At 40.2% G+C, this 135698-nt stretch overlaps 2 protein-coding genes across 2 annotated transcripts in view; both read right to left on the minus strand.

Annotated features, from left to right (window-relative positions):
* Nucleotides 1–14940: 14940 nt before the first annotated feature.
* On the minus strand, nt 14941–72583 carry ANXA3 (annexin A3; the record flags this gene model as incomplete). The annotated part of the gene is made up of 12 exons (XM_084233286.1): nt 14941–15000; nt 22626–22748; nt 25090–25148; nt 30009–30104; nt 31441–31534; nt 31863–31919; nt 34717–34796; nt 45752–45842; nt 48456–48569; nt 51406–51500; nt 56147–56234; nt 72569–72583. The coding sequence occupies 12 exons, from the start codon at nt 72581–72583 to the stop codon at nt 14941–14943; spliced, it is 972 nt and encodes a 323-aa protein (XP_084089412.1).
* A 16452-nt stretch (nt 72584–89035) lies between these two features.
* Nucleotides 89036–135698, minus strand: part of FRAS1 (Fraser extracellular matrix complex subunit 1) — a gene marked incomplete at its 3' end in the record, with an annotated part of 442801 nt that continues 396138 nt past the window's right edge. Inside the window, exons 53-74 of the mRNA XM_084232972.1 lie at nt 135422–135443; nt 133594–133762; nt 131366–131612; nt 129672–130016; nt 128022–128182; nt 127390–127537; nt 124902–125107; nt 120866–121022; nt 118487–118687; nt 116204–116391; nt 114928–115203; nt 112495–112727; nt 109883–110043; nt 107818–108032; nt 103949–104099; nt 102255–102362; nt 100836–100995; nt 97361–97477; nt 94455–94621; nt 92266–92471; nt 90708–90854; nt 89036–89629 (exon numbers count right to left, since the gene is read on the minus strand). Coding sequence (XP_084089098.1) covers nt 89036–89629; nt 90708–90854; nt 92266–92471; nt 94455–94621; nt 97361–97477; nt 100836–100995; nt 102255–102362; nt 103949–104099; nt 107818–108032; nt 109883–110043; nt 112495–112727; nt 114928–115203; nt 116204–116391; nt 118487–118687; nt 120866–121022; nt 124902–125107; nt 127390–127537; nt 128022–128182; nt 129672–130016; nt 131366–131612; nt 133594–133762; nt 135422–135443 — 4379 coding nt within the window. The remainder of the gene's footprint in view (nt 89630–90707; nt 90855–92265; nt 92472–94454; nt 94622–97360; nt 97478–100835; nt 100996–102254; nt 102363–103948; nt 104100–107817; nt 108033–109882; nt 110044–112494; nt 112728–114927; nt 115204–116203; nt 116392–118486; nt 118688–120865; nt 121023–124901; nt 125108–127389; nt 127538–128021; nt 128183–129671; nt 130017–131365; nt 131613–133593; nt 133763–135421; nt 135444–135698) is intronic.

Genomic DNA, 135698 nt, shown 5'->3' on the forward strand with positions numbered 1-135698 from the left:
GGCTTTTCTGCCCTTCCGCCATCAGGATAGATGATGGATCCTTGTCCTGAATGCATGCCTGATGGCGGGCACCTGGAATAGGGTGTGGGCATAGGTAGATGGGATTCAGCTGAGCTGAGACTGTGCTTTTTTAAGGGCGGCGTCACGGGGGGGACGCCAGCAGAAGCAGCAATAGCAGCAGCAGCAGAACCTGAAGGAGAAGCCGAAGCAGAAGCAGAGAACGCCAGAGAGCCCAGATAGAGTGAAGACTTGCTGGGGGCTGGGAGGTCTGCCAGCCTCCCAGCCCCCCAGCCAGCACCCCTGCCTGCCATATGCCTGGTGAACCCCAAATAAAAAACCTGCAAAACTACTGAGGACTCTGACTCCTCCTTTACCCGGTCTGCATGGGATCAGAAAACCTGCACCTGTGCCAAGTCCTGCCCTTACACACCATCAGGCATATGCACCCCGAAACCACGTGCCTCCCAAGTGCCTCCAGTATTCAAGGCCACAGATGATAGCTACAGAGGCCAAAGGCGCAAAAGCCTGAGCAATCTTCATTTACCCTACACATGACTTCCCCCAGAAACAGAGCCTGAAATAAGAATCCATGTATTCCAGTAGGTACTGGATGGAGCGCGCTGACATGAAACAGTAAAAGGAAAGAAGCCAATATTGGGAGCACTGTGAGCGAGTTACCAGCGTGGGGTCTCCAGAAGGCAATAGAGGTATCACCTGAGAGCGGAGCGGGCTCAGGTATTTAGCCACTGCCTCCAGCTGTAACTAATTGAAGGCTCAGGGGCATTAACCTCTTGGTGCTTCTGTTCAGCCCTAGACAGGGCCAAGGTCACTGAGGGCAGAGATGCACAGGCCCTGACAGTGAGTGGGGTCAGCATGTATGGAACACTGTGTATCAAGGAACATGGGTGGGTCACCAATAACACCCACATTTCCTACCTAACTCGCTCTAACATGTTTCCTATCCCTGTTTCTGGTCTCAATCTATACATTCAGTGTGAATGCCACGTACATCACTCATTTAATTCTTTTGACCAGGGCAGTAGGCATTGTCTGTATTTTACATTAAGAAGAAACTGAGAGGTAAGGATTAGGAAACTTCACGAAAATCACACAGCTAGTTAAGTTTTGCAACTATGATTTAAAGACTAAAATTTACATGTTTTCTGGCACAGCAGAAATCCAAGCTCTGTGAAAATACACTTTTTAGAAATATTTTTCCAGCTTTATTGAGATATAATTAGCATATTGTCCCTTTTTTGTTTTTTTAAAGATTAATTAATTTATTTATGCATACAAGAGCTGGGGTACAGATCAGAGATTGTGGGGGGGGGGTGAGAGGATTCACCAGAGACAGAGTGGGGAACAGAATGGGCAGACTGACTGAAATACACTGCTGAGGGGAGCTGCGGGTGAGTCAGAAGAGGTCTGCTTTACCATATGGGTTTCTCCCCAGCCGGCCAGGGATTGAATTCGTGCTGCAGAGGCTGTGGATTGCTTCATAGTGTGGTGCTTAACCCCTTGCGCCACCAGGGAGGCCCCCAATTTTTTAAAGCTAGTTGCTAGAAAGTTGGGATAAATGAGATCTTTCTAGCTTCATTGTGCCCGAGAGGCTCTATAATGTAGGTGGAAAAATGCTGAGCACACAGTAGGCTGTCAATGTGTGTTACTCGGTACCCACTGCCTTATTAAAGATGTTTCAGCATTTGGCTTTCAGGTTAGAAAGGGCTATGCACTGCTTCTTCTCCACAGCACTGTGACTTATTGTCCTTCTTTCTGTGTCCTCTCTGGGCACCTATTCTGCTTCCGGACCTTGGGTTCCCCCAGGCTCAGGCCAGCCCTGCTGCCCCTTGGGATGTTGCCTGCAAGGCTGCGATCACTTTAGTTCAAACTTTACCCTCTAGCAACTTGACCTTTAGGAGCTGCCAAGTCCTTATTGTTGATGGTTCAGCACTGCTGTCTGTGCAGCCCGGGGAAGTGAAGAATAAAATGTAGTTTACTTCTCTCTCGAAAAGTATGGAAAGCACAAAATCGGGGAAGTTATGTAAGTAATGGTAAGAAAAATTATTCAGTGTTCCAACTCTGCTCTTTCACCTGTGCCCTGTGTTGGCACATTCTCAACTTTGGTTCCCAGCTATTGATAGCACAGCACTCAACAAGTGGAAGAAGTGCAGTCAACCATTAACTTGTGGTCTGAATGCCTCTTCACTAATGTCATCCGATTTAATGCCATCATCACTGCTTTCTTTTTCAAGGTGACTTCTGTTTTACTTGAGATGACTTTTCATTATTGATCTGAAAATTTTCAAGGACTTATTTTGACATCCGTCTTTATGACTGTTTGATGCCAGAGATGCATATTCAAATTGTTCAGGGCCTGAAGCCAGAGGGTTCAGTCAAGTGTCTACACTCATCTTGGAAAACAGGTCTCTTAAGTGAAGAGCTTTGCAATGTTGTTACTGTTGCATCAGGTATCAAAGTGACAGAGTCAAGTGTGTGAATTTTGGAGCTTTGTCTTTGTGACTCCAGAAAGATCTAGTTGTGTGATCAATGGTGGCACATAATCTTTCTAAGACTCAGTTTCCTAACTAGAAAAAGGGGGTAATGTTATACTTGCTTCTTGGAGTTGTTGTAAGATAAATAGCTCACAGTGAGTGTTAAGAAAAGGTGCCTATTATTATTGAAAAAGAGGATACCTGAATAGACCTGTTCAAATCAACACCTGCGAGGTCTTCAGGTCTATTTGCCAGAGAACAAGGTAAGGTCTTAAAGCCAAAGTTCAAAGGAAACTGAATTGTCCCTCTTTGTAAGTGAGTTAACAATGTGGTGTTGATTGTAAAGATGTGAAACTTTCCCATGATTTTTACATAGAATATGCAATTCTTTGTTTCAATATAATTTTTAACTATAAAATCATTAAAAAGAAAGGATCTTTGCATGTATTTGGTTTAGCAAAGAGACAGGATTTGGGGAAAGGTATAAAATAACATCTAATTATTACTACATTTCAAATGTTGTATAGTTGCTTTTGTTTGGTAATTTTTGTGTACTTCATTTAATTCTTCATGTCTTCTACAATAAATCTGTTAGCACACAACCAAGTTGTATCCAGAGACTCCAAACTGTTATGTAAGCTCTAAAAGGGATTCAGTGATCTGTGCACACCAAAGGCAAAGAAAGCATACCCTTACTGTGAAAAATTTTTAATAGAATTTATGCACTTGAGAGTGAGGGAAAACAAGGTTTTCAAATAATAATTTCCTAATAAAACTTCCAAAATTTCTCAACCCCTCCTGGGCAAATGCCCAAACAGACTTACCCAGAGCAGGACCACTGAGGCCCCAAATCATGCCACAAGTGTAAGGTAACTTCTAGCAAGAAAGGGGTGAGGCAAGTGTCAGAAAGCAGGAACAAAAGGAAAGACTCAAAACATACCGCATCAAGTATGTGGCCAATGTCTCTGTGAAGGACCAGGAGCGTCCCCATGTGTCTCACTCATTTGTCTCTTCCAAGCATCTCCTCCAAGTGTTTTTACATGTCTACCTCCATGTGTGTCCTCCAAGTTCCTCTTAACATTTGTCCCCTCTCTCTATATATATCCAGTTTGCTCCTTTCCTGCTGCCCCCCATTTAGGAAGTCTGGTTCATGGCATACTGGGACTTGTAATCCAAGGAGGCGGCATGTAAGTTGGGGGTAGGAGAAATAGGAATTGTTCTATCTCCTCCTATTTCATGGAGATGTATCTGTAACAGATCTAATGATTCCCTCCTCAGGGACTTCCTAGTGCTATAAGTTAAATAAATTGTTGTGATATAGGGCCTCCCTGGTGCTGCAAGGGGTTAAGACACAGCCTATGTAGCTACCCTCAGCCACTGTAGCACAAGTTCCATCCCTGGGCAGGGAGCTACCCACATGGCACAGTAGACCTCTCCTATCTTGCCCGCTGCTCCCCTCAGTAGTGTATTTCAGTTAGTCTGCCTGTTCTGTTCCCCACTCTGTCTCTGGTGAATGCTCTCACCCCCCATCTCTGAGCTGTACCCCAGTTCTTGTATGCATAAATAAATCTTAAAAAAATAAAATACAACTGAGATATAATTCACATAATATATTACTTTAAAAAATCTCTTTCTTTTCAATTGTGTTACCTTTCATTGAGGTAATAGGGGTTTACGGCACTGTATATGACTCATTTGTATATTTCCATCCATGCTCACTCCCAAAGCGCCCATAATTCTCCACCATGGTTCACTGGCCTCCCCTCCCTCTTTTTTCCATACTCCCTATCCTCCTCTGCAGCCTAAATTCTGCATTTAGGTTTCTAGGGTTTTCTTTGGTTTAGTTTTGCTTGTTCCTTCACATTGCACATGTGAGTGAAATCATTTGGTAATTGTCTTCCTCCTTCTGCCTTATTTCACTGAACACAATCCCCTCCAGTTTGATCCAAAATCTGGGAAACATCAAGATTACCTTTTCCTCCTCTCTCCCCCATAATTGAGTAGTATTCCACTGTGTACAGCTATGCTACATTTTCTTATCCACTCATCTGTCATTGAGCACATAGGTTGTTTGTGCTGCAATTAATGTGAGAGTGCAATGATTTCTTTGAAATCATGTTTTCATATTCTTCAGATAGATACCTAGGAGTAAAATTGCTGGATCCTATGGCAGATTTATCTTTAATACTTTGGGAAACCTGCAAAATGCTTTCTAGAGGGACTGGGCCAGTCTACTTTTCCACCAACAGTGTATGAGGGCTCTTTTTTCTCCAGGTCCTCCCAACACTTATGGTTTCTGGTCTTTCTTGGAATGGACCATTTTCACAGGTGTGAAATAGCATCTCATTGTGGTTTTGGTTTGCATTTCCTTGATGATAGGTGATGGTGAACATTTTTTCAAGTGCCCATTGGCAACCTGTATACCTTCTTTAGAGAAGGGTCTATTTAGATCTATTCATATTTTATTAGGTTATTTGTTTTCTATTTGTTAAATTGAATAAGTTCTTTGTAGATCTTGGATAATCATCCCTTGTCAGATGTGTGATGTGCAAATATTTTCTCCCATTCAGTAGAATATATTTTCATGTTAATGGTAGTTTCTTTCACTGTGCAGAACATTTTTAGTTTGATGCATTCACATTTGTTTACTTTGTTTTTTGTTTCCCCTTTTTGTTGGAGTTGAGATCACAAATATATCACTGAAGTCAACATTTTGTTACTTTTAGGTGTACAACATAATGATTTAATATGTGTTTATTGCAAAATGACTACCACAGTAAGTTTAGTTAAAATCCATCATCAACAGTTACATATTTTTATTTCATGATGAAACTTCTAAGATATATTCTCTTAGCAATTTTCAAGAATACTATATGATATTTTTAACTGTAGCTACCATGTTGTACATTACATGCCCAGGAATTATTTTTCTTCAAAATGTAGTTTTATACCTTTTGAGCATCTTTACCCATTTTACTCAATAGCCAAATCCCACCTCTGGCAACAATTAATCTGTTCTCTGTATATGAGTTGGGTGGTTTTTTTTTTTTTTTAGATCTTACATACAAATGAGATCATACGGTATTTAGCTTTTTCTGTCAAATTTATTTCATCATTCCCATCTCATGAAAAGAAGAAAGTGGTGGATTAGGATTGTGATGTAATACCAGCAAATAGGAGATATTTGAACTCAGAGTATGGTTCCAGAGCTTACAGTTTTTCCTTTTTTACTAGGAAGGGGCTGATCATGGAGACTGTTTTCCTAAGGGGAAAAAAAGGACCTTACACTGAGGAAGTCAATAATAGCCTAGGAGAAGCAGACTCATGACACTGTCCTGTGAGCCATAACCAGGGAAAGATCTGTAGAGATTCCCCACAGACTTTCTGTGGGTGGATTATAAATTCTGTAAAAGCTTGGGCCTCCCAAGAAGCTTCTACCTGTATCTGACTCAGCCAAACATATACACCATCTCCAGAAGGAGTGAGGAGAAAAATCAAGAATGGACAGTTTGTTGTCTGGTGGTCTTATTAATTGAATGCCTAATAATCAGCAGTTTCTTCAGATATTTTATTCTTTAACTCTGCAAGTTAGGAATAGCAGTGTGAGAATCTTGTTTGTAATCAGATGGTTATGAAGTGGAGCATTCAGTTCTGCCTGATTCCTAAACTCATCCACCACCACCATCACTATCACTACCATCAATACCTTCATTAACATCACCAGCAATAACACTATTAACAGCCACCCCCCCACCACCCATTACCACCCTACCATCATCACTGCTGCATCACCAACACCATCATCAGTATCACTATCGCTACTATTATCACCATGATGTTTCTGCTAATTAGCCTAGTGTCTAACTTTATTTCCCTTTTCCATTCCTCAGATTGTCAACTCCTTGCAGTCAGGAAGTGTACGGCTATATTCATCTTTATAACCCAGCACCTAATACAGTTCCTGGATCATGGTTATCATGCAACAATTGCTTAAGGGGATAAAGGACAGAAGGAGTTGGTTTGACCAGTAGCAACCAAGGAAGATGTTTGGCATGAGAAGATAAGGTAATATCTCTTTAAATAGAATTTACAGTGTCTGTTCTAGATTCCTTCCCTTTCCTTCCTTCCTTCCTTCCTTCCTTCCTTCCTTCCTTCCTTCCTTCCTTCCTTCCTTCCTTCCTTCCTTCCTTCCTTCCTCCCTCCCTCCCTTCCTTCCTTCCTTCCTTCCTTCCTTCCTTCCTTCCTTCCTTCCTTCCTTCCTTCCTTCCTTCCTTCCTTCCTTCCTTCCTTCCTTCCTTCCTTCCTTCCTTCCTTCCTTCCTTCCTTCCTTCCCTCCCTCCTCTTGGCTTTGGGCACCTTTTCGTTCTCTTTCTTTCTTTCTCTTGGCTTTGGGCACCTTTTCGTTCTTAAATGGCAGGTGTGACTTAGACTCACTCTCACCCACTTCCCATCTGGGTCTTGGTTTTCTCCCAGCTCTTACCCCTTTTCGGCATGCTCAGTGTATAGCTCTGATTTGGTCTCAATGTCTTTTTTCAAAGTTCTCCTTTACCTTGCAGTTGATATTATATCAATTGTTCCTTCCGGACAAACTTAGAGCTCTACAAGTCACCATAGGTCATTATTTATTGCCACATCCAGTTCCAAAAAGCTTGTACCAAAAAGGTTGTATGTAGGTTTTGATGACCCAATTTCTCTAATGTATGGGTGTGTTTTAAAACACATATAGCTGAATAGGCTGTTTTTGGTGTCTTGGGTTTGGGAATTTGGGATTTCATTTTACAGTTTACTGCCCCAGCCACTGAAAGTTACTCCTACTCAGTAACTCTTCTGTCTTGAAATTCTCCTCCCTTAAAACTTTTGATTGTAAAATCCACAAAACAGGCTAACTCTGGTCTCAGAGCACTGCTGAAGTTCTGGTAAATAAAACTGGCAGAAATCTGAGTTCGTTGAAACTGGAAGAAATATAACACTAGTAAAATGACTGAAGCACACAGCAACTAATACTTGCTTCACTCTCAAAGTCCCAAGGAAGACATATAGAGAGTGGGTGGGAAAGATCTGAGTTTGTCAGTTTCCTGGGGTGGAGTTGAAAAGAAATTTGGGGTACTTTCCATGGTTCATAAAACACAAGCTTCATAGGCAGGAAATTGCTAAGAGGTTTGCTTTATCTTCTTTCCTAATTACAAACTAGAAGAGTAAGCTTTAAAACATCCCCAAATCCCCCAATAGAGTCAAGTATAAGCAGCTTTAGGTCTTCCAAACTGAGCAAGAGAATCATAGCTAACATTTATAGAGCGTGTAAGACATGGCAGGTCCTGTGCTCAGCACTTCACCTAAACTGACTTATTGAAACCTCACAGTTACCTGAATATGAATGGTAAATGCCATTGCCATCTTGGCTTTACAAATAAGCAGATCAAGACACAGGAAAGTTAAGTTGCTCATTCACATGTCAAGTATTATCAACAGGTGGTAAGAAACCAGTGTATGGAACCTGTCTGCAGAATCTGCACACCTCTCCATGGAGGGGTATGCAGTGACCCCCATCTGTGAGAAGATATTTGGGATGAAAATACTGACTCCAGTGATCATTTTCATTGAAGATGTCCAACGCCAATCTTAGAAGAACTATCATCATGAAGTACTAAACCAAATGCTTATGAATACCAACTATTTGCCATTTGCTGGCTAAGGTTATGCCAGTGCAATTTCTAGTAACTATTATTAATTGAGTTAAACTCTTCACATACCTTATTCATTTAATCCTCACAACTTCTTTAAAGTGGGTGCTATTGTTACTAGGTGAAGAATTAAAGTGTAAAGATGAATATTTATCAAATACATAGCATAATAAATACTGTTATTAGAGGTAGAGAGCCAGGATTGGACCTAGTTTAATCTGACCCCAGTACTTAAATAAATAATTTAAGTATTTAAGACTGTATAAATTGGAGGTCATCAGTTGGGGAAATGGAAAAAAGGAGACAATATACAAAAAAGTCTGAATTACACTGTTTAAAAATTTCCTTCAATGCACCCTTACAAAGAGGTCAGAAAATCCCCTATCAGCCTCCATGTGTCAGTTTTTCAGATGATAATGAATAGATCAAACATCTTATTATTCTAGAATGAAGTGTGTCAATCTCCTGCCTTTTACCAATCAGAGTCCAGGATTCTTCCCAGTTTGTTAATTTTCTTCACCTTCAGTTTTTAGGGACCAAACTTAGTGCTTAACAAGATGATTTGAATGTACTCACTTAAGCAGGTGATTCAAGGAAAAGTTAACATACATTTTATATAAATGCAAATGGTCTTGGGAATCATGAGAAGCAGGAGGATTAGATAAATTATCTGCATGTCCCATGAAGGATTTTGCTGCAGCAATAAGATGCCCACTCATAATATTCTATAGACAATGTAATAAAGATGTTTCCCAATAGTTCATATTTGGCCTCATTATTCAGAAGCAATTAAAATAGGTTATTCTGGAGCAATTAAAGTAGATTTTGCCCTCAGGATCTTAAAGCCATGGTGTGCACTTTGAACTGAACCTGCCACCTGGTGGAAATTGGAGGCAATTAAAATATGGCCTTTGAATAATACACTAATAAAAATATGATATAGGCTAACATTTATTGAGAGTTTGCCATATGCTCTGTGCTGTGCTGAATACCTTTGAAACATTTTTCCATTTAATTATCAAAATAATTTTAACATGTATGAGTCACTATTGTTCCCTTTTTAAAGGTAAGGAACATGTGACTTGTAAGGTAAAGTAACTTGCTTAAAAACACAAACCCTCAGGCCCATGCACTCAACCATGACACCGCCCTGTGCATATTCTGCCCCTCTTAGACTGTATAGTATTAAATAAACAAATATTCCTTTCTTTGAAAGGATACTAGCGATAACCCTCCATTTTTAGATGCCATGATTCCATCAGAATCATCAAAATATACTTTTAGCAGCTACTAGTAGGTCGAGTGCATGCAAGGCAAGAGGGTAAGAGTACAGCCTCCCCAGTGGTGCAGCGGATTGAGCACAGCACTGTGAAGCTGTCTGCAGCCTCTGCAAAGCGGGTTAGATTCCTGGCCAACCAGGAAGATTCCTACATGGCGGGGCAGACCTCTCCTGTTGCGCCTGCTGCTCCCCTCAGCAGTGCTTTCGGTCAGTCTACCTGTTCTGCTCACCACTCTGTTTCTGGTGAATCCTCTCACCCTCCCGTGCCTCTGGCCTTTACCCCAGCTATTGTATAAATAAAAAATAAATCTTTAAAAAAAAGGGAGATAAGAGTAGAAAGACGGGAAGAGGAAAACTTTCCTTGGAGTCTTCCTTATCTCAATATTCCTTTTTCCAGAGTTTTCCAAAGTGAACCCCACTTTCTTTAATTTCTTACCTTCCTCATATGCAGATAACAATTGGCCTGGATCATAAAACTTGGCTTCCCTGCTGTGTAACCTTAGGCTAGTAATTTAACATTTCTGAATCTCTTTTTTCCTTATTTGTAAAATGGAGATAGATATTGACACATATGCTTTGTTCCACAAAGTCTGTAAGAGATATGAATAGTAGAGCAACTCTGAGAATAAAGGAAATCTAAATTATCTAGCATAGGTCCTCCCCTGGTCGCGTAGGTGGTTGAGTGCTGCACTGTGGAGCTGTCCGCAGTCTTTGCAGTGCCGGTTCAATCCCGGCCGGCCAGCGAGGGTCCCACATGGCACAGCAGACCTCTCCTGTTGCACCCGCTGCTCCCCTTGGCAGTGCATTTTGTCAGTCTGCCTGTTCTGTTCCCCACTCTGTCTCTGGTGAGTCCCCTCACCCTCCCGCGCATCTGGCCTGTACCCTGGTTCTTGTATAAATAAATAAATAAATAAATAAATAAATAAATAAATAAATCTTAAAAAAAAAATAAATTATCTAGCATAGAACTGGCACATAGTAAGTGCTGGATTCACAGATATGAAGGATAGACCTTCCCAAGCTGTTCAGAATGGAATTCTCTGGTATGCTCAGGATGGGTCTTCCCAAGTCATGTCACTTTGGCATGTAGATTACTGTAAGCTATGGTTTAACCAAGGCCCTGCATTATCAAGAGAAACTTTTATTTTTTTTAAGATTTATTTTTTTTTATTTATGCATACAAGAACTGGGGTGTAGGCCAGAGGTGTGGGGGATGAGAGGATTCACCAGAGACAGAGTGGGGAGCACAACAGGTGGATCTACTCAAATACACTGGTTAAGGGAGCAGTGGGAGAGACAGGAGAGGTGTGGTTTAGCTCCCTGACTGGGGATTAAACTTGCTAGCTTGATAGCCCTGAGACTTCAACCCTGTGCCACCAGGGAGGCCCCTCAAGAGAAACTTTTAAACTACTCCCTTAACTACTTAGAAGAATGAAAATGGGGCATATTAACCAAATTTAGAGTTATTTCCAGAAGTAACTTTCTATCTTAGAAACTTTCTATCTATGTAGCAGGGAAAACATGAAACAGAGCATTTAGTGTGGTCCTTCAGGACCCAGGTTCCTATCCTATTCTTTAGCTTAGGATATATCCCTTCATTTTGCTCCCATTTATTTTACAATTTACATTCAAGTAAATTCTCCATATGTGTGTAATTAAATTTATTCTTTTTTCCTACTAATCTCTCTGAAGTTAATTTGATTGCTTGACTAGTCCAAGAAGAACCCTGAGGGGTAAGGGGAAACTTCTTCTCTTCCCTTACACATATAAAAAAATAGATTATTCTAATATCAATTTGATACACATGACATTTGAATTACATTCAATACTTTTCCAAAATAACTCCAATTATTACTTCCTGAGTTCCTAGTAACAACCTGGTAAAACTGTCAGGAAAGGTCTACCAAACTAGGGTACAAATCGTTGTCATTAAAATTTATTGTGTAGCTATGAATCAGGAGCTGAGCTAGGAATTAGGAGATATATAGCGATACCTGGGCATTTACAATGCTGTAATGACTTTTTTGTTTCTATGCTATAACAAGAGAAAACAGCTAATCTCTGGGAAAGCAAGAGAAAGACCCATTTTCCCATACTTTAGTGTTTTTTGCCATTACAATCTGCTCCTCAGTGATTGGAGAGAAAGGTTATTTCTGTGCATAAGGGTATCATATCAAAGAAACACAGTGGGTAGGAAGTCAGATAAAACTTTTCCTCTCTCAGGACAATTTTGGAACTTACTATAAATTATATTCATGATTTACACAATAGAATATGTATAGCAGTCAGAATAAATAAAATGAATGGCATGCAATGACATGGTATCGGTTAACAAAATAACATTAAATGAGGGCGGCCTCCTTGGTGATGAAGGCTTTAAGTCTCAGTGCTATCAAGCTAAGTTATCACCAGTCACTGAAACACGAGTTCGATCCCCGGACAGGGAGCTAACCCCATTGCACAGCATATCTCTCCTGTCAGGCTGGCTGCTCCCCTCAGCAGTGTATTTCAGTGAATCCACCTGTTCTGTTCCCCACTCTGTCTGCATTGTTCATATTGGAGGGTGGTTTCAAAAGTGCTTGTTATGTTATAGAAATCAATATATAGAAGAATGAATGGAAGAGGCAAAATGGAAGGAAGGAATGAAAGAAAAAATATGTATGTGGAAAAAAGTCTAGTGGAGCAAATTATTTTTCTAAGGGAAAAAGAAGTTATCAAAATCCACTGGGGGTAGAGAGTCCTTCTCCATGACTTTGGAGAATATGGCCAAAATTAAATCTTGTAGTGCTACTTCAGGAGGTTGGCTTGATGTTAAATAAAGGAGAACCTGTAAGTATATGAACTTGATGCTTCTTCAGAAGTCCAAAATCCTGGTCAGCTTTTCTCCATGGTGATATGCATCTTGAAGAAAATACTATGTATTTGAGTAAAAATTCTGAAATTTTCTTCAAGACTGTCAATAGTGCAATGATATTACTTTCTTTTTCTAAGTATGGAAAGGTTTCTTCTTCCATATAGTCTTAATCAAAATAAAATGCTTTATCAAAAATTTGACTAGATCATTTCCCTGATTGAAATATTCCTGGATTTCTCCCTCCATGACTCTTCCTTGCTTATAAACTTTTTAGCATAGTGTTCTATTGTGATTAATAATAATAATCATAATAAAACATATAATAATGTATATATGTAACATATATAATAGTCATACACACACATACATTTGGTTTTTATCCATTTTTTTTAAAGATTTATTTATTTTTATACAAGAACTGGGGTACAGGCCAGAGATGTGGATGGTGAGAGGATTCACCAGAGACAGAGCGGGGAGCAGAACAGGCAGATTGACCGAAATACACTGCTGAGGGGAGCAGCAGGTGAGACAGGAAAGGTCTGCTGCACCATGTGGGTTACTGTCTGGCCAGTGAGGGGATCGAACTCGTGCTGCAGATGCTGCGGGCAGCTTCATAGTGCAGTGCTTTACCCCTTGCACCACCAGGGAGGCCCAGAGGGGGTAAATGTTAAAATACCATCTCACTTTCGAAACAGATTGAGAACCTCTGATCTATTAGTTTGTTAGTGACAATCTGGACCTGTCATTGGCATCTGAATTGGAGGAGCAGTCTGTGGAACTGAGCCCTTAGCCTGTGATCTGATGCTGTCTACAGGTAGTGTCAGAATTGAGTAGAACTGTAGGATACCCTGCTGGTATTCAATTGCTTAATGGTGGGGGAGGGAAGGAAAGGCCACGTTTTATTTGGTGATGAAATCACATATGGCATATGTGACCTTCATAATCTGTTCCCTGTTCTGTCGCCAATTCCCACCCTAGTGTCCCCTTCTACTCTAAATCTCTACCACACTAAACTTTGGGTACAGCTGTGTTCACACTGTATTGGTTCATAATTCTGTGACTTCACACTGCTCTTACCTGACTGAAGAGCCTCTCTTTTTTCTTACTGGTGGAGTCTGTTACCTTCAACAGGCTAAATTTCTGATCCCACCTCTGTACCCTTTTTCTCTCATTCAAAGATATTTTCCTGATCCTGGTAGCTACTATGTAATGTATATCTGCTGTTTGTCTCTTTCCAAACTTGGTTCATATCTTACATTTGTTAGCAAAAGGAAATGAGTCTTCGTCTCCTTGTTATATTAAATACTAACTAGCCACAGGACTTGCATGTGGTAAATGAACAGAAGTCTGTTGAAGAATGGCTGCAATGCTGATCATTTTGATGTTGCTTGATAATAACAAAGATACATTGAACACTTGCTATGTGCAGCCACAGGGCTAAGTGATTCACAAGTAAAATAAGAAAAGAAAAAAAATTACTTTTTTCTCTAAAATATCCTATAAGAAAGGTAGGTACTATAATTATCACTATTTTACAAATGAGAAAACTTTGTTTTAGCAGGACTTAGTAGTTGTCAGGGTCACAGAACTAGTAAATGGCAGGGCAAGAATCAAAACCAGCTGTGTGAGACTCTACATTTCTGTACTTGATCTCCATGTGTATTTTGGAAATCCCAAAACAAGAAAATAACTTCTCTTTCTGAAAGTTCTAAAAAACGTTCACCAGTGGAATGTATTGATTAAAAGCCAAACTCACACATCACTGTTACAGTATGATCATTTCTACTTTAGTCTAGACTACTAACTTCAACTGGAATTTTTTTTACCTCATGTACATAATATTTGTCAAGATATTGCATGTAAAGTCCCTTTAAAAGACAGCACAAGGGATATTTTTAATGTGTAGTTTTGAAAACTTATCTTAGAGGAAAAGGAAACTTTAGAGACTTGATTCTAAATACCCATTCTGGGAAAATAAAATTTAGCATGAAACAACCACAATTCAGGCTTGCCATTCAGACAGGAAGTGGCTAGATTAATTGTTCAGCAGAGGCAGATGTTTTTTGAAGGCTAAAATAACTTATCAGGCATTGTCACTGCTATAGTTTGATCACAACTAGAAAGGGCAGGACAGGATTACAAAATACCACTTCATTTTTATTCCTTTTAAAAGAGGAATGCAATAGAGAAACTGAAACAGCAACAGCTTTTATAAGAAAAATGTGTTTTAAAATATCATTAGTTGTTGGCACCAGGTATCAAGTAATGCTGGTAGATGCTAAAAAACAGACACATTACCTTGAACAAGGGCAATGACTTTTATTATCTGCTTTTGCACTTAGTATTTCACAACTATGCAAGATTCTCACTTTTGAAACAGAAATATAATTTGGATAGTATTAGTAGATTCTTGATACCATTTTAAAATTTCATCTATAAACTACTATATTATTATGAGATGCTTCCAAATGATCACTTTTTATTACTTTGTTATGGAACAATGAACATTTCTATTAGGAAAACAGGTTACTGCTTACACTTGCTTGTACTCTCCAATACTGTGAGATTGAAGTAAGGAGAGTTGATGGAGAAGCCCATCACGGGAGTAAGAACCTTGGTGATTATGTTTGTGACTCAGTCATCTCCTCCACAGATCTTTAAGAGTGTGACTTCATAGTCTCCAGAAGTATCCGACTGCAAAGACAGATGGGAAATGGACAGATACAGCATGAATAATGAGGGGGCCAAAAATGAATCAAATTCTACAGCACAAGGGAGTCACTGGGGCGTGAAACTCATGACTTGCACCATTTAGTAAAATGCACCTGTAATGTCATCATTTGTTCATATCTGAATATAATGATGTCCTAGCCTAACTTCTTTAAAATATATGTTTAGGGCCTCCCCGGTTGAGCGCTGCGTTGCGAGGCTGCCCGCAGCCTCTGCAGCACCGGTTCAATCCCTGGCTGCCGGGTGAGGGTCCCACATGGTGTGCAGACCTCTCCTGCTGCCCGCTGCTCCCCTCAGCAGTGCATTTCGTCACTCTGCCTGTTCTGTTCCTCCCCTCTGGCTCTGGTGAATTCTCTCACCTCCTGCGCTTCTGGCTGTACCCAGTGCTTGTATAAATAAATAAATCTTTTAAAAAATTAATAAATAAAATATATGTTTAAATTCTTTCTGATATATTGTAATTTGTTTCAATTTAAGTGTGCATCAATTACATAATACTACATAATATTTATTTTAACAGTGTTAAAAATTATATGCCAAAACAAGCTCAAGAACTTTCTCCCACAACCTCCCAAAAGAAAAACAAAAACCTGACCCTCTTACTGCAAAGGCATCACTTTTTGTTTCCCAAGATAGAAACAAAAAGTCCTTGTTACATACTCTTCCTTGCTCCTAACACCAAGCTGAAGTTTTTACGTTTTTTTTTAAAGATTTATTTATTTATGCATACAAGAGCTGGGGTATAGGCCAGAGATGTGGGGGGTGAGAGGATTCACCAGAGACAGAGTGGGGAAAAGAACAGGAAGACTGACTGAAATACACTGCTGAGGGGAGCAGTGGGCGCAACAGGAGAGGTCTGCCTTGCCATGTGGGCTGCTCCCTGGCGGGCCAGGGAACGAACTTGTGCTGCAGAAGCTGCGGACTGTTTCATAGTGCAGTGCTTAACTTAACCTCTTGCACTACCAGGGAGGCCCTAAGTTTTTAAGTTTTAATTCATAAGTAGCTTTTGAATCTTTACTCTTTCTTCTCTCTGATTATAGTCATAGTGTTACAGGGCAGCCCCGATATAAAATGGGTTGTCTGACTGTGGGTCCTCACCCGTGCACTTGAAAGGGACTTAATACTCCACTGCAGGTACACAGGAAAGGTTAATAAAAGGTTTATTCACAAAGGAAGGGGAAATGAGGAAATGTACAGCTCAGGGAGAAAAGCGGGAGATAAAATCCTAAATGCGTTCTACCTGTTCTGCCGATCTGGAATCCCAAATGGCACTCTGAGAGCTGGCAGTGAGCCAAGAGCCATGAAGCCAAGAAGAGAGCCAGACCCCAAGGTCCACGTGTCTGTTTTTTATGCCAAACCTGGCCGCTTAATTCCTCCCTGGGGTCCCTGCAACTTTCCCTTTGGTGGTGACAGGATTTGTCTTTCCCAATGTCTTGATGGCTTTGGCCTGGGGTGGGGGTGGAGTCCACAAAGCCTGCATGGAATTAGCTCAGGACATCCTTTTCCCCTAACAATAGCTACTCTAATATGACTATTATAATAACCTATCACCCCATGTTTCTTTATCTCTGATCCAATTTGTTCCTCCCAGCCACAGTGATCTTTTCAAAATATACTTCTAAGCATGATACTATGTGCTTGAAACTCTTTAATAGTTTCCCATTATCTTAAAGCTAAAGACAACATTTTAAAAACTTTGCCAAAAAGATCTTGTGTGATGTGGTCACTTCAGTCTCATTTTTCATTATAATGTTTCTTCAATCACAAGGTTTTTCCATTCATAATTCCTTTTGTTAAAATGCTCTACTGTCTCCCAATCCCTACAAATTTTGCCTTGTTAATGTCAATTCATTTTCAGATCTGAATCACAACTTCCTCCGGGAAACATGTCCTATAGGGGAAAGCCCTCTATTATATAGGATCTTATAGTACAATATCTCTTTCTTTTATACTTAATATAGTTGGAATTTATACATTTATTTGTAATTCCATGAGGACAAGAAGCATGTTTCTGTTTTGCTTGTATTGTAACTCTGAGGCTGTCATATTGAGTCATTGGGCAAGCGGACAGCTTCAAGGGTCAGATTAGAACAGGAAAAAGCCTCAAGGAACAGTGAAGTCTTCCAGAGATAAGGGCAGCAAATTACAAAGGGGATTAATCAACCTCCTTCACCTCCACACCCCCCATTACAGGCAGTAGGACATTACCCTGACAAGGACGACAAAGAAAACGGAATCTAAGATAAGGCTGGGATGCAAGATGTAATTCTGGGCACAGAGACATTAAGACAGGAGTGAGTGAGACCACCTAGAACTAATCAATCACAAAGAGACTGATGGGACTTTAGAATCCTTAGGAATATATTCCTCCAGGCATGACTCCACTTTGGCTTCCTTTCCCCTCCCTGGCCTGGGGGTCCTACTTTGTTTCTGTTCTTTTCCTCCTTAATAAGCTTTTCCTTATGTCTATCTCTAAACAAATTTGCCTTTTTTCCCTTGCCAGCCTGAGAGTCAGCGAAGTTCCTGCTGCAGCCTCACGAGACACCATGGTCAACTAGTGTCTGGGACTCAGTGTTGCCCCTGAAGCCTGCAATCAATTCCCGGCTGGGGAACTGACCTGAAAACCTGAAATTCGGGTAACAATAACATGCATTCAAACAATATTTTCAAGTGAATGCATGAGGCTTAAACTCCTTGATGTGAAAAAGCTCTCCTTCAACTGAATTCACCTTACCATTTGGATTTTACTTCTTAATATTCCCCAAGGTACACTAGCCAATCAAGTAAATGCCTTTATTCCTTCTTTCCCTCCTGTTCCTCCCCTTACATATACTTCTAGAGCACACACCTTTGAGATCCTCTAACCAGCATAACACTTAACTCAGGAGGTTCTCAACACTTCCTGATTAACCTAAAGGACAGGTTTGAGACCCATTTCCCTCAGAGATACTCTAATATAATCCCAAATGTCTTTCATTCTCAATTCCTTTATTACTATCCTCCATACTCTACAATCTACTTTTTAATTGTATGTTGTTTCATATTATCTTCTGATTATTTTATTTTTGTCCACCTCAACTCTAAATATAGATTGTAAGTTAACTGAGAACAGCTACTACTATGTTTTCCCCTAAAGGGTCTACAATTGTGCTATTTATTAAAAAGTTACTTTTAAAATAAAAAACCCAATGAGTTAATTTGAAAGATTAAGTTGGCTTTATTAAACAATTCATGAACTGGGAAGAATCCCATGAGCAAGCAGAAAGGCACTGCCAAGAACCTGTACAAAATGGAAGCTTTTATAGTCAGAAAGAGGATGGGACAAAGTTATTAGCAAAAGAAAAGAAGGATTATTTCAGGCAAAGCCAAGTTCTATTAAGGAAGCAGGGGAGTTGTCTAATGCAGAAAACCTCATTAGTGTGACCAGGAAACTCCAGATGAGCTAATTTAAATTTCTACTTTTTGGGAGAGGGCTGAAACTGCAATTAGGTTAAGTATTAAGTTTTGATGAGGATTGGCATAAACCAATTTTGGGCCTGTTGTCCCCTGCACCCCACCTCACCCCCTTTTTTTAACAGTACTATTGACGAAAAAAATCCACCAAAATGAACTTTCATCCAAATTTTCTACTAATATTTTATTATTAAGTAATAAGAGATGCATATTTCCCCCTACTGTTAGGGAGAAATGATGTCCTGAGCTAATCCCATACAGGCTTTGAGGACTCCACCCCCACTCCAGACTAAAGCCATCAGGACATTGGGAAAGACAAATCCCATCACCACCAAAGGGAAGGAGGCTGGGACCTGAGGGTGGAGTTAAGCAGCCAGGTTGGGTATAAAAACCAAACACATGGGCCTTGGGGGGCTCGCTATCGCTCGCCTCCTGGCTTCAAGGCTCCTGGCTGGCGGCCAGCTCTCAGAGCGCCATTTTGGGATTCCTGATCGTTGGATCGGGTAGGACTCACTTAAAACTTTATCTCCCACTTTTCTCCCTGAGCTGTACATTTCCTCATTTCCCCTTCCCTTGTAAATAAACCTTTTATGAACCTTTCGCGTGTGCCTGCAGTAGAGCATTGATAAGTCCTTTTAAGCGCGCCGGTGAGGACCCACAGTCAGGCACCCCGTTTTGTATCGGGGTTGCTCTACAACACTACCTACTATTTCCCTTTCTCCTCGCCACCAATCATCACCTGAGAAAGGTGTTATGAGCAGAAAAATGTCTAAACAATAAGCAGAGGAGGAAAACAGAATCAAGCTGAGATGATCTATCCGAACTCTAGAACCTGAATTACAAAAGTTTAACTGTATGAAAGATCCCATTCATCAGCAGTGAAAACATAATGAGATTACTCAATGTGCGTTGGGTGGTAGAAATGAAGAAACCTTATCTAATTTTAAACTGTAACAGGGTGGTCCCCAGGAAATGGGAGGTTCCAGGTTCCCTGCCCCACCCAAATGGAGGGTGGAGCTGAGCAGGGAGAGGAGAAGCTGAAGAGGAGACTGAGGAAGGAAGAAATCAGGATGGAGAGCAAGAAGGAGACCTAAAGGAGGTGCATGGAGCCTAGAGACAAATAAAGAAACTACGCTTGCCTTTTGGTTGTGGACTGGGTGACACAGATGTGGGTGAGACCTGTGGGGAGGTGACAATGGCAGCTTATATATTGATTTTGATTTTGCTCTTTTCCTTCCGGGCTTGTCTGGTTGTTTCTAACCCTTTTCCGTGGGTCCCCACTGGAAGATGCTTTAGACTTGTGGCAGGCTTTGGGGCCCTGCTCTAGGCCAATCCCATTTGGATGGAGTTTTACCCACGAGGAGATGGGTAACTTTGGGTGCTTGATTTAGATCCTAGATTCTTTGCCTTTCCTGTATTGTTTCCTAGTTGTATTAAAGTTCCTTCCCATTAAATTCTCATGTTTTGTGTTGATGCGGCGGATGGCAGAACCCATTTAGAATAGGCAGGTTTGCGGGGTTTGGGCTGCCCCTCTCCCTGCCCTGTAACAAAACTACAAACTGAACTCTACAGCAATGGGTATTTCTTTCTGTAAAGATACACATAAGTTTAAATATTTCCTAATACAATAAGCCTCAATTACCCAGAGCATTGTGGGAGGGAGAGTTACTGGGTAATTTAATTTTCTGGTTTGCTGAGGGTGAACCAAAACCCCTCTTTGTGTTTCAACCTTGTTACTGGCAATCTTTATAATGTATGAGTCTACTTTCTGCCTTAGTAAGTACAATGTGGTTAAGTTTATTGAATCTTCCTCTGCTGATTGAAACTATTGTAATGTGTCAAGATCGATTCAAATTGAATTGAGTGCAAACAATTGATGAAATCTCTGAGCCCCAGGCACAGCCTGAGAGTCTAAGTTCCTGATTTCAACTTTTGCATATATCTCTTTCGGCAAAGATTTAGTGCAAAAACAAAAGATCTGGTTAAAAAAAGATTTTGGTGATGTGATCTAGTTGATTGATGTTCATTCATTCAAAAGCCATTTGTGGAGACTGAGAGAGAATATGCAGGCCAACATGCATCAAGGGTGGCTGTCATAGATTAATTAAAGGGTTAAGGGAAGGCTGGACCAAGGACTCTGGCTGTTCAAGGGGAAACAGGAACTTGATCTAAGCTGTGGCATCCCCAGTGGACATAGCTCGTGTCACCTCCCACACAGCAAGGTCGTGTAGGGACTTGACAAAGCTCACTCTCCAGGATTGGGATTCACATGATATACACATGACCTTGAAGCTGGGGGCCAGGGTATTACGCAGCTCAAACTCCATGCTGGATTTTGGACCTGCCATGTTCAGTGCAAACTTGTTTCTGTCCCAGCTAAGCTTGTCTTCCAGCTGGAGCCTCAGCAGTTCTAATTTAGATTTGCTTATCTCGGCCTCTGCCTCTAATGTTCTCCAACACTAATTTGCTTGAGATATTTCACGAGGTGGATAGAGTGACTAAGGCATAGAAAGAATTACAATTTTGCCTGTGGGATGTCTGCAGTCAGCAGGGCTCATCTTTTCACCTAGTCAGCTGCCCAGTGGCTGGGATGAGTTGATCTCACCTTCAATAACCTTGGCTCTCATAGTGTTTCAGGGAACCAGCTTGGTCTAACATTGTCATTTATTTATTGGAGACATTTTTACCCACTCTGGCAGATGTGTAGAAAACAGTCTTCAAAAGGAGACTGTCTGGCAGGTGTGGGGGCTAGCCCCTTAATTCATCTTGTACCAGTTACCATATTCTTTTTTTTTAAAGATTTATTTTTATTTATTTATGCATGCAAGAACTGGGGTGTAAGCCAGAGTGTGGAGGTGGGAGGACTCACCAGAGACAGAGCAGGGAAAGGCAGATCTACTGAAATACACTGCTGAGGGTTGCAGCGGGTGAGTCAGGAGAGGTCTGCTTCACTATGTGGGTTAGCTCTCTGGCTGGGGATCAAACTCATACTGCAGTGGTTAATGATAGCTTCATAGTGCTGAGACTTAACACCTTGTGCCACCAGAGAGGCCCCAGTTGTCATATTCTTACTTGGACTATAACATTTGAGCTTAATATGGGGAAGCCCTTTGCACAATTTTTGCCTGCCTTACTTCCTTATGAATTTGAATAATTTGTCATTTATTTAGGGTTTCTATGTATATAATCATATCAACTGAGGTTTGAGAACAACAAAAATTGATTTCATTCTTTAAAACAGGAAGGAAAGAATATAACTTTATAGGAAGATACTCATCCAAATTGATAGAATATAAAGAATTTATCTTTTATCTTTAATCAAGAAGCTATTAAAGACTGATAATATTAATTTGATACAAAATTGAAAAATACCACCAGCCATGCCAAAGGACAAATAATAAACTGGAAAAATGATTCATAGACAAAATGTATATCTCCCTGACATGAGAGAGATATTTGAAATTAATCCAAAAAAAATAAGAACCCTATTCTAATATACTAAAGAGCAAAGAACATAAAAAGACACAGTACAGGAAAAAGTACAAATGGCACCTAAAACATGAAAATATGTTCAGCCTCATTCAGACAAATGTATTTATATCTGACTCAGCAATCCAACTACCTCTTGAGAATTTATTCCATAGGTACCCTTCTACCTTATGAAACTAAATATGCATATTACATACAGTACAGCACTGTTTGTAATAGCAAGAAATTAATTATACTTGTTGACGTGGTGTATACAAATATGGCAGATGTTAAAAAGAATGAAAAATCTTCCTATAGACTTGTGTAAAACACAGAAACTTAAAGTATGTACTTTCCTTCATTGTTATAAAGAAACTGAAATAAATAAAAATATTACAATGTTAAAAATAGGTAAACAATTTGCATTTGCAATTTATAAAAGAAAAAATGTTGACGACTATTATGTACTTGAGATGTTTCTAGAGCTTAAAAGTAGACACTACCTTTAAAGGATATTTTGCTATTACTATTTAAACTCAGAAAATACATTTCATGCTGACAAGGGCAAAAACTTAAGTTACATACCTACACATTTTAAAGATTATAAGGGAAAGAGAATGGGTAGAGAAAGGTAAAATGTGTTTTATTACTTTTGTAAGGAGACTCACTTTAATTGCTGAGTAAAGAGAATAGCCATAATGCTTCTTAAATTCAGCTCGAATGTCCAAAAGGTCAATTTCTGATCTGGAAACCATTATTCTGTTCAGAGTAAACTCATCAGTTCCAGCACCCTGTTAAAAATTGAAGATTTCCACAATATAAGTCTCATTGGTAACAAAACAATGCATATAGGTCTATATTTACAAGAAATAGATAATGGTGCACGAAATATCCTAGCACAGCGACTTTTTCATTTACCATCAACCTTATTATGCATTTATTCAAGAAAATATTTACTGAGCATTTAGTAAATTTAGTAAATATTTACTGGGCCAATACCATGCTAACTACTGAAAACAGAGATGAGATGCATTAGCTTTCAGTTTTATAAGGGACACAGGCAAGAAAACAGGTGATTACAATATTTTCTGATATATGTGACACACTGGGTATATGGATATATGTGAAACACTGACTGGGTATATGGTGGTGGGAGGGGGGCGCTAAAACAGATAAAGTACTGGGAAAGGTCTATCTGAGAAAGTGATATTAAACTGAGGTCTAAAAAATCAACCAGAGGCAAAAAGGGTAGGATTGTCTAGAAAGAAGGGGAAGTTCTAATAGAGGAAACAATGTGTGAAGGTGCAGGGCAGGAAAGAATGACACACTGAAAAATACATCATAAGGAAGGATACAAGTCATGTGTCTGGAAAAATGGGACCTTATAAACTAGGAAATGAAATTCTGATTTTCTTTCAAGTGTGGAGAACTGTCACTTTTAAACACAATAGTATTGAGATGAGATCAGATTTGTGATTTCAGAAGATTCCTCTGCTTAGCAATATGATTGCAGGGCAGGAGTTGGATGAAGATAATAGAATAAGACTAGCAACTTTGGGGTCCATGCAGAGATGACTACAGTGCCAAAAAGAGATGATAATGATGGCCTGAGCTGGAATCTTGGCAGTGGAGATGGAGGAAATAGGTAGATGTAAGAGACAGTTATAAAGGCAGACTGACAGAGCTGAAGAATGCATCATATGAGGAGAATAAAGGGAGGGAGAAGCATGAAATTCCTGTGTGATGAATTAGGTGAAAAGCAACACTATTCAGTTATTTATTCATTCAACAAATGTTTATTTAGCATCAACTATATGCCAGATATTGTTCTATGCACAGTACATGTTTTAGTGAACAACATAGATTATCTCTGTCCTCATGGAGTTTGTTTCAGTGGATGAGCCAGACAGTAAAGAAAATGAATGAGTTTTTAATGGTAAGAACTCTGAAAAAAATACAAAGCAGGGAAATGGAATGGAATGTGACTAGCAAGAGTCTACTTAGCTGTGTAGTGAGGGAGGACCTCTCTCTCTTTTTTTAAAGATTTATTTATTTATACAAGAACTAGGGTACAGGTCAGAAGCACGGGAGGGTGAGAGAATTCACCAGAGACAGAGCGGGGAACAGAACAGGCAGATGGACTGAAAACTGCTGAGGGGAGCAGCGGGAGAGACAGGAGAGGTCTGCTGCACCATTTGGGTATCTCCCTGGTCGGCTGGGAATTGAACCCACGCTGCAGAGGCTGTGGACAGCTTCACAGCACTGCACTCAACCCACTGCACCACTGGGGAGGCCAGGGAGGACCTCTCTGAGGAGATGAGATTTTCCCAGAAGTGAGCAATAAGAAGTCAGTCAGAGGTAGATTGTAGGAGGCACATTCCAATTAGAGAGGGCAACAAATGGAGAGACAGACATGGGGAGAGACTTAGAATAACCAAGAAACAGAAAGAAGGCAGAGGAAGTTAAAGCATAGAGAATAAGGATGGGGGGATGTTCAAAGAGTTAGGCAAGGCCAGGTCTTCTTGGAGCTTATCCACTGAGATGGCTGCCCACAGGATGGGGAGCAGACTTTTGGTAGAGGTCATATGAGGTAAACGATGTGTTTACTTTGGACAGAACTTTGACGGGCTTCCATCTGAAATATCCAGTAAATAAACTGAGGTAGGCATCTTATGTGTGCCAGGCTCTGTGTGAGAGGCTGAAAATATAAAAGATCAGGAAAATTCTTGTATTCACGGAAGTGACCAACTGTGGCAACAGACTTGAACATACAGGATTTCATAATCATGAAAGGTTGCTGACTCATCTTGGTTTATTTTAAGTAAGGTAGCTTGAGAGGTCATTGGGCCTAATGGTCAAGGTTGAAGTTTGATATTTTAAAATAAGTTCTGCTACTTATATTTCCTGTGACGTGGAAGAAATAATTTAGTCAACACCTCACTATAGCTAGCTTTCTAATGACTACTATTAGATTACTTCTTACCACCCTATAAGCAAATTAGTAGACAAATTGCCTGCAAAAGAGAATCCATCAAAGTGGAAAAGAAATATGAAATTTCATCAATATTAAGCAATATTTTTACATTCTCCTTGAGGGAAACTAAGAAATGCACATAAAGTTTCCAGACCAACCTTCAGAGCTTGATGTAGTCTGTCAGCTAAAAAGGCAGGCGTGTTCCTTGCACAGTGAACTGTTATAAAGAACAAAATAATATTCATTTTCATTTACTAGAAACTAAGTTAATCTATAGTAATATGTTTTAAGAAAAGATTCTTTGGGTAACCATACACGCTACCCCATCTTCACTACTGGCTTTTATTTAAAATGAAAGGAATGAATAATTAGCCTGAATTTCAAAGACTTCTACCCTCCTATTTGCACAGAACTTTAGCATAGTAATTATCTTTAGCCATGGGGAAAATAAAATTACCTGCCAAAGAAACTCCCACGGCAGCTGACTCATTCCAGATCCCAGACACACCAACACCTACGCTTGCATTGATAACTCCCTAGGGTATGCCATTGGTCCCTTTCTAACATCTTTCACTATTGATGAATAACTTGGTCCCAAGACTGCAGAGGTGTTGCTCCAAATAACTCATTAGGTAAGAAGAGACACTGCAGTTCAAGCTAAAGCCAATTTTTCCATTGGAAATTCTTCCTCTTAAATGACTGGATTAGACTATATATAGGCTGCTTAATTACATTGGAACTAAATTTAGCAGGAAAAAAAAAAGCTACCCTCTTGTAGTTCTTTATTTTGAAATAACAAGTAAGGCAGGAAAAAAACCCAAGAAAACAGAAATTGGCAAAATCTAAGTAAATCAATTATCTTTTAAATGAAATGAAAATAGAAAATGAAACAGAAAAGCCTATAGAGAATAAACCTATTGATTGCAATATAATTACTTTTATAATCTTAAATCTGATCTGCAGCTAGGTATCTGACAAAAAAGAATACATTTTATAATGAAAAAGACCAACACAAGAATAACTGGTTTTCTCATAGTAGATTATAGTTTCTCCAAAGATAAGCTATAAGGCTTTTGATTTGTGTAAGTGATTTAAGGGAAAGAGTAAAAAAATGTATTTGAAACTTGAACATGGCATCTGGTATAAACATGAAGACAGTTTTAACTGTGAGGCTGTCTGAGAAGAAACTGACTATTCAAATTGGTAATACCTATTTTTTTTCCTAACCTATATCAAGCAAACCTTAATGATTTGATCAAAAGTTATTATGCCCTTTTATCCTATTAAGCTTTTTAATTATCTCCCTCTCCCCTAGATTAAATCCTTATAGAATCCTTTCTTTTCATAATCCTTTAGAGTATCCTCTGCTTTAGGCTCTTAATCACCAGGTTTGTGTGAAAAATTTGAGTGGCGGTGGTATGTTTTAGTGCTAAGGAAGCTTTCTTCAACACACAGCACCCTAAGTACAGAAACTCAAGGCCTCTTGAGTCCATGAAAGGCCATTACGAAGATCAGGGTTCACAAATGCCCCTTTCTTGCCCTGTATGCTGTCCTGTCAAATTTTCATCAGGCCTTTCTAGTCCCTCAGGTCCTTGGCTTGTTCCCCAGGCTGAGCAAGCACAAAAATGCAGAACATGCCCCCACTATCAGATCAACTTATACAGAGAATCAGTTGACACAACGGGACACATTTCCTGTGAAACTCCATGATCATCCTCTCCTCTCTACCCCCTCCCCTGTTTGCCCAACTTCCTTAAAAATTTCTTAAAAGGTCTGCTCAACAGTAAAAGAAAAAGCCTTTTCTGTTTGAGACTTTTGCACATTTCTGAGATCAAAGTGTTCTCCCTATTATATGATCAAAAGTTATTATGCCCTTTTTTATCCTATTAAGCTTTTTGAATAAAGCCTCTCTTGAGTCCACACGTGTTTTTATTGACAAGGAGTCGTGTTCCCATCATGCATTTCTAAGATGATTGAGCTAAGATTTTTTTTTTATGTAAAAAACAACATGTTGACAAACTGTATTAGATTTTGCTCTATCACATATCCAGACTGGGTATATCAACAGACACATAAAGTAGACTGGTGGTTACCAGGGGCTGGAGGCTAATGCTCAATGTGCACAGGGTCACTCTGGGGCTGATATCATGAAGTTAGATTGTGGTGAAGGCTGCATGCCTCTGGGACTACACTAAAAAGCAATGAATTGCAAATATCTGGTGAGTTTTATGGTATGTGCGTTATGTCTCAATAAAGATTCTTTAAAAAATACTTTTGAAATTCAACAGCAAGAAAAATAGAAAATGAAAGAAAAACATAAAATAGAAATAGAAAATAGGCCATGAAATACAAAGTAAATGTGATGTATCTTGACTTTCAGTTAGTTGAATTATAAGGTATTTCTTTTACTTGATAAAATAATGTACATCATAGTCCAAATTGAGTGAGAATTTATACATTTCAATAAAGTTTTCCCAAGATTATAGCAGGCAAAGGAAAATGCAGCAAAATTGATGTGAAGATGAACAATATGAAAAATGGAGTACTGAAAAAATTTACAGGCTGTATCATCACCACTGGAACATTCTCAGAACTAATTATGAAGATTGACTCTATTCCATTTCTTTTTTATTAAAAAAGAAGCTTTTCCTCTCGGTATATTATTTAGCAATCCAGTCAAAGTCAACAGTGTTTTTGAACAGCATCTGGATTAAAAGCTCTATTCTTGGCACTGAAGAGAGGATCAGAAGTTAAGTGAAATAAAACACCTGGAGGAAGCCAAAGCACAGGGCCTAGGTAGTGAGTGCTCGTGGCTTCCTGGTATATTTTCTGTAATTTACTTAAAAAAGCTTCACCAGCCACCGGAGGAGGGTCCCGCATGGTGCGCAGACCTCTCCTGCCGCCCGCTGCTCCCCTCAGCAGTGTCCTTCTGCCTGCTCTGCTCCCCGCTCTGGCTCTGGTGAATTCTCTCACCCTCCCGCGCTTCTGACTGTACCCAGTGCATGTATAAACAAAACAAACAAATAAAGAAAGAAAGCATGCCTCTATAAAAAAAAAAAAAAAAAAAAGCTTCAGCACTGACTGTGTGATATATGGGTACTTCAGTCTATGTCTACAATGCAGCGCACCAGAGGGCTTGGCTAACACCACAGAGTGACAGCCTGACTGCGTAGGTTAGAAGCCCACCTCTACACGTACTTTCTGGGTAACCTGCAGAAGGAGTTTACTGTTCTTATTTTTTTTAAAAAAAGATTTATTTTTAGGGCCTCCCCGGTGGCGCAGTGGTTGAGCGCTGGGTTGCGAAGCTGCCTGCAGCCTTTGCAGCGCCGGTTCGATCCCTGGTTGCTTCCGGGCCACCGGAGGAGGGTCCCGCATGGCGCGCAGACCTCTCCTGTCGCCCTCTGCTCCCCTCAGCAGTGTACTTCGGTCCTTCTACCTGCTCTGCTCCACGCTCTGGCTCTGGTGAATTCTCTCACCCTCCCGCGCTTCTGACTGTACCCAGTGCTTGTATAAATAAATAAATAAATCTTTAATTAAAAAAAAAAAAAACTTAAAAAAAAAAGATTTATTTTTATTTATGCATATAAGAATGGGGATGCGGGGATGAGAGGATTCACCAGAGACAAAGTTGGGAGCATAACAGGTGGATCTACTAAAATACGCTGCTAAGGGGAGCAGCGGGCGAGTCAGGAGAGGTCTGCTGCGCCACAAGCTAGCTCCCTGGCCAGTGATCGAACTCTTGCTGCAATGCTTGATCGTGCTAATACTTAACCCCTTGCGCCATCAGGGAGGCCCCTGGTTGCTATTTTAAAAGAGTTTATAGCATAGTGAAAAGCACATTTAAATGTCAGATAAGTATGTATTTAAAAATACAGTTGGAGGTATCCTAATTGGGAGATCACCCTCCAGAGGTGGTAATTAACATTTGTAAGATGAATCAGAGATCCACTCCAGAGGAGGTTAACCTCGGATATTGCTATTAATTATCATAATGTGTGTTAGATATGATTCTTCTTTGGTGAAATGACAAGCTGTGTGGAGTGCAAGTATTCCTACCTTGGCATTCATGGTGAAAAAGCCTTGCCCCAAGCCCGATCACCATTCTGACTTGGAGTAGTTTAGGACTTTGAATAATCCTGTGTGTGTACAAGTACCTCACAGATTTTGTTGCCTGCTTCTGACTAGAAAGGTTACTGAACGCTGTCTTTGAATTGCATCTCACAGCTATGAATGCAGCTTTTTTGAAAGCATTCTCTAGGTGCCTGAAAGGACAGTGTCAAAATGTCACTGAAAAGTCTTACATAGTGGGACCTCCCCTGATGGCACAGGTGGTTGAGCGCAGCACTGTGAAGCTGTCCACAGCCTCTGCAGCGCTGGTTTGATCCCAGCTGGCCGGCAAGGGTCCCACATGGTGTAGCAGACCTCTCCTGTCTTGCCCGCTGCTCCCCTCAGCAGTGTATTTTGTCAGTCTGCCTGCTCTGTTCCCCACTCTGTCTCTGGTGAATCCTCTCACCCTCCCGCCCATTTGGCCTGTACCCCGATTCTTGTATAACTAAATCTTAAAAAAAAAAAAAAGAGGTCTTACATAGCAGTTGTTTTTGCCCATTTGTTAACTCACCTGCCTCCCTAGTAACGGGCTCATTCTGTGACTTTCTTTCCTTTTGATTTACTTGCTAGTATGGCTAAATGTGAGGAAACTTAGAGTCCAAATTGGCCACAACTTTGTGAGGCCGCTGTGATCTTCTAATTGGTGAATTACCAAATTGGCTTAGGTCTCAGTGTTCAATAAGACTCAATAAAAATGCCAGTAGAAATGGTTTCATTTGTCAAAGACTTTACAAGCCCAACACAGTGATAAGCCAAATACAAAATAATAGCAAAGTAAGAACTTAAAAGACAACTTCCTCATGCATTCATTAACATTGGTTAAATATATTGTATGTACCATGGACTGTGCTGGGAACTGTGGGGAGCATAGAGATGGATCAGTTAGGATTCTTAAATGAAAGGATCTAACCTTGACCTTGACTTAGACTAACTACAAAGGAACCCAGTTTATAAGTGCTCAAAGGCTTACCTATGGCCAGCAGTAAGTCTTCAAAGTGCCCAGATAATTCTCCTTTTATGCTGTCCTCAATGTCCTTCTGGCTAATATTTTTGTATTCATCAAATGCTAAAAAGGAACACCACGAAAACATTTAAAGCATCCCAGATAGCCATATGAATATATTCCAGCTTTTTTTCTCGACATGTAGCAAACCAAGCTCTTAAAAAGAAAATTCAAAAACACTTTTAAACCATAGAAATTTGAGTATGGACGTTGTTTTTCTTTTTGCTTCTTTTGAAGAAAATAATCTACAATAAAACTTGACCGTCATAGGCTATTTTCATCAATGATGTCTCCTTTTCTCTACCCCTCCCCCCAACTTATGCCAGGTTGTCAGCATTTAAAATAAGCTAAAAGGCTAAATGATAAACAATTTATCTAGTAAGGTGGAGGACCATCTTACAGTTACTTGTGAAATATGTTTTGTCTAGTCTTAATTATAACGATTTTTTTTTTGTGCTGAGTACATCATTCTCTAAGGCAGCATGGTCTACTTCTCACTCACCAGAAGGCATTTGAATTTCATGATCAGTATTTTTCCCAAAGCAAAGCCTGTACATATGTCACCAATTATGTAGGCATATTTTGTAAGCCAAGTAAATTTTTAAAAAAAGATTATTATGGAGAGAGATGTAGGATTGTTTGGGTCTTATTTTTCAAGTAAATATATAAATAAAGCAACCACAATTAACATTACTACATTTTTTATAAAAAGTAAAATAGTAATGTTAATAGTAAGGAAGAGTAATAATTAAAAGCCACATTAAAATCTTTATGTTTCCTCATTTTGCCATGAACTCAGAATAAGCTCAGTTATACAATTGTCTTCTCTAGACCAGCACCTGGAAGCCACAGTCCTACATTCACAGTAAGTAGAATGCCAAGTTCCTGGATATTGTTGCTTCTACAATAGATCTACAATAGGGAGGTGCATAAAAAAGAGGGTATGTGCTTACCAGTTCCAGCTTGGTCTGACAAAAAGAATTGCACCTTCACCCCACCCCCATTTACCTTCATATCAGAAAGAGTTTCATGCTAATCTGTATTACTGCAATAACAGACTCCCCGAAATGCTCGATTTTTCTGGAAAGTGGGTAACTAGGGAAGGGATGTGGTGGAAACTCTGCCATCAGGCTCCTCTATCTCATGGAAACACTAGAAGGCTACTCCTTTCTCTCTCCCTACCAAGTCCCTCTCTTGGTGATCTACTGGGCTTTAGAGGAAAACCAGAGTGTGTCAATCCTGCCTTGAGTTGGAACACAGCTTTCCATATTGTTTCTTGACATGTTAATACATAAAAAAAGCCTTCAAATTTTAAATTCCATTTTCCAGAATGTTATATTAAACCCCTAAACAGTTGCAAACATAATGATGAGAAAAGGATTGCAAAGTGAGTTCATACTTAATTTCAGTTGAGGAAAGCTCCTTAAACACAGAATCTCAGTGAATTTATCTTCATCTGTGCCCCACTTGTTCTCACCAGCATTATACAGAATCTATTGGAAAAGGGAGAAAGACGTAAATGTTATTATAGACACAATTCTCTTTTGTAATAAGAAGACTGAGGGGTTTATTTTAGAGATTAGTGAGATTTGCTGATTATCCATGTCTCTCACTTTTGGCATACTAGAAATCTGAGATTTGGGGTGGCAGGATCTAGGGAATAATAACCACAGCTGCGAAAAGCAAAAAAACTGGAGTAGAATGGTGCCCAGCCTTTAACATCTCCATCAGACAGGAGAGGACAGCCCCTGTGGGGCCACAGAAATCAAAAGACAACCACAGATATTTTTGAAAAGAGGTTTTTTCCTTGCTGTTACTGACCTGGGCATCCTTTTTGGCCAGATGCTCATCCACTTTCAGACTTTCATCTCTCCGGCCCTAAACAGGGAAGATGAAAACAAGAGCAATCCTTTTAACGAGAAAAGAGACTAACACTCCAAAGGCAGGGCATCTTAAGAGGTTTTTCTCCAGTGGTGGGCATTTAGTACAGGGCAATCAGGCACTGGGGCTCTTGTTCTGGCCTTGCCACTGACAGGACACAGAATCATGAACAAATCACCTAACTTTCTGAGCCTCAGTTTACTCCCTTGAAAACACAAAGTGAATGAAAAGAAAAAAACACACACTCAGAGAAGATATTTGCAAACATATATCTGATACAGGGCTTGTACCCAAAAATACATAAAAATTGTTAAAACTCAACAATAACATCCCAAATAAAAATGGGCAAAAGATCTGAGTAGACAGCAGATGTATAGATTGGAAGAAAGCAAATGAAGAGATCTCAAATCGTATGTCATTAGGGAATTAAAAATTTAAAATAATAATAAGATACTACTACACGCTTATTAGAATGGGCAAAATCCAAAACACTGACAATGCCAAATGCCAGCAAGGATATGGAGCAATCGGACTATTCCTTGCATTCCTTGCAAAATAGTACAATCATTTTTGGAAGATAGCTGGGCAGTCTTTATAAAACTGAACAGACTTTTTTCAGATAATCCAGTAATTGAGTTCCTTGACACTTACCCAAATGAGTTAAAAACTTAGGTGGACTAAAAACTCTCACATGAATGTTTACAGAATTTTTCATTCATTATTGCCAAAACTTGCAATAGGTGAAACAAACTATAGTATACTCATAAAATGGAACAGGACGCAGTAATAAGAAAGACATGAGCTATCAAGTCAGGAAAAAACATTTTGCCTATTATTAAGGGTAAGAAGCCAGTCTGACAAAGCTATATACTATATGAATCCAACTCTATCCAGTCTAGAAATGGCAAAATTATAGAGACAGTGAAAAGATCAGTGGTTGCCAGGGGTCCAGAGGGAGGAAGAGAGTGACAAATAGTTGGATCTGGAGGATTTTTAGGGCAGTAAAACTTTTTTGGATGATACTATAGTTGTAGATACATGACATATATCTTTCAAAATCCATAAACGTGCAATGCAAAAAATGAACTAGAATGTGCACTAGGGACTTTAGCTAATAATAATGCATCAGTACTCATTTATCATCTGTTACAAACATACCACACTAATGCAAGATGCTAATAATAGGGGACATTGTGGGGGTGGGAGGAGGGGCATATGGAAAAGCTGTACTTTCGGCTCAATTTTTCTGGAAATCTAAAACTGCTCTAAAAATAAAACCTGTTTAAAAAATAAAGTCTATTAAAAAGATTACCACAAACTCTATTGTCGAAGATTGTGGTTTAGTGTCCATGTGTGCTTGTGAGCACAGCAATATTATAAAAAGGAGATAGAAAAGGAAAAGAGGATTGCTTGAATTATTCTGAAAATTATAGGTGAATGAATCATTTGGCAATAAAATTTAAAAAACAATTTGCTCCTATCTTCAAACATTAGCTCCTTGAATGCCTGTGTGATGACTGTGTGAATTGTTTTCCTTGTTTCTGTCCAGCTGCTGCCATCCTGCTTCTGCCAGTTTGTCTTCTCATTCTATTTCATTCCACCCTCTGCTGCAATAATAAAAATGCTATCTTTGGAATTAGTAATAACAAGTCACTACTAGCATGTATTGATCACTTTCTATAGCTCAGTGACTTTCTTTCATTCTCCTAATCTTTACAACACCTTATGAGGTTGGTACTGTCATTATTTTAATTTTACAGATGTAAAAGTGAAGGTCTTAAGGCTTAAAGTAACAGGCCTAAATTCATAAATCTCACAGGCAGCAGAGGAAGGTGAGATGCCAGGTCTGTTCGATTCTAAGATTCTGTCCTGTAGTTTCACTCTCCGCTGTGTCCTGTGGCAACCGAGTGTGTACTTCGGAATATATATCTCTGGAAGAATATGTATGCAACAGTGCCTCAGAAATTTGGGTTGTAGTTTCAACTTCATAAGGTGTTCATTATTTAAAACCACTGAAGTCATAATTGGGATCAATTTCCTCATAATGAAATAATGTCTCACTTTGACAATTGCTGTTTCAACCTTCAGGCTGAGACCATTGTTGGAATTTTCTCATATATTAAGAGTTGTGTAAATCAGTGAAAAAGGCCAGTGATCTATGGCTAAATCATCTCCTCTCTTAAATGCAATTGTGATTATTTCTCATCCTTGACCTCACCACCTTTATTATAAAGCAATGAGCCTACTAAAAAGAGACAGCATGGGATGGCTGTATTTGGTTACATGGTGATGAGTGATTTAGGGACTTTTCCAAAGGTGGCAAGAAGGAAGCTGCAGCAAATTTTTTTTTTAAATCCTGAGACTGATACGCCTATCTCTGAAGATAATTCTTCTGTATAATGCTTCCTATATAATTGAAATGCTAACAGAAGAAATATCTATTCTTTGGGATTAAGAAGAAAAACAAATGTGTTCTTAAAAATGGAGACATTTATTATGCACAACCATTTTATGTCAGAAGAATTATAACATTTTCTAACGTATTGTGAAACTTGATCACTATTAATCCATATATTGCCAAAACAATTTTTTTGTTATATCATTATGTTATGCTTTTGTGATCATGGTTAGACATTACACTGCATATTAAATAATGCAAATATAAATGAACAGATCTTTTCGTAAGTAAAATTACAATCTCAGTTTGATAATTTTTAAACTCCTTAAAAATTACTATTGAGCATACAGCTTATTGGGGAGTTGAAAAATAAAAAAATAAATAAATAAACCTTACATCTGCCAAAGTTAACAGTGCTTTCCTGAAGTCACCAGATGTTTCAGAACTAATTTCATCTCCAAGACTCTTCTTATATACTGAAATCAGATAATAAAATCAAGCCTTTAAAAAAAGTGAATTCAATGCAGTTGACATAAAATTCATGCATTCTGAGACACAATAAAATATAGAAAAACATACAGGATGTTTTATTAATATAGAAGCCTGAACCAGAATTCTTTTTTCTTTTTTTAAGATTTATTTATTTATGCATACAAGAACTGGGGTACAGGCCAGAGTGTGGGGGGTGAGATTCACCAAAGACATAGTGGGCAACAGAACAGGCAGATTGACTGAAATACGCGGCTGAAGGGAGCAGTGGGCAAGTCAAGAGAGGTCTGCTGCACCATGTGGGTTGCTCCCTGGCTGGCCGGAAATCGAACTTGTACCGCAGAGGCTGCAGATAGCTTCATAGGTTGCGTCTTAACCCCTTGCGCTACCAGGGAGGCTCCTGAACCGCAATTCTTTTTTTTTTTAAGATTTGTTTTCATTTATGCATATAAGAACTGGGGTGTAGGCCAGAGGTGCAGAGGGTGAAAGGATTTGCCAGAGACAGAGTGGGGAGCAGAATAGGCACATCTACTGAAATACACTGCTGAGGGGAGCAGCGGGCAAGACAGGAGAGGTCTGCTGTGCCATATGTGGGTTAGCTCCATGGCCGGATATCTGTTGCCGATAGCTTGATAGCGCTGAGACTTTAACCTGCGCCACCAGGAAGGCCCTGAACCAGAATTCTTACTCCCTGATTCACTGCTTTCTCACATACTATTCTCTTCAGAATACTGAAAGACATTCAGAATTTAGCTACTGTACTGAATCAACCACACAAAGCAACTGGTCTCTTTATCAGGGTCAATTCGATAGCTTTCTTCAATGAATTTCTTGCTCATGATTTATTATTTCACCATCACTTTTGCAACAGCTAACTACAACAGGGTTGGCATCTGACTGTAGGTGGCTAGCACCCTAAGAGGAGGCACTAGTGGGAGAACTTGGCTCCTCACTAGACATGTTACAGAGGCATCATCATAAAAGAGGGTGATACCATGTTCCCCGCCCCCATTTACATGCAGCTACCATGGACTAGCTACTGGGAGCCGGGGTAGAATTGAATGGCCAGGTAAAGCTCTATGACAGGAGAGGCTAGTAGGCTCCGAGGAAGAAGAAAAAAGATCGCTTACTTTTGTGACCTTACTTGCACCTTGGTATCACTGGGAAGGAGGTGTGTGGATGAGAGACATGCAGAAACACTTGGAGGAGACACGGGATGAGAGGCAGGTGGGGAGGCTGACAATGGCAGCCACTTTCTTGATGTGGTGTCTCCTCTTGCTCCTACTTTCTGGAACCTACTTCAGAATCTGTTTCCTATGGTTCCTCACCAGAAGGTGCCTTAGATTTTGGGCCTCAGTGGCCCCTCTTCAGGCCAACTCTGTTTGGGCGAGTATTGGCCCATGAGGGTAGGCAATTTTGGGTGTTTTATTACATCATTATCATTTCTTCTCTTTCCATGTTTACTAATTCTATTAAAGTTCAACTAAGGGTGGGTTTTGTGCCCATGGACAGCTGGACCCCGCAAGAGCATGCTAGATTGGGAACCCCAGGGTACTCCTGGTTACATGCTAACAGATAGTGACTTCCCGAGTCCATTGAATCTTCTGTTAGGGAATACAAAAAGACACAAAGACAACGGAGGACAAAAGATTAGAAAGACCTCCAGAAATAAGGGTGAAACCAAGAAGAACCAGAAACCAGGGCCAAATTATAAGCCTAGTGAAGACAAACACCATGTGGTTAAAGTAGAGAAGTTACTCGGTAATGCTAAGAACAGAAGAAGCAGAGAAGGAAGCAATAATAGTAACAGAAATAGCCCATAGACTAGAGGATACCTGACACCGAGGGAGTGACAAGATAGCTGGGTCCCTAGAGCACAGCTTTGTCCTGAGTCTCTGTAAAGCTTCGCTCTACATGGTTGAGAGTGTCCTTCTTTCACCTCTTGTATATGATTAACCATATTAACCAAGGTAACCTAGATGCAGCTCCAGTCCTCATAGCCTTAGAGAGATTAATCCACACAGAAATGAGGACATCTCTTAATTTGAACTGTTACCACTTGTCATCTTTGTAAAACAACAGTCCTAAATGTTAGAATTTTCACTTGCCCATAAGGATATTCATTGAATAAATATTTGAATTTATTTCTCCACTGTTCTTGGTAGTTGAAGTACAATAGTGCAAAAACCAACAAATCCCCCCTTCGTAGAACCTGCATCTAGTGTTGTTTGTAAATAAATGTTGGGCTCCAGGAAGCCATCATGGAGCAGGTAATGCATAGAGTGCTAACTCTTCTAAGAAACACTGGGAATTAATACATTCCTTGGGATAGAACCTCTGGATCTGATGATTTTTGATAAGTACATCTTGTTGAATTGAGAGAACCAAATATTTTAAATACCTACAGTGCACCCATCTGAGCCTATTATTTAAGCAATTATTTCACCTACTCCAAATACACCCTCCTGTACCTTGCTTTGTGGGGTTGGGATTGGAAAGCTATAAATTGCATTTTCCTTTTGCCTCTACCCCCTTGACTTGGGCTCCACCCCCATTCTTATTAAGTTCTACCAATGGGTGGATTGAGGGAGGCTGGGAGACAGGAGGAGGAAAGACCTTGCTATTTGTGTGCTATTCATGTTGGTGTCACCCAATGAAGGGTTTTCACCCAGACAGCAGCTGGCTCCAGGCTCCTAGAACAGTCATGCTGTTCCCCTCTGACGGTACCTGCTCCAACCAGATGGAGTCCTCTTGAAAGAGATTTGAATTCCAGGTCCCTAAGTTTTTCCTCTGTACCACTGAGGTATTTTCAACACTGCTGGTATTTTCTAAGTTTCTAGTTTGTGAAGTCCCCAACATCTTTCCTTTGTTGTCCTAGCCCTGGCAGTTATACCTGTGTTACCCCGTGTTCATTTTTGTTTTTTCAGTCCTCCAAAAGGTTTGTAAGAAATTCTCTATATTCAATTCTATTTTTTTCTTTTTGACCAGAGCCTGATTAGCCTATCAACAATAAAATAATCTCTTACCTATCATTGAAATATTTACCTTTTAGTAAGAATTTCCCACAGGAACCTCTTTAACACCCATCTGAGGCCAGTACATCTCTTCTTTGACATCTCCCACTGCAGAAGCTCCCTGATACACAACTGATCTCACTGCCACACAACACAGAATCCATGGCTTCTTAAGGTACTTGGAGAGGGTTTCAGGGGCCTATTGTATAATAAAGAATTGGGCTGGTGTTTGCCCCTACCTCTAAACTTTTGGGATCTGCCAAGTAGAAGCGTCTTTGTTATTCATGGAAGGTTCCATGAACCACACCTGGGTTTATGTTAATAAAATGATGTAGGATGTGGGAAGGGGCGGAGCAACATGGCGGCGAGGAGACGCTGCGAGTAAGATCTCCCATTAAAAAAAGTTAATAGGGAGGAAAAGCGGCAGGTCCCAGTGAGAACTGGGACACGGAAGATAAACGGGTGACTCCAGCAAACTGCCCGAAGAAGAAAGTGGCCATAAAAGAGGACTAGAAGGGAGGGAAGCGCAGAACCCTGCTCCCCTCCCCCGCCCACAGAGGCGGCACTCTCCGACCGGCAGAGAGGAGGAAAACAACAAACCAAAACGGCCACCAAGAACAAACGACGCAGCAAGCGGGACTGTGAGTGGAAAGGAACTATTGCAGCCACCACACCCCTTGAACGGGAGCTGAGGCGAACCCTGCAGGATTCGCCACGGCGGTGAGCGAACGGCTCCGGGCGCCATTAGAGAAGAACAAAGACCCCGGGAGACGCGCACACAGCCCGGGCTGCCGGTAAGCTTGCGCGGATAGCGGCGCGCTCAGCGCGCTTGAAAAGCAAGTGCAGACCAGGATCTCAGCTGCCCAGGTCCCCGCGCCTGCGACCTAGGCTTGGGAGACGACCTAGGCTTGCGGGGAGACGCGCGGAGGTCCTCACTGAGGTGAAGGTCCCTCCCTGAGTGAGCAGGAACCAGGCGCCCAGGCACGGGAGCGGTGCAAAAGGCGCCATTCCCGCGCCACTGAACTGGGCTACAGCCCGCGTCCTGGAACTGAGGGCTTTGGAACTGAGACCCGGGGCACGAAATTAGGGGCGTGGGTTCCCCACGACGGTGGGGCACAAAGCAGACACAGCACCCCAAAGCCGTTGAGGTGTACCCTACCATCCCCGCTTTGCTCCCTGTCCCACGGGGTGGAAAATCAGCTCCCCAAGGGCTCTAGGAGAGATCTTTGGCGCCACCTAGCGACTTGTAGCCAGCACAGGCTCCTGAAGGAGCTAGTGGCCAACTGGGGAGTTAGCCCACACCCGGCCCCTTCCGAACAAGTAGTCTGAGCCCACAGGGAGAGCGAGCACCCACAGCCAGGGCAGACCAGGCACGCAGAAGAGTGTGCCTGACACCGGACGCGCAGGGAGTGTGCCCCACATCACCATTTTAGAACAGGGACATTTCTTCAGTAAAGACTACCTGCAGAAGGCTTCCTCAGGAGCCAGAGGTGAGCGGGGGAAGTTCGCCCACGCCAGACCCCCTCTGGCCTGCAGTCCAAGCCCAGAGGGGGAGCAGGAACCCACCGCCGGGGCAGACCAGGCGCACAGGGGAGTGTGTCCCCACATCGACATTTTAGGACAGGGACCTTTCTCCAATAAAGACTGCTTGAAACTGACAGATGACTCCTGGAGGAACCAGAGGGGAGAAGAGAAGCCCACCCAAGATGCCGGCCATTCCCAACAACACAGTGTCCCAATGCATACGGCAAATTAGAAAACAGACAGTAGGGAGGAGAAGAACCACACGCAACCTAGCAACTCTCCCGAGAAAAAGCACACCACAAAAAGAAAACCAGCCCCCAGATTGCAACGACAGTAACTTGGAAGAACTTCTGAGCCTTCCAGAAAGAGAATTTAAAATTGCCGTGATTAAAAAACTGACAGAAGTCATAAGGGAAAACAATGATAAGGGAAAAATAATCAATGATCAGAAGAATGAAATTGAGTCCCTAAAGAGGGAAGTAAAAGAAATGCAGGAGATCAAAGAATTAGTGGAAGAACTAAAGAATTCTGGGAAAAGCAATGAAAGCAGAATTGATGAAATGGAAGAACGAATAAGTGCTCTTGAAGACACAGAAATAAAAAGAACCAAAACAGAAAAGGAAAGAGAAGTACGAAGGAAAAAGAATGAAGAAAGACTTCGGGAACTATCTGACTCCATGAGGAAAGGAAATATAAGAGTTATAGGAATACCAGAAGGAGAGGAGAGAGAAGTAGGAACAGAGAAAATATTCAAAGAGATAATTGAAGAGAACTTCCCAAATGTGAAGAAGGAGCTGAAAATTGATATACAAGAAGCAAGAAGAACACCAAACTTCCACGACGAAAGAAAAAATACAGCAAGACACATAATAGTAAAGCTCCCAAGAATCCAGGACAAGGAAAAAATAATGAAGCTGGCAAGAGGGAAGAAACAGATAACATTCAAAGGAAAGCCAATCAGGCTGACATCAGACTTCTCCGAAGAAACACTACGGGCAAGGAGAGAGTGGAGGGACATAGTCAACAGACTCCAAGAAAACAGATGCCAACCAAGAATACTCTATCCCGCAAAGCTCTCCTTCCTCTTTGAAGAAAGAATATGGACCTTCCCAGACAAACAGAAACTCCGGAATTTCATTGCAACTAAACCCCCACTCCAAAAAATACTACAAGGAGTCCTAAAGCCAGAACCTCAGAGGGACGAATAACAATGAAAGAAGGCCAAAAAAAAAAAAAAGTTATTAAAAGAATAAATAAATAAAATCAAAGGCAAGACAAACACAATGGCAAATACAGATGTTAACATATCAATATTAACTCTAAATGTAAATGGACTAAACTCTTCAATAAAAAGACACAGAGTTGCAGCCTGGATTAAGAAACAAAACCCAACCTTTTGCTGTCTCCAGGAAACACATTTAGCTACAAAAGATAAAAATAGGCTCAAAGTTAAAGGATGGAAAACAATCCTACAAGCAAATGGACCAAAAAAGAAAGCAGGAACAGCTATACTTATATCAGATAAAACAGATTTCAAACTCAAAAAGATAAAAAGAGACCCCAATGGTCACTACATTATGATCAAGGGGATAATACTTCAAGAAGAAATAACACTCATTAACATATACTCACCAAACGAAGGAGCACCAAAATATATCAGACAACTGTTGTCCTCTCTGAAAACAGACATCAGAGAAAACACATACGTAGTGGGAGACTTCAACACACCACTATCAACAATGGATAGATCAACAAGACAAAAAATAAGTAAAGAAACCAAAGCTCTAAATCAGGACCTAGAGCAATTGGGCTTAACAGACATCTATAGAACACTAAACCCCCAAAAAACGGAGTACACATTTTTCTCAAGCGCACACGGATCATTCTCCAGGATCGATCACATACTGGGGCACAAGACAAACATCAACAGATACACCAAGATTGAAATCATATCAACCATCTTTTCTGACCATGAAGGCATCAAACTAGAAATAAACCATAAAAAGAAGGCAAGGAACTTTCCTACCTCATGGAGATTAAAAACCACACTACTGGAAGACCACTGGACTAATGAGGAGATCAAAGAAGAAATTAAAAAAATTTTTGAATTGAACGACAAGGAGGACACCAATATCCTAAATGTATGGGATGCAGCAAAAGCAGTAATAAGAGGAAAATATATAGCAATAGAAGCTCACATCAAGAAACAAGAAAGAACGCAAAGAAACAACCTAATCTCGAAGCTCAAAGATCTAGAAAAAGAACAACAAAAAAACCCCAAAACCAGTAGAAGAAAAGAAATAATAAAAACCAAAGCAGAAATAAATGAAATTGAAACTAAAAAAACAATCCAAAAGATCAATGAAACCAAGAGCTGGTTCTTTGAAAAAATCAATAAAATAGACAAACCCCTAGCCAGGCTCACAAAGGAAAAAAGGGAGAAAGCACAAATAAACAGGATCATCAATGAAAAGGGAGAAAGCACAAATAAACAGGATCATCAATGAAACAGGATCATCAATGAAAGAGGAGATCATCACAACGGACACAGCAGAAATCAAAAGAATAATCAGTAACTACTATGAACAGTTATATGGAAACAAGTTTAATAATCTAGAGGAGATGGACAAATTTCTACAACTCTACAATCACCCAAAGCTAGATAAAGAAGAAATAGAACACCTAAACAGACCAATTACAATTAGCGAAATTGAAATGGTAATCAAAAACCTCCCCAAAAACAAAAGCCCAGGACCTGATGGATTTACAAATGAATTCTACCAAACATTCAGAGACGAATTAGTGTATATCCTTCACAAACTCTTCCAAAAAATTGAGAAGGAAGGGACAATACCAAACACGTTCTATGAAGCCAACATTACACTAATACCAAAACCGAACAAGGACAACACAAAAAAGGAAAACTACAGGCCAATCTCCCTAATGAACACTGATGCAAAAATCCTCAATAAAATTTTAGCCATCAGAATCCAACAATGTATCCATAAGATAATTCACCACGACCAAGTAGGATTCATTCCAGGGGCACAAGGATGGTTTAACATCCGAAAATCAACCAACGTTATCCAACACATCAACAAAAAGAAATATAAAAACCATATGATAATATCAATAGATGCTGAGAAAGCTTTCGACAAAGTGCAACACCCATTCATGATAAAAGCCCTTGAAATTCTTTGGATACAAGGAACATACCTCAACATCATAAAGGCCATCTATGACAAGCCAACAGCCAGTATCATTCTCAATGGTGAAAAGCTGAAAGCAATTCCATTAAGATCTGGAACAAGACAAGGATGTCCACTCTCACCACTGCTTTTCAATATAATACTGGAAGTCCTAGCCAGGGCAATAAGACAAGAGAAAGACATCCAAGGAATCCAAATAGGAAAAGAAGAAGTCAAACTATCACTATTTGCAGACGATATGATATTATACATAGAGAACCCCAAAAACTCCACAGAAAAGCTAATTCAACTCATCAATCAGTTCAGTAAAGTGGCAGGATACAAAATCAACATGCAAAAGTCAGTAGCCTTCCTATATACAAACAATAAATCTGAAGAAGAAGAAATCAAAAAAACCATCCCTTTTGTTATTGAAACAAAAAAAATCAAATATTTGGGAATAAATCTAACAAAAGAGGTAAAGGACCTATACAAAGAAAACTATAAAACACTGTTAAAAGAAATAGAAGAAGACACAAAGAAATGGAGACATCCCCTGCTCGTGGATTGGAAGAATAAACATTATTAAAATGGCCATCCTTCCAAAAGCAATATACAGATTCAATGCTATTCCAATCAAAATCTCAATGTCATTCTTCAAAGAAATAGAACAATTATTGATGAAATTCATATGGAATCACAAAAAACCCCAAATAGCCAAAGCTCTCCTGAAAAAAAAAAGAAGGGAATGGAGGCATTACACTCCCAGACTTCAAACTCTACTACAAAGCCATAATCATCAAAACTGCATGGTATTGGAACAAGAACAGACATACAGACTAATGGAATCGAATAGAAAATCCAGAAATAAACCCACAGATTTATGGTCAACTAATCTTTGACAAAGGAGCAAAGAATATGCATTGGAGCAAAGAAAGTTTGTTCAATAAATGGTGCTGGGAAAACTGGGTCGCTACATGCAAAAGAATGAAGCTTGACCACTACCTCACACCATACACAAAAATCAACTCAAAATGGATTAAAGAACTAGACATAAGACCTGAAACCATAAAATATATAGAAGGAAATATAGGCGAAACACTACGTGATCTGCACATCAAAGACATCTTTACAGACACATCACCCAAAGCAGTGATAGTGAAGGCAAAGATAAACAGCTGGGACTACATCAAATTAAAGAGCTTCTGCACAGCAAAAGAGACAATAACAAAAACAAAGAGAAACCCCACCAACTGGGAGAACATTTTTGCACCCAACACTAATGATAAAGGACTGATCACAAAAATCTGCAAAGAGCTGATGAGACTCAACAACAACAAAGAAAATAATCCAGTCAAAAAATGGGCAGAAGAGCTAAAAAGAAACTTCTCTGAAGAGGAAATGCAAATGGCCAACAGGCATATGAAAAAATGTTCAACATCACTTGCCATCAGGGAAATGCAAATCAAAACTACCATGAGATACCATCTTACACCAGTGAGAATGGCACATATTAAAAAAACTAGCAACAACAAATGCTGGCGAGGGTGTGGAGAAAAAGGAACTCTTCTGCACTGTTGGTGGGAGTGCAAACTGGTCCAACCACTGTGGAGAGCTGTGTGGAGATTTCTGGACCTACTAAACATAGAGCTTCCATATGATCCAGCAATTCCACTCCTAGGTATTTACCCAAAGGACACAGAAACATCAATTCCAAAGAGCACCTGCACCCCTATGTTTATAGCAGCACTGTTTACAATAGCTAAGCTTTGGAAACAACCCAAATGCCCAAAAATAGATGACTGGATCAAGAAGATGTGGTACATATATACCATGGAATATTACTCAGCATTCAAAAATGATAAACACATGCAATTTGCAGCAACATGGATGGCGCTGGAAGGGATCATGCTCAGCGAAATAAGCCAAAAAGAAAAAGAAAAATACCGGATGGTCTCACTCATAGCAGGAATCTAGAAAACTTAAATAAGGGACCAGGCAAATGAATAACTATAAGAAAGTGAAAATCAAAATCAACAAAAAACTATGAACCAGAGACACTTTTAGGGGGGCGGGGGCGGGAGGGGAGGGATTGGGGTCAGAATGGGGGGGCTGCAATTGTATGGGGAATATAACAATAAAATTTATAAAAAAAAAAATAAAAAAAAAAATAAAAAAAAATAAAAATAGGGAAAAAAAAATAAAATGATGTAGGATGTGGGCTGAGTCCAAGGTTTGAGACATTGGGCCATATGATATCAGCTTTAACACCAATGAGAGAAGGGGGGATACAGATAGTGTTCACTTGTCAGTGATTCAATCAACTTTGCTTATGTAATAAAGGCTCACTACAACTCTGGATACCAAAGATTATCTGGATTTCCTAGGTTGACAATTATACATGGATGTGCTGGGAGTGTATTGTACCCTGACAACATGGAAGTTTTGCATTTGGGATTCTCCCAGACTTTTCCTTAAGCATTTATTCACTCAACCAATCCTGATTTACATTCTTTATAGTAAAACTATAATTGTAAGTATTGTGCTTTCTTGAGTTCTGTGTTGTTCTAGTTTACTATTGAACCTGAAAGCGTAGTGAGCACCCCCTGAATTTTAGCCATTTGGTTAGCAGTACATGTGACCTGGGAGCAGCCAAGCTTTTGGCTGGTGTCAGAAGTAGCCTCCGAAGTTATGCCTACCCTAGGTAGTTAGTGTTAGTGGTTAGTTCAGAATTGCATTTCAGTGGCTTTCTAATTTTCACACAGCTAACAGACTATCAGGACATAAGCTAGTTATACTGAATCCACATGCTCAATGCATTCTCTAAATGGTTCATCTCATTTCCCATACCAAAAATCATGAGGCTAATCTAAGTGGTTTATAACATATAATATTAATATACAGAGATTTGATCATCTTACACTGATGAAAATTGTTGATTCAATTAAACAGTGATAGCCAGGAGCAAATCCACTATAGCTGTAATGTTCTAAAGGCAACCCATTAGTGCCATTGTTACATAGCAATTTCCAGCTCAGATCATATACAAACTTTCTCTAAAATCCACAGTTCTTAACTCATTTTAGACTGTAATCTCCTTTTCGTAGTCTAGCTCTCTCAAAGAACCTGGTGAAAGAGATTGTGGGTTTCTAGGAAAAGCGACATTCCCTCTTCTCTACATGAACAATGGGAAAGGGAAGCAGAGAATAAGATGACCTGTGTAGTAGGCTTGACCGATCTCTTTGATCTGCTGGCTTGTCCTGGTGGTTAAGATTTCAATTAATGCATCTTCATTTGTTCCAGTGCCCTGCAAGAAAACGGAAAACCTATTTTTAAAACACTTAAAAAATCAATTTCATGCATTTCAGTCTTAATAGCATGTTTTAACAGATGAAAAGAATAGTTTTAAGTAAATGGACATAAGCTTATCTGTTACTCAAAGATTTTCTAATTTTCAGTGTATTTTAGTATTACAATAACAAGAGTCATCTGGAATTAGTTGACATCAAAGCTTTCAAGGAAATGTCCTACTTTAGTTTATAAAGCTGCTGAAATATTCTAGGAAGAAATAGTATAACTACTACAAAAAGAAATAGCATGTCATTCAAGATCAGAAGTGAACAAAACATCATTACATTTAGAATGGGCTCTACAATTCTTGTGGATGAGTTCATCCTCGCACCAGTGTGCTGGAATTAAGTTAGCATGTTCCATCCTCTTTACACAGGGAGATTTTTAAAACCTCAATAATGTGTCTCATGGGCCCAGCTGAATTGGGGACTAGTTAGCCTGAACTTTGGTTCATATTGAGGTCACAGAATCACACTGTGATTCCAAGAAAGTTAATTACAGTACGTCTAGATCAAATAAGGTCAAGACTGAATATGCAGAGAAGCTGAGTTCTGTCCCTCCTGAGAGATTCCTAGTTGCTCCTCCCCCATCTCTTCTCAAAAATGTATTTATTTTATTTATTTATTATTATTTTTAAAGATTTATTTATTTATGCATACAAGAGCTGGGGTACAAGCCAGAGTGTAATGGCAGGAATGGGCACAGTGCAGGTTCTCTATGATCCGAGCAGATGGGGTAAAGGAGGAGAGCGTCCTAGAGAGTCCCTCGGTGGCTTTTGCAGGCTTTTATTGAGATTTTACTGGGTATGCAGCAGGCAGAGGTACTGGAGGCCCGAGAGGCTGGCAGGCCTCCCAGCCCCCAGCAAGTCTTCACTCCCTCTGGGCTCTCTGGCGTTCTCTCGCCTTCTCTCTGATTCTCTTGTGGTTCTGCACGCTGCTCTGTTTCTCCTGGTGTCCCCGTGACACTGCCCTTATAAGCCCAGTCTTAGCCCAGGTGAATCCCATCTACATATGCCACACCCTATTCCAGGTGCCCGCCATCAGGCACCCACTCAGGACCGCAGAGATCCATCATCAATCTTCATGGCGGGAGGGCGGAAAAGCCTGATACTTTACTTACTCTACAATCCACCCCCTCAGGGTTTTCTGCCATACAGTCTATAGCAGTCTATGTACAACTCATATACGTTTCTCTTGGCAATATGAACACTGCAGCCATGGCCCACAAAAGCAAATGAAATACATCACAACATAACAAAATACAACAGAACATAAATAAGTCCAGGCAGGGCACCAACTTAGCGGCAAAAGACAAGATTATTGGCACCAGCAGATGAGCCACCACTTCTGCTGCCAAAAGCATTGCTCATATGAGGGAGGGGAACCACTCAGGCACCTGCTGTCACACGCCAGGAGCCATCAGGCTTCCTGGCCTTCTCTGGCTGTAGTCTCAGCCACAAGCCACACCGCATCCACCCCCAGGATGTGCTCACTCTTGGATTGGTGATTTTATACTATTGGGGGCAATCGCCCAATCCTCAGGGTTTCTGTCTGCGGTTGTTCCAACACTGCCTTTGTTGACAACCTACTGCACAGATTTTGAGTTTGCCTAGCCAGATCCACAAATGTGTAACCAATTCCTTACATAAATCTCTTAATACATATCTGCTGCCTACTGATTTGGCTTCTCTGGAGCACCTTGATTAACACAGAATTTTAAAAGTCACAGAGATAGACAGGCACTAAACTGTGTTGGGTGACAAAAATGGTTAGGAGTTGGGATTTTAAGTATCCAGTTATTGGAGATTTATGCAGATGAATAGTATAACTTGATTCTAAAATAACATAATAAAAATAATTTTAACTATTCTGTGATGTGGGCAGAAATAGAGGCAAAGGAACCACTTAGGTGGATATCGAGATGGTCCCATCAAGAGACAATGTTTTCCCAGGTGATATATCCAGGAGTGACTCCAGAATGGCTTTATGTTGGCAATGTTGTTGGGAGGGCAGGCACAGGACTTGTCTTTGTTGGACTTGTTTTTAGAGCCAATCATCCTTTTGGCTTGATTGAATTTTAAAATCAGTATAACTAGCCATAGTTCCTTAGAAAGAGAGGGGATGATGATGGTTCAACTAGAATGGTAGCAATGGATTTTGAGACACACATTTTTGATAGATTTTGGAGAAGAGTTAACATACGTGCTGATAGATATGACAGCTTCGAAGAGTGAGGGAAAGAAAGGGATATGGAGCGTGCCAGGCTTTTGGATAGCCAGTGGGGTTGATGATGATGCCATTTGTTCTTAATGACAACAAAACAGAGAATCTGACTCCTCAGGTCAACATAGAGATAATATCGTCCCAACCCCCAAACATGTGAGCTCAAGGTTCCATATCTGCTCCCCATCTTAGGATAGTTTTTCCAAGTGGAGAGCACAGAATCAAAATTACATTCAAGTCTATCTATCCTATTTACATCAATATCTTAAGTGTGAAAGGAAAGAAAGTCATTGTCTTCAATGACATCATCAAATACTGGGCAGAAACAACTGGCGTAGGACTCATACCTTCATGGATTTCTTCAGCTGCTTTGCATCAAACACTGCTGGTGGGATCACGAGGGCCACCATGAGATGCTCAAAGTGGCCAGAGAGATCCCCTTTCAAATCATCTTTCAGTTCCTAAAAAAGCCCCAAAGGGGAAAGCATGAAATACTTTTCCTTTCTCTTTCTTTAAACTCACATAGTGAAAGATAAATATTTGCACTACATTCAGACAAAAACACATCCGTACAGAAAGAATAAAATGGTGAAAACATTTCTATGGTTATGAATCTGCATTTTAAGACCATTACCCAGAGGTTCTCTTTTATAGGAGGTTTTCTGAACCAAAGCCAGCAGAAGGGGTTACATGAGTGTTACAGAGGGGAACTGTGTAGCGAAATGAACTTTGTAGGTCTTTGATGCTCTCAATGCTAAGGTTGGGGTGAGGGAAAAGTAGAAAACCAGGAGCCCTATAGTCATACACAGTTTTGTTGGTCAGTGTTGTATTCACCTTACTTCTTGGTGATGGCCACAGAGCTCCAGAGAGAAATGGGAAGGGAAGATAGTGTGGATTATTTGCCTCTTAAGAGAGTATGGAGCTAGGTTTTCCGGCAACAACAGCATAGAAAACCCTACATGTGGCAATGTGGCAGACATTACTTACTCAAAGTGCCTTTGGCACTGTTTTCAGACATTGTATATATCCGATCCATGTCCCTTGCTGAACGGTAGATAACATGGTTCCTATATTCAATATTCAACAGGTTGTTATCGAATGTTCGTTTTCTTTGCTCTCAATTATTTTCAGCTCTGAAACAGAGGCTGGCAGCCTTCCAGACTGTTAAGACAATGTGGGTACAGACCAACATCTACCAAGCCACTGGGGGGCACAGCAGAGTCACACTCCTGTCATAACAAAGAGGATGGAGCCAATATTGCTAACTCTACCTTAATCACTACCAGTTTCTGCTCTAAATGCTAAATTCCACTTACCATCTGTCTTTAACCCAAGACGTTCTAGCTGAATCTAATTTCACATACTCTCATTCTATTCCACTGTTAGAGAAGGTTTTTATCCTTCTCCCCCATCCTTCTTTTATATTTTGGAAATTCTGAAAGGTCAATAGATTATTCACATACTCTATATGTGAATGTGCTGTCTTGTCCAAAAGCTTCATTTAACTTGATAAGTGTTTACTGGGCACCTGCTCTGTGCTAGGTAATTAAAGGTTGAGTTAGACATCACCCTAGGATATTATGACCTAGCGGGAAAAATGGAAATTTTCAAAGATAAAATTTCATATAATTTATTGACTATCTGATACAAGGTGAAGGTCAACTATCTGAAAAGGGTATCTAAAAGAGTTTGGGAGTTTGGAGAATACTTTCAGGGGGTTATGACTGAACTCCCTTTGGATGGTCACTAGACATACAACTCTTACTTGGACCCAAAACCTGACTGGTATCTGTTTCCACTTTTTTGCCTCCATAGTTCATTAACCACAACAACTAAAATATTCTTTTAAAACTATAAAATACCTTATTTTATTCCCCAGTTTATAAACCTCTAATGCTTTCCTATTGTCCTTACAATAAAACTTAAACTCTGTGCCAGGACTGCAAGGCCAAGCATGTTCTAAATTTCCCTCCACCCACACCTCTTTCTTTGCCTCCTTCACTCACTACTCCTCCTGCCATATTGCAATTCTCTCTGTTCCTTAAATATTCCCAGCTTGTTTCTACCCCAGGGCTTCTGCATTTGCTATACCTTCTGTCTGAAATGCTCTTCCCCAGCTCAAGTAGATTAGACTCCTCAGTACTGTTTAGTCTTATTTGACTGGAGGAAACAACTCCTAACTGACATTAATTCACCACCTGATCCAAAGGAGCCATTTATTAGTCATGCTTTACCACATCATACCCTTCACATTTTTTTCATAGCACTTACCAATAGCTGAATTTATTTTATTTACTAATTTATTAGTTTTTACTAGAATGTTAGCTCGAGGAAAGAAGAGAGATCTGCTTTTTTTTTTTTTTAATTTTGAGAAGGATTGTTAACTTTTCTTTTTTAAGATTTATTTATTTATGCATATAAGAACTGGGGTACAGGCCAGAGGTGCAGGGGTGGGGTGAGAGGATTCACCAGAGACAGAGTGGGGAGCAGAACAGGCAGACTGAAATACACTGCTGTGGAGAGCAGCGGGCAAGTCAGGAGAGTTTCTGCTGTGCCATGTGGGTCACCTCCCTGGCCGGGGATTAAACTCATGCTGCAGTGGCTGTGGGTAGCTTCATAGTGCTGCATCTTAACCCCTTGCACCACCAGGGAAGCTCGAGAGATCTGCTTTTTATAGCAGTGTATCTCAAATGTCTAGGACATCCTTGACACAGAGAAGGACCCAACAAAAGTATTGAATAAAAACTGTCCAGTTTGTTCTTGAATAGTTTTTGATTCTTAATAAATTTTCATTTGCCACATGAATTTAACCTACAATTAAAAAATATTTTAAACTTGGATAAGAAATTAAAGATCATATCAAAGGTTTATCAAATAATTGGTCAGCTAACTCTGTTGCATGGACCTGTCTTCCTCATTGTAGGATGTTTAGCAGCTTCCCTGACCTTTACCTGCCAGTTGCCAGAAATACCTTCTCTCCCATCAGTTATGAAAAATCAAAATGTCCCCAGGGGAACAATGTCAGTCCTGGTTTAGAACCATTCACCTAAGCAACCCTCCTTATTCAACAGAGAAACTCAATTCAACTCAAATTTAGGCCCAGAAAGATTAAAGGACATTCAGCCTGGACAGGTTAAGGGTAAAATCAAAACTCCCATTTCAGGTTGCTGACTGGACCCACATGACACTTTGTGCTACATTCAACTGGAATCAAAAAATCTGTGGGCATAACATCTGGATCAGGGATGCTCCGCTTGTGATTAGCTCTTTACTCCTGTTATGTTAATCAAATCATACCTTTTCATATGCTGCTTCGTATTCCTTAACAATCAGCTGCCTTTGTGCACTCGACCTCTCAGTCAGAATTTGGATGAGAGTTTTCTCATCAGTTCCTAAATGAAGCAAAAATAATTTTACCCGAGATGCTTAATATCTGCCCTGAATAAATGTAAAATGATTAATGGTCTGAAATAAATGCAAAGAGAAAGATATTTTAATTTCTAATTTTCAGGTTCTTATCAGGTTGGAATCACCATTTCTTTGCCTGGCTTTTGGAAAAGAACATTAACTTTATTTGCAGCAAAAATAATAGAACACTGCTTAGTAGTTGTGTCTGTTGCTCAGAAAGGGGAGTAGAACAGGAAACATGCTGATTTGATCTGTTTCTTCAATCTTACTAGGTTTACTACTATCACTAACTTTTAATAAATTAATTTAAAAAATTAATTCCTTACATCTTTGTTAATTTTTGTACAGAACTTGATTTCTCCACTCAGGTGTCATCCCCGTCATCCTTGCCCACCACCACATCACCCTTGATCCATCCCACAGTCCCTGTGCTCTTCCCACCCCTGTTTTGACCCTTCTTCCTCCTACTCCCCTGCTGTTTGCCTCAGATCTATGGTCAGCTTGCGAGCTGTTTCCCCTCACATACCCGATCCTTTGTTTGGTATCTCTATATACCACATATAAGTGACATCATATGGTATTTATCTTTCTTCTTCTGACTTATTTCGCTTAGCATAATGCCTTCCAGCTCCATCCATGTTGCCGCAAATGGCATAAGTTTACCTTTTTTGATCACTGAGTAGTATTCCATTGTGAATATACACCACATCTTCTTGAGCCATTCATCTGTTTTGGTATCATCATCTTTTATCTTTCCCTTACCTCCAGACTTGATATCAAAATCTTTTTTCCTTTCAACATTTATTGAGAACCAACCACGTGCTTGGCACATTATATTCACTGTTAATATTCCCAGGGGTCCTGGGCAGTGGGTATGATTAAACTGTCCTAAAGATGAAGACACTAATATTTAACAAAAGTATCTCATTTGTCAAAATCACACTGCCTTTTTTTTAATATCCGAAAGGTCAGGTTTACTACAAAAAGGGAGCGAAGAATAAAGGACTCTTGCACAGACACAAGCAGGCAGAAAAAGCTGCCCTGAAAGGGACAGGTTTGCAAAGAGAAACACCTGCGTAGTCATAGGCAAGGAGAAGGGCTGCGCAAAGTCACATAGCTTTTATTTTATTTATAATCTTTTTAAAGATTTATCTATTCATGCATATAAGAACTGGGGTGTAGGCCAGAGGTGCAGAGGGGTGAGAGGATTCACCAGAGACAGAGTGGGGAAAAGAACAGGCAGACTGACTGAAATATACTCTTGAGGGAAGCAGCAGGAGAGACAGGAGAGGTCTGCTGTGCCATGTGGGTCACCTCCCTGGCCTGCTCCCTGGCAGGAGATCAAACTCAGTGGTTGTGGATAGCTTCACAGTGCTGAGACTTAACTCCTTGTACCACCAGGAAGGCCCAGTCACATAGCTTTTAAGTGGTGCAGCAAACATTTGAATGCACATTTCTGACTACAAAACTTATTACTTTTCTCTCTGGTCCCAAAACCACATAGTCAACTACCTGTTGTAAATAAAGAGTATCATCAGGCCAGGCTGATGTTGGATTGCCTGAGAATGACCTAAAATACCACTATTTAGTAATTTATAGTATAAAATAGCACGGGAAGTCTTCTATATAGTTAAGTAGCCACAGAATTAGATTAAAGCCTGCTGTGCCCTTTTGAGTCTGCTTAGCAACTTGGACCTGTAATGGTACCCGTGTTGGCGCATAACTAAACACCAACTGCATAGCCATATCATACTGAGCTAACTCCAAATTGAATTCATTCTCCATCTTCTTTAAGTTGTCTCTCATTCTGTTTCCTCATTAATGATATCACTATGGATATAGACATCCAACCAAAATCCCAACAGATGTCCTATAACCCCTTCTTTACTTTATTCTGTACATTGCAGCAATCATTTGTATTTCTTGAATTTATCCTCTCTTCTGCACACCCTTTCCATTGTGCCTACATCATATTTTATGCAAACATTAATAGCTTCCTAACTTGAATCCTTTATCACACATACCATATATTACTGCTTAAGTAAAATTTTAAAAAGATGCATCTAGGGCCTCCTTGATAGTGCAGGGGTTAAAGACAGCACTATCAGGCTCTCGCTAGTCACTGCTGCACGAGTTCGATCTCCCGCTAGGAGATAACCAAATGGCACAGCAGACCTCTCCTGTCTTGCCCGCTGCTCCCCTCAGCAGTGTATTTCAGTAGATCTGCCCATTCTGCTCTCCATTCTCTCTGGTGAATCCTCTCACCCTCAGTACCTCTGGTCTATACCCCAGTTCTTGTATACATAAATAAATAAATCTTAAAAAAAAATAAAATAAATAAAAAGATGCATCTAGTAAAGTCAGTCCCTTGATTGAAATCCTATGGCTTTTTGTAAATCTCAGGGTGAAGTTTCAGTCCCCTAGCTTGTATACCAGCTAATCAGATTCTGCTCTTGCCTCATGTCTCCATTCTAGGGTTCTACCCCGTCATTCTGTCTCTGTATTCTATGCCCCTAGACTCCAGGCATAACTAACTATCCACAGTTACATGGAGTTTATATCACTGACAGATTCTCATTTCCTATTTTTGCAAATGCTCAAGACCAGGAACTAAACCAAGTAAATGGTCTCTTGTTTCAGAGGCTGGATCTGACATAGTCCTCAAGCAAATGCTATTATGAAATTTGGTCCAGAACTGAGAATATGCTGGCAGTGGTACTCACAAACAAAAGTCTTCTTCTTGATATGGGCTTGCAGACCAAAATGCAAATACTCATGAAAAAACATAATGTTAAGAAAGCAATAGAATGTAAAAACCATTAATGTTTTCAATTTGACATTAGCCTCATGGAAATGACTGCCCAACACTAAGCATAAATAGAGAAATGAAAGGTATGAAACACATTTCATTTTAAAGTGGGAAAAAATATAAACTACAAACAGGCAAAAATAATATAATATAATAAATATAATATAATATAATAGTATAGTATAGTATAGTATAGTATAGTATAGTATAGTATAGTATAGTATAGTATATCAGGGAACCAGACAAGCCGAGCCTAAAATTCATAGAGGAGGCAGTAAGCCAAGAAAGAAGAGCTCATGCCCTACTCGGCATTACGTGTCATTGTAAAATTATTATTGCAACTAGGACAATGTGGTATAAAGATGGAGTGGAAACCAGATCAGTGGAACATAACAGAAAGCAGAAAAATAGGGGCACATGAGACAGAGGAGGAAAGGATGAACTCTAATAAATTGGGATGAGACAATTAATGTGCCACATGAGATAAAATAAAATTAGATATCTTTAAATACCATACATAAACATTAATTCCAGGTAGATTAAAGATCACAATATAAGTTTGTAGAACTTTGTAGAGAAAATGTAGGGGAGTATTATTTTAAGTTAGTCACAAAAGAGATGCAGTAAGTATAAACCATAAAGACAAACACTGGTAAATGTGACTTCACTAAAATTTTAAACTTCTCTGAAATAAAAATTTCTATTACCAAGGTTAAAACAAAACCACAGTCTGGAAGAAGATATTTTCATGGTTTGCTGGACAAAGTTTTATGCCCAGAATTTATTTAAAAATTCTTGTCAATCATGAAGAAGAACCCAACTGAAAAATGGGTAAAAATATATGAGAAGGAAGCAAATAAGATGCTTACGCATATCAGTCAAGGAGGATGAAGAAGGGGAAACAAACTCACAAGCAGAAAGAGATGATTTTAGACTCACTCATGTGAAAACTGAAGAGTAGAACCTTAGCAAGTGCTGATGAGATATGGAGCAGGAAGAAGTTTTATGTATCGTTGGTAGGATGCTAACTTGCATTTTCATTGTGGAGAGCAGTGTGGTAAAATTTTTAGTGAATTTGAAAATAAACATCCCCTTCAACTTAGAAATCCCAATTGTTCTGTTTTAGAGAAATACTAGCAATTGTGGAAAATGAAACATAAGCAGGACTATTCAATGCAGCATATTTATATTGTAATAGAAAAGAATTATAGACAACTTAAAGATTCCATCAATATTCTCATCTTATAATATAGTGATGCAGACTACTGTGCAGTTAAAGTTAATGAACTAGAGCTAAACCTATCAACATAGGTAAATCTCAAAGATGTTAAAAAATAAAGGCTAGTTACAGAATAATGTAAATAGTATGAATTCATTTCACACTGTTTGAGATCATGCAGAACAATACACATATATGCTACAGAATTAAAATGTATGTTACAGAATTAAAGGTTTCATGAGAATGAATTCTCATTTAGGATGGTGTTTATTTCCATGGAATGGGGTTGGGACAAAATCCAAGAGTAAACAGGGACTGTAGTTGCAATGATTATTATGGTTATTGGCAGTAGTGATAGTGATTGTAATGTTTGATATTAAATAAATAGGACAGATATTAAGATTTAATAAGTGGTTTTCTATACTTTTCCTCTTATCAACTGTTTTATATCACAAATTTTAAGTTCCTTATAATTTCTCTAATTGAGTAACCAAGTCCTTTATAATTTCTCGGAGTAAGCAAACTTGAACCTATGCCCTTTCAGATCATAACTTACCTGATCTGCTTCAACATTAAGAAAGGGATTATAAAGCATTACTCACCAATTCCTTTGATTGCCTTACGAATTGCTTCAGCGTCCACCGATGGACTAAAGTCTGGATAATCTCTCATTGTTCCCCGATTTCCAACCTAAAAGGAAATATTGAAAGTTCAAATGTGAAAATTGGATAGTAGAACTAGTTCAAAATGAAATTTTTGTTCATATTACAGTGCATATTCCCATATGCATACTGGAACACATAACCAACCCACAATCTGCATACTAGCCTATCACTTTAGGAGTGTGTAAGAGAGCACCTCGCTCCCTAGACAAGCAGGTTACATGGCACCTACCATACACATAGCAGACTCTTTTTTTTCCTCATGTGTAACAAATTAGAAATATATCAATAAAATATTTATTCCCTAGAGCAATGAACTGTGTTAATCCTGGTGATATGAAGAAATATCTGCTTTAAAGTGGCCTCTGCATGAAAGCAAAACAAAAATTAAAAAAAAAAAGATGGAAGTTTTCTATATCCTCCTTGTTTTCAAGTGATAATTCAAAGCCCTTCACCACATCTCACAAGAAGTAATTGTGGTTAACAGACTTCAAGATGTTTTAATTAACAGTGACTGTTGTCCTCAGGGAACGCTACACTAAATGATACATACATGAAAACCCCATTAGGACAGTCTGTTCTTAAGCTTTGTTTAATGGATGTGATAAATTCCCTTTTGAAAACTCCACTGACATAGATTGTTAGGAATAGCATGGAAATAAAAAATGAATGACAAGATACTAATTTTAAGCATACATTAGAAATATGTTAGCTTGAAAAGAACATCCTACAGAAAGAATAAGATCTTAGAACTGTTTAAGGATTATATTGTCATTAAGACAATGAGAAAAATCCAAGTTAACCTCTACTTATATGTTCTCTCTTAAATCATTGAATAAAAACCTGTCTTTACAGTAATAATGCTTTCTTTCTAAACTGATTTTCCTATCCTGTTACTAAATAAAATTGACTCTGCTGTCTTGTGTTAATATGGCTTCATTTAGGCTCTTGTGAAGTGTTTAATAATTATTTTCGTGAAAGGACATTATCTTGTCACTTTATAGTGGGTGGAAATTTAATGTTCTGGCATGGTAAAAAAAAAAATAGTCTTCAATTCAATAGATTAAATTTATTTCAATATAATCAAACACGTTAAAACATCCAAAACAAAGTTTTCATTCTACACAGATAATTATGAGTTAGAAACTAATTATGGATGTGCCTGATAGAAGAGCACCAGTAAGAAATCAGTCACTTCATCATGATCTTCATTTTTTTTTAATTTTATTTATTTTTGTATAGAAGAACTGGGGTGTAGGCCAGAGGGGTATGTGTGTGTGTGTGTGTGGGGGGAGTGAGAGAGAGAGAGTGAGCGAGAGAGAGAGTGTGAGAGAGAGAGAGAGAGAGAAAGAGAATTCACCAGAGACAAAGTGGGGAGCAGAACAGGCAGATTTGCTGAAATGCACTGCTAAGGGGAGCAGCAGGGAAACAGGAGAGGTCTGGTGCACCAAGAGGTTAGCTCCCTGGCTGGGATTGAACTCAGGTCTTAGTGGTAATGGGGCCACCAAGGAGGTCCTCAACATGATCTTTGGAGAATTTTTCCTCCTAGTCTTTTTTTTTTAAGGTTTATTTTATTTATGCATACAAGAGCTGGGGTGTAGGTCAGAGTTGTAGCGGGGGTGAGAGGATTCACCAGAGACAGAGTGGTGAGCAGTACAGGCAGATCTACTGACATACAATGCTGAGGAGAGCAGCGGGCAAGATAGGAGAGGTCTGCTGCGCCATGTGGGTCAGCTCCCTGGTGGGGGATCAAACTCATGCTGCAGTGGCTACTGATACCTTCATAGTGCTGAGACGTATTCCCTAGCGCCACAAGGGAGGCCCCTCTTTCTCCAAGTCTTTTTTTTTTTTAAAGATTTATTTATTTATGCATGCAAGAGCTGGGGTACAGGTCAGAGATGTGGGGTGGAGGTGAGAGGATTCACCAGAGACAGAGTGGGGAACAGACAGGCAGATTGGCCAAAGCACACTGCTGAGCGGAGCAGCAGGCGAGTCAGGAGAGGTCTGCTGCACCATGTCTGCTGGCTGGCCGGGGATCAAACTCGTGCTGTAGAGGCTGCAGATTGCTTCATAGAGCGGTGCTTAACCCCTAGTGCCATCAAGGAGGCCCCTCTCCAACTCTTAATAAATATTTTATAGATTCACAGAGCCCGGTGGCTTCATTTCAGTTTTATTCATCTATGAACATTGTGTTTTCTTATCTGTCCAGCTTCCATGTCTGGCATTTTAAAGAAACCCTTCAAAATATTAGACCATTCAGTGCCCCATACCTGGCACTATGTGAAGCACTTCAATATATTAAAAATAATTGCATAACTTCCCCGATGAATAAGAGTCACTCATTTCACATATGAGACACCAAGATTTAAGAAGATGAAAGAATTTATTCAAGTCTACGTAGCTAGTTATGCAGTAGAATCTGACTTTGAACAGTTGTGACCATTCCAGCTCTTTCCTGGTTTTTCTTGAGATGTATCTTCTGCACCACTTGGGGTGATTCTTTAAAATTCATTTGGACTTCTATCCTACACATATTGAATCATACTGTTTAGAAATGAGGGTTTGACTTCATGTGTTTACAAGCTCTTGAGTCCTGCAAGATGAAGGCAGAGTGAAAACATAGGCTTGCTTCTTCCACATAGCCACATCCAAGTTATGACAGTGCAAATGAGAAAACTTCTGTAAGAGAAACTGATGACCATGACATACATCAGGAACAGTGCCAGGTTGGAAAGCAGCAGGAAAAAAACTTAACTGAACTGTGTGAGAGCTATACCGGGAGCAGGGGGTGGAGGGGTGAGGATTGTGGGGCACAAGCCACCAGAGGGAAAAGCAGCAGCTGTATAGTGTCTCTCTGCAGTTGACTCGGGGACACCCAGACACACTGAGGACTTCAGAGACCTGTAATGCTGCAGAGTAATGATTACTGCCTTGAGCTTGAGCTTCTAAGCTAGAATAATTAAAAGCCTTAACCAGCAGGGGAGAAACAGATGGAATCACCTGTGTCTCCTCATGGACAAGGCTATTATTTGCAGCCTGCAGCTGTGGTATGCTAAACACCTGCCTTACCCCCACCCAGGGTCAAAACTGAGACAATAACTGAATGCTCTGGAATCAGAGCTTATCACCCAGAACACAGTAGCAGGAGAAAGAATGACAGAGTTATGCTCCCTGCTCAAAAGACGGGGACCCAACATGTGGTCCAGTCTCAACTATTGTTCTCTCCCAGTGCTACCACTATGGCTCAAAAACAGTCTAGAGGGCCTCCCCGGTGGCGCAGCGGTTGAGCGCTGGGTTGCGAAGCTGCCCGCAGCCTCTGCGGCGCCGGTTCGATCCCCGGCTGCTCCCCGGCCACCGGAGGAGGGTCCCACATGGCGTGCAGACCTCTCTGCTGCCCGCTGCTCCCCTCAGCAGTGTACTTCGGTCCTTCTGCCTGCTCTGCTCCCCACTCTGGCTCTGGTGAATTCTCTCACCCTCCCGTGCTTCTGACTGTACCCAGTGCATGTATAAACAAAAACAAACAAACAAACAAATAAATAAATAAAAGCATGCCTCTATAAAAAAACAAAAAACAAAAAAACAAAAAACAAAAAAAAACAACAAAAACAAAAACAGTCTAGAGGGGCCTCCCTTGGTGGCGCCTCCCTTAGGGAGGGGTCTCCCTAAGACACAACCAATGAAGCTATCAGCAGCCACTGCAGCATGGGTTCGATCCCCGGCCAGGGAGCTGCCCACATAGAACAGCAGACCTCTCCTGGCTCGCCCGGTGTTCCCCGCAGCAGTGTATTTCAGTAGATCTGTCTGTTCCGCTCCCCACTCTGTCTCTGGTGAATCCTCTGAACCTCTGGCCTGTACCCCAATTCTTGTATGCATAAAAAAATCTTTAAAAAAAAACAGCCCAGAGGATGAGGATGTATGATATTTTTGGCTGAGAAGGCCTAAGGGAGGGGAGTTATTATGGATCCCCAATACAAAATTTGGGTACGCACAGCTTTGTAGGAAGCCATATCCCTTGATACTGACTGAGGCAAATTTTCTGTGCCCCAGTTGCCTGATTCCTTCTTACATATTATGCTATACCCGTTCAGTGCCCCAACATCTAAACAGGTGCAGAAGCAGTCTGAAGAACTGCAAAGACAAAGCCTACGTTAAAAAGCAAGAAAAAAAAAACCAAATAAACAAATCAATATTACATTTAAAGTAACCTGAAAAAGAGGAATCAACAAGACCGAAAGTTAGTAGAAGGATAAAATAAAGAATGGAAGCAAATGAAATTGGGATTAAAGAAGACCACACAAAAGATCACGGAAACTAAGAGCTGGCATTTCAAGAAGATAAAATGAATACAGCTCTAGTAAAGCTAACAAAGAGAGAAAACATTAACAAAATGAATTAGAAATGAAAGGCACAATCACCACATATGGTGTAGAAATACAAAAAAATCACAAGAGATTAATATATGCCACTAAATTTTATAACTCTGAAGAAATAGGGACATCTCTAGAACAATATAATTTACCAAGACTAAACCAGGAAGAAAAGTTGAATAAATTGATCAAAATCATACAAATGGAAGTAGTAGTCAAAAATCTTTCCAGCAATGAAAGCTCAGGACTAGATGGCATTACAAGCAAATTCCATCAGACTTTTATTTTTTATTTATTTATTTTTTAAAATTTATTTATTTATGCACACAAGAGCTGGGGTACAGGCCAGAGGTGTGGACGGGGGGGGGGGGGGTGAGAGGATTCACCAGAGACAGAGTGGGGAACAGAGCAGGCAGATTAACTGAAATACACTGCTGAGGGGAGCAGTGGCCGAGTCAGGCGAGGTCTGCTGCGCCATGTGGGTTGCTCCCTGGCAGGGGATGGAACTCGTGCTGCAGCAGCTGTGGAGAGCTTCATAGGTTGCATCTTAACCCCTTGCTCCACCAGGGAGGCCCCCATCAAACTTTTAAATATGAATTTATGCCCATCTTTTTCAGATTATTTCTAAAAATCCCAAAAGAGGGAATGCTCCTTAATATATTTTATGTTTCCAACATTACCATAATACTGGATCCAGAAAAAGGTAACACAAGAAAAATAAACTACAGACCAAAATCCCTATGAATTTTGATGCAAAAATCTTCAATAAAATACTAACAATTCAAAGTCAACAATACATTACAAGGATTACATATCACAATCAAGTAGAATTTATCCCAGGGATGAAAAAATGGTTTTAAATATGTAAATAAATCAATATAATACATTATATATCAACAATTCCACATGCACAAAAGAAGCTCCCCAAATGATTCTGAGCCATTCGGGTATTTACCTGTTTCTTTCTAAACACAAAGGACATAATTGTAGTCAGATTCTAATTGTTCATGAATTATGAAAATTCAGGTTTCCATTCTAGCTGTGGCCTTTCCACTGCCCTCTTCTACCCACTCATCAAAATAAGCTGAATCCACAATAGAGAAGGATGAAATTCCTAGAACATTATGCAACTTGCTACCTAGTAAGAATTAAATGGGGGAGGAACCATTCATTTAATTAAAATGAAGAAACTACCCATGCACACAAATACCTGCTCAAAATATGGCACAGGAATTCTAAAGTGGAATCTCGTTGAAATTTTTCCAACTGCTTCAGTTATTTAAATAAGCAGTTTTATCCATTTGATAAACTTGGTTGCCCAAAACATTGAGAAATGTTTACATCTCTTATGAAAAAACCACGAAAAAACTAATAGTAAAACAAACTAACAGTATCTTTTAAACTAATCCATGCCAGACAGTGAGCAAAGTGCTTTTCAGACCCCTCACTTAACTCTTCCAATGGCCTTAAAATGGTGGACTTTATTATTATTTTTTTTTAAATGCAAGAACTCAATCTCGAAGAAATAAAACGCTTGATAAACTGTGTTACTGGTAATAGCCCTCGAATTCCAACCCACCTCCTTGTGTCTAAAATGCCCTGTGTTCTACACCACCTCACAATGCCTGACAGGATCCAGTGGCTTTCAAAGTGTGGTTCCTGGATCAGCATTATCCAGAACCCTACTAGAAATCCTAATTCTCAGGCTCCACACCAGTCATACTGAATCAATAGCTCTGGTGCTACGACTCAGATCTCCATTTTAACAAGCTCTCTGAAGTTTCTAAAGCATGCTGAAGTTTAAGAACTACTGCTCTATTTCACTCTCAGCTGCCCAGAAAACTAAAGGAAACATGAGGAAACAAATCATAGATTCTTTCATGGGTGTGGAAAAGGATTTGATGATGAGCTCATTTGTTTCAGGAGGTTGGCATTTTTACAGCCAAACAAAACTATTTGTATAGCCTGTTTCATAGCAGGCTTAATTATTTGACATTTAAACTGCTAATCAACACTTGACTTGGTTTATTTCCTAATAACGTAACCTAGCAAAGCGTCTGTGTTAGTGTAGCAGTTATATACATATATACACACACACATACATATATACATATATATTATATGTATATTATATATATATTGTAAGATTTTTATTTATTTATACAAGAACCAGGGTACAGACCAGATGCACGGGAGGGTGAGAGGATTCACCAGAGACAGTGGGGAACAGAATAGGCAGACTGACGAAATACACTGCTGAGTGGAGCAGCAGGCAAGTCAGGAGAGGTCTGCTGTGCTATGTGGGATTCTCGCTGGCCGGCTGGAATTGAACCCGCATTGCAGAGGTTGCGGACAGTTCACAGTGTGATGCTCAACTGCCTGCGCCACCAGGGAGGCCATATATATATATATATATATATATATATATATATATATATATATTTTTTTTTTTTAACCAAAAATCATGTTTAATTAAATTTCCATCCACATTCCTTAAACACACTGAGTCCTTTCCTTTACTCAAACTTGACGTTCATATGGCACAAAAAGAAAACAGATCCTGAAACCAGTTGGAAAATAAATTAAAGCAAAAGATGCCAGAGGAAAAGGGTAATAACAGGAGTTCTCTATAGAAATAAGCATTGCTGCTAAGTACTGTGTTAACATGTTTCTGTGCTGGCTCATTCAAACCTCAGAATAAACTGATAAGGCAGATACAATAAAACCTATTCCAGAGGATGATGACTCTGTCCAAGTTCACACATCCAGTGAGTAGTCGATCTCACCAGTGGGCTTTGCTCCAAATAACTGGGCTAGGCTGCATCTCATCTGACTCATCCTGTTCCTGCCAATATAATTTTCCTTGATTTTCTATTCTACCCTTAAGAGGTCAGTCACAGCACCGGATGCCTTGAGGCCATTGGTGTGGCCAAGCTGGGCTTGGGGAGCTATCCGTTACCACCCCTGACAGTGGCCAATTTACCTTGATTCAAAGAAAAATCAATCATACCTTTCTTTATGCAGAGTACTGGGTTTGCAAGAAGTTAAAACATTCATATTCAAAAGAATGAATGTAAGAAAAATATAAGTTGCCAATCTTGTTGACAAGAAACATTTACAACCAAAGGCTCCAGAGTAATAATAGCAGCTGCTGCAGGTATATTCTGAAGGTGAGGCAAAGACAAATCACTCATCATTTCACAAAGCCCTAGAAAGGCCATATGCAAAAATTGTTTTCAAACCAAAGGCTCATATAAACATCTAGGACTTAGGGACTCTCAAAGAACCAGGTAGAAACAATCACTCTCTGCTCAATGTCAAAACCTTGCTGAGTTGTGCAGGCTTATGATCCAAGGAAAATAGGGAACAGACTAAAAATGAATAAAGAAATCATAACTTGGAAAATATAAGCTTTCTTGTTCAATTTTTCAAGTAAAAGGTGGTTTTCAAAACCAAAGAAAGCTTGCCGTAAAAGGTCCTGAAATGAAATATGACTGAGAGGCAGGTGTTAGTGTTAATAAGTCCTTTTAAGCGCGCGGGTGAGGACCCACAGTCAGGCATTCCGTTTTGTATCGGGGCTGCCCTATAACATTAGGACTCCCAGATAAGTGGGAGTCCTAACCACAGTACTTCAGAACGTGACCTTATTTGCATGTTAGTTCACTGCAGATGTAATTAGTTAAATTAAGCTGAGGCTGTACTCGAGTAGGGTTAGACCTAATACAACATGACTGGTATCCTAAGAACAAGATCGCCATGTGAAGATGCAGACATACAGGGAGAATGCAGTATGATGATGAAGACAGAGGCTGGAGTCATGCTGTGCAAACCAAGAAAGCCAAAGATTGTCAGCAAGCACCAGCAGCTAGGAAGAGAAGAGTAAGGACTTCCCCTCAGGATTCCGAAGGGGCATGACCCTGTTGACACCTTAATTTCAAACTTCTAGCCTCCAGAAATTTTGAGAGAATATATTATTCCTAGTTACAATCACCCACTTGGTTAAGGCAGCCCCAGGGAACCTGCAGAGCAGACGGAGATGCCAGAGAAAAGGCCTGGTGACCCCTCTGGCTTCCAAGGCCCTCGTGCCAAATGCCTGATCTTCTCCCACAGGCTGGCAGTCTCTGGGGTAGGGGTGGGGTGGGGGTGAGGGGTGGGGGTGGGGTAAACAACAGGCTCATCACCATAGAAAAGAGAAGCAGAGGTGGGAACAGCAGGGCAGGAGCAGCCTCAGGATGCCTGACAGAAACAGGCTGATGTGATGGCTTTGTTTGCATGATAGGAAAGAGGTCCAAAGGAAATGTTTGCCTTTCTGCTTGTGCTCACTCAAATGAGAAAATAGCTGCACTTGGAGTTTTCTTTTTCCAATATAGTGACTTCATCAAGGGAGTGTCATTATAAGAGCTTAGGAATGTGATAAGAGGGAAGGGTGTTGCGTTGGAGTAAAAAGATGAATATGATTCAAAAAATGGGGGAGTGGGAAAAATAAGCAATTTGTGTTGTGTTTTCCAACACAGATTACTAGGAGAAACCTTTATTATGGAAGCCTGTTTCTTTTTTTTGGGGGGGGGGCTCCTGAATCTCATGCCTGGGGCTTCTTTCTGCTACTCCAACTTGCATTCTTTCTTCTTTGGGCTCCTCCCCTCGACCTGACCTCTATAAATAGGTAATGCTAAAAGGGAAAGTTTCTTCCTCTTTTCTTTCCTTTTAACAGCATTGGATTATTTCCACCACTTCTGCTATATGCAGACAACTCCCACATGCATATCTCCAGCCCATACTTCTATTTCAATCACTAGCTCTGTATTCAACATTACTGGATAATCTATTTCTTTATTTCACATATCAACTCATTATTTCCTTCCAAGATAATTTATTACCCCATGTAACACTTAGATGATATTACTTGTCACTTATGTTGTTCATTTAATTCTCAGGTACTATGAGAGCAGTACGATGATAAACCCCATTTTATAGGGGAGAAGACACAGGTAGGAGACTTGCCCAAGGTCACATAGTTTGTCTGGGGGCACAGCCAGGATTTGATCCCAGGAAATCTGGTTCCAGTTTCTATTCTTGTCCTTGTTTTGCTCTTGTTCCACAATCTGTTCCATCCCTCTAAATGGCACACTAACCACCACAACCCTGTGAATCTTTTAATTCCTCATCTTTCTTTCCCTCTAAATCCAACCACTAGCAAGGCCTGTGAGACTACCTCAAAAAGAGAACCTCATGGTCACCTCTCCCCATCTGCTTTGTCCTGTGTAACAGGGTGGTCCCCAGGAAAGGGGAGGTTCCAGGTTCCCTGCCCCACCCAAATGGAGGGTGGAGCTGAGCAGGGAGAGGAGAAGCTGCAGAGGAGACTGAGGAAGGAAGGAAGCAGGATGGAGCCAGAAGACCTGGAGGAGGCACATAGAGCCGAGAGACACCTGAAGGAACTGTGCTTGCCTTTTGGTCGTGGACTGGGTGACACAGATGTGGTGAGAGACCCATGGGGAGGTGACAATGACGGTTTTTGTCTTGATTTTGGTTTTGCTCTTTTCCCTCCAGACTTGTCTGGTTGTTTCTGATGCTTTTTTGTGGGTCCCCACTGGAAGATGCTTTAGACTTGTGGCAGACTTTGGGGCCCTGCTCTGGGCCAATCCTGCTTGGGTGGACTGTTACCCACGAGGGGATGGGTAACATTGGGTGCTTGATTTAGAAAATATATTCTTAGCCTTTTCTGTATTGTTTCCTAATTGTATTAAAGTTCCTTCCCATAGGGCCTCCCTGGTGGCACAGCTGTTGAGCGCTGGGTTGCAAAGCTGCCCGCAGCCTCTGCAGCACCGGTTTGATCCCCGGCGGCTGGGCGAGGGTCCCACATGGCGCGCAGACCTCTCCTGCCGCCCGCTGTTCCCCTCAGCAGTGTACTTCGGTCCTTCTGCCTGCTCTGCTCCCTGCTCTGACTCTGGTGGATTCTCTCACCCTCCTGTGCTTCTGACTGTACCCAGTGCTTGTATAAATAAATACATAAATAAAAATAAAATAAAATAAATCTTTAAAAAAAAAAAACAGTTCCTTCCCATTAAAGTCTCATATGTTTTGTGTTGATGCGGCGGATGGCAGAACCCATTCAGAATAGGCAGGTTTGTGGGGTCTGGGCTGCCCCTCTCCCTGCCCTGTAACACCTGTTGTCCAGGTCACCATGCCTCATTCTCCTGGATGTGCAGTAGGTATAGGAGTCCCCCTCCCCTCCCCCTCCCTTCTCTTATCCACCTCAACCATTTCCCACTCAGCAAAATAGTGCTCTGTGGGAGCACTACATCAGGTCATGGCATTTCCCAACTGAACACCCTTCTCTGAGTCCCATTAGACAATGAAGAAAGTCCAATCTCCTTCCCTGCCCACATGCCTCTGCATGGGTTTGGCTAACCTCTGTCTCCTCACCTGAGGCCACTCTTGGCTTTGCCCATCACACTTCAGACTCTGAGAGTGTGACTGAAAGATGTTAAACTCTTCTCATCAAAATGACTTCAGTTTTGCTCTTTCTGGAATGTTTTTTGATATTCAGTCCTCTGCTTAAAAATTACTTTCTCTGCCAGACCTGCTCTGGTCACTTGACGTGAGTGGTCCTCGCCTGTTATTCTCCTCCAATCTCTCTCCCCTAGAGCACTTAACATGGTGGAATATTTCTCATTGTTCATAGTCCCAACTCCACCTTTTTCTAAAGTAAAGTTCCAGAGGGCAGAGACCTTTTGTTTTATGCATTACAATATATTCAGCTCCCAGCCCAGTGCTTAGACTCCAGATAGGAGCACAATAAATTACTGTGACAGAATTTTCTGGGTGTAGATGGATACAAAACAATGGCATTACTAGCTGTAGAATTTTGCCAAGACCTATATTAGCCTACTGGCTGCCTGAGGAAGTTGTTTTATTTGGATAGTCCAGAAATCAAAGTGACCATTGTATCTTGGGAGATTTTGGAAGATGTTGAGTATTTCAATGACCATTTTTAGTACCAAGGACCATTCCAGAATTTTCAAAGCTGGGTCCAGTTGCTGAGGTAGATGCCTGGTCATTTCCAATTATTTTACTGTTTTCTTTCCTAGCATTCAGGCTTCCTCTGTCAAAGGCAGCCAACACAACTACCTGGACTGAGCTTGAAACATATTTGTTTGAAAGAGACTACAGATAATATACATTCATCTCATTTTATCCAGCACCAGTACCTAAGGATTATATTTTTGTTCTTCAAAGTCAGGAGCTTGACTTAGTTAAGAGTTCTTGACCAAATACTCCTCTTGGCTGAGAGCAAAGAGTATAAGACTAACATTTTGCTCATGTCCTCAGCTCTGCACACTGCAAACTTTATCTTTTGGGGGAGAAACCTCTATGGGGCCTGCAATCAAACTATGGAAGATACAAGGAATTCTGCTCACTAAAGTGAGGAATCTGGTATTGCCCACACCTTCTGAAATGACCCTTTGGCTGAAGAATGGCAGTTGACTAAGCAAGATATTGGGACAGCAGTGATCATATCCAGTCTTCTCCCATTTCACATCCAGGTAATGGAAGTCCAGTCCTAGAAACTGATCATGGAGACAATTACTGTTTGTAACACTCCGGGAAGAACATTTGCATCAATGACCAAGGACACTAATGCCCACGTGACATGATGGCAAATGCATTATTTTATGGGTTTTGTCTGAGTGTGTCTGGGAAGTGACGATCGTACAAGTTACTACAGATTAAGAATACTTCCTAATGTAAAGTAAATCTAGGTAATGGAACTGTTCATATGGAGCTTACTGGGACTAGTGGGATTCTCTGTGACCTTTGGAGGACCCTGAAGTTACAAACAAAAAAAAAAAAAAAGAGAGAGAGAGAAATGTAATGCCTTTCCAAATCTCCTTGTCCCCTTTCTATCTCCTGGGAGTTTTCTTGCTGCTCTTCAAATACACCCAGCCCATCAGCCTGAAAACTTTGTACCTGCAGTTCCCTCTGCCCGGATGCTCTTCCCCAAGTTATTCTCTAGTTCACCTTCAGAAACACATTCACATCTTACCTGTTCACAGATCTGAGCAGAAAAGAATACTCTCCATTACTCCCATTGACACCTCTGCTTTTCTCCAGCGTACTTAAAACTGATATTGTATATTATAATAACTAACTGTATTATATATTATACATCTATTTCTTTGTTTTTTAGCTGTCCCTAGTGAAATTTGATTCACAGAGTTTCCAGGCTATTGTTTCTCTTTCTCTGCTGTATCCCAAAGTCTAAAAACAGGGCCTGGCACCTAGTAGTTGCTTAGTAAACATCTGTGGAATATATAAGCGAAAAAAGGTTTTCTTGTTCTGAGTCTTGTTTTGTTGATAATTCTCAAGTGGCACTACTAGATTTTCAGAGTTCCACACCACATGCGAAAAATCTCAGAAATGTGTTCTTCAACTTTTGTAAATCCTGCTCACAAGGAGCTGTTACCACTCAGATGTAAACATGCCTCCAGAGCTATTCAATCAAACACAGATAGTTGAGAAAGGAGCAAGGGTCTGATAATAGAGGAAGGAGCAGATTTGAGAATTTTCTGCCCTTTTGATTTATTCCCTTTTAATCATGTGAGACCTCTGTGTTACTCTTACTGTGCAGTATTCTAAAATACTTACTTTTTCTAACTAGTTTGCCTCCACCAAAAAATGGACTTTCAAGGGAATCACATCATATCTTCTCTCCTTCACATTCCTTGCTCTTATTCCAAAACTTTCTTTTCCTCTTTACATCTCATTTACCAGGTTTATTTAATGGCTACTTATTAGATTGTCAAATTATCTTTGTCATTATTATGAAATATGAAAGAGGGGGCCTTGCTGGTGGTGCAGGGGTTAAGACGCAGCACTATGAAGCTACTAGAAGCCACCGCAGCACGAGTTTGATCCCAGGCCAGGGAGGTGACCCACATAGCACAGCAGACCTCTCCTGTCTCACTTGCTGCTCCCCTCAGCAGTGTATTTCAGTAGATCTGCCTGTCCTGCTCCCTACTCTGTCTCTGATGAGTCCTCTTACCCCCCATACCTCTGGCCTGTACCCCCAGTTTTTGTATGCATAAAATAAATAAATCTTAAAAAATATGTGAAAGAGGAAACCTGCCTCCTTTGTGGCTGAGCTTGGGCCAGGGAATGGCAAGAACATCTCTTTCATGTGCATTCCATTCATTGCCAGAAAACCCTACTCTTCTCATTCAGATTATATAGCTTCTAGGCTGTGTCCTGAAAAAGGCTCCGATGTTTTGATTTGAAATCCAGGTCTAACCTGTTTTTCATTAACTTCCTGCAGAGAGCCATTTGTGGAACTGTCTGAGAGCCAATATTTACCTAAATAAGCTTCAGGAAATATGATTTAAGACACACAGCAGACAGAAAGTTGCACTCCTGCTGAAGGACTCCTAGTCAGTCATCACAATTGTGCTTCTTGGGATGTGAAAAGTCCCTTTCAATGAAAATAGTCATAAAGTTGGAACTCCCAGCCCTGGGGCAGAGAAGACCAGAGGAGAAATGCAGCATGTCCGCAGTGTTCCATGCACATGGGCATTCAATTCACATGGTCAGGAAGAGCAAACACAGGGAAGAAAAGGTCTAGTGGGATGTTTCCAGCAGAGCAAGAAACATGAAACTGGACAGGGTTCTCACAAACCCCAACAGTATCCAAATGTTCAGGATTGGTGTGATCCAAGGCATAGAATTTGGAAGACATTAGCTTCCCCAAATTCTCTCCCCACTTAGCACGCTGCACCTTCCCTGACAGCCCTGCCACTGGTGTCACTCCTCTGGTTGCACAGCAGAAATGGGAGCATCATATTCTCATGTGTCAACCACACCAACCTCACTCCCAGAAAAGAGAGAAAGGGCTGGGTGGGGAAGAGAAGCTGTGCTTTCTACTTCTCACTATGAACACAGCATCATGGATTAGCTTTTGCTACCAGCAAATTTCCACCATCAAGAACCCCTTTGATTATGTCTTCTCCATAGATCCCGTATTTTCGCTGATGTTGCCTGCTAATCTATGTTGATGACAAAATATGAACTTGTTTCTCCCAGTGTTACTTATTATTAAAGATGCAACTTCTGTCAGCACTTCTGATCAGCATAAGGTAACCAGTGCCAAGGTGTCAACATTTTAGTAAAAGATAAAGGAATGTGATGTTTTGGAAACTCTGAGCAACTTTGATGTGAGTAACATGTGAGGTACATTGAGCATGCCTACCTTTGCTTTGGATCTCAGGCACAGAGGTTCAAAAACCACTGTAATTTCTTGAGTGATAAAGTGTCTGTTATACTCAAGTGTGATGACTCTAGGGTGGGCCCCCAGACAGCTGCAGGACAAGGCCAGTCACCAGGAAGACCAGCCATGTTATCAAAGGTAGGCACTTTGGGAGGGGAAGAGGCCTGGAGATTGCTTCAGTAACACGGCCAGAGATTTCATCAACTATGCCCATGTGATGAAAGCCCAGTGAAAACTTTAGATGCTGAGGGTCAGATGAGCCTCCCAGTGGGTGAGGCTGATGAACAAAAAGGGCCATGAGCCCTGACTCTGTGGTAGAGAGCACCAGAGCTCTGCATGTAAGCCCTTCAGGCCTCATCCTAAGTATTGCCTTTGTGATAAAATTGTATTTGTGAATTCTGTGACTTGCTCTAGAGAATACTGAACATGAAAGTTTTGTGGAAACCCCCAAATTTATAGTCCTCCTGTCAGAAGTGCAGGTGGCTCTGAGACTTGCCACTGAAAGGAGGGCTGGGCCTTAAATTTGTAGAAGCTGCTGACTCTGAGTCATTAGTATCAGAACTATACTGCAGTATAACCACTTGCAGTGGGAACAGATTATATGTCTTTTAAAATACACACACGTCCAAGCCCATAGAATATACAACACCAAGAGTGAACTGTAATGTAAACTATAAACTCTGGGTGACAGGGCCTCCCTGGTGGCGCAAGGGGTTAAGACGCAAGCTATGAAGCTATCTGCAGCCATTGCAGCAGAGTTTGATCCCCAGCCAGGGAGCTACCCACATGGCACAGCAGACCTCTCCTGTCTTGCCTGCTGCTCCCCTCAGCAGTGTATTTCAGTCAATCTGCCTGTTCTGTTCCCCACAACGTCTCTGGTGAATCCTCTCATCCCCCAACACCTCTGGCCTGTACCCCAGTTCTTTTTTTCATCTATTTATGGGACATTTGTGATTCTTTTCATGTTCTATTCATGTCCCTTGCAAATTTCCCATTGAGTTCATTTTTCTTATGGACTGACTTACCCACATTATTTGTATTTTAAAGAATTAAGAATTGTATTTTAAACAATTTTCTTATTGACTTACCCACATTATTTGTATTTTAAAGAATTAAGTCTTTTGTCTGATATACTGCAAATACTTTCCCCTCTGTAGGCTGGCTTCTCCTTCTACTACTAGCACTGTTTGCTACTATAAATTATACATTTCTATATAGTAAGCAGATCAATATTTTTCCTTTAGGCTTTGATTTGTGTCATGATTATAAGTGCCTGCCCCATTCCAAGATTATTTTTTCAATTTTCCATTTCTTTCATTTCAGTATTTTATCCATCTGAAACTTATTTTAATGTAAGAAGCAAGAAGGAATTCAGATTAACTCCCCCCCGCATATGGTTAGAAGTTTTCCCAACCTTATTTACAGAATGTCATCTTTTCCTCTCTTATATGAAATGTCATCTTTTCATATAATAAATTACCAAATCAACTTTTAAATTTATTGTTACTGACCTCTTTGTTTAATATCATCATAAATTATTTTAACTATGTACTTTCATATTATATACATTATATGTATTTAACACCTTGTATTGTTAGACATCCTCTAGATTTCTTGGTATGTTCTTTTTTTCTGATAAAGTTTCTATCAATGTCCAAAAATTTTCCTTGACCTTTTGGTTTTCTGCATTTTGATTTCACTCAGATAAGTTATTGTGAAGGCTTCATTTGTACCTACCCAGATAGATGCCATGATTTTCCACCTTTTCCTTCAGTTGGAATCACAAGATCCTATAAAAAGAAGAAAATTAAATGATAGAAATCTGCAATTCAGAATCAATAATCTCAGACTAACCTTTAATCTTTAATCCAGAAAACAGAAGGCATTATTTAAAGAGAACCATCTCGGGCCTCCCCGGTGGCGCAGCGGTTGAGCGCCGGGTTGCGAAGCTGCCCGCGGCCTCTGCGGCGCCGGTTCGATCCCCGGCTGCTCCCCGACCACCGTAGGAGGGTCCCACATGGTGCGCAGACCTCTCCTGCCGCCCGCTGCTCCCCTCAGCAGTGTACTTCGGTCCTTCTGCCTGCTCTGCTCCCCGCTCTGGCTCTGGTGAATTCTCTCACCCTCCCGCGCTTCTGACTGTACCCAGTGCTTGTATGTATGTATGTATAAATCAATCAAAAAATAAATCTTAAAAAAAAAAAAAGATTAAAGAGAACCATCTCAAGAAGAAGATATGTCTCTAATACCAAGCACCCCATTTGCTAGACAAACATTTATTGAGCACGTCTACATAAGAGATTGTGCTAGACTAGCAAGGGCTCAAATAAGAGAAAGACATCTGTACTTAAGAGGTTTACGAAGATGATTCCTGGAAAGTCAATTTGTGACTCATTTCAAATCCAGTAGAGCTATCACTCGCGATGCAGCAACAAAAGTATATGTCTCTGTCCCACCAGGTAAGTGCTTCCATTGCCTTTTTTTACTTACCCTGTGGTTTTAACAAACCTTCTCTTCTTACATCACAAGGGCAAAAAGCATCCCTAGGAAGGTAACAGGAATTGCTGACTACCAGGTGACTGAAAGCAAGTTGGAGTTGACCAAAATCTCCAGATGCTTATGTGGCAAGGATGGACATGCTGGTCCTTGCCCATGCCCCCTTATACTCCCCTGCAACTCTAGATAAGTACCCCTGCCCTCTGCCAAGGAGCAGGATGGTGGTCTTGCAGGCACTAGTTTTTTCTGTCCTCGCTTCTAAAATTGTCGACAAATTAAACTCCTCAAATTCTGTTTCCTTTTATTGTCCAAGGGAAATGAGGCCGCCAGCATTCCGGTAACAATAGCCAACTTCTTTTACCCTTTTACTGCCATTGAAGGGAGCACCAACAAACGCATAGGAAATTGCACCCCCTTCAACACAAATTTTAGCTGGTTTCAGTTTCATTCCTTGTGTTTGACTGAAAAACTTCCATTTACATGCCACAAGACTCCAAGCCTATTGCCAAGTCTCCTCCAAGTCTACTCCACGTCTGCTCTTTGATGAGACAGTTCAGTGCTTCCTAGATAGGGCTCAGAGGTGAAAAGGGCATCTTGGATGGTGCTGGCTGGGAACCAAGGCACACTTTCCATAAGCAGATATTTTTCAAACATGCTGGTTTATTTAGAAATACATGTTGCTCCCACCCATCCTGGGAACAAAATATTCTAAAAGTCTACTGAAAATCCCAGAGTAAAGTTCAACAGGAAATTATATCATTAGTCCCTGGATATACTTAGCCTGGATTTTTCTCAAGCCCTCTGTAGCCTAGGGAATTCGCTTCTCTAGTTACAGGTCCTAGCACTACTTCCCTTTCTAGATACAGTGGATACAAGCTAGCACTAATTCTGGTTTTGCCCCTTAAAGATGAGGCTCAAATTCCTTGAGCCTCATTTTTCCCACCTCTCAAAAGGGGAGAAGTGCTGTTAATGGCATTGAATAAAATAATATGTATAGGTCCTGCCATATTTCCCATGTGAAAGTAGAGTGTTCCTATGAAACCATTCTTTTTTTTTATTTTATGTAATTCTTACTTCATTTTTTATTTTTGCACAATGTATGCATTTTCATTTTGGTTATAATCCCCGTACAATTCCCACCTCCCTTATTTTGATCCTAATTCTTCCTCTTCTCCCTCCCCCCACTCCAAGTAGTGTGTCTCTGGTCTACAGTTGCTTGTTGATTTTGATTTTTTCTTTATTATAATTATTCATTTTCCTGGTTCCTTATTTAGGTTTTCTAAATTCCTGCTATGAGTGAGACCATCCAGTATTTTTCTTTTTCTTTCTGGCTTATTTCGCTGAGCATGATCCCTTCCAGCTCAAACCATGTTGCTGCAAATGGCATGAGTTTATTTTTTTTGATTGCTCAGTAATATTCCATGGTATATATGTACCACATCTTCTTGATCCAGTCATCTATTTTTGGGCATTTGGGTTGTTTCCATAGCTTAGCTATTGTAAATAGTGCTGCTATAAACATAGGGGTGCAGGTGCCCTTTTGAATTAATGTTTCTGTGTCCTTTGGGTAAATACCTAGGAGTGGAATTGCTGGATCATATGGAAGCTCCATCTTTAGTAGGTTGAGGAATCTCCACACAGCTTTCCATAGTGGTTGGACCATTTTGCACTCCCACCAGCAGTGCAGGAGAGTTTCTTTTTCTCCACATCATCGCCAACATTTGTTGTTGCTAGTTTTTTTAATATGTGCCAATTGCACTGGTGTGAGATGGTATCTCATTATAGTTTTGATTTGAATTTCCCTGATTACAAGTGATGTTGAACCTTTCTTAAATCGAAAAGACTCAACTACCATTAACTTATATGGAACATTTTTTGAGCCTCCCTAGGCCCCCGCTCCAAATACTACCAAATCATAGCAAATCCATAAAAAATCTAAAATAACACTAATGTACAGTAAAAGCAGGAATGATGGGGCCTCCCCTGGTAGCGCAGCGGTTGAGGGCTGGGCTGCGAGGCTGCCCACAGCCTCTGCAGCGCCGGTTCGTTCCCAGGCAGCTGGCGAGGGTCCCACAAAAAAAAAAAAAAGTAAAAAAAAAGCAGGAATGATGTAAATACACAACTTATATAAGTAGTTCCAGGGAAGGAGCTTGGTGGTGTCCCTTTCACTGCCTAGAGGCTACAAAACAATGCTGGATGCAGTTTTTGCTGTTCATTTGTGGTAGTAGTGAAAACTGTCTTTGGAATTCTTTGTTAGCAAAATAAGGTGCTAATTAATGTAGGTCCTCTGTAAAAGCAAAGTGTCCTAATCGCAACTTTCAAAAAACAGAGGATTCTGTACAATAATACTAGCTTGCATTTTGAGTTTTTACTACATGCCAGGTAATTAAAAAGCACTAGATCAATTCTGCAAGGCTAAAGATTTTTGTCATGTTTACTCACTGAGGCACAGAAGGTACTAAAAAATGACATACAGAATGAATGAATGATTTAATTTAATGAACAAATGATTTAATTGAATGATTTAATGAATGATTTAATAAATAAATGTCAGATTTAATATAAATCTGACAATAATCTAGGGCGCTAGGCATCATAACATCTCCACTTTGCATTTGAAGAAGTTGGGGTACAGAGACATACGATAATGTTCCAATTACAGCTAGGTAAACTCCCTGCCCTACTGAATCTAGGTGGCCACACTCCAACAATACCAACCTAAGTCCCTGGTTTCTGACTCGCTCAGGTGCCTGACCCATACACAGGAAAGCTCAAACTCAATGTGTCGATCCAGTCATAATTTGTAAATTATTAACAATTATTACTGATTTAAGTTTTAAGAAGTATTAAATTCCTCCACAGTGAGGCCAAATGACTTTACAGCAGAACTTTAAACATCCTTTTCTGAAAGGAATTAGTGTCTACATCGATTCCTTTACTTCCTTCCCCACCTCCATTTCCTAACAGGAGTCATGCAACCACAGTTCCTGGAACAAAGTTCCAGTTTTCTTTACATCTTTCAATTTCCTTTGCTGTCAGTCTGAAGTTTTCTGCCTTCTCCAAGGCCAACTGCATCATCTTTGCAGAAAGACTTTTTAATGAGTTACGTTTTTTTATGACGTAAATTTGTAAAAGGAGGGCAGAATCCCACCATCTGTAGAACACAATCTTTGAAAAGAATTAAGCTCCAGAAAGTGCAATCTCTTTATCAGCAGTCAGAGGGGCCCCAGAGGCCCAGGAATCCTAGGCCAGGAGGAGATCCATCTCCTATCTAGGGTCATTTGCAATCCGGTACTCAGCTCACCACCTGCTGACTCAAATGCCAGGGGGATGACTCATGGCAGTGAATAGGATTCTTTTGCAATGAAAGAAAAAGGTGCCTTTACAAGGAAAAGAAAACTTCTACTTCCAAAGTCCAATATTTAAGCACACTTTTCTTTCACTCTTAAAAATTTAAGCGAATACAATAAATTGCTTATGTTAAGAGGAGCACGAATTCAAACATAATGGGGTTCCAATTCCTCAGAAGGGAGCCGGGAGCCAGCCCCACCAGAAACTTGGGGCCCTGTTCTTTTTTTTTTAGCCTCAAGACCATTACACTGGGGAGGTCGAGATGGTCAACCGGACCCCTATGCTACTAACTAATGAAAAGTGAAGGGCCTAGAGAGCTCCACCAGCTGGGGGGATAGTTTACGCCCTATAACACTTTGGCGGGGTGACCCTCCCAGGGCACACCACTTTCACTCCCCTAGGTCTCAGTTTCTTCCGTTCTGGAGTGCTGGACCTGGTCTCTGATGGCTGAAACCCTACGGTCCCCGACCGCGAGGCTGGAAGGACCAGAGGCTGGGGTGCCAGCCCAGCCCACCTCGACAGGCGACCCAGCTGCGCTCAAGGGTATGGGGCGAGGCTGGCAGACACCTCCAAGCCGCGGGGCAGTGGAAGCTCCAGGTGACGGTGCGGGGAGGCTGAACTTACCTTGGACCGCGGCCTCCAGAACCTCCAGCGAGAAAGTACGCTCCAGGCGCTGGTGCTCCGCGCAGGTCCTGCCGGTTTGTCCGCGACCGCGCCCCTTCCTCCGGCCCCTCCTCCGGCCTCCGGACTCCACCTGAACTCAGCCCGAGGCCCCAGGAACGGGAAGCCGCGCCCCAGGGCGGTGGAACTCCAGTTCCGCTTCCACAACCTTCCCCACCCCGCCAACTACCCCCCACTTTTCCGATCCTTCAGTCTCCTGAGTCCCTAAACTTTCCCGTCCTCCTCCCTAAGCTCACCTCCTTATACAGATGGTGAGCACCTATTAAGAGCCGGTAACATTTATCTAGCATTTTCTTTTGTGCCAGTAATTGTTCTAAATTCTTTTCAGATATTCATCAATTTAATTCTTACAACAAACCTATATGGTATGTACTATTATGATTCCCATTTTATAAATGAGGACCCTGAGATAGAGAGATTAAATAATTTAGGCAAAGTCACACGAAGGAGTAAATGGCAGAACTGCTCCAGGGCAGGGAGAGGGGCACTCCAGAGCCCCCAAACTTGCATGGTCTAAATAGGTTCTGCCATCTGCCACATCAAGACAAAACATACTCTAGTGAGTTAGACCTTCAATGGAAAGAAACTTTAATACAATTAGTGGGCAATGGAGAAAAAACAAGAACATAGCTTCCAAATCCAGCACTCGGTTACCCGTCTCGCGTGGGTAAATGCCCAGCCAAACAGTGTTTGCCCTGAGCTGCGCCACTGAGGCCCCAAAACCTGCCACAAGTCTAAAGCACCTTCTGGTGGGGACCCATAGAAAAGGGTCAGAAACAGCCAGACAAGTCTGGATGGAAAAGAGCAAAATCAAGATCAAGGCCGCCATTGTTAACCTCCCCACAGGTCTCTCGCCCACAGCTGATTAAACCAGCCCAGACCAAGAAGCAAATGTAGTTTCTTCACATGTCTCTTCTCCATATGCCTCTTTGCCAGTCTCCTTCTGGCTCTCCATCATACTTCCTTCCTTACAGTTCTTCTCCAGCTGCTTCTCCCCCTGCTCAGCTCCACCCTTCCTTGGGTGGGGCAAGGAACCTGGAACCTACCCTTTTCCTGGGGACCACCCTACAGAACTAGGTGTTTGTGTTATAGGGCAGCCCGGATACAAAACGGGGTGCCTGACTGTGGGTCCTCACCCGCGCGCTTAAAAGGACTTATCAATGCTCTACTGCAGGCACACACAAAAGGTTAATAAAAGGTTTATTTACAAGGGAAGGGCAAATTGAGGAAATGTACAGCTCAGGGTGAAAAGTGGGAGACAAAGTTTTAAATGCGTCCTACCCGATCCGCCTATCTGGAATCCCAAATGGCGCTCTGAGAGCTGGCCTCAAGCCAGGAGTTGTGAAGCCAGGAGGCAAGCGACAGAGCCAGAGACCCCAAGGCCCATGTGTTTGGGTTTTATACCCAACCTGGCTGCTTAACTCCACCCTCAGGTCCCAGCCACCTTCCCTTTGGTGGTAACAGGATTTGTCTTTCCCAATGTCCTGGTGGCTTTGGTCTGGAGTGGGGGTGGAGTCCACAAAGCCTGTATGGGATTAGCGCAGGACATCCCTTCCCCCTAACAATTGTACCAAGTAGTTTTGTAATCACTCTGCTAGGCTTACTGGCGTTCTAGTTAAAGGATTCCAAACAAGGAGATAGATAAAGGTAGAAGGGCTTTCTAGGCATTCAGAACAAAAACGAATGAATGATGCCCCAAATTAAAGCTGTCTTCAGGGAAATCTAAAAAGCAGTGTGCCGAAGGATCTAGTAGAAGCTAATAAAAGCTACCATTTATTGGGCAACAGGCACAGAAGTGCTTATTTCCTTACCTTTCCTCCTCACGCCAAGCATAGGAGGGGCTGCTTTTATCAGAATTTGCAGCAGAGGAAACTGAAGCTTAGCAAGGTGATCGGATTCTCCCAAGGCTGTCTAAGCAAGAAGTGCTATAACTGGAACAGCATGCGCTGTGGCCCTTGAATGACCCCATCTCTGGGCAAGTGTGAATCTTAAATAACATGCTTCAGGTATTTGGGCATAAGTTAGCAGCTAATTGGAATTACTAAAAATTTCCCAGGAAGACTGGCATGGCAATCAGAACCATTTTCTAAAAAGATAGTTCTGCAGGTTCTATAAAAAAAAGAATTCAAAGAGAGAAGAGAAAATTAAAATCCTATAGGAAGCCCCTGTAGAGTCTTTGCCATTTGGAAATTAAAGCTGAGAGCAAATTAGTAGTTGGGGCAAGTGTGTAATCCCAAGTGGGAATACATGATCTGCTATTTTGCCTTTGTACACCTGTGGCTTCTCCAGGTGCAGCTGAAAATCCAGGAAGCTACATCAAAGGCCTGAGGGCAACGATGGAGTTGGGCTGCAATAAGCATCCTTTTCTCAAGATGAGCAGGCCCCACTCTAGGGTGGAGCAAAATTTAAGACTTGTTCAAGTGGCCAAAATAGAGATGGAAACCAAAAGAGATAGAAAAAGCCTGTCTCAGAAAAGGTCAAGAAGAGCAGTATCTTAGTCCATGAAGGTTGCTATTATAGGATATTGTAGACTGGATAGCTTATAAAGAACAAAAATTTATTTTTTACAGCTCTGGAAGTTGAAAAATACAAAAGATGATGCAGTTTTGTGTTTGGTGAGAGCCAGCTTCCTGGGTCATGCACAACTCTCTTCTCACTGTGTTCTTACAGGGTGGAAGTGGCCAGAGGGCTCTCTTGGATCTTTGAAAATGGAACTAATCTCATTCAGACCATAGCAAGCAGTTTACAATAACTTCCACAATTCCCCCTTAATAACATTGCTATTAAAATTTTTATAATTGCTAAATATTTTAAAGATACCAAAAAGAAAAACAAATAATAATATAATATTGGCTACATGTGCACTTATACACAGATTCATGAAATCTTAAACATTGTGCTATATTCATTTAAAATGCTTTCAAAATAGTTTTTAAAGATAAACTAACATAACTGATGTCTCTTGTAAAATTTTTCTGCTCCATTTCCCTCCCTTTTTCTCCAGAAATAATCCAACAATAAACTGTTATTCTTGTGCATGTTCTTCTTATACTTGTTTCCAAATATTGATATGGCCATACATACTATATAACATTGTTTAACAGGTTTATAAACCTTAAATAAATTACATCATGATGTATGTTCTGTCACTGCCTCTTTCGGTTCAACTCCAGCTGTCTAATAGTTACCCTCACTCATCCATTGTAAGTGTTGTATAGTATTCCATTTTATATCTTTTTATCATGGTTCATGCATCATTTGCTTGTCAGTGGATATTACAGTTTCAACATTTTGCTACTACAAATAATGCTTCAATGAACATTATTGTACATATCTTCTTGTTCAAAGGTATGTGAGTTGATGAAACAATTGATCATAAAACAGAAAGAAAAACAAAAAACTTGAATGTTTGGCATAGGAAGTAATTGATTGGCTAGTAGGAAAATGTATGAGTAAGCATGTAGATAGGTTACTTCAAAGATTTTTTTTTTTTTAATGGGGCTAAAGGGGAGCAGAAGATACCGCCCACAAATATGGCTCTTTAACATATTGTTTTGAGCTGGTTATTTTTAAGAAACCACAAACATAGGGAAAGTTCTGAAAAGGAAACTACCCTTTTGTAAGATATTTACATAATAAGGGAAATCTCTATTTGTAAGTATCTCTCTCTCTATCTCAGGAAGTAGAAGATGACCAAATCTCTAGGATTCTGCAAAACCAAGCAGAACATACGCAGTCTTATTCCTCCCCCTTTTTACATGAAAGGCAGTATATTCCTTATAGCTCTGTATCTGGTTTTCTCAACTACTTTATTGCTTATTGAGCAAAGTGGAGGTGTGGATTTACTGCTAGCAAAACTCACCTGGAAATATTTGCCGGCCCACACCCTGTAAAGCACCTTCTGTTGCTATGGAAGAGACAAGGACGGAAGAGACACAGTTTGGGTAGCAATGAGTTCACAAGCTCCTCGGGGTCAAAATAAACTCACATGAAACCAAAGTAAGTAATTCATGAGGCTATATTATACTTTTTATATATAACGCTAAATTCTGGGGAAAGACAAGAAGCATTGTATCTCTAGAGGAGGAACACCACAAAGAAGTGACACCAGGAAGGAGGTACTAGAGTTTGAACTTATTGGAACATTATCATTGGAAAGAATTTTTACTTTTCTGTAAGTTTGAAATTAGTATGTTACGTATTTCTCAATGGTGGCATAAGGTTGCTTTATTGCTGTTACTGTTAGTCTGAGAAAAGTTCTTGTCAAAATATTAATTGAAGAAAAGGATCAGGTCTAGTGAATGTAGATGTTTGCAAACTTGAGATTTGGTTTGTGTACTGTAACTTAAGCTGTCATGCATTTTTTGTAGTCTTTCCACAGGACAATACATGCTGACTATTTAGCCAGTACAGGAGCTGGTATGACTAGGGAAAATCTCATCCTGAATTGCTGAGTGTGCTTGAGGAGAATTGTGGTCCTCCATGCTGGGACCTGGGACTGGATCCTGATAGAAAAGTAAATTCTCTTGGACCTTGGCCCAGAACTACTGTTTCCATGAAACTCTAGGTGATTCTGATGCATCCTAGTTTGAGAACCAGGGTTTAAGACATCTTCCTAAAGTGGAAGAGGAACTATCATGGAGAAAGCCGGGAGACCTTAGAAAGCCAGGCCACCAGGATCCCATCAGATTTACAAAACTAAAGTGATGAGCTTTCTGCCAAGAAAGAGGATGTGATGATGTTCTGCCTTTCATTCTTATAGTAATTCCCAATTACAATGTACTATTAAATCCCACGTCATCCTGGAAAATTCTAGAATTAGCATGGTGGCAGGAGGGGAACATTATTAAGAACCCATTGTTCATTCCAGACATTAAGTAATACATTGAATACATGGCCTTATAGCATGCTTACTAACCAACTTAAATTAGGTGTGATTACTCTATTTTGCAAGTGTAGACAGGCCCAGAGGGATTCAGTAACTCCCACAGGTAGCAGTCCACACAACCAGTAAGAAATAGGGTTGGATTTATACCCAGAAGGAAATGAGTAATTGGTGGTGTTTACTTGTAAGAGTCATTTTAACTGTTCAATATTTAGAGTCTCACTCTTTAGTTTTAGAATGCAAGTTTATTTTTTTTAATTTTTTTTATTTTTTGTGGGACCCTCACTGGTGGCTGGGGATCAAACTGGCGCAGCCTCGCAACCCAGCGCTCAACCGCTGCACCACCAGGGGAGGCCCTAGAATGCAACTTTAAAATAGAATAAACTCTAACCATTTTCTGAGTTTATTGTAACAATCACCCAGATATCACCATTTAGACTAGAATCATGTGATAGCATGTTTACAAAATTAGCACTTTTCCCTTCAAAGGATCAATTTTCTTAGAAGGAGATAATAATGTTAAATGTTAGGATCCCAAAAGCCAGATTTATAGTCATTCAGTAGCAGAATCCAGAAAAGACTATTTGATGAAAATTTCACCATTCTGAATATATGAAACAACTTTATCACGTTATTAGTAGCTTATTTTCCTATATCATGTTTTCTTATTGATAAATAAAATAGTTTGAGAGTCAACTATAATATTGTAGAGAAAATTTATTGAGGTGTACTTTAAATTTATGGTAAAATGTGAGGGGAAAACTAAGCAGGTTTGATTGGCCAAGTAGTTGTGGATGTTGTAAGTTTGCTCTTGCACTGGCATTCTGAGCCAGCTTGGCATTTGAGAGTCCATTGCTAAATTTTTAGGAATTTTGCAGACCAGGTGTGAAGCACAGCCATTTACAAAAATTACACTAAAAAGCACAATTGAATAAATTATGTTAAAAACAAAGGAACTCATATTAGTCACTTTCAAATTATTTTACTACATTTTACTATATTGATGCTCCTGAGGGTGTATCCATTCTGTTAGTAGCGTGGGAATACTACATAAAGGTGTGTTCCCGTGCCTTTCCTCCCAACTCATGTCAGTGCAATCACACTGGTAGGTTAAAGGGGGCAGTGGTGGGTTGTCTGCACAGGAAATGCTGGTCTCCCCACCTCCAAAAGCCTGTTGTGAAATATTTATCAGAAACTAATGGCCATAACAGCAAGCAAATTTAAAATAAAGGCATGAGTTGAGTTTAAGTGTTTAATTATTTCTGATTTCTATTAGAAAACTATAACCAAATGGCACTGAGCTGAAGGATAGACAAGAGTTCTGGCAGAAAAGAAATGGCAAGGTCAAAGGGTTTAAGAGTATAATGAAGGACAGACTTTCAGGACTGTGGGCAGGGTTAAGATAAAATAATTGACAAACGTAATGAAATCCCCAAAAATAGGAACAGGGTGAAATAAATGCTATCCCTAGTCCTGATATCAGAACCTGCAAGAACTGGACTCTGGAAGAGTCCAACAGGTCAGCGAGGGATGCAGGCACAGCTAGAGCCACAGCAGAGGAGGGGAGCAGGTCACAGGTATAGGTATACCCTGACTTTTCTCCCAGCTGTGTCTCCACTTGGCCCATCTTATAAGGAAGCCAAGGGGCAAGGGAGCCTTGGATAGGAAGTTCTGGAAAGTCAGCCTCTCAGAGCGGAAATAAGGTATGGGGGTGTTAAAGTAGAGGGTGTGGGGGGAAGGACAGTTAGTATGGTGACTAAGAGAATAAGCTGCACGCAGACTTTCGTGAGGGACCAGTGTCCAGCATTGGTTCATTCTGAAAGGATATCTTCGTGTAGATGTTTAAGGGAAAAATCTTGAAACTGGTTTTTAATAATTTATGGAAATTCTTCCAAAGACAGGGATGCTAATTAACTTTATCACTTACTTGTCTTGGAACTTGGTGGCCTTAAGCCCAAATGAGCCAAATGGGAAACAAATAAAGCAAATAAATGAAAATGGGATACAATTCCCATTTTCATTGGGTTGGGGGTGAGTTGGGGTTGGGGCGAGTTGCAGCATGGGACTATTTTGTTGAATCAATCAAGTGACCAAATGTTTTGTGACAAATGTTAAATCCAAATTTAACATTGCCAGACATCCAGATGTGATCTTTTGAAAGCAACACCAATTTCTACTTGTGAAGGTCTTTTGGCAAAAGTTTGAAATTCTGCTTTCATGTGGAACTTTCAAAGAGAATTACCAAGGGCAGCCACACTGTCTCATAGGGTTGTTTTGAGCACCAAGTGAGGCAAAGTGTGAAGGCCTCACTGCTTGTGATTGCCAAGATGCCCAATATTTCTTGCTATTGTCCCTGGAATTTTACCTGAGATACTAGCTACTCTCAGCCATGTCATTCTAAATGGCTCCCAGTTAGAGTTCTCTGGGATAGAATCTATTACATACTGTGGCATTTTAATATTAGGTTGAGACATAAAACTATTGATATTAGACTATTTTTAACCTACGAAATCAGCTTTTTCATGAAATTGAACAAAGTAAGATATTCTTAGTATAGTCTCCCTCACCCAGTCCTCATTCCCAGCATGTTTCTTCAAAATCCTAGCCTGGGAGACACATAAAAACCTAAAAATGAACTCATTTTCTGCCACTTACCCCCATATTTCCTAAGTTTAATAGTCATGAAATTTCAGGTCTCAGAAAGCATTTTCATAGCCAATTCTAATAATTCTGAGATTGGGTCCAGATACAGCTTCTCCAGAGGCTGGAGAGAAACTGACTCCAGGGTTTAGAGCCTGCTGTGAGGCAAGGGACAATCTCAGGAAATTGTGAGGAAGTGAAGTTGACATTAAGTCCCAGGTAGCCTCTAAGGAAATCCCAGGCTTGGTGAAGGCATCCTTCCAGTTTTATAAATACTTGCTTTCTTAAGTCTTGTTGAGCTTGCAAAGGTGCCTCAAAAGGAAGAAAGTGCACAAATGCACATTCTGCAGGTGGCAGGAACTTCCTGGACTCCCTGCACAAGCCAACACAATTTTTGGTGTTTTGGAGTCTCCAGGGTTTTATGGACATTTAATGAACTTTTACATGTGCATAAAAGGATACAGTCGTCTCTCACTATAGCAAGTATCCTGCCAGTACTGATAGTAAATGCAGTGTAAATTCTATTGCATTGCACATGGAGATTTAAGTTATTTCTCTTTGTGTTGGGGTTTCAACTGATTGGAAAAGAGGAGCGATGATGACCTGGGATAGGCAATTTATTTTTTATCTTCCCTTTAGCTCAGTTAATAGGTATCTCAGATACAACCCCTTGCAAGGGGTGATTTCCAAACACTCTGTCTCAAATTTCAGAATGATTTTGTCATTTCAGTGGCAATGTCTAAATGAGATGAATAACCAAAAAAGAGCATAAGAAAGCACAACCAGATGGTGGTCATTTATTAATACAAATTTATATAGTGGCATTTGCTATTGGAGAAATCAGAAATTCATAACACACAAACTGCAACTGGAAATACAAAAATCATTTCAAAGTCAAGAAATCAGGTTGACAGCACCACAAATGTTTCACTCAGTCTGAGCAGGTGTGTAGTATCCAAGGGTAACGAATACCTAGAGGACATGAGACTGTGCAAACATAGTCTGATACTATTTCCACATCCAAATACAGGAATCTGCAGGGGTCCTCCAGAAGTCCTGGGGCAATAAAAGGGCAGCTTGGCAGGAAAAAAAAGGTGCAGATTCTTTTTCTTTCAATCTCCACAGCCAACATGTGATAGCAACTAGCAACCCCTGAGGGGTTTTTGTTCCTTCTCACCTAAAGGCATGGTATAAAAGGTTAGTAAAACACACACAGGCATTAGTGAGCCAGTTAGAGAAAGTGAAAGCAGAACTGTGAATGAGACATAATCCTACATCATGAAATTGAACAAAGTAAGATATTCTCAGTATAGTCTCCCTCCAAATCATCAAATTATCTGATCCTTAATACAAAATACAAAACATAAATGAAATGAAAAATTCTGTGTCAAAGGAGTAAATCTCAATTTCATATCTTAGCAATTTCTTTTAATAAGTGTGCATTCAATAGAAAAGTACTGTCATTCAATAAAGCGTGTGCAGTGCGGGGCGGAGGGGAGGGTGGACAGAAAGGAAGTTGTGGGAATATTCCAAGAGTTTCTTTTTGCATACATCAGTCACTGTTCATGGTCCTCCTGAATGTGGCCCTGGCATGGAAAGTACACGGAGGCTGCTAAGAGCACCGAGAACACTGCCTCCATTCCTTCCCATGCTAGCCTTATCCTGCCCCCGTCTGCACACTCTTCCTGAGCACATGTCCTATTCAGTAGTAAAGGAAGGGATATGCAATAGTAGTCGAGCAAACGGAAATGTGCTGCTTTAACGGGTGAGCATCCTGGCACTGGGAGCGGTCATAAATAACAGGTCACATCAAAAGATGCTGCACAGAAGCCTGACTTTCTGTGCATGCAGATTTAGCATTAACCATCTAGATTGTTCTGGAGAAGATTCTCTGCCTGCCAGCTGAGCTCTCCAACCATAAGACAGCAATTCTTCTTGTTCACGAGGCTTCTTGTTCACGAGGTGTGGGGGGCGGGTGAGAGGATTCACCAGAGAGAGTGGGGAGCAGAACGGGCAGATCTACTGAAATACACCACTGAGGGGAGCAGCGGGAGAGGCAGGAGAGGTCTGCTGAGCCATGTAGGTCAGCTCCCTGGCTGGGGACCAAACTTATGCTGCAGTGGCTGGCAATAGCTTTACAGTGCTGACTTTAACCCCTGCGCCACCAGGGAGGCCCCCTGACACAGCAGGTCTGCCCCAATTACCCAAGCTGATCTCAAGTAGCACCTGATCAGCCATGAGTTTTGTTTCTGGGCTCACCCACCCCAATCCATCCTCTCCTCAAAACATCATACTCATCTCAGATGCTAAGTCAGACTTTCCTCTAAATGGGCAGCTTTGGGGGCTGGTTCAGAGCCTCACCTCCTGCCAATACATTATGATGACTTTTCTGTTCACTCCTTCATATCACGTGAGATTGCTGCCTATGTAAATTGGTGTTAGTTTTAGTGAGAAAATTAATTCACAATCCAAACAGAAACAGCTTTTTTTCTACTTGCCCATCTGATATTGCTACTATTCTCTCTCAGCTCCCTTTCCTAAATTTATTTCTCTATCACGCACCCATAACAATATTCATTTTTTCAACCAACAAATATTTTGGGAGTGCTTGTTATGTGCAAGGCATGGCTGAAGGGAGAGACACCTAAAACCTTTCACAGTTCATTCTTTCTAGTTTTTAGTATCAAAGTGTTTCCACTTTGTAAAGTTCTCAAAGCTCTTGTGTCATCATCATACAAACGTCATCCACATGAATGCTCTGGTTCTTGCCCAGTGATAACGGTGTGCTAGGCTGACCGGGAAGAGAATGTACCTCGAATTCAAAACAACATGACACGCGTGCTTATGTTTTGGCCAATAAGGCAGAAGCAAAAAAGAAACACAAAAGCAAGCTCTGTGTACACTACTTAAAAAATGGTTAGGCTCTTTGAACACTAAATCATTTCAAGCCATGTTTTGATGGCCTTGTCATGTGCAGATATGGAAAATAAGTGCCTGAGCTACCAGAAAAGAACTCCCCAAAAGAAAAATCCCTGAAATACTGTACCAGGAATGGTGTCTTATCTGCTGTGAGTACTAGTACTTTGTCTGCTTTGAATGCTAGCACTTCCTCTGCTGTGAGTACTAGCTGGCATCTTTTAACTCACATTATACTATGACCTGGCTTTCTCCTAACTTGTTTTATTCAAATGAGTCACTTACTATTCTGAAACACTAGCAAAATAAAACCTCCATAGCTAGCAAAGCATACAGGCTGGTCTATTATTGGACCTGGCAGAGCCTGGCAGGCAAGCGTAGAGGACTTTTTAGCATCCATGGAAATGCTGAATAAAAAGGCTATGGTGCCTGGATGGTGTTTGGAGCATCCTTTGCCAGGGAGGATGTCCTGGTTCATCCCTGGTACAGTGACTTCTGGGCTTCAGGTCAGGTGAGTTGCTAATGTGATCTAAGCTGCTTGCCAGGCCTCTCCTTTCTCCCAGGTTTCATTCTATCCCTTTATCAGGGCATTCTCCGTGAGACCGATATCTGACAGGAGAGGCCCACATTTCTCCCTTGAGATGCAGATAAGTGCTCTATCCAGAGGACTTTGAGACCCCAGTTGAGAGGGCTCTGGAAATGCAAGTACAACTGGAGGCCACAGATCACAGACTGACATGGAGATGCAATGAGCAGATCTGATACTAGTGCTGAAAGCAGGTTTCTGAATGCAAGCTGGATGTTAGCAACTTGAATTCTGCTGTTCGGAGTCCCAAGAAAAGCCCAGGATGCAACTGGTGGTGGGGGACCAACCTTGAAGCCCACTCACTTTCAGAGATTGGCCAGTGCACACCCAGCCCTCTGGGCCCCATGGGAAAATCTGTCTGATTCCTGCCCTCCCACTGCCATGCTTCTTTCTAAGATTGGCCTTATGGAATGAGCAGTGCATTGCTGCTGAGACTATTCAAGGACTCACAAAAATGACTCTAAAACTTGGGGGGTCTCAGTGGTTCTTTGCTTAATGAGGTAGCTCAGTTGTGAGTTGATGCATGTGATGTGTGCTTTCTGCCACTCAAAGCTATAGTTTTCCCTTTTTAATCTGCAGGATTATAAAAATACCAGTATCTCCCTGTTTTATAAAAATGATTTTAGAAAAAAATACGTGTGGGTCTCCTCCATTAAACTTCTGTTCCGTCTTGTAAATTGTTGTGGACTCTGACCTCCAGATTCAATTTTTTGACCTTAGCACCTTTGAAAGCATAGGCGCCCTCTGGCTCACTCAGTATGTTGACGTTGCGCACAGTGCAGTATTGTCTGTTCACATTCTTCTCCACCCTGTCAGGGCTCCTCTTGGGCACTTCCACTTTGGTGTTCAGAGGGTATTCCTCCAAAATGTCCTCTGTGGGCGTTTTACTCTTCTGTGTCTGGCATTTTCTGGTGATGAAACAGGCCACCAGAAACAGCAGGAGCAGAAGCATGATAGCAGCCAGGGCGCTGCCTATGGATGCCCCCGTCTGGGATAGAGAAGCAGCGACAACTGGCTCCTGCATGTCCAGATTCAGGGATTTCATGTTGGTGCCATTCTTGACCTGGTCCCCTTCATTGTCATAGATGAGGGAATCGTCGAGGGTCAGCTGGCCGCTGGGGTCCACCAGGTCCCTTCGGTTTCGCCTCAGAAGGGCTGTGAGTGAGCGTTGGACCCGGGGCCCTGATATGGTGTCAGGGCCAATAATGTAGATGACCTGTAGGTACCACTGGTGCCCTGCTTCCACCTGCAGGAGGAAGAAAACAGGTGACAAGCAGAACAGGTCACTGCTGCCCAGGAACTATCTCTGAAGAGACATTCGCCACCACAAGCCTTGATAAATAATTTCAAGAGAAGCGTTAGCAAAGGTGCCCACTAATAGGTAGAGCACTGAACCATATTTTGGGTATTATTTTATTTCCAATAAGGTGATCAGGGGCCAGATAGTCACATTCTTTTCTGCTTCCCTATCTGTGTTTGGAATAGCCCTAAGCATTTATATTTTATGATCTTTTAAGTGAAAAGAATGCTTCTGATTTGTTGGTCTTTAAGGATATCAATGAAGAAATGGCATTAATAACCACATTCATTCCCAGGGACTGTCAACTGCTTGTGCTAATTTAATCTTCATTGACAAACTTCAGTTAAATAATCAACCAGCAAATATTCACTAGATACCTACTCTCTGCATAACATATTGACAAATATTTGCTAAGTCTGAATACTTCCTGTGTCACCTACTTAGCAGTTATGTCACGATTATTTTATTTCCATCTCATCTACTCCCATTGAAATCCTCTGTGGGTTTGAACTAACTTCCAAAGAATAGTTTGAAATCTAAGGTCACAGATCACTATTTAGAGACAGAAAAAAAGTAGAATTTGATCTTGGAAGTTGACATTTATTGCTGGGACTTAGAATATTTTTGCTTGTCAGACACTAGTCACTCTTGTCATTCTAAACTGCTATATTGTAGTTATGGTTTTGTTAAATGTCTTTGACATGCTTGTAAAAATTAGCTGGTGCAGCAGAGTCAGAAAGGCAGGCAGTGTAAAAATTCAGGGAAAACTAGAGTATCGGATATATCCCTGATGCACACAGTGACAATAGATTAGATGTAAATTAAAGAATTTTATCACTCTGTTAGTCTTTTGGGGATAGAAGTGAAAGTTGGGGCAAATGATAAATCTTAAAAGTATAAAGAAAAATCTGCCATCATGAATATTATAAAGAGAAACTGATAGTCCAGAGATAACCATGTCCTCTGCTTTGGGATCTTTAAAGTGGCCTTGGTGCTGTGTTTCTGTTCTTCAAACCACACTCACCTTATAGAGTGCATCGACCTTCAGAGTAAATCCATCCACACCTGGCATGCTACTGACTACTTGGAAATCAGGCAACTCAGAAGCAAAATGGGCCTCAAAGGGCACGTCGTGGAAGTACTTATCAGTGACCTCTGGCTGACTGCGGTCCTAGAATTTCAGAAAAAAGAAACACAAGATTTAGAGATGGAACCATTCTAGTGGCTGCTTGCAGCCACTGGGAGGATAAGGTGCTCTCACTCCTGCTCTGGGTTGGGTTGGGAGAACATGTGTGGCCAAGTCTTCTCCTAGAGTTGACTTCTGCTTCTGGGAACCTACTGGCCTCTTTGGAGGATACTTGGTGGCCAGGTGATATGGAAACATAGAGTGGGATAGCATAGACAGATTATTCTCAAACTGTTTGGTCTTAGGACTTTTTACACACTTGAAATTCAAGCATCCCCAAAGTCTTTTATTTATGTGTTTTATATCTAACAATATTGACTGCATTGAAATTAATATTGAAAAAAATTTTTTTAAAGATTTATTTATTTATACAAGAACTGGGGTACAGGTCAGAGGTGCGGGAAGGTGAGAGAATTCACCAGAGACAGAGCGGGGAGCAGAACAGGCAGATAGACTGAAAACACTGCTGAGGGGAGCAGTGGGTGAGACAGAAGAGGTCTGCCATGCCATGTGGGCATGTCCCTGGCCGGCTGGGAATCAACTTGCACTGCAGAGGCTGCGGACAGCTCCACAGCGCTGCACTCAATCCACTGCACCACTGGGGAGGCCCCAATATTGAAAAAATTTTAAAGATACTTATTACTATTCACTTTTAAATGGCAATGAAAAGCTCACTACATGTTAACAGAAGTAATGTATTTGTTAGTGAAAATATCAAAAGTCATCCCACCTCCCAAAAAGAGAGCTGGCATTGTTGTTGTTTTTCCAATTTTTGGAAAAGAACTAGGTTCTCATGATTTCCATATCCAATCAGTTGTAATATGTTGTTTAGACTGAAATATATGAAGAAAATCTGGTCTTACATAGCTATGTAGTTGGAAAAGAGAGGAATATTTTAATAACTTTTCCAGAAAATTGTGTATATTCTTTTTTGATACTGGATCAAAGCTTGGTAATAGTGTTTTTTAAAGATTGGTTACAATGTGGAATATGAAACTATATCAATAAATGTTTGATATTCTCTATATTCATGAGGGAATGAATATAAAAAGGCAAACATCTTTACATTACTATGGAAGTAGTTCTGAAGTTGAGGACTGCCTGAAGAATATGGAAGGCATTCTGGGGTATCTGGGCTGTACTCTGAGAATCACAAGGCTAGACTTTCTTCTTTCTTGGGTATCAATAACAGCCTGTCTTGCTACCCACACATACCATCACATTTGGTAATGTGTACTAGTATTCACATGTTAAGAGAAAAACAACCAGCACAATAGCCATAACAGAAATGTCTATAGAAAACCATCTGGAATGGGCTGCTATCTGATGTAGGCAGGACACATAGCTGAGGAAATCCACTGGTACATCAACTTTTTAACACTAACATTTCACGTACCAGCAGCAGGAATCTGTGTTTTAGGTGCTTGTTTGGTTGAATACATCCATACTGTGGCCCTTCATTGTAGATTGTACCCGTGGGATCAAAGAAAGGCACATAGCCATCCTTGCCAGTACAGAGATAGACTTTCTCCAGCTGGAGTTTGTAAGCAGAATTAAGGTTTTGTTCTGGATTCCAAAGTACTCGGCCATAAAGGATTTGACCTAAAAAGATGAAGAGGCATTAATTAGGTCAGTTTTTAAGATTAAAGAGAAAGAAATGTCAAGGGCACAAAGGATTTCACATTCTGCCTCAGAGGCAAAAGTACCTTGCTATGAAGAGCTCTATGATGCCACATGCCTCTAAATGAATGAACATTCATTTACTTATTCCTTCTTTTGTTCAATTGCCATTAAATATTTAAGGTGTGCCAAGAACTGCTATGTGCAAAGGATACAAAGGTGACTGAGATGTAGCTCAGAACAGAAATAAAACAAAGAAATTGCTAAAAATACCTAACAAACTCCTTTTTGCTAGGTACTGTGCGAGCACTAAGAATTCATGTAGTGCTCACAATTTTATAGATGAGGAAATCAAGACACAAAGTGTTTAACTGATTCACTGAGGGTCACAAAACTCTTAAGTGGTGAGAGTAGGATTCAAAGTCAAGTTACTTGGTCTCTAAACCCCACATTATTAACCAAAGCAACACTATACTGTTGTTTCACAGTAGAAAGAGGTATGGAATACTAAATAAGCACATAGCTGAGCCTTGGGAGAGGTACAAAAGGATTTCAAGAGGAGACAATATTTGAGGAGTATCCTGAAACATGAGCAGGCATTTGATAGAGCACTTGAGGTGGGAAGGAGGAAGGGAGGTGAAAGAAAGTTCATGTACAAATTACCAAATGCTGGAAAAATATTGGCCCTGGTATAGTTACTGGTTTTTTTGGTACTTTTTTGGCACCAAGTTCATTACTTGCATTCCCTTATCCAAACCTCCCAGGAGTCCAATAATTAAGTTCATTTATCCCTATTTAAAATAACTTGTCCAAATTTTCATATCTGTGACGTGAGGGGAAGAGGATTTGAATACAATCCATCTGACTCCAAATGTTCATCCACCTAGAGAATTTACAATGTGGCACTGAGTAAGTTTGTGTAAGTGGGGGAAGGATGTGTGAGGCTGTAGCAGGAGAGACTCTCAGGATAACAGACAAACAGTGCAGAGGGTTCTGGACTTCAGTATATATTTAACAGGAAACACTGAAAGGTTTTAAACAGGGGCATAATATAAACACAACTGGGATTTAAAAATATGGAGAGTGGAATAAAGACAGACTAGAGTCACAAAGACCAGAAAGGGAACTATTTTAATCTTTTGATGAAGGGCATGTATCTAAAACATAGCTGTGAGGCAAAGGGATGAATATATGAAATGTTTATAGGTCAGAGCCCATTCATCTTAATGATAGATAGGACAGAGGTGGTGAAGGAGAAGTTGAGGATAACTCCAGGGCCTCCTAGAGTGCGGTGATGCAGACAAAGGGGCAGTAGATGTAGGAGGAGCATTTTTGGAGAGAGATCAGTCCATTCTATACATATCTAGGTGACATCCTGAAAACTTTGTCAATAGTTTCAGATCCACATATAGAAATGTGGAAGTGAATCTCAGGAGAGGTCAAAGCTAAGGTCAAATGAGATGGAACGGATGTGGAGGAGTAGAAGTACAGGGAGTTCAGAGCAAAGGGAGCATAGATGTGAGAACAGAAAGAGCCGAACATGGAACCTGGGGACAATAACCCAGATGGGACAGTGGGAGGAGATCCAGGAGTGAGAAGTAGTCAGAGAGGAAAGATGGTGTCAGGTGAGGCTGGTACAAAGGAAATCAAACATGAGAAAAAGTATAAAAAAAAAAAAATTCATGAATTTGGTGTTATTAACAAGAGAGAGCACTGAGTCACAGATACTGCCTGAGGTATCTGGATGGAGGTGTGACTGTGAAGAATCATTACAGTGCTAATTGTGTGATCTTATTTTGATACATGAAGGAAGAACATGGGTCTGCCTCTTGACCAAAAATCGGCTGCACTGGAAGCAGCCCCAGAGCAATCTTCGCTGGGGAGTTGACTGAAAACTAAAGAGCAGCCTCACCCAAATGTTTCTCACCTCCACCACAGGCTCTGCAGGTGAAGAAAACAACTTACCTTTTGAGAAGGCACCTTTGTAGTCCATTTCTGCCAGTGACATATCAGATGTGTTGGGATCCATTAGGAACACCTTCTCATTATTGCAGAGCTGAAATTCAGTGTTGAGTGAATATACGACTGGTACTGGGCGGTTGGTCTGCTGGAACGCAATGGGTATCAGGAATCTAAATTCGGGAGACATAAGAACTATTTAGGAGCAGGGTCAATTTTACATGTGTAATTTAAGCTGTTGTTCCTTTCCCATCCTTCTCAGGATTGTGACAAGCCTTTTGTTGTAGGTATTAAATATTTCCTGAATAAAAAGGTGATGTAGGAGAGGGATTTTATGACTTCGATCATTATGAGATAATGTGTTCTTTTGAACAGGAATAAGCTAATATATCTTTAGAACTCTTTAATATTCTTTACTTTCTTTCATGCTTTTATTCTAAGTCTCCCCAAATTTCCAGACTTTGACATGGATATTTTTCTGGAACACTCTCTCATCTACTGTCTACGCTCCTTTGCTTAGTAAAGTCTTATCCTTCAGATTGCAACTCAAGCTCCACTTTTCTCTGGGAAGCATATCCTTTTTTCCTTCCTTCCAGGCTAAGTTAGATTCCTTCTCATTTGTTCTCATTACACTGCTCTTTTCTTTCATAGTACCTATCATGGTTTGAGAATTTATTTCAATATGGAACTTATTATCTGATTGAAGTCTACTTCACCCATTACATGTTCCATAGAGTCACCATTGTAGCTTCAAAGCCAGTCAAGCTCCTGACAAACATATTTGTTAACTAGCAATGCATGGGTTATAATTTTATTGCATTATTCTTCAAATAGAATCTGTTTGCCCACTCCTTACTTTTAATGAAGTTGCTTCAGTGGGGCTTCATTAAAAGGTGTGAGGGTATGATATAGGAGGAACTTGGGGTATGGAAGAAGTCCAGACAAGCCAGAACCAGAATATCTTTGATATAACTGTTAGTTACACTAAGGGTTCATTTATATGATTGAGAGAAATAGATTTTTCTTGTTGATACCAGTGTTACAAGAATCCACATAGTACTAGATACAAATAACACCCCATAGATATTAACTGATTAAATAGAATGAATAATGGACTTGAGATGATGATTATTTATAAGGTTATAATATATGTCAGATCTTACATAAATAGGCAAAATATGAGCCTATCCTTTTTGAATTAAGTCTGAATTCCTGATCAGTATTGATTGTTTTTTTGTGTTGTGGCTCTGCTGCATGTAGCCAGGGAGATGATCAAATGCAAGGCTGGGCCAGGGAAAAGTCACCCTGGAATGATGGGAAATCTATAAGTAATGATCTCTCTTATGTAAGGCAAAGACATTCAAGCCTGAAGCTTCAGTATCCTCTTCCCCCTGTAGCCTCCAACACACACAGAGCCAGACCTAGGTATATGCTGGTGTCCTTTCTATCTTTTTTTTCCATTTTCAAACCACTATTCCTTTGTCCTCTTAAAAAAAAATCCAGCACCCATCTTGGAGAAACTCTTTTCATGCAAGTACCTTAAAAGACACATGCAGTATTTTTTGTAATAGAAAGAATTTGGAATTCTATGCCAAAGAGAGTAATCAAATAAACTGTGGAATGCTACAAAGAATACCTTAGTGCTACACAAACCAACAGAGGTATTGATTCTCTTATGAATCAACAAATGATTCATTGAGCCAAAAAAAAAAAAAAGAAAAAAGCTGCTAAGAGAATTCACGCAGTAAGAAATCTTTATATAGAATTCAGAAACATGCAAACCCATGTGGAAATAAATATGAAATGAATCATAAGCCAAAACAAGGGATGATAATTCAAGTGTCAGGCTAGTGGCTACTTTAGTGGGGAGGGAGAAGGGAGTACACCTGAAAGAGGTCACTGAGAGTCTTCAGAAGGTACAGGTAATGTTCTATTTCTTTTTTTTTTCTTCGACTCTAAATTTTATTCATTATAAAATGGAGATAACAGTACCAATCTTGTGGAGGATCACTGTAATGAGAATTCAACTTTAAGGGCTCAGGACAGAACTCAGCAATAGTCTGCATCCCACACAGGGCCATTAATATCATTGTTGGCTATTATTACTCATTTTCTCATCAGTTTCATAGCCCAGAGGCTGCACAGTTCACTGCAGTTATTTCATATTAGGCAATATTCTATTTCTTGAAGTTTTCTGTATTTACTATATATGCTCTTTTGAATATCTGAAGTATTTCATCGTTAAAAATTTTAAGACATCAATAAAAACTCCCCGATATATCTCATCAGTTTATCTGCCCTCTGATAGTGTAGTCAAACACCAGTTTCCTGATTTCTATTTTAAAACGAGGATACACAGAAACAAACCTCCAGCAGACAGAGAAAGAATCTGGGAGCCACCAGTAAAGCTCCTAAAGCCTGTGTCCACAGCATTGTCATCAATGATTCAATACATAATCCTGTTTGAGGCATATTTCTGTTTAAAGACATCGTATTTAATATATGTTGATGACTCATTGACATAGAACTTAAGGGAACGGCACAAAAAATCTGCGTGACTGCAGTTGTCTACTAGTCCATAAGCCCTTCTTGTACTTAGAACACTAGACAGCAACTCAGCGCTAGGCTTGCAAGAAGGCATTTTGAACAGCAAAATCACTAACAAAAGTACAAAAACACAAAAGACATGGCACTAAATAGATTGTGTAAAAGATACTTATTTACAGCATGAGAGCGGGAAGATGACAGAGTGTGACCTTGTTCAACTTCAGTTGGGAATGTGAGTCTCAGTTGACTTGATTTTTCTACTCTGTGTGTCTGCAAATGACCACATAATGGTCATTCTGATTTTGGAGTCAGAAGTAAATTTGAGTGGGTTGATTCAGTAATAAGGAGGGACTGTATTTTTCTACCTTTCTGGAGCATGTGCGGTGCAGGCCAAAGGCTTCTCTCCTGCGTCAACCCATGGTTGTGTGGGCTGCACGGTGCAAGGGATCAGGTAGATGGTGTACTCCCCCGAGTAGTCCTTCCTGGAAACAAGCAACAGCACACTGAGGTTAGAGGAAACAGTTCATAGATGCTTTAATTACCCAGAAACACACTGACTTCTTTAAACATTTTTCAGAGGGTATTTGTGGCCAACAACTTTAAGGGACTGCAAACACAATTTTCAAGAATTCATCACAGATTATTCTAACCTTCAGAGCATTAGCCGGGATATCGAATAGGGCTCCTTTCTTTTGTTCAAGTCCTTTTCATATTAAAGCTGAGAAAGACGCATTATTTATAAAAACCTAAAGTGCTCCAGTAAAGACAAAACAAAACTGGCCATTTCCTTTAGGTTTCCAAGAAGGTTGTTTGACAATATCTATTTACTGTGTCTTGTTGACTGACACCCAGTGCAATGCCTTCTTCGTTGCAAACACTTTCATTTATTAAGTGATGGCTGTGTCATTTGCTGCTCTGACAAAGGAGGTAGCAGATGCTTCACTATTAATGGTATCACCTCATTTCTTTGTCCAAAACTCTACAGCCTCAGTCCTATTTGAAGTTGAAGAGCAATGTCTACTCACTGGGAACCTCCTGCTAGTGATGGGTCATGGCACCAAGGGTACAGAGCACAGGTACCCTCACCTACTTCATTTCCCACACTTTTCACTGAGGAGCAGCCCCTGCCCTGGCAGGTGCATGGAAGGCAGCCAGAGAGCCAGAAGCTTCAGGAAGATTCTTCCAGGGCTTTGGGAGGCTGCCAGCCATTGAATGGAGAGTGCAGGACTGTGAATCTTAATTATAACTGTTGAGCAATCTGTAAATCGTTCTCACATCTGCTGTGTTGGTTCTGTGACCACTTCTTGGATATTATTTATGTCTATTAAGAAAGTAATAGCACAGATTTGGAATAAATGAATGAATAAATAAATATATGAAATGTTTATGACACTTCCTGGGGTGAATTTAGTGGGCTGGTGAAGATTGGAAACTGGGAGATAGTCTGACTGATCCTGATGTGGCTTTGCCTCCACCACAGTTTGTGACATTAGACAAAGTATGCAAAGTTCAGGGCTTGTTTCTAAGCCCACTCCCATGCTGATCATCCCTAGGTCTTATGTCTGTGATTTTCCTACATAGTCCTGATCTTTCTCCAAAGTTTGAGTCATCAGAAAATTAAACTTTGTGGCCACATTTGAATGACGTGAAAACTGACATTGTGTGATGTGAGCAGTGACTCTTAATGAATTGAAATGTTCAATTAGGCTGAACTATCCATGCTTGACCCTTACTTTCAAAGCGTCAGGCCTGATCATGTGGCCCCACTGTACTGGAGGCAAAGCCAAGGGCCACACATGGCCTGACCCGCAACCTTTGACTTCTTTGCCCTTTTCACCCATTTCCCTCCTCCTGGTTCACTCCACCCCAGCAACATGGACTCCTTGTTGCTCCCAGAATGAGAAAGGTCCCATTTCAGGCACTTGGCGGGAACCTTTCTCCGATAATCTGCGTAGAACTCCCTCGCCTCCTTTAACTATTTGCTCAAATGTACCTTCTTAATGAGGCCCAACTCTGAACATTCTAATTAAACTTACAATGTCCCCCACACTCCTGATCCCCTCTTACTCTGCTCTATATCTTTTATTTTTCCATAGCACTCATCATCTTCTAACAAGTATAATAGGTTTGATTATAGTTATTTATTATGTCTACTGTTTTGGGACTCCTTACTCTAAGTGCTGTGTGCAAAGATCTTTGCTTTGCTCAATGATATATTCCAAGTCCCCAGAACCTTCCCTGACACCTAGTAAATGCATGATAAATATTTATTGAATAAATGAACAAATGAATGCAGAAAAAACTGCATAGTCACTCAAGCCCACATTTCTTCTGTCCCCAGAAAAATACTATTTAGGTAGATTTCCTCATTATCCCTGCAAATACGCAAAATGCAGATCTTTAATCTTATAGTTCTTCTCCCCTCCTTTTCTAAAAATAGACATTTCCTACTTGTACATGGAGCACCAGGAAGACTTGTACTGCTTCCAGCCAATGCTAGGGGGTCTGCTCTCTGAACAACTATGGTCTTGGTGTTCTCTACAGCTCACAGTGCTTGGATTTCTTCTTCACTTTGCAATTTATTTATGCTTTTTTCCCCCTTTACCTCAAATGTATGCTCCTATAGGATGTACCATGTGCTCAAACCTGTAGTTCTTGGAATTCAGAATGAATCCTTTTACCTTTGGGAACTTCAAGATCTAGTAGAAAATGGAACTCTACTTAGAGCATTATGATAATAAGAGCTGTGTTACAGAAGCTCCAAGAAAGTGAGAATGAGGAAAAGGTTGCTTCTTGCACCGGAGACTTAGGGGAGGTGCAGACCACTCAGAGGGGTCAGTGTTGGAGTTGGTTTCAGAGTTCAAGTTTTGCCAAAAAAAAAAAAAAAAAAAAAGAGCACATGGAATTGCAAAGGCGTGGAGGTGTGGATGGGCTGGTAGGTTTAGGAATTGGTAAGATATTTAATGGTTGGGTCTGAAATAGGGCAAGATGGGTTTTATATAAGGTTCAGACTTTTGGCAGGTAGCAGGAAGTCAGTAGAGAATTTAAAGAGGAGAGTCTCTCTGTCTATAAATAAGGGCAAAGCACATTTATAATCTCACAGCCCCTAAAGATTATTTTATTATTTATCAATTTCAAAGGAATTATTATGCCAAAAAATACCTGAATCAAGACCAAAAATTTAAATTAATCTTTTAGAAAATAAATGCTAATTATAAGCACAAATAAGATTTTCATGCTAATTAGAGATATTAATTTCATGATCTACAAAATGGGGGTAATATCTATGATTACCTTGTTGCCCCATTATCTTATTATACAATGATAGTTTTAATTTTTTTCCTATTCTTCCTTTTCACAAATGAGATATTTAATGTATTTATCTAATTTCTATTCTACCTCTATAGAGGTATATCTTATAAGATATATGGCCATCATAGGGAGTCCCCTGGAATTAATAACCATAGTGCTTGGATTTGGCTTTGGTTGAGGATATTGGAATAAAATTTTTTTCTGACACTAAGGATTTTAGTTGGACACATTTTCCAGGTTCCCTTGCAGGCAGATGTGCCATGTGACTACATTCAAGCCAATGAATGTGAGTGGAATTGAAGTATATCCAGCTTGGTGTTGCCCTTGGAATAAAGGTATCCATTTCTTATTTATCCATCAGAAGTTGATCTGAGTTACATTTGTTTCTTTCCTTATTTGCCAGAGGCTTGTTTCTATGGAGCCTCATTTTAAAACAGAAATCTAGGCATAAGGAAAAGCCTTATTTCCTAAGCTCCTGAGAACCTGAAACCATTTCAGATCTATCCTTGAACTCTATCCTGTATTCACCTGTTATAAGAGCTTGTGGCTCTCCAGAGCTGATATGGTGAATCAAAAGTCTGAGCACTCCATAGCAGCTGCAGGTCAAATTCAATTCCTCCTAGGTGGTCTGGAGTCAATATGAAAGACTTCACATCAGGGAGGGTGTGGTGCTCCATCACAAATTGTCCTATTCAAGATGAAACACACACACTTATTTGTGAGCTTTATTATACTTGTGGTGAATCCTGTATAAAAGAACTGAGTTAATATTCTGCCATCAAACAACTAAGGTTATAATTACCCTCCTGCCCTGTAGAATATGTCCCATGCTGGTTGGGACAGCATGGCATCTCACCCCCACCCATCATCCTATTTGTGATGCTCATTATGAGCATAAATATTTACCAAAAAATATGAACACTTAGCTTTGAATTCCAATCAACATGTTTCTTGGAGGTAAAAAGGTATTGGTAGTTTACTTTTATAAATAGAAATGTCAACTTTGGATAAAAAAAAAATCTCACAGGGAGCCACTCGGGTCCTTGGTTGGAGAAGATAATTGGAAACATCCTTAAAAACATCCTTGTTACTCAGCAAGTTATCTCTGCTTTTTAAAACTGCAGTAATACAGTGTAATGAATAAGTGAAAATAGGGAGACTCCTCTTGAACTAAATAGGCTAAAGAGATATACAACCAAAATATAATAAATGAAACTTGAGCAGAACCACCTTTCTTTTACATAAGTGGATATAAATATAAATATAAGGGCTTCCCCGATGGCGCAGCGGTTGAGCGCTGGGTTGCGAAGCTGCCTGCAGCCTCTGCAGCGCCAGTTCAATCCCCGGCTGCTCCCCAGCCACTGGAGGAGGGTCCTGCATGGCGCGCAGACCTCTCCTGTCGCCCGCTGCTCCCCTCAGCAGTGTACTTCGGTCCTTCTGCCTGCTCTGCTCCCCACTCTGGCTCTGGTGAATTCTCTCACCCTCCCGCGCTTCTGACTGTACCCAGTGCTTGTGTAAATAAATAAAATAAATAAATAAATCTTTTAAAAATAAATAAATAAATAAATATAAGCAAATATAAAAACAAGTAGAAAAGACATTTGACAAAAATAGAGGACAAATGAATAACATTTGGATATTATTAGATCAATATTAGTACTTAGATGCAATCATGCTATTGTGATGTGAAGAGAATTTCTTTGTTCTCAAGAGATATCTACTGAAATACTTAGAGTAACTTGAAATGAAATCTTCAATTTGTCCTCAAATGACATACCCCTCCCCCAAAATGGGTATACCTATGTGTATGTGTACATTCATGTAACAAAATATAAACAATAGTTCTATTGAAAGAAAAGAATAATGAAAAACAAAGTCAACTATTGTACTATGTTTTTGTCCATGCTAATTAAGTATTAGAGAAAAGAAACCTGGCATTGACATTACCTCTGAATTTGGCGTGGGTCTTGAATTCAATGACGAGCCGGCCATCTTCTCGAATGTAGATTCTTATTATCTGAAGTCTTGCTGAGAGCACACTGTCTGTCTGGATTCCTGGGCAGGGAGATGTTCAGAGACCATCAACATCGGGGCAGGGAGAAGATCTCAGACAGTAACCTACGTGAACTATCCCAGTGCCAGTGCTAAGTGGAGCTGCATGATTATTTGACTATAACTTAGGACAAAGTTATAGTCATTCATATGAACATTGAGACTCTTTAGAGACTTTTCAATTAAAATTGCATGACATTTCATTCTACTTGGCTCTTTTTTACAGTTCTGTTATGCCTGACACAGTCTCTTTAACCTGTGAGTAACACTTAGCTCAGATTCAGGGCCTTAGTTTATAGCCTGGGGAGAGAATGGTTATTAAAACTTCTCACCATCAACTTGACAACCAGATGTGGTTACAACACATCTGTTTCATACCATATTTTCTTTTCTTTCTAAAGATGCCTTTCAGGATTTAACAGAACCACACATATAGTTCTGGTGGCTGCATTTAATATTTAAAATAATGGATAGTTGAAGGCAAGCTTGTATAAATCAGCTCTATATAACTGTAACTTTAATACGGGCAATTGCCTTCATGACACAAATTGAGTTCAGAATGACCAAAAATTAAAGGTAACCAAAGGTAAGGTAAAAATAAAGCAAAAACAAAAAACCCAAAGTTCAAGAAGTTATCTGACCCAGAGTATGGAAACTTCTGTATCTCTTATGAGAAATATAAAGCAAATAAGTAATTTGAGCTTAAACCATTTAACAAAAGAACTGACTGTGCTTTCCCTTACTTGCTATGAGGCCCTATCTAAAAAAAACTTCTTTAGCCCTTTAGTGCCTGCCTCAGATCAAGTAAATCACCACTAGGGAGGTAGAGAGGGAGTGGGAGCAGTCAACGGTAGGGGAAGTGAGTGTGAGGTAATGGCTGAAGTATAGGACACTGTATTTAAATGGAAATAAAGCAAAACCAACTCATACTCACTGAGTGAACACAGGAGAGTCCTGTGATTCATGTGCTAGCAGTGGGAGAAGGGGGTTAGCTGAGTGAGGCATTAGCTCCTAGCTATTACCAATCCAGCCCCTGAGAGGTTTTTCTCAAAGATGGCAGCAAAAGAGACAAGGCTGGGATGAAGTCATGTTAAAATTCAGCATACAGCCCTTGAAGTAAAAGTAGAGTTTAACCTCCCACTTTTAAAAATTCAACAAATGAGCAAACTCTAGGCCAAATGAATAAAATGAGCCAGGTTGCTCACTATCTATTTTTCCATTTCCATGCATTTGATTTGAAGATCCCTTTGCTCCTTAAACAACATGAACTGCATCATCTTTAACTGGAAGAAAATGAACATGATTATAATGCAGAAGACCATACAACCTTCTGATTCCTGATATGCATTTCCAACTCGGGGGACCCCCAGCTAATGGGGAAAAATTTTTCATCCCTGGGGTCTTCCAGCATCCACATATATGACACTACTTTTTATCAAGAACCACAAATTGTAGGCTTTCCCAACTTCAGGAGCCCCCTCTGCGGACAGGACCCAGGATGAGGATGGCAGCTACTGTTAAAAGTCCCTAATTATTTTTTTTTAATTTTGCTTGGGCATAAGGTAAGACTAGGATGTCCATGGGTATACCTGTTCTCCAAAGAACTGTGTCATAGAAGAAGGAAAATTCCATCTCAGTGTGGTGCTCCAAGGAGGCCCAGCCCCGGGGGGCCGTCACATAGATGTAGGACACGTAGAGAGGCACATGCACTGTCAGGAACGACTGGGCCGAGTCTCTCACCTGCCAAGCAAATGGTGGGCACAAGAGAGAATGATTTCTTTCCTGGGATGCAAAGCCATAGGTTCAGCACACCTCAGTTCAACTGTCACTCACACATTTGGTTTTACATTCAATACTTATTAGTCAAGTGCACATAACTGCACCAGCACCAGGTTAGGTGCTGTGTCCTCACTGGTGGGGAAAACCCCAAATCACTGCCCTTATGAAATCTGCAGTCTGGTAAAGGAGATCCAGACATTAAACAATAAAGTAGGTAGAGGATGATGGGATATGGCCAGGATGCTTCTTTTTTTTTTTTTTTTTTTTTTTTTGGAGATTTTTTTTTTTTCTTTTTTTTAATAGAGGCATGTTTGTTTATTTATTTATTTGTTTGTTTGTTTTTGTTTATACATGCACTGGGTACAGTCAGAAGCGCGGGAGGGTGAGAGAATTCACCAGAGCCAGAGCGGGGAGCAGAGCAGGCAGAAGGACCGAAGTACACTGCTCAGGGGAGCAGCGGGCGGCAGGAGAGGTCTGCGCGCCATGTGGGACCCTCCTCCGGTGGCTGGGGAGCAGCCGGGGATCGAACCGGCGCCGCAGAGGCTGCGGGCAGCTTCGCAACCCAGCGCTCAACCGCTGCGCCACCGGGGAGGCCCCAGGATGCTTCTTTAGAGAGGTTTATGGGATGGCTTTTCTGAGGATGTAATACTCAAATGGATTAAGGAGTTTCGTCTCCACAGTTCAACTGCTAGCAACTTTGCCTGCCATGTTTTAATTATTAATTATTAATTTTATTTTTGAATAAAAACAGAATAAAAAGTCTGGAAATACATGAATATGTACCAGCAACAAACACTTAAAAAGTGTGGTTATTTCAGAAAAGTAGAAATGGAGAAAACGTTTTCATATTTATATTTATATACAGCAAGTCCTCAAGTAACAATGTTTTGCTCAATGTTGTTTTGTTACAAGGTTGATAAGAAAAACAAAACATTGATTCCTGGGGCCCCGACTACTGCCTGAGAGGAATTTGCTTATTTCCCCATATCTGCATGGGTTTTTTCCAGGTACTTGGATTTCCTTCCACATCCTAAAGATGTGCAGGTAAGGTTTACGAGTGTGTCTCAATTGTCCCAGTGTGAGTGAGTGGGATGCGTGTGAGTGTGATCTGCAAGTGGAAGGGGGTCCTGCTCAGGGTGGGTGCCGGCCTCTGGTGCTGGGATAGGTTCTGGCCAATAGAGACTCTGAAGAGGAGTAAGTAGGTTGGAAAATAAATGAATGAATGAATAGAAAGGGTAGTTTGGTATTGCAGAGTTGGTGATATACTAGTGATCAGAGATGTGCCATAGGTACTTAACTCTTGTTTACCAATTACTGGCTGATTATTAAAATATCACAGTTATTCCTAAAGATGGACCTGGTAGATATGGGATCTGTCCCTTGCTGACCATATTTTCCAGTGACCTACAGGAAAGTCTGAATAACCCTAGTTGGGAAGATGACCAAGTGTGGATACTGGGGATGGCTGTGGGACTGACTTAGATGTTTTAGTGAGACTCACAACTCCTGTTTCAGGCAGGTTATGGGATTTTCATGTCAAATCCAAGAAACTTACAACAGAAAGCTCAGGGCTGCATCTATTCAGATAAGTTCACATTCACACAATGTTTTGTTAAAATAATTTGGAAGCAACATATATTTCCAAGACAGTATTTCCAAGGGAGTTTCTGCTATATTATTTGGCTCAGTTATTTCTATTTTACTATGCAATGAACAAAAACTGGATGATAAAATATGAGCAAAATTTTTTATGTGAAGCTATATCTATGTGTAAGGATAGGGAGTAGATTTATTCATTTAAAAATATGTTTTATATTGTTTCTCCATAAATATATTTTTTTATAACAACAAAAGTTTTAAAACAATTCTATTTTGTCTATATCGTTAACAAATTAAATAGTATCTTGGTAAAAGACTATAATATACTATGAAACTTACATTATTCTTTTGTTTGCAAATGTAATACAAAGCATCTTTGTGGGAAACTTAGGGAAAGACCAAATGCTTTATTAAAATTTATGATATCAAATCTTTCTTTTTCTAAGGTGATTTTTTTGCATCTAAAGTTGCCAGGGATTTAAAATCTGATGAAAAGTTTTCCAAGACACTCTACTAATTCCATATTCCTTGAACACCCCTTTCTGAAATATGTTTACTGTTTTCTTTAGAAAATTTCCATATCTTATATGACCCTTATTCCACATTCTGTCTCATTAATATGTATACTAAATACACTCGCCCTAGTCTTACAATTACTGATATTAGAACCTCAATAAATTATCTAGTTGACGAACACATTATAATTTTTCCTCTTCTGTTTCAATTTTTTAATCCCTGGCAATATGACCTGACTAATCTTAACCAATAAAAAAAAAATCAACACTGACAAATATTCACTACATATCTGCACTATGCTTTATTGGTGACAATTTCAGATGAGGTTCAGAAGTTATGTAACCTTCACATCTGCTGGTATTTAATATGGACAGGGAAGAGGGGGGCTTGGTTTTAAGTTCTATGTTCTTTCCAACAGTTGTTTCAACTATTTTCAAAGAAATAGTAACAATGAAATCTTCTGTGCATATATCCTTTCTGTGTTGATAATAAGGAATCCTAGTCTTTGAGAGTATTAAATATATTCTGAACAAAAATATGATTGAAGTAAAATCATGGAGAACAGAGCTTACTGACTTTTTGAGGAATCAGAGAAAGAACCACTTCGTTTTTCCTTTTTGAAATTGAATGTAGGTTATGCAACCACACAAACATAAAGAACACCTAAGAATGCCTTAAAATTCTGTTCAGTAGAGGGCAGTGGTGTACACAAAATGAGAGGCATCACAAAGAAAGTTAAACAAATTTTAATCAAAAAGACTTTCCTGGAATGATTATTCTAAGTCCCTCTACAAGTTCCCTCCTTTAGGGAGGTTAAATCTGATGTGCAATGAAAAACTAACATCTAATTTTTAGTTTATTGAGATAACTGCTAAAATTAGGGTCAAATCTGCTTTGAATTCATCTACTATGAGGATGCACTAATCTAGCCCTTTTGTAGAATTGCCCTCCTGTGACTCAGACTTCTTGATAAAAGATTCCCTATTGTTACTATAGTTTAATGACTATTTTAAAAGGTATTTGTTTTTGTGAAGATTGTCAGTTTGGGAGAGGTAAGAAATCACTGATTCAAACAATTATCTCTCCATAATGCCTAGGACGACAGTTCTCTACTTGTTTTCTAAAAGACTGGGTACCCTGCCTGCCTGCTGTTTTTAACTCATTTCCCTAGGTGGAGAAGAGCATATATCTACTTAGTAATAACCCTATCATCAAATGTAAATCTTTCTGGCTTTCCAAAATAAACCCAGAGGGAAAAACAGACATGCCTCTAGAAGTGAATACTAGATTTTTATACAAATAAATATGCAAGGCAGTCATTTTTTTCCACATTAATTTAAACACTTCTCACATTAATATTCTAATTGTTGATTTAGGACTTTTGAGGGCTCTCTCTAGTCACAATGCTGCTAAGGTCTCACTCAAGGGAATTATTAAGAAAGTGACTCCCTTGGTTGGTTCACTTAGCCATGGATGCAAAACGCTAACTGAAGTACTTCAGGAACAATGTTTCACACAATACCCAGGGGTAGGCAGTCCTCAGAGCAGCCCTTGGAGCACCCACCTGGAAGTCAGCAGTCACAGACCCCCCACAGACATCAATTAACTCGGTCATGTCATAATATGCATCAAAGGTCCAAACGCAGCTTTTCAGGTTCAGGTGTTTGTATAACTGGATGGTCTTTGACTCCCGCACACTGGAGTCAAACTGGAAGGGGCGGTCATAGCCAGGCCCCAGGGCAGTGCTGTCATAGACTGCATCGTCCAGGAACCCTGCCTCTGTGCAAGAGGGAAGGAACAAGAACAGTAATTCAGCCTGTGCATCTGTGCCTTGCTGGCTTCCCCGGTGCTGGGCAGGGAAAAGGGGTGAGTCCTTTTGACATCAAGAGAGCTTTCCCTCCATAGAGGGCCCCCACCGCACTCTTGAAAAGGCTAGGGGGGCCTGGTAACTGCCAGGTGTCACATGTTAAACCAGTTTAACCACTGGTTACAGACGCCTCTAAGGGGCTGCAGGAACCTGGCATACCTCAAATAAGAAAACATACTGAAACTTGGCATGTCACACCTGGAAAGTCTGGTTTATGCTTTACAATCAGTCCTTGAAGAGGGGGCTTTATGAGATGGGTAATCTGCTGAGGAATGATTATTTTGTTAAGAAGGATTTTAACAACAACAACAAAAAAAAACTGCTCTTATGGAAAGCCAACAAACAAACACTTCTGACTTCCAGCTTTCCCTCCTATGGCTTCTGAAATCTTAGGGAAAAAAAAATCCTAATTTTGTGTTAATGAGTAAATAGTTCACTAATGATGCTTGACTAAACCTCCCCTGCTACAGGCAAAAATTATTGGATCAAAGGCTGCCAAGCAAGTGAACTGTTCTAAATTAAGGGAGACCTTTCTGCGGCAGAGCTGAATACAGATATAATTTTAGAATGCGAGGGTTAAAATCTCTATAGTACTAAAAGCAACGACAGCATTCTGAAGAGCTGATGCCTTTCTTTAAATGTTTGACACCAACACCCAACCTGCTGGCCCACAAAGCCCCAGATCTTGATGAACATGTGTTGGATTTAATCGTGTTTAAGCGGGAAGAGGCACAGACTTTCAACCTGTAAACATAGTATGTTTCCTTCATTAGCTTGCATATGCGGGCCAATTAAACTTTTATGTGCAACTCAGTGATTTACAAATAATTTACACTCAACTAATTTCTACTGTATAAAGACCTTCACTACCCAAGTGATGCTGCTTAATGAATATGAAAGAGCATATGATTGCTTTCATATCTTCAAAAACACTGTTAAATGATTCACCAGTTACAAAGGGAGGAAATGCACATTTAATGTACACTTGCTGAGGTAGATAGAAATGGACAGGATTCTTTGTCAAGTAAAATGTCTGCTCTGGTGACTTGGAGATGTAGAGTCTCAGCTGCCAGCTCAGGTCTGTGTCCCTGCAGATGGCTGCAATGCCGGGTCACGCCATAGACCGTTGACAGGAAGGTCTGCCTGCTCTGGCTGGAAGTGGGTCAAGTCTGAAGGATGGCTCCCTGGCGACACAGTTGGTTGAGGCTCTGCTTGGCCACACTGCCATCTTACTTTCTGTCTTTCCCTTTAACAGGCATGGATCCCTAATAAACATCTTGCACCCAAACTCTATCTCTGCTCATGCTTCAAACAACTTAGCTTATAATCTCTAACATATATACTTTAGTTTTCCAAAATGGTGTGATAATAGGATTTTAGAGCATAGATCCAAACATATTCACTGCAGGAGAGGGAAAGAAATAAAATTTACTATGATGGGTGCTTTAAAAAAATATCCACACATTTAATCTTCACCTTGATGGGTAGCAATTGTTATCTTCAAGTTATACATAAGAAAACAGTGGCTCGGGGAAGTTACTTCTTTTCAGTTAAATAAGTAGTCGAATAAGGATCTGGATATAAGCCAGTTTGATTCCATTTACTTCTTTTTCTGAGCTGCCTATGTTTGGTCACTTGCTAAGGAAATCTACTAATCATGCAGATTTTGAGGACTGAAAAACATAGAGTTCATATAGCCACATCCCCGGAGGCCAGTGCCCGGGGCTGAATGGGAAAACTAGCATAGAAATTGTTCTCTCACCTGAGATGCCCCTCAAGTCATGGGTGGTGACGAGATTGGAGCAGACGTGCTGGTGTCTGTAGATGGACTCAGACAATAGAAAATGCAAGTTGTGCAGGGGCATGGTGGAGATAAGGGGCAGCATTCCATCCTGGTGTGGGATCTGCACTGAAATATGGATTCTAGGAGAAAAGGACACAAATACGTGTCTGATTGCATGCTATAGTTAATATGGTACAGTTCTTTCTCATAATGTAATTTGTCTGCACCAAAGATTTACCAACTTTTCTGAAGATTTCCATGTAGGATTCTATCCGTACTTGAGGTTATAGAGGCACATGTAGGATTGGTTACCCCTCAAGAAATCCTCTAGACTCAGAACTAATAGCAATGAAGAATTATAGATATTTTTTTCTATACAAGAAAAGTTAACATCACAACCGCAAATTACTTTAAAGCTTTTTTTAGGTTTAAAAGGAAGCTTTCTTTCCATGAGCTAAAGCTGAGTGACTGATACCGATGTTCCACTGCTCTGTACATTTTTTTAAAAGATTTATTTATTTATGCATAAAGAACTGCGGTGTAGGCCAGAGATGTAGGGGTGAGAGGAACTACCAGAGACAGAGTGGGGAGATAACAGGCAGATCTACTAAAACACACTGCTGAGGGGAGCAGTGGGTGAGACAGGAGAGGTCTGCTGCACCATGTGGGTAGCTCCCTGGCCAGGGATGGAACTCAGGCTGCAGTGGCTGCTGATTGCTTGATAGCACTGTGTCTTTAACCCCTGCACCACCAGGGAGGCCCTACTCTGTACAATTAACATCTGAGCAGGTTGAGTAGAGACAACACTCATATTTTCTTTAAGTATTTGTTTGTGCCAAAAAGACATCATTAAGCTCTTAAACTAATAAGGCCAAGATTCCTATCCAGGAAGCTTCTTAGAAATAATAATATCCTGGGGCCTCCCTTGTGGTTCAAGGGGTTAAGTCGCAGCACGATGAAGCTATCCACAGCCACTGTAGCACGAGTTCGATCAGCCAGGGAGCTACCCACAAGGTGCAGCAAACCTCTCCTGTGTTGCCTGCTGCTCCCCTCAGCAGTGTTTTTCAGTAGATCTGCCTGTTCTGCTCCCCACTCTGTTTCTGGTGAATCCTCTCACCACCACACCTCTGGCCTGTACCCCAATTCTTGTATGCATAAATAAATAAATCTTTAAAAAAAGAAATAATATCCCACTACTCATACTACATCTTTCCAACTCTCCCTTCTTGTTCCTATCCCTACAAGTTCTTTCAAAGACTCGTACAGGTCCTCACTGGCCTCAGTCTGCAGCATGCTCTTCCTTGATCTACATTCCTCAGCATGCAGGTGCCTTTGTACAGGAAATCTGTAACTTATTTATATTGGCTCTTATTTCTTGTATGTTTTCAGGCTCTGTTTATCTTGCCTTCCCACTATGAGGACAAGGACCATTTCCTTCACTTCTTTTGTTTCTTAAGAGCATGCAGTATATAATTCTAAATAAAATATGAGCTTAATAAATACTGGTTAAGACTGCAACACAGCAGAACTGTACTTAGGGTCTGCTTTTTTTCCATTGGACAAGTTTACATTTTCAGCATGCTTATTGAGGCTGCATTTTCAGTTATTATCGCTTGTGTCTTGGAGCTAAGACCCACATTTTAAAGTGGAATAGGACCTTGGAATATGAAGAGAGTGTCTCCTGCTAGGAAGGGTTAGGTAGTGCTTTGAACACATCTGTTTTTGCTCTTTAACCAAAATAAATTTCATTTTGTTAGGAAAAATAGAGGGATTTGCATATACTTGGTTCCATATTTAAATGTTTTATTTCCCTTGCAAATGAACCCCTTTCTCTGAATTCAGTTGCTCATAAAGGTCTACACATAAACACTATGGTGTGTGATGAATATACATAGCATACATGCATTCTTTTTTTGCTATGCAAAAACTAAACTAGCCATCTTTTATCAAGCTCATGGTGGCTCACGAAGAAATAAAAGCACATCTGTCCAGTGACTTATGGTTTACACAGTGTTATTAGTCATTTGTTTACCAGATATTTAACAAATCCCTCTCAGATGTCAAGAAGCACCTTACTAGAAGAATGCAAAATAACAATCATGGTGCCTGCTCTCACCATCCACTGTGGGGAGAGGGAAAGAATGAGTGATGATGATGCTCAGAGAGATGTATACATGAGTGCCAAAGGAGTTGGAAGGAGTTTCCAAATTTAAATTAGGGAAGAGATGGACAATCACTAGAAGAGGTGCCATGGGTTTTTCTACAAAGAGTGGAGGGAGCCAAGGGAGAGAGTTGGGGATGGCAATAGCAGCAGGGCAGAGTCATGCACCCTAAAAGAGTTTGAAGCCCTGGAGAAGTTATACATGATTCTATGTGGATAGATAGAATAGCAGGTAAAAATGACAAGGTGAGGGAAATGAGGCTAGGAAGTTAGGCATGAGACCTTTTAAGAATTTAAACTTTTTATGCGTTCATCATCGCTATTCTTAATTTGTAAAGCATCACTCTTTGTTATGTCTCACCTAGAAAACACAGGAAGGACAGCTTGAGATTTATTCCTCTTCTCATTGTGGAAGGTATCACCTACTGACCTGTTTGGATGCTCCTTGTGTTTGACATCCAGGTATTTCAAGGTTGCGATGAAGGACTGAGCCTGGAAGCCTCTTGCTGTCCCAGCCACCACTGGGGTGTGACAGATAGCACTGTCTGTACCAATGGTAACTATGTTGCTCCTTAAAGGTGTTCCCACATGGCCCACCTTGTCCACAGCCTTTGCCACACAACGCACATGGAATCTCCGGCTGAAGTAAATACTATCTAGGACCTATCAGGAAAAATAAAGAATCTCAGAAATGTATATACTATTTAAACATCTGCTCCTTACTATATATCTTTTGGGTGATATGATAATACAAGTTCCTACTCCATGGTAGTTTATGAAGATCACCCATCCATTCATCCATCCGTCCATCCCAGAGTATTAATTTTCCAAGAAAAGCAAGGCAACTAGGGACAGAGCAGTGAGTACTTAGAGCCTAAGGTGGTCAGCAAGACAAAGACCCAGTAGACACACATGGCTCAAGAACCCAGAGATAACTAGTTACCAGTGACAGTAATGCTCTTTTTATATATTAGGTTCAACATAAGGACCACCCAATTAGTTTCTAGTTAAGACTGGTCGGCCTTCAAGTCACTTTTGCTGAGGGCATGGTGTCAGGATACAGATAAGAGATGCTTCCTTCCCAGGAATTCTTATTTCTCTTTCCTTCCTACTGTTATTCCCATCTCCAGCCCCACCTAATGACCCCACATGCTGCAAGAGTTACAGTAACATACCAGTTTGAAGGTGAGACATTTGTCTTAACACCTACTAGCCTTTGTAGGTCTTTTTATAGATACTTCCATGTTCCCAGACATACTGAAGCCATAAGAGCTCTTAACTCAATCTATGCAGAGGCAATAAGGGTCACCCAGACTCTAGATTATGTGTGCACACACATAGGGAAGTACTTAAAAAGAAAAACTAATTAGTAGTTGTGTGTGCCATAGACCTCCCACAAAGCAATCACACAAATTTATAAATTCTACCCATGAAAACAGTTTTCATTGAAGTCCATTAAAAATTAAAGAAGATTTTCCATTAAATTTTTTTAATTAGCTGCCAATGTTTTATTTATTTATAAATGTGCTTAGTTCAGAAGGGATTTGAGACATCTTACGAAAATGCATACAATACAATAGTTTAAATAAACAGTTGAAGAGATAAAGCAATGGAAAATGAGTAAAGAGAGTTAATCAACAATTCTCTGCAAGAAGAAAACCTGAAATGTAAAATATTGTTATAAATTTGGTACTTGGTAAAAATGTACCAAACATTCATTATTGTATCATGGATTTGTGGAATGGAGAATGAAATACTTATGAAATAATAAGTCACTAAGTCTTGCCATTAAAAGTTTTTAGTACTATAGAAGAGAATTTAAATTTGCACTAGGTTATGTTGCAAAAGAATTGATCTTCTGGTCTTTCTAGACAAACAGTGCCAATGATAATTGGCAGGAGTGACCCTGATTTATCATATACTCCCATCTTTGACTAACAGCTTTCTTCCACTGTTATACCATTCAAGTGAAGTACTTACTGAAGTGAGAATAAGCTGCAGGTTGAAATGGAAAAATCTAGAGAGGTTTTTATGGAAATCTTTGATTTCCAAAATTAAGTGAACCAAATTCAATCAGACATCGTCGAGAGCGTACCATATGCCAGATATTATGCTAAGCCTGACTCTCAAATTTCTTTCAGTTCTCTCTCTGAAGAGAACCAGCTTTACTGGTGCAGTGAGTAAGGTCACCATAGCGGACTGGTTCCTGAGTTGGAAAAACCATCACACTTGTTGCTTTCTGATGGTGGCAGAAGTGAGGGTCAGGTACCCCAGCTCTTTGAGAACAGCAAGAGCACAGTGATCTTTTCAGGTCCTCTCACAGGGCTTTGTAAGATGTGGAGAACTCAATGAACACACTGGACTTTTGTTTAATACCGGTTCCTACCCTGTGCCATCAGTGTGCTGGCCACTTCGGGATAAACAAACGTGGTAGAGCCCTTGGTCCATGTCCCTAAGGACTTTCCATCCTTCTATTTAGTGAATGGTTGAAGAGATGTGAAAAGAAAATGTTAATTACACCTACCTGAAATCTCTGTCTTATTTTACCATTTACAGATCACTTTTATATATGATTTGTTAACGAACTTGTCAAATGGAGGAAACTGAGACTCAGAGAGGTTGAGAAAATTCTTAACATCACAGTTAAAAACTGTTACAAGCCGTGTAAGCAGGTTATTTGACCACTAGCTTAGTTCTTTTTCAGCCATATTACTTTTCCTTAGATATAAGAATAAAAAGATGATGTGTGTACTTTTGAACCTACTTATTTATTTATTTTATTCCAACTGCCATGCAGGGTCTGAGTAACTAAGAGAAATGCCAGTTCTTTCCTTCCACAGCCAGGCCCAGATCCCAGACCTACCATGTGGTTGACACTGGTGAATGGTGTGTTGTCAGTGATGGTCTCAAAGGGAGACCGGGCCCCATTACCATCGGTGGGGGCAGCCACTTCCCAGCTGAACTGTACGGATGTCTGGTTGATGCCAGCCTCGCTGCAGCGCTCCTTCATGACGGCATACTTGGGGAAATGAGGGTCACAGGGGGTGACGCAGACCAGCGGGTAGCCTGGGGAGGGGGATTTCTTGACTCCTTCCTTGGTAACCTCTTCCACATGGTCATAGTCAGCAAGTGTGACAATCTGCAAAGGAGCAACAAAGACAAGCCCAGGGTTGGTAATGGGAAGATCAGAGAACTAAGGTTCTCCTCCTCAGAGATCCACAAGATCATTCATCTTCTAGAGATTCTTGAAAATATAACAGCAACTTTTATAATGCTTTGCTAGGCATCCCTAAAAGACACTACAGCTCTTCAGGTGTGGAGAAGAAACTGAGCTAAAAGTTTTATTATCTTATTAATTGCATACTTAAATCAGAGTTCTTATCACTCATGTGAAAACTGTTAATGTACACAGAAGCATATTTGACAAATCAGAGTAAATAAAGGTTGTGTTTTTCTCATATGGTAAATAAGACATGTTTTCATATGATCCTTCTACTATATGAGATCAGTCAAGGGAGGTTAGAAGACATTTTGACTGCTTTGTAATTATGGGTTAAAATTCTCTTGGCAACTTCTAAGTCTTTTCCTCCTAATTGTAAAGTCAGTGCATTCATTCTACTCCAAGTTGGGAAACAAGTATCTAGAGATACTTCTATGCATGTATTGAATATGTAGGATGATATATAGGGGTAGTATTGCTGTTTTTAAAAACTATTTAGGTCTTACCAGAGAAATGAGAAGCTCAATCATATTGTAGTTTCTGCTTTCATCAGACTAAGGTGACAACATGGTTTGGTCTCACTCTTATGTCAGAACAGGATTTCTCACCTATGACACTATTGACATTTGTGCCAAATAAATCCTCTATACATTGTAGGATGATTACCAGCATGCTGGGCTTCTACCCACTACATATTAATAGCATCCTATGTGATAGTTTTGACAACCAAAAAAAAGTCAACCAGATATTATCAAATGTCCCCTGCAGGTGGCAGGGGTGCAGGCCGTGAGAGGGGACAAGATCAACCCTGGTTAAGAACCAGTGTTAGGACATCAAAAAATTTCAGCATTGAATGCCCTGCTTCTCTCCAGTTCTTATCTACTGTTCACACAATGGTCACTTAGGTCAAACAACTCACAATGGGTGGTGCTGGCAGGATGAGACTTCCAGCTGCCTCCTGGTCTAGAATTGTCACTGTGGCTGTAGTCACATCGCCAAGAATTGCTTCCACTGGGTCATCCGGGCCAAGGACGATGGAGAAAGACTCATGCCATTCCCGGTCTTCATTAGACAAGATCTCGACTTTAAAAAAGATATGATCCACACCTTTGTCAAGGAGAGAACAAAAGGAGACAAAGGTCCTCATTAGGTGACCTACCCAAGACAGTGCAGATTGCCACTACTCATTGCCATGAGACTCCATGTTAAAATATGCCCTTTCCTTTAGAGGTTTCTATAAATGCTGTGGCTGCTAATCACTTTAGCCCCTTCTCAAATGAGGAATCTGTTTTATAGACCAAATTCTACCTGTGGTAATGCTCTGTATTGCAGATTTACTATTCAATACCCTATGAGGATTAATGGCCCCTGCCTGACACTAGCTGGCAGTAATAAAAATCTATGGTCCAAAATATATTCCATCCTGGTTATGAGTTTCTTTGCTTAATTCTTCTTTCCCCTTTATACTTAAGCCTGAGCTTCTGTGTGGTGGTGGGCACCTGCACACAGATACACTTTCAAATTTGTCTCCTGAGAAGCACTAGCTCAAAGGCAGAGCAGTCTCTTCGAAAACAAAAACAAGAACAGAAAATGACAATGGGAAAGCTTGGGGCAGAGAAGAAGGGGCTGTAGACACAATGATTCTCTGATGGTGCAAATACCTGTGGCAGTAGTTATGGTTCCCTCCTCCCCTCCTACAGACACCTGTGCTAGTTACTTCTAAGACCTACATTTCCCAGATGCTTATACAGAAAGGGAAAAAATACAGACATTTGAAGAGAGGTCCTTGTACAGATTGTGGAGTAAGGGCAACTACCTTCCCAGCAAACACCAATCAGACACACATGGGGTGGAATCAAAAGTCCTTAAAAGTCCCAGTGGGGTGACAGAGACATACAAAGATGCCCCTCATTTCTGTAGGAGACATTTTCTCCTACAACTTGCCAAGTTATCTCTGAAGAAGGCTTCTAGCACTGTATCTTACTTCTGTCTACATCACAAGTGGTTCTTGGATTTATACTAGCCTTTTCAACTTCTATTGCTCCAAGAAGTTCTGTGAAGAAACCTAGAATATAATTCAACCCTTTCCTTATATCACTCCTCCTGTTAAAGTAATATATCAGGCAGTCGAAGTGGTAATTATGGCCTAAATCTCATAACCTTTCCATGAATCATGTCTGGAGCTAAGATAAACCATATTTTGGACACTCTACCACCTTACTCCTGTCTCCTTTTAGATGTTAAACCATTTGAGCACAGAGATCATGCCCCCTGGATTTAGAAATCCCTGAAAGGCCCAGCATAGGGCTTTATACCAGCGTTTGTTGAATAATAGCAACCAGAGAAGTATTTTTTTTAAAAACTGAATTCTGCTATTACCCAACCAAATCACAGGCTAACAATAATAACAAATCCAAAATGCTCAGGTTGTTCTGTAGTAAGGGACTATTTTTTCTTTTCCATACAATTTTTTTTAAAGGTTTATTTATTTATGCATACGGGAGCTGAGGCACAGGCCAGAGATGTGGGGGGTGAGAAGATTCACCAGAGACAGTGGGGAACAGAACAGGCGAACTGACTGAAGTACACTGCTTTGGGGAGCAGTGGGCGAGAGAGGAAAGGTCTGCCTCGCCATGTGGGTTGCTTTCTGGCTGGCCGGGGATCAAACTCGTGCTGCTGAGGCTGCAGACTGCTTCATAGTGTGGTGCTTAAGCCCTTGTGCCACCAGGGAGGCTCGACCACACAATTTTTATAATTAAAAATTTTAAAGATTCTGGGCCTCCCCGGTGGCGCAGCAGTTGAGTGCTGGGTTGCGAAGCTGCCTGCAGCCTCTGCAGCGCTGGTTCGATCCCCGGCCACCGGGCAAGAGTCCCACATGGCGCGTAGACCTCTCCTGCTGCCCACTGCTCCCCAAAGCAGTGTACTTCAGTCAGTTCGCCTGTTCTGCTCTCTGCTCTGGCTCTGGTGAATTCTCTAACCTTCCCGAAACTCTGACTGTTGTGCCCAGTGCTTGTATAAATAAATAAATTAATCTTTAAAAAAATTTTTAAAGATTCTGACAATCTAAAATGTGTGTTAGTACATAGTTTATGTTGTTGTAACTATTGTTTTCCTCTTTGATTTTGTTCATTCCTTTCTTTCAGTTTAAGATATCTGCTTCTCTATTAAGTCAAACCCACAGATTGGGACTGGAATTCATTACCAGGACTGAACTTCAAGACTCGGCTCTTTGGGTAATAATCCACACCAGACTGGGCAGACCCATCCCTTGTGCTACAGCGAATCTTGGACGTCCTGTTCTGATCCCCTCTGCGGATGACTTTGATATTCAGGATAGCCATGGCATCTGGCCCCGAAGGTTCTCGAACTTGGTAGGCAGATTCTTCAAACTCTATGGTTGGTGCTAAGGAATCAAGGTTAAGAAAATAAGAATAAATTAGACTAGTTGAAAGGATTCAGACTCATGATCTTAGAATGACAGGAAGTAATTTTTCACATTAGTTAACAGTCCCAGGCAAAATAGCACATCATAAAAGCTTGAAAAAAAGGGAATTTATTTGTAGGAGTTGTTTTTCATTAAAAACATACAGTGAAGGAGCTATTTGTATGCACTTTGAAATGCATGATGTCTAAATTTCCATTTGGGCATTACAGAATGTTCTTAAATTTGCAGGACTTACCAAGGGTTCAGTAAATATCTATTGATATGAATTGACTGCTTATAGGAATCAACTCCTTTTTCCTTTATAAAATATGAATTTCTAAAATTTATATTATATACTATTTACATTTAGCAAATCCATCTGTCATCTCTGGACCTCTGGATCCTCCCTTTTGGAGGATCCACTCTCTCTTCTTAGCTTTTTCTAGCTTTTCACAGGTTATATAGTTAAGAATGAATAGTTTAACTGACTGACTACAATGATAAATCAGAAACACAAGACTTCCTAACACAATCTGGTTTGAGGTACTAGTCTCATTGTTAGGATATGATGAATACAATATAATGATTTTTTACAAAAAGACCAATTCTGCCTTCTTTTATATTATATTCTCATTGGGAAGGATGAGGCAGTAGTGTTAAAGTGAGATAAAGATGGGAAAATTGAGAGCAGTACATATTTTCTATTATTAAACTATATTATAGAATTCTGCAGAAATTTCTAGAGACTCTATGTTCATTCCTCTCTTTCCTTCTCCAAGAGTCAATTCTTTCTAATTATAGAAGATAAGCCTCATTTGAGCTGTGTAGTTTTCAATAAGAGTAGTCTATAAGACTTAGCTTCCCTGCCTTAACATAGTATGAATTTGTTCTTTCTCTGTCTCAATTTTTTGACTGGGAGAGATTCACCTCAGGATTCAAAATTTAAGTCTGCTTGAGTAAATGACTAATTCAACTTCAAGGCTGGCTTTTCTTGTTTTACCCAACATCCAAGTTAGTCCCTGATTTTATATCAGAAACTCAAGAGTCTTCCTGACTCTTCTGCATATCTTAGAATCTGATGAAATAAGGTTTCACACTCAGTTTTAGGGCTTCTAGCTGTGTAACTAAGAGCTCAAATTACATAACTTTGTTGAGGCTCAATTTATTCACCTATAATATTATGCATAATAGCTACTTCAAGGGGTTACTTTCAGGATTAAAAGAAATAATGCAACATGTTTATCATTGTTCTTGGTAGACAGCAAATATTTAATAAAATAGTGATTACTATTTGCAATATAATTATCCACGCACTCATTAAAATATCCACTTTAACAAAAAAAATTATGTCCCAATTTGAAACAAATTTTGTTTTTCCTGGTGCCTGGGTCACTCTTAGCCCACACCTGCCTACAGAATTTTTTTTTAAAGATTTACTTTTATATATTTATGCATATAAGAACTGGAGAGTAGGTCAGAGGTGTGTGTGTGTGAGAGAATTCACCAGAGACAGAGTGGGGAGCAGAACAAGCAGATCTACTGAAAAACCCTGCTGAGGGGAATAGTGGGTGAGACGGGAGAGGTCTGCTGTGCCATGGGGGATAGCTCCCTGGCTGGAGATCAAACTTGAGTTGTAAAGGCTGCCGATAGCTTCATAGTGCTTAACCCCTTGTGCCACCAGGGAAGCCCAGTGGCTACAGAATGTAAGTCATTTTCTAGGTTAGTAGATCAAATCAAAGAGAAGAAAACTGATAAACTAGACTTTTTTTTCTGGAAGGAGTAACACTGAAATCAGTTTACTGGATTTAGCTGATTCTGATCATATTTCCAATCCCACTCTTGAACTGCAGTGACTTATATAGTTTTATTCACTGGCTGGCTGAGCATCTCTGTTCTAGTTTTTAATCATACTCACTATCTCTTGGCAATGTGGCAAGGAATAATGAAATTAAAAACACCTATAAACTTCTTGGAATTCTAGAGGGAGTGATCATTTGCTGACAAAATTTTATAAGTAATTTGAAACTGTCATCAGCAGACACTTTCATAATAGTACTTTCATTTATTAACCCCCTCCATAATTAATTACATTATTAGTAAAACATCAGTTCACATTTTATCACCCTGAGAGTAAGTAAAGGCAATGTCTTCTGTTACCATCTTCATCATTGGTTATTGTGATGGTAGCCATATTATTCTTTCCAACTCTGGCTCCACTCCAGTGGTTTCCAAGAGGATGGCCAAGGTAGACCTTGAACTGTTCCTCAGGCTCAAAGATGGAGTCGTCATGGATAGAGACAGTACAGTTCTTCATCTAGGGACAATGGCACAGGATAGATTAAAATTTACAACAGTGTATTTGTTTTCCTAGAAAATTATTTTCTTCTTTGCAACATCAAAGAGTCAACACAATTCAAAAAGATTCAAAGTTTCACTTATAAAATATGACATTAAAATCTATAATAGTTTCTGCCTCAGTAATATTTAGAACAGTCCAAACATTGTGAATTGTTGGTTATAGTTGTGAAAAACAAGAGTTATAAAACCCACAAAGATAAACCTATAGATTATTTGCATGCTTTCCCACATTTTGCCCAAGCAGATCTATATATTTGCACACATTTTGAGAGGCAGATTTCTGTTGGTGGGGGTTTAATATATTGATTACACTTTCAGGAGAGCTGAATGATGTTCCTTCACCTTTGTCAAAACTGAATAGTCTTACACTGAACTCACAAAAGCTTTTCCTGTTAGGGTAAAGACACCTTTAAATGCTGCAGAGCTCTCAAATCCGCTGCCAAATAGTGTCACATCAGAAAATTGCTGACTATTGAATATCTGAAAACAGTCTAAATCCCTCTTAGATGGAAAAAAATCAAATGTCTCCCAAACCAAATACTCTCTACTGAGAATTGTATTATTGAAAAAAAATTGAATTAGGTCACAATATTTACATGACAGAGCAGCCTCAATAATACAGCCATGTGATACGAGGGGATTATTTTCAGTTGTACCATTTTAACAATACTACCATATTGCAAGGATATATTGGCATAGAGTAGTGTCACTCTCACTTCCTAGGTCATGCTGAATGGCAGGAAAATATTCCTGTGAACATTCATATGTGGCTACTACATCTTTCTTATAATAAGAATTTCTTTTTTTCCCCCAAAGATTTATTTATTTATACATACAAGAACTGGGGTACAGGCCAGAGTGTGGGTGGTGAGAGGATTTACCAGAGACAGAGTGGGGAACAGAACGGGCATATTGACTGGAATTCACTGCTGAGGGGAGCAGCGGGCGAGTCAGGAGAGGTCTCCTGCACCCTGTGGGTAGCTGCCTGGCCAGGGATTGAACTCATGCTGCAGTAGTGTCTCAGCTTCATAGGCTGTGTTTTTATTTATTTATTTATTTATTTATTTATTTATTTATTTATTTTTTATTTAAATAATAAATTTTATTTTTATATTCCCCATACAATTGCAATCCCCCCCATTCTGACCCCAATCCCTCCCATCCCACCCCCACCCCCCCAAAAGTGTCTCTGGTTCATAGTTTTTTGTTGATTTTGATTTTCACTTTCTTATAGTTATTCATTTTCCTGGTCCCTTATTTAAGTTTTCTAGATTCCTGCTATGAGTGAGACCATCCGGTATTTTTCTTTTTCTTTTTGGCTTATTTCGCTGAGCATGATCCCTTCCAGCGCCATCCATGTTGCTGCAAATTGCATGTGTTTATCTTTTTTGAATGCTGAGTAATATTCCATGGTATATATGTACCACATCTTCTTGATCCAGTCATCTATTTTTGGGCATTTGGGTTGTTTCCAAAGCTTAGCTATTGTAAATAGTGCTGCTATAATCATAGGGGTGCAGGTGTTCTTTGGAATTGATGTTTCTGTGTCCTTTGGGTAAATACCTAGGAGTGGAATTGCTGGATCATATGGAAGCTCTATGGTTAGTAGGTCCAGAAATCTCCACACAGCTCTCCATAGTGGTTGGACCAGTTTGCACTCCCACCAACAGTGCAGGAGAGTTCCTTTTTCTCCACACCCTTGCATAGGCTGTGTTTTAATGCCTTGTGCCACTAGGAGGCCCCATAATATGAATTTCTTTATGGAAGGTATGCATTTAGTAGCAACTCCTTAGAATATCTTTCAAAAAAGACATTTTAGTGAATGACAAGTTTTAAAGACATATTGCTAATCAAGCCAGAGAAGATGAAGATTCTAAAATGTGCTTATGAATAATGATAGATTGTCAAGTGAGTAAAATATAAACTATTAAGATATAATTTCTTTATAATTTTATTACATTATAAACTGTCTCTTGGATAAGCAGCAGATCTTCTTTTGAACTGACAATGACTACAGACTTGTCAACTCAAAGCTAAAGATTGTATCTGTAGTATTTGTGTCTTTAACCATGTGTTTCAACCTGCCAACAGTAAAATTCCCATAAAATGCATAATTAAGATAGGGTTTTTATTAGTCACGAATGTATAAAGACTGAGAGTACCAAAGAAGGAAGTTATCACTTTTTTTGGTAGTAAAGAAAAACCGAGGCAGTCTCTAGGGTGATGTAGGATAGAGAAGTCTTCTTATGCTCAACTTCAAAAAGGGCTAATCATAAAGCAAAAATGTTTTAATTTGACTATCAAAATTGAAGACTTCTGTTAAAATAAAATACCATGGATAAAGGTAATTAGATAACTGACAGAAAGGGAAAATATGTTTGTAATCTCTAAATGCCTAAAACTTACAAAAATTTACCATTAAGAATATACATAAAGTACTGCAAAGGAAAAGAAAGCTAGCAATGCAACAAAATAAGGAACAAAAATACAAATAACAAATTTACATAAGAGGAAACCTAATAAGCTAATAAACATAAAAGCAGTCATAATTAGATATATGCAAATTAAAATGAAACATAACTATACATATTAGATGTGTGAGTAATGCTCAGCGTTGGAGAGGATGCAGGGTTATAGCAAACTTGTGTACTTCTAGTGACTTTCTGGAAAGTATTCTCACACTGTTTTTTCAAATTAAGCAAATGCATGGCCCATGGTCCAGAAATTTTGCTACTGAATGAATTCAAAGAAATTCCCCTTCAGGTCTGCAAATTGATATGTCTGAGACTGTGTTCTACAACATTATTTCTAGCGGCAGTGTTAAGTGTTGGCTGAGAGCTTTCTCTGAAGTTCTTCATTGTCTATTGTTGATAGTGGGTGGGTAAAATGTAGTTAAATGCACATATAAAATAGGCAACAGTTCAAAGCAACAGATAAGATGTACAGGTCTTAGAACACATTGCTGAGTAAACACAGTGAAAGTTTGAAAAAGATACAACACAACAGTTTTATAAGTAAAAAAATATGCACCCAAAACAATGGGCATTTTGAAAGAACAAAAACAAAATAAGAGATGTACAATAAGCATGACTGATGAGCTCTGAGGTGGGGGAGGGAATGTGGCTGGAAAACAGGGGCAAGATAAAATGAATAAATAAACAAAATAAGAGAAGGATGTTGAACTGTCCAGTGAGGAGCAGATGCCATAAACCAAAGGGCATAATTCACTCAATTATCTGAAACTGAGGTTAAAAAAAATTAGGGAAATAGTCTCATTCAACATATTCATTCAACCTACACTGCAGTTGCAAGCTTTGGTTCTGATGCAATTCTACTTGGTGATTGGAGTTTCTCAGGAGTTTTTGGGCCCAAATAGATCACTTTTCTAGTACATTCACATGAGGATATTTGATTAACTTGAATCTGCTCAGTGTCTGCCTATTTGGTCTTATTCTGTGGGGCCTAAACTAGTATGTTGCCCTGGGACAGGTGCCCAGCTGTGAGAGAAGTATCTCTCCCTCGTTTAGTTACACTGGTGGAGTGTTCATTTCTAACTTGCTTTTAAATTAAGAGAAAGCCTCATTCATTTGATTCTGCTAAATTCCCAAAATGTTATACATCATCTAAATTTCCCTCAAGTAATGATATATGTATTTGACTAGAAGTGGGAGACAAAGAAAATAGCTACTTCAAATAGATGACATAATGTAAAATATTACCAATTGCTAAGAACTTTTTAGAATGTTCAGAATTTGTCTAAATCACCTCACCATGGACAAATAAAGACATCAAGGAAGAGGAAAACTCCTCTGACGGCCAGCAGCAATCCACTTACTTTCTCCCCTTTCAGAAATGTAATCCGTGAAGAGTCTGCATTTCTTCTCTCCTCAAAGTCATCCATGACCTGCGCCGAATGGCCCTGAGTATAGCACCTCACCGAAGACTCATAGCTCAGGTCTCCACTGCGAATGATAGGCACCTGCAGGATGCCCTCCTTCTCCTTCACTAGGAGCAAATCCTTGGCAAACTGCATGCTGGGCACTGGATGAGCAGGAGGAAAGATGGGGCATTACACTAAGTGAGAGAGAGGGAGGTGGCTGCAGCCCTCAACAGCCCCTCCCAGGAGAGTTGCAGAAGGGCCACCTTGGGCTGACAGGTGGTAAGGACTGCAAGGCACCATTGCTGCTCTCAGGACAAGGAAACAACATCTATTGTTGTGTGGTTCCAGTGATCCAGAATAAATCAATTTTGTACTTGTTTTTGCTCAGCTTTAACATATAATTACCATTTCAAATGCAGACAATGCAAGTAAAGAAACAGACCAGGTGTAAGAAAATTTTCGAGAGCAACTGCAGTCTTCAAAAAAGTCACTTTCCTTTGGAGGTTACACTAAGGAAAATAGTGCAAGCCTGATGATAAATGGCCACTCACTTTGGTCTGGGGCCAGGGAGGCAATAGGGAAGTATGGGGACATTGGTACAAAGTGAAAGAGCAGGCTCTGTTTAATGGGAGGTTGCCCCTAAGTGCCAATATTTTGTTAGCAGACCTTTCTATTTTCAAACAAAGCCAAAGATTTGGATTTTTATGTCTTAGTTTCTAACTTTTAAAGTAGCAACCAATTAAAATAGTAAAAAGAATTCCATACAGGTTAAAACTTTCAGGGCCAAACAAAACACAGTCACATGTTAAATTCAGCCAGTGGACCCCCACTGTTATAGAGTTACCTCTTCTTTTATAATTCACATGACCCCTCTGACTTTCAGGGGGCACCATAGCTAAATGGTGGTTAAAACCAAAGGCTTTGGAGTAAACGGGCCCAATTTTCCATACCCGCCCTGCTACTTATTGGCTGTACGCTATAAGGCAGATTTCTTAGGTTTTTCAGAGGCTGGGTTTTTAAAAATATATGAATTGGTAATATAATCTCTAACTCAGGGAGTTGTTGGGAAGATTGAATTTAACGAGGTAATGTATGCATGGCATTCAATACAGCATCTAGCACATAGCAGGAACTCAATTTTTGGTAGGAATTATGTTAAGATTTGCATTGTTGCAGCTCCAAGCTTCTCAATACAAAGGATCATTTTTTTCTTCCTATTTTGTACAATGCCTAAAGTAATGCTCTGTGTAAGATTCGGACAAACATTATGTTGACTGCTGCTTATTAATTTCTTAATGAACAATACAGAGAACAGTCCCCCCAGTCATATGTCAAAGCCTTCTGCAGTCTTTGGGGCTATCGGGAGCTATAGTCACTCATTTCCTGGCTGTGTTTTTGATATGCCCCATCAAAACTGAAAGGAAGGAACAGGAAAGGTAGAAATCACCCAAGCATTCTGTATATTTATATAGAAAGCTGTATATTTATGTGGAAAGCTCTGATTGCCTCCAGCCTGAACACTCTCTGACCTGTTGGCAATAGCAAAAATAAAACATTTTCTCTGAGCTAAGACTAACAGTTACCATTTACTACAAACAAAATGCAAGAAGCTATCCCTTAAAACACCACCACACCTAAAGGAAAATTAACAACTTTTGCATTAGGCCCTGCAGTGGTGAAGGGCTCTGTTATCCAATAAAATGTTAAAGGGTAGGTGGCAATGACATGACCTCTTGGAGGAGAACAAGAAAGAAGCTTGTTACCAGGTAAAAAGCAAGGAAGCTTTACGGTTCATGGCAGATTATCTAATGCTTTGGATTGATTTTTCCTGCTGGCCCCACAGGCATCAAGTCAGATGAGAAAGTTAAAAGTGAAAGTGGTACTGTTTGGGCTTTGTCATGTATTAATCAATCCAAAATTTCCCTTGAGCTATAAAAGTCTCCTTTTTTCTCTTTAACAAGAAATTAACCCTCACTCTTATCCCTATCTGAGGGGGGAGGAGAGGAAGAGAGGGGCAGAGAGGCAGAGAGACAAAGTGGCTGTTTTGGATCTGCCCTGTCAAAATCAAAAGGAAGGAAAATCTTATGAATTTCTGAAGGGAACAGTTTCTGCTTTTAAGGTGCCCCCAGTCCAGGGAGAGACAGAGACAAGAGATAGTGGAAGACAGACAGTGAGTTCAGGAATAGATTCCTTCGTGAGAATGATGGCATACAAAGGTCCCAAAGGGTTTCCACAGATGTCATTTCATGTCATCCTCTCAGCACCAGAAACATGAATGATAATTTCTTCCCCATTTTCTTATGTAAAAATGTGTACATGCATGTGCTCATACATACACATTTCTTGAATGACAATGTGAATGACTTCCAATGTCATACACATGGAATATAAGGAGAAAATAGAAATACAGTCTGAGCCACCAGCTGGCATCCCGAACTCTTACCATCCTGGAATGTATCATTAATTGCAATGACAGCCTGGAAGGGTTTGGTCAATTCGGCGCCTTGTGCTGAGCTGAGGAAAACCACAAATGTCTCTAGTCCTTCAATGACGGGATACTGAGTGTCATCCAAGATAGTTAAGGTGCAATACTAGAAGAGAAGACAGCATGTTAACTAGACCCGTTGCAATATATACAATTATTGAATCATTATGTTGTATACCTGAAACTAATACATGTCAATGATAGTACAATATATTTTTCTTAATTTGAAAAAAAGTAGAAAATTCAAAGCAAACCTAACAGAGTACTCAGGTCAAAGATGACAATTTGCCTTTGGTGGTCTTTAATTTTTTTTAATCCATAAAACAGTCATCTCTTTATTGAATACCCTTAGGTATTATTTTTCTAGATATTTATATCAAACAAGTGTTATTTCTATCTTCAATCAGTGATTCTGAAAATATCACCTGGAGACTGTAGATGATTTCCCTCGTTTGTATGTTTAGATTTTTAAAGAAAAGGAAGGTAGTAATATCGCAAGGGGGGTTCAGAGTCCTGCAGAGAGTTTGGAGAGCTGACTAGAGACAATGTTAACAGATCCACCTGGGGGTTGGCCACTGCAGTTTGCTCACCTGCTCAGTGACACCTGGCCCAAACTCCACCTTCCGAGAGCTGGGGACATAGTCCACACCTGGAGTGGCAGAAGCCGGGTCCGAGGGCCGAGTTGCACACCACACAGACGTGAAGGTGGAGAGGTCAGTGCCGTGGCGGATAACTGGAATCTTTACTGTGCCTGAAGCGAGATTCACAAAGATTTCAATGGTCAACCTTGAGCCAGAATATCAGTGGGGTTTTTTTGAAGGTCTTCTCAGCAGCAGCAACAGCAGCAGCAGCTGCCACTGCTAACCTGTCGACTAGTTGAACTGTGTGCTGTGTTCTGAGGACAGCTGAAAGGTGACAATACCCCCCTTTTACCAACACTAAGATCAGGAGCAGACCTGGAGGAGGTAATGCTGGAGGGCAACCCTAAAGGGAGAGTCTTTTTGTGGTTTCACAAAAGAGACTTCACAGGACAAGAACAACAAACTTAGTGGGGTGCATCTCAAGCTTATTGAGGGAGAAGAAAGGCAGAGACTAGTGCTTCAGGGATGAGCTAGAAAATAACCCATTAAGGAAGAACTAGCTAGGAGACTCTATGGGGCCTGAAGCTGGTTGTTCTTAATTAAATGTTCCTAACTGGGATATTTCCCTGTTTTATCTGAGTGGTGCACAATACATTACTTCAACCTCACGTGCTTATTGATTATCTTGGGAATGAAGCTCATCTTCTGGTCCATTGTGATACCACACTCTGTAAAATCGGAGATTTGTGACTATTTTTAGCTATAACTTACAATTAAGGCAGAAAAAAGAGAAACACGAAAAGTTCATCAATCACATTTTTCTTGCCAATAAGCTGTTTTGTGCCAAGCAATGACAGCTGCTCATAGTGTATGGAAAAGGAAACTTTCATAGTACAAAGGTCTGCGCTCTAATCCCACTTTTGTCAAAGTTGCTGCTGGATCTTTGATGATTTACTTAATCTCTGGGCCTCCATTTGCTTTTCCACATAATGTTATCTCTTCCACAGAAGATTGTGGGAGAATGCACAGCATGCACAAGGCATGGGGCCTGGCACTCAGCAGGTGCTCAGAAATATCAGTTTCCACTACTGCTCAGAATATCACCTTCAAAGGATTGGAAGGCCTTGATGAGGGCTTGGATAAGCGGGTGCTCTGAGCATATGGTCGTGTCTGCAGTAGCATGCAGGCCACTTCCAGACCCTTGTGCAGCCAGAGAGGAAAGGAGCCAGAGAGAAAGAAGTCAGTCCACTAATTGCTTTGGGCTGTTACAAAAACTGGAAAGTTCCATTTGTTGAGACACTAAAATTTTGAAATTTGTTTTAGCAGATGGCACTGTACTAAACAGCTTACCCCCTTCCTCAACAGATCCACTCACCTCCCTTGAAAGCCAAAATATCTGGCGCTATGCCCTCCTTCTGGACCATAGAGGTTAGTCAGTGAAGCTCTAAGCCAGCTCCTGCTATCAAAAGGTGGATGGAAAGCCCTATTCTTTACTACCTTCCTTTCTGGTGGAGGCCCAGCATCATATGACTCAGAACAACAGTGGTGCCACTTAGCTATGACATGCTTGATGGTGTAAGGACATTGTCAAATCTGAGAGGAAGCTGTTAAGGAAGGAATCAGGAGATGGGTAATGGAAACCCAGAGTTCTACCATTACCTGCATCCTCACTGACAGTGAATGCTGTGTTGCCCAGGGACACAGTGGAGGCATCATTGGGGCCATTAATGAGCACCTTGGCCGATGCCACCCTCCCCAGACGAGCGTTGTCAGAAGCATCGGCCAGGGCAATCTCAAACTCTTCTTCCTCTTCATACTCGCTGTCATCAATGAGCATGACATCACAGGTGGACATGGTGACACCAGGCCCAAATATCACACGACTCTCAGCAGACATTCCTCTAGATTTAAAATCAGAGCCTGATTCAAGAGCATACAGGCTACTTCCCATAGCTGACTTAGGGACCGTGTAGCAAATTGCAGATACAATGCTGCTTGAATCTCCTGCAATACAAATGGTAAGAAAACCAATATATTTGAGTGAGTGCTTCTCAAATTTCAAAATCTCTGGCCATTTAATGAGCTTGCTTCCCTCTGACACATTTCATCACCAGTTCTGTTCAAACTCTGACATGAACTCTTTCTACATTACAGCTCCTCTTAAGCCTATGGTATTAACCACTTGAGGATTTAATATACCCCAGATACTTCACCAAACAACTTAAAATGGATTTCTCATTCTGTGAATTTTGAGCTCTGCTAATTCACAAGACTCATTGCCCAGCATCTAAGACCACAGTGGGTAGAAAGATAAGAAACATATTTGGTATTTTAAGTAGCAAAGTAATTGTGTCCTGAAGGTAGTGCCATGAGCACAGTTCACTGCCTTTTAGAATAAACTTCTGCACTTTCATTCCCAGGGAGATACAAGCTCATTTATAAAAAGAAAGACAACACAAAATAAAAACCCTTCTCTGTACAAATGGCTTTACTTAGTGCTGCCACTTCCCTGGGTGACAGCCTGCTCTGGGCCTGGCTTGCTGGTCCCAAGCAATCAATGGCGTTTGCTGTTTACATGTGTCATCACCAAGGCTTTACATTATTGACAGAGTTTGTTACACTAACATACTGTCAGCAGATTCAGCAAAAAACCTAACATCATTATTTGCAGTCATGTTATTGCTTTGAATGGGGATTTAATATCCATGTGTTTTATTTATTTGTTTATTTATTTTTATATTTTTTATATCCATGTGTTTTAAAGTCTCAATATTGTACAATCATAAATCTATACAACCTTTGTTTCCATTGCAACCCCTCAAGAATTGCTCTGTATGTCTCACACAGTATATTTCTCATCTGTGCTCTATATGACACGCACTTAAAGAACACTTTAAACATGTTTACATTTTTCTAAGAACTAAGATGGAAAGCTAGTTCTTATGATCTATAACTTCTCTCTTTGACCAATGCTACTAAATATTTCATAGATTCTGTGATTGATTTAGAATCCTCAGTTTGTTCAGGTAGTGTGACTAGTGGTCTAAGGTGCTGGATTTCAAATCCTGAGTTTATGAATAATTTGCAAAGCTGAATACAACTAGTCTTCAAGTACCCACTGGAGAATAAATAGGAGCTTTAACAGCTTCAGCTTAAAGGAGAAGTCTGCTGATAGTACTCACTATAGATAGGTAAAATCATTATTAGATTGTGGTGAGGATTTAAATGAGTCAATATATGGAAAGTATACACATACATAAGTTAATATGATACATGAATTCTTAGCACATAAAAGGGACTCAATGAATGTTGGTTACTATTAGGGCTCCTTGTCACCGTCGGCGCCAACAGACCTTTTCTTTCAATAGGTGCAAATAGAAAACCGGTGCTCTCGTTGACCCGGTAGGTCTTCTTATCAAACTCTAATGTGGGTTCGTCCTCAGTGTCATTGATAATGACCTTCGCCTGGGTGAACTCCCCTAATAGTGCATATGCTGGCATACTGAGCTCCACTGTGAAACTCTCAATGTTCTCAAACACATCATCATCGTTGATGACAATGGTGCAGGACTTGGTGTCCTCTCGTTCATCAAATTGAACCTGTCAAAAAGGAAGCAACAAAAGAGCTAAATAAGCTGTGATTCAGTTTCCCCTGCTTGCAACCCCGAAGCATTATGGGAAAAGAAGACCCACATCCAAAGGGTAGAACACTGAATGAAATAGCTGGTTCCTCCAGTCCCAACTTCCTGCTGTATCTCCAGGAACACTTAACTACTTCCTCTTCTTCATCTGTCCATTGGGGCTGATTTATTGTATGGGGCAAGAAGGGGGAAAAGAAATCTCCAACTACTTGTTGACTATTGTGAAACTAGTAGGTAACTACTCATATCCTGTCTTATTAATTACCTTGGAACAGCAAGAGTCATTCTATTACTGTTTTCCTTCTATAGTGCTGAGTTTATTGGAAAGATCTTTGAATTCAAAATGTGAGGTTCTGGCCTCAAGTCCTGGTTCTATTACTTCCAAGCTGGGATAGACTATGAAAGATTAGGCTATGAGACATCAGCTTCTTCACCAGTTAAGAAGCAACAACAGTACTCTTATTTTATGTGATCATTAGGAGAACTAAATGAGATAATGTAAATGAAAGCACTAAGTATGTTTTAAAACACCAAATGTAAGATTTTATCATTACTATGACCATATTACTTGTATAACCAAAGTTATAGAATCTCGGTGTACTAAAATACGGAGTTTGAATTCAGAGAAAGTTACATTATGAACAAGTCAGACTAAATTTTAACATTATATTTGACTAAGTCCTTTGTCATTAAGATGAGCTAGATTTATAATATGAATGAATTTAGCCTGGAACAAAACAGGAATTATTTTGTATGCACACATAGCAAATTTATTTTGGCTTTAGCTGGTATATAAAAAAAAGGATAAAGCTAAAACTTTCAAGTGAAACCAGAGCTATGGATTTGTGCAAACCTGATAGGGCAGTAAATGGGCCTGCACTGCACTTTGTGTAAACTGAGACTGCTGAAACAGGTGTAAAAATAGCCATAAATCTCTATGGATACACAAATTGAGGAACACATAATTTTCATCAGTAGAAAATTACTATTCCATATCTAATCAACTAATGAAATTAAATTTTAGTAAGTTTCAAATTTCAAAAGACTTCCAAATAAATAGAATACTCAAACTGCCGTTTGTCTTTCCTTGAAAAACAAGTACCCAAGCTTGCTTATCATTTTGCTAAAAGACTCTTTAGCTTATCTGTTCTTTTCTAATTCCTTATTTAAATTTGACATAAGGTCTTAGCTTAGTCCAGCTGAATTATCTCAAAGAGAGTCCACTACTTTTTACAGAGATTTACAGTGCCATAGAAATAATAAAGTTACTTTAAAAAACATTTGATAAGTACCTAACACATGCCAGGCATTGCGCCATATGTAAGAGATGCCAAGTGCAAGGTATCCCACCATAAAGGAGTTTAGTTTTTAAGTCCTCCTTCTTTTTCTTTTGTTTTCACTGTCTTGTTTTCTTCTCTCACTCATACTCTGCCATTTATTACCCCACTCTATACAAAGACTTGCAAATTTATTTCTCTACCCTGGACTCCATTGGAACTCCCTACCAACCTACATTGCTGTCAACTTGCTATCTCTAAGGAGACTCACACTCAACAAGTTCAAAGTAGAGTCAATATCACCCCTCCACTGCAAAATCCTATCAGTTCTTACTCATCTATTGAGTTTGTCCACTTCTCTCCACCTTCACTTTGTAAGTGAAGCTCAATTTCCCATCATCTCTCACTCACCTTGTACCAAGAGCTTCCCAGATAGTCTCTCTATAATCTCTGTTGCCTCCCTACACTTTCTCTTCCTTCCCTTAGTGTAGAACTTGATGCATGAGAGTCATTAGGTTAAAAGGTAAAGACTGAGGAGCTAGACAACTTAAAGCTTCAGCATTCTTCCTTCAGGAAGCCATCACCAGAGCCAAAAAACAAGATCACCTACCTGGCTGGAGTTGGCAGGCAGTTTAGGAATCATGGGCCCCCTCACCCACCTACCTGACCAGCATACTCCACGTAGTCCTGCTGCCCAGGTTTGGAGCTGACCCTGGAGCTGGATCTAGCAGTGCCTTGCTCCGTGCGGCATAAGACAATGGCATACTGGTTCAGGTTCCCAGTCCTCTGCACTGTGACACTGACGGACCCCGCTTTCTCACTGACATTGTAGCTAGAAGTACACAGAAATGCAGTGTCTGAAATTCTGCCCTGGCACTGGGAAGATACACTTAGTGAATACCTGTCTCTTCTGCTTGGTTATTGGCATGGGAAGTGCAGAGAAGAAGTTTAGTTCTTTTAAGAAGACAGGTTGTATATAGAGGGAACACATATATGGGACAGTCACAGCACCAAGGAAGCAACCTTGAAGCAACCAAGGAAGCTGGGGAGGCAGAATGGTATCTGCCCCATTTTCAGAGAAGGTTGAGAGTCATTCAAACGTGGAACAGTACATAGGAGCTCTGCACTTGGTATTTCAGAACATGGAGAAATAACAATCTCTCCTTAGTATGTAAGTGTAATGAGAATAGATCAGTGGGTTCTTAGGGAAGAAAGCTACTCAGAAGGCAATGATTTATCAGATCTTCAGGAGTACGCAAAGAAGCCAGGGCAGTGCCAGAGGTAAGATAATGAAAATTGGGTCCAGGTAACAAGGTGTTCAGACAAATGGAGCTTTATGATAACTGGGGAATGACAGGGCACTGCACCCTCCCCACCATTCCAATTCATATGTTGAAATTCCCAATGTGATGGTATTAAAGGTGAAGCCCTGATTTTAAAGGTGATTAGGTCATAAGAGTGGAGCCTCATGAATGGGATTATTTTCCTTATAAAGGAGACTGCAAAGAACTCCCTTGTCCTATTGCCATGTGAGGTCAAAGAGGGAAGACAACCATCCATGAGCCAAATCCTCACCAGACACTAGATCTGCTAGCACTTTGATATTGAACATTCCAGCTTCCTGAACTGTGAGAAATACATTTCTGTTGGAAGGCACCAATCAGTGTCTCTGTTTGCCTATTTAGTCCATTAAGCCACACAGTCTATGCTGTCTGTTATAGTACCTAGAATAGACTAAGGTGTAAGGTTATCTTAGCTTGCTACTAGAAATGTGTATTGGCCTTTGCAAAGGAGGAAGCAAGTTATCCATGTACTATTAATTCATAGTAAGGATCTAGATTTAGAAAAATTGCAAGTGAGTAGCGTTGAGCTGGGCTTTGCTTCTCATCACCAAGCATGGCCACTGTGCTGGGGCTGGAGCCTTGCTGCTGTGAGTGTTGTAGGCAAAGTGCCTCTGAGATGCTAGTCCTTGCTGCCAGCTGTGGGGCCCTTGGTACTACCTAGTCCACTAAGCGGTAGAGGGCTGTCCAGAAAAGAAAATTGATCAGTGTTAATCAATTTATTTAATTTTGAAGAAGATATAAATAAGAAGCATATTAAAAAAAAATGACACTTAAGTTGATTCTAATTTTCCTCCGACTCTCTTAGTGTATGTGAACAGAGTAAAACAGTCTACATTTGGGGTACCATGAGGTCAGATTTCTATGTTTTCCTTTCCCCATTCCCACTTCTAACTCTCGCCTGAATTATCATGAAGTTGATTTACTGGAATAGAGAAATATATTTCTTAGAACAGTGTCTGAAATGTAGATTTAAATATTTATTTTCCCCACAAAACTATAATCATAGTTATTATTCAACTATAAAATCAGTACTGTGCTTGTCCACCTTTACCAATCAGTGTCTCTTTTTGCTTACGTCCCCAACAAACTACAAAAGCATCTTAAACAGCTGTCTGTGTTAACCTATGCATTTGTCCCTAGACGTATACAGTCCTATGAACACCAAAGGAGCTAGGAGAGAACAAAAGTAGAGAGCAAGGAAAAGGTAAATGGAGACAAAGTTACTGTCTTTGTGGGCCAGTGATCATTTCTAGAACTTAAATGTATAATTTTTTCCCTTTCAGTTCTACTGGATTATTTTCTAAAACTTGAAAATACTTGTAGGCAAAAATACTTGTAGGTAAGACAGCACAAAGCTTAAGATTGCTGGGCTTAAATCCTGGTTTTACTGGTTACTAGACATGTGACTTTGGGCAAGCCACCTAA

This window comes from Talpa europaea (genome assembly GCF_964194135.1).
Source record: "Talpa europaea genome assembly, chromosome: 5".
Lineage (NCBI taxonomy): Eukaryota > Metazoa > Chordata > Mammalia > Eulipotyphla > Talpidae > Talpa > Talpa europaea.